The sequence below is a fragment of the Lepidochelys olivacea genome, assembly GCF_965140295.1.
Source record: "Lepidochelys olivacea isolate rLepOli2 genome assembly, chromosome: 1".
Lineage (NCBI taxonomy): Eukaryota > Metazoa > Chordata > Testudines > Cheloniidae > Lepidochelys > Lepidochelys olivacea.
Genome location: NC_140411.1, coordinates 312,555,040 through 312,699,218, shown reverse-complemented (window position 1 = coordinate 312,699,218; position 144,179 = coordinate 312,555,040). Strand labels below are relative to the sequence as shown.

General features: G+C 43.0%; 1 long non-coding RNA gene across 2 annotated transcripts; it reads left to right on the top strand.

The window, feature by feature from the left end:
• The first annotated feature begins 66,671 nt into the window (after positions 1-66,671).
• Positions 66,672-107,925, top strand: LOC311514518. Of its 2 annotated transcripts, XR_014709898.1 has the most exons (3): positions 66,672-66,913; positions 83,188-83,403; positions 107,827-107,925. It is a non-coding gene; the product is annotated as an uncharacterized lncRNA (long non-coding RNA). The 2 variants fall into 2 exon arrangements; XR_014709899.1 differs by lacking the exons at positions 83,188-83,403; positions 107,827-107,925 and adding an exon at positions 69,126-69,209.
• The last annotated feature ends 36,254 nt before the right edge of the window (positions 107,926-144,179 follow it).

Here is a 144,179-nt window from a genome sequence, read left to right as displayed (position 1 = left end):
GAGTTTTAGGACACATGAAGAATTCTGGTCTCCACCCCACAGTTACTTTGACATCTGTGTGGACTATCCTTGGTCCCCTTCCTCTCTGTGTTACCATTGCCAGCGTTGGCTGTGCTACTCCTGTTTACCCCTCTGCAGCTGCATACTACCTTAATCACAGCAACAAATTCTGGAGCACTTAGTGCACTGTAAATTCACATCCTGGCTTCCCGCAAGCTAACTCCCCATGTAGACAAGCCCTTCCATACTTACGTGAGCCTCTTACCACAGCATCTGAGTGCCTCACAGTCTTTAATGTATTTGTCCTCACAACACCCCTCTGAGGTAGGGAAGTACTATTATGTCCATTTTACAGAGGGAGAGGAGACCCAGAGGGGCTAAGTGACTTGCCAAAGGTCACACAGGAAATCTGTGGCAAAGGAGGGACTTGAACCCAGGTCTCCCAAGCATCCAAAACGCTGGAGCATGTCGCCATACTGCATCTTAAACTGGTCTTCTCTTTACGACACCATAACCATTTCTTTAGCAGCCAATTATCTTGTCCCAGAGGATTTTTTTTTCCAAGTGAGGAAAAAGCAACAAAAACTAAAGCTAAAAACACAAAGATCCTCTTTACACCCAAAATATTCTTAATCATAAAAAGGGGAGGTTAAAATAAGTAAAAAATGTATTATAGCAGGAAAACTGTCCAAATAGAATATTAAAGATTTTCTATAAGACATCAATGGATCTTTAAAACCCTGCTTTCTGGCTAACATACAATAATCAAATATTTATTTCAGTATATTCTACAGTATGCAACCTTCACTCACAGAATTTGTTTATACAGGGTGGGTCCCAAGCCAAAAAGTTTGAAACTAAAACTTTGAATTAAAGTTTGGGGTGGGTTTAGATCTCCGGATCCAAAGGTCCATCTGTAGTTTTACAGATTCTCTCCCTTATGGTTACAGCATCACTGCTTATCAAAATGTAGCTCCAGAGCATTTGTTACATATATTTTTAATGCCATGGTACTTAACAGGTTATATTTAGCAGGAAATTGAAGGAGTCTTATTCGACTTAAAGTAAAGTACTTTCATGGTTATGTGGTTCACTTTAATATTCCCTTTAACATCTTGTTCTCTCTTTCTTGAGAAAGATGTTAACATTAAGCCAGGAAGTATGAAGATGCCCAGCTTAGTTTTTACTAGGATTAGCTTTTTCCTCTCCTTTCAAGTTATATATAACTTCTCCCACAGTGAAATTGTGAGAATAGCATATAGTTCAGAGGGTTAAAGCAGTGACCAACTAATTAGGACACACCAAGAAAGTCGAAATATAGGACCCAATCCTGCATTCCTTGCATACACAACTCCCACCAAGCTTCCATAGGAGTCAGTGGTGCTGGAACAATTTGTATAGTGGGTGTGCAGAGAGCCATTGAACCAAACTGTAAACCCTGTATATAATGGAAACCACTTCAAGCCAGGGGGTGTGGCAGCACCCCTGCTTCCCTAGTCCAGCACCTATGATAAGAGTTGCATTTGTAGAGAATTCAGGACTGGGACAATAGTTAAACAAGAAGAATTCATATCACAGGTAGAAGCAGCAATGCACAAGGAAATGTTATGGTCAGATGCCAAGAGAAATTGGAAAACAAAATAATATGTTCTTTCATTCTGAAGCAGAGCCAGAAATAGCAAGGCTTTCTATTACCTTCCACAAGACTCATTTTTAGGAGTATGAACTCCATAAGAATGGTCATACTTCTGGGCTAGATGGACCAATGGTCCATCTAGCACAGAACCCTGTCTGACAGTGGCCAATGCCAGATGTTTCGAAGGGAATGAACAGAATAGGGCAATTATCGAGTGATGCATCCCATCATTCAGTCCCAGTATATGGCAGTCAAAGGGTTAGGGTCACCCAGAGCATTCTGTACCTTCAATAGAAGGATATTATGTTGGTCCCCAGCAGCCTATTTGGTGCAGTGGTAGTTTGTTGTAGGCCAATTAGACAATAAAACATCACAGATACAGTAGAACCTCAGAGTAACGAACACCTCAGGAATGGAGATTGTTTGTAACTCTGAAATGTTCATAATTCTGAACAAAACAATATGGTTGTTCTTTCAAAAGTTTACAGCTGAACATTGACTTAATACAGCTTTGAAACTTTACTATGCCGAAGAAAAAATGTTGCTTTTAACCATCTTAATTTCAATTAAGCAAGCACAGAAACTGCATGCTTGAGTTATCTCCAACCCCAGAAGTCGAGGCAATCTCAAAGGAAGAGAGTAAACCCTGTCAATTTGTCTCCTGCTCTTACTCCCACCTCTTTTTTCCTGGCTGTCCCTTCTTTATGGAATATCTGTCCCATCCCAGTTCACCAAGCCATCATCCTCTCCATGTCTGAATCCTTCCAAAGGCTCACTTCTTCCACATTGCAGAAGTTCAGAATAATGAAAAATCATGTTATTCTTTCATCTGGGATTTCCACTGTGTCACATCTTAACTTTGCAATTGTAGACTCCTTGTGTAGGCTCTGTCATCATTTTATATATTGTACAGCACTGCACACATGATCTTGCTCTTAAATATTAATTAAATAACAAGAGAGTAGATAATTCAGCTGTCTCCTTTTCAGGTTTTTCAGTCAGACATAAGAACACAGGAACTGACAAACCTGGTCAGACTATTAGTTGATCTAGTCAGTTATCCTATTTCAGGCAGTGAAATGACATATCTCACAGAGTATTTTCACTACAGAAAATGAGAGTGAGTTTTTTGGAACCTAAAACCCTTTCCTTCATTGTGAATAAAGAGAAACGTATTGGTACTTCTGGGTTCTGTTTCTGCTCTTTCAGAGGGTCAGTGTGTGACCTTGGTCTGAAACTTCTGGTTCCCCAACTCTAAGAATATTCATATTACAGTTTTGTGAGATCCAAGAAAAATTATCTGTAAAATTTTACTCTTATTTTATTTCCCTCATCTCACCTTTCCAGAAGGGTAAATGAAATGACAATTTTCACAGTAAAAGAAAAGTCATCAAAATCCATATTTTGAATTTCAAAATATGAATCCTCCTTTCACTCAGGATGGCTCCTTTTCTTTCTGAAAAGGGCTTGTATCCATTGGCAAAGAGGCCAAATCTCAAGACAAGAATTTTTGGAAAGCATAGTTAAATTTTCGGAAAATGGGCCCATTTTGAACTGGTAATGAAATAAAGAAAACCGAGTAGTTTCACTTTTCATTGCGACTATTATCCAGGTCTGTTTAGTTATAGCTAATATCACAGGGGTGTTGTCAGACTTCATTAATATTTGTAAAGTACTTTTAGAGTCTCAGATAAAAGGAGCTATATAAATACAATGAATTATTATTAGGAACCTACTCAGCATACATAATATGGAGAAGCTTCTCCATATTCCATGTAGGTTACATCAGTCACTGATATGTGTGTGAGAGAGAGCATTTCACCCCTACTGCATTTCTTAGGATTGAGAAACTCAAGCCAAGAGCTGGAGCCTCAATTTTAGCCTTTGGTACAAATGGGGTGCAGGCCCATACACAAACTTCCTTTACTGTGACGAATTTCAATCACAGAAAACATTGTTCCAAGTTTGATAGACTGAAAATCTTTCTGGAGAAACAATAGTTTTTCTGAAATTAAACAGAATGGAAAGAGAAACTGTGCCTTCTCAGTGACTCAGATAAATCAGGACTCCAAAAAGAAGTGTAAAATACAACCGAATTATCCTGAAAGAGTATGTCAACAAAGGGAAAGTTTCACAGAAGATGTCTTAGTTATCAATTATTGTTGAACAATCTGATGAGAACTATATGATATAATTACATGATTGACCACTTCAGTGCCTACCCAACGTAAGGTAATAAGACTAAGGGATACATTTTAAGGGAATTTTGTCCCAGCTTCATAATTTGCATCTGCAAGATTAAATGTGCAGAGTGTACAAACAGGCCACAATTAGATCCACATAGGCAGATCTCTGAGCCTACTTCAGAGTCCCCTTGAAATCTGTGCAGCTCCATGCTTGCACGAGAGTCCATGTGCATGGATTCAGTTGCAGGATTGCCATCCTAATACCCCAGTCAAGCAGATGACTACTTAATTTGCAAACATATAAATGGAGGGGGGTTTCTCACCATTGTTGACATAGATTGATAGGCCTTTTCAGAAAAATTCACATGAGAAATTTTGAGGAGACCTAATTCATTCCTTAATTTCCGTATCTATTGCCTCTTGAAAAATAATTTGTATTCTGCTTCTTGGGGCTACAAGCTGGGAAAAAGCATTACCTTTTATTTGGTGCATTCATTAGAGTTTGTAAATGAGCATCACGTTCACAGTTTAGCAGAAATTGAAGTTGTCAGGACAGTGCACTTGGGAATCAGTTATGAAAAGTGAAACAATTTTATCTTTAATGAATATTATGTGATCATTGGCTTTGTTGTTCATCTGGGACAGAGAAATCACCTTTAGTGGATTACACAGCTAAACCAATTTACATAATAACATCATACACATTAAAAGAACATTGTCCTTGTGGAAGCAAGGTTCAGCTGCTGGAAGGATAAAATAGACGAAACAAACTCACACTTCACAGGTTTACAGATCAGCAGGGATCACAAAATTCTTTTGGATGTTAACTTCAGTAGAGTTTAGCACTAAACCAGTTTCCAAAAGCACATTATACATTTTGAAAACAGTTTGCTTCTTGAAGCATGCACAGCTCACCCACTAGGAGCATAACAATACATTTAATTACCTTAAAACTTTTCCTACTGCATAAATCACCAGGGATCACACAATTCCATGAAGATGATCACAATGGTAGAAACCTGAGCAGTAAACCAAATTTTCAAAAGTGTGCTATTACATTAACAGCATAACAAAAAGGTGTTATTAAGATTTCTCATTAAATCACTCATGATTTAATTCCATGCTATGTCCCAGTTCTCTTGTACTTCTATTCCCTCTGACTAAGGACAGAGACACATCCCCTTGTTGATAGTTTCAGGACATTCATGGTCATTAAGACTGTCTCAAGTGAAGATTTTGTCCAATTTTCCAGTCATTGTTCAGAACAGTTCTATCAGCATTAGGAAAAATGAAAGCACTAGTCTGGAACAGCTGAAGGCATTTTTATTACCATCTTGTTTAAATCTGGTTTGAGAAGCGGTAGGTAAGATGGAGGAAACAATACACACAGCTGGTCTACACTAGCACCCTCCCGATGTTAGTGTAACCCACCAGTGAGTATTCACTACAGGGCCTCAGCAAAGGATACAAGCTATTGCAGTCCCCAGCAACAAAGTGTTCATGCTTGAGCTGTAGCACTCCCTATTTTAGATCTGAGGGTCCCTAGTTCAAACCCCCATATGTCAACTAAGATGGTAACCATCACACAAGCACTGCCTGAAGTGTAGAGTCACAGAGAAAATCCTCAGTGTAGAGGGAAAATGAACCAGTTTTACCCCTTATTTATTATTCAGGATCAGGGTCCTATTATGATAGGTACTGTACGAACACACAGGAAGATACAGCCCCTGCCCTTTAGCAACTCAATCTAAATAGAGGAGGCAGACAACATGTAAGCAAAATATGAGGAACAATTTTTACAAGTTAATGTTTCAAAATATTTTCCCCATCAAGGTTCCCCATCAATCTGCACCAGTATTGCTGACCCAATGTGTCTTTTTGCTCACCCCACAGAAGATGATTCAGGTTCAGCGTGCAACTGTGTCCAGAATTTCCAGAGGCTTTTACACAGCAGGATGGAGAGGGAGAGAGAAAGAAACATTTAGCCAAGGATGTTAGTTGTAGAGAGGCACATAGTGATTTAGTCCCATTAACTCTAGTGTGCACTTAATATTTGTATATTGTGGCTGTGTCCAAGGAGCTTGGACTCACTCAGCAGGAACTTTCAAACTTGGAAGGGGAGCAGCAGGGAATAGGTCATTCAAGCCAAATTTAGGCACTGAGAATTCCAGCCAATCCAGGACGCACCTAAGTGGTCTGGCGCTAGTGCAGATTTCGCCATGGTGACAGCTTTGGAGAAGTTGCTCATGAGGAGCATCAGGAAAATGAAAAGGGTCATAAGTGCAGGAAACCAGAAACAGTGTGTCATGTCAAAATGAATTTTATGTTAGACATGGATTAAAAAGAAGAGGGGACTGACTGTAAATTAGTAGGAGAGTTGTTAATGACATCACTCTAAATGGCAGATCCTGTTGAGAGATTGACTTTTTAAGAGATGGCCTCTTTTCCCATCTGTTCAATTATCCCTCTTTTAACCTGTACTTTCAGGAAAGCTGTACAATTTCCAGAGCCTGAATCCTGCCCCAAGATAGTTTCTTCCCTGCTGCTGCTTTTGCAGTTTCCAACAGTGGGCCAAGCTGGGTCCTTTTATATGAATGCACCTCTGGAGTGGCAGCAATGGAGATAAAAAAATAGATGTATGTTTTTATTTTTTCCTATCATGTTTCACTATTTAGAGCAGGGGTCTCAAACACGCAGCCCGCGGAGTTATTTGCTGCAGCCCGCCAACCTTCCCCTCCTTCCCCCGGAGATATTTCCTGCAGCCACCAAGCTCCCCTCACCCCCTCGCCCCCACCAGAGTTATTTCCTGTGGCTGCCAAGCTCCCTTCTCCTCCCGCTCACCCAGCGCACCGCATCCCTGTGCCTCTGCCTACCTCCAGGCACTTCCTGATGCCAAACAGCTGTTTGGCAGCACTTAGCATTTTCCAGGAGGGATGGGGGAGGAGCAGGGAGCAGTGTGCTCAGGGGAGGAGGCGGAGCAGGGATTTGGGGAAGGGGTGGGAAAAGGTGGGGCGAGGCGGCCTCATGGAAGTGGTGGAGTGGGGGCGGGGCAGGGGGGCTTTTGTATCTTTGTATGAAAAGGTTTCAGTGATGCCGCCCTCAGGCCAAGGTACTAGTCCTCATGTGGCCCTCATGGTGATTTGAGTTTGAGACCCCGATTTAGAGTAACAGACACTAGAGTTGACACGAAAAAAAGATTTCCAGCCCACTGCATGTTCCAATATTTGGATAGTTGTTGATCCCAAATACGGGAAAGAAGTTGACTAATAGGGCTTGTTGAAAAATTTCCGTGGAAACCGTTTTTGAACAGAAAATTGCATTTGACTAAATTATTTTTTTTTCATTAAAAATCTTTTTTCTGAAATCTTGAGACTTCCTGGGACAATTTTCACAAAACTGAAAGTTGCCCTCATTTTCATCAGCAATTTCTTGGGGGAAAAAATTTCAGATCAACTCAATGGACTAGTTTCTGATCAACTTCCTCTGCCCGTATAGCCTCCCCACCAGCTGCCTCTAAACAGAACACATAACAATGGTGACTGCAAGAGCTAGTCTGGAATTTTCCGTTAAAATGGTGTTTGAAGAGGAGACGGAGACCACGGTGCAGTATGGGACATGCCGTCCAGCCAGGGAGCTCAGCCTACAGAGCACAATGGAGGCATGAAGCACCCAAATCATAACTCCCAGGAAGCACAGTGGCAACTCATGAGGACACAGATTAATGTCAAACTGACCTGAAAGTAAATGTTTCTGTGTGATTTGACCAGCCAAATTGTTTCAATTATGGTTGACCCAACCTAAAACAAAATATTTCATTTTCATTTACCCAGAGGAAAATTAAAACATTTCAGCAAAATTGAAATTTTCCCAGAGAAAATTTGTTTTTCATAAACAGCAGTTTCCATTGAAAACAATATTTTTACAGAAAATTCCTGACCAACTGTAGTAGACATGATTGTAAAAGCACTACAATGAGAGGCAGCTGATGCGGAAGGGGCAGACTGAAGAGTAAATTGATCAGAAACTCGTCGGTGAAATATAGGGTCAAAACTCACTCCACTCACACAGCTGCACAGCTTTTACAGCACATTCATTATTAACATCATTTTCTACTAAATTAGGCAATGTCATTTTTAGTTTTCTGCTAAACAATCTCTACGGGAGACCACCCATTCCTGAAGGGTGTTGCCCTATCGTTAAATAATGCCAAGTAAAGATCTGAATTACATTCTTTTGATTTGTTTAGTAGTCTCTTATTTCTATACCATTGTCTACTAGACCATTTGACTGTGGGTATCTAGGACTTGAGGTAATATGTTTGAACCCATAGTTTCTCACAAAGTTTTTTGAATTCAATAGTCGACGATTTGCAGGATATATCTGACATTACCACTGCAGGAATACCATGTCTAGCAAATATTGATTTAATGCATGTTATTAACATGCTTTGCCATGGTATTATCTAGTAAAGCAATCTCTGGAAGCAATAGTCTAAAATTAAAAAAACTATAATTTTTGCCAATGTAACTGAATAAATCAATATTAACTTTTTACCAGGCTTCTAAAGTGTCCTGATGTACCAGCTCTTTTGCAGACTGGGGCCGGAATTTAACATTTCACATTTCTTAACTGTTTTTTCTAGATCCTCATTCAAGGTCAACACAACACATGTCTGGGTCTTCTTTTGCATTTTTCCAATTCCTAAATGTCCTGCATGATTTCTAATAAGCATGGTCAGGCTTTAACACTTTGGAAACAATTAATCAGTTGCCTCTAAACAAAATACCATCTATCACTGAAAGTTCTTCTTTGAAGTAAAAATCTGGACTAGCTTTGATCACTTTTTGCAAGGTCCTGTGCTGTGGCTGCTGTAAATGCAGTCCAAATTTTGCCAGAGATGTGGTAGCTTTTCTTTATAAGGTTCACTTACATTGTATCAGATCCTGAATCATTTTCCGCTACAGTATTGTCAAAAGCTCTAGATAGACTGTCCGCTACCACTAAAGCATTTCCTGATTTATGTTCTATTTGAAGTGCACTTGAGAAAACAGTCTCTGTATTCTGAGAGGAGTGTCAGCCAGTCCCTTCTTTGCAATGGATATTAAAGGCTTATGGTTGGTTTCAACAATAACAAACGGATCACCTATAGATGAACACATGAAATTTCTTGCTACCATGCACCAAAGCTAAAGCCTCCTTCTCAGTCAGTGTATATTGACACTCAGGTTTAGGAAATGCCCTGGAAATATATGTTACTGGTCTCCAGTGTTCATCATACTTTTATAGTAAAGTTATCACTATGGCTTTCTTTGAGGCAGCTGTGGATACTTTAGTCAGTCTCTCTGAATCATAAAATCTGAGGACAGGAGCCCTCTTAATTAGCTGTTTCAAGTTTTCAAATGCCTTATCTAGAATGGCATCCCATGTCCATCTTTGATTATTTTTGTGCAAGAGTTGGTTGGTTTAGCAACCAAATTACATGCAAACTTTCCCACAAAGATGACCACCCCAAAGAATCTTTGCACTCCTTTGCCTGCTAGGAGTGGCACGTTTGTAACTTCCTGAACTCTTTTAGACTTACATAACATGAAGTCCAAAGAGCTCCTTTCTCCCAGGTATGTGATATCGTGGATCCAAAATGTACATTTCCACCTGTTTAACTTTAATCCTACTTCCTGATCTCTTCCCAATGCTCGCTATAACCTGTGGTCATGTTCTATTGTTCTTCTCCCATTAGACTATCTATGTATACCTTAACACCTTCTATACCTTCACATATTTGTTGCACTTTCCTCTGATGTAGATGTTAACCAGAATGGCAGTCTGCAAAAGTAGCATCTTTCATATGGTGTATTTAAAAGTACATACTTGTGTTCTACTCTCATCTAAGGGGATTTGCCAAAATCCTACTAATGCATCCAATATGGAGAAGCCTTTACCACCAGCCATTTCTCAAGAAGTTTCTTCCCTTGTGAGAAAATGTGCTCTTTTGACATATTTATTAAGTTCTTTAGGGTTTAAAGTGTTCCGTCTTTCTTTTCTAGTTACTAACAAACAAACCATTCTGTAGGCTCTTCTATTTGGATTATCTCTAGAACCACTAATCTGTTTAGTTTCTTTGAGTCCACCCCCATCAGAGTTAGAGGAACATGCCTGCGGGAATTATGATCGTACAATTAGGCCCCATTAATTCAATTTGATATTTTGTTGGCCATTTTCCTATACCCTTAAAAACATCCGGAAACTCACCTTCAATACCCGAGTCCCCATGCCTCTCCAAATGAGTTTAGTCTCAGTATTAACCCTAGAGCTGGACATGTTTTCAAGCCCAGTATATGTGCAATTGCAAAGAAAATCATTATTTCAGTTTTGTCTTTTATCTTTACCTCTAGTTCACATGTGCCCAGAGTAGGAACGAACTCTCCATTATACCTTTAACTTTACCTCCCTGTTGTCAATGTAGACCCCTTTTCTGTAGGCCCTTTAAAATATATTGTTACCACATTTGTTTGATCAATGTTTAGTTTAAAAAAGTTTCATTCATTTCCAAGGTAATAGTCCAATCATTTGGTGCAGCAGCTGCTTCATTCAAAGCTCCGGAAGAAAATTCTTCTTCTGTGCCGCTAGCACGGCATGGTACCTCCTGGTACACAGCATGCATACATTGTTTCTTTTCGTGCACCTGCTGTTCCTGATTGCACACTCTTACAAAATGGTTGAATTTGTTGCACTTGCTGTAACCTTGTCCAAAGGTGGGTCATTGCTGAGGTCTGTTTGCCACCACTCCTTGTGTAATTCTTTATGTTGTCTTCAGCAAACTCCTGTCTTGCAAACTCACTTGTTGCAAGCTTTCTGTACATTTCTGCTCTGTACTGCTTTTGTGCTTTCCCTTTGCATTGAGCGTTTTTGATTCTGTCCATCAAAATAACGTTTTGCATTCCCTCCAAAAGTGTTCTGGACAACCTCTGATGCTTGGAACATTCCTACTGCCTTGTCCAGGTGGAAATATGGATCTCCCAACAGTCTTTTTCTAATCTTTGGATCTCAAAACAACCATCACTATTTGATCTCTGATTACTGAATCTGTGAGCCATCCATAATTACATGTTTGGCTCAGTTTGAGATCCAACATACATTCTTCAAGTGACTCTCCTTCTCTGAGGTCTCATGTGAAATTTATATCTTTGAAAAGTTTAATTTGTCTTGGGTATGCACTAGTCTTCAAATTTCTGCACAACCATCTTATAGAAATGCTTGCTCTGCCTGACTTAGCTGAATATTATTATAAATATTAGCATTTCTGGTCCTGAATTGTTTTTTTAAATAGCTACCTTCTGCTTATCTTCTTTTTCAATGAAACCACTTGCTTCCTTGTACAGGCTGAATCTCTGTTGAACTCTCTTCCAGAACCTCAACTCCAGTGGAGTTCTCAGCTGCTCCGTTTTCTTTATCCCCTTTTGTTATATACTCTGTTCTTCAACCACTCATCTGCCCACTTCTGGGGCCATGTGGTGCTTGTGGATTCTGCATACAAGGACACTCAGTCAGGTCTTCAGGAAGATCATAACATATCCTTTATCATAGATTCACCTCAGCGATTTAGAATATGGTATTTCTGCTTAGGTAACTGTATCAGAACTGTTTACTGCTACCCCAATGTATCTATTCAGATAAGCGCCTTAAAGGGACATATCCTCACATCCATGAGTAGGCCAGTGCCACTGAAATTCGTGAAACTACTCCCAGGTGTATGTGGGTTCAGGGTCCAAATGTGTACCAAATAACCTGAACTGTTAGTTTTAGCTTTACTGTCATCTCACAATCGTGAGTGAATAGTGAAAGAATAGTGAAATATGCAGAAGTGGAAAAATTAGCCATAAAGCCAGGCAGGAGAAGAAGGAACCCCAGGAGAGAGATCAAAACCTAGGAGGCTTTGTTTCCCTATGGGGAAACACAACTCTTCAGCTCCCACTGAAGTAAATGGGAGTTGAGGTGGTGAGATCCCTTGTAAAGTTGGGCCCTTAGAGGTCTAAATTCAGAAAATAAAGATTTAATTTCCCTCCTTTCCTGTCACCACCCCCACAATTTCATCAAACAGTCTGGAATTGTAGAAACAAGCCTTTTTCAAGAATTTTACAGTGACCAAGAATGTTGAAGAAAAAAAAAAAGCAGAAAAAAGCATTTTTAAGCAAACAAGGAGGAATGAACACAATTCCATAATCATGCTGCTACTCTCAGATGTGACTTGTTACTTTGCATTCACATTCACTTTTAAATCGTCACTAGTGCAAAAGAAATATATACATGTAGAGCCGAAGTCACAGGATCAGGCAGTTAGAGAGGTGTACTGTACTTGATTCCCAAGATCTCGGTGATGGAGAAGACACAGAAATGTAACAGCTGCTGAAACAGTATAAAAAAAATCAAAGAGAAAAAAGAATCTACTCAGCAAATACAAACATTCACCTTAGCAACCATCAATCCCTGAGTATACAGATACATGAAAGATTTTGTTGTTGTGTGCATACATTTCTTTAATATTATTCTAAGCCATCGAATATAATGTATTCATTTTATTTGAAGATTTTAAAATAAGACTGTTGAAATTCTGACACTTTTGCCAGAGCCTTCTGTAAGTTCTCTTCATCTCAAGACAAAGAGGTAAGAGAGCAGATTTAATGATCTCCATGTAACAGGATGCCTTTCCATTAGAAAGGAAGGAGACAGTTAAAAGCAAGTTGATTGGCAAAGAAAAGAGCATTTGCCAGCAGAGCTAGTAAATATAATGGGGCACAGAAATCACTGGGGGGTGGGGTGACATGGGGGGGGGAGAGTAAAAAGCAGATAGAGAATTTCATTAAAACAAAATTTATTTTCATAAAGATCTCTCTCCCTTTAGTCATTTGTTTCACTATTTCAGAGCTGTAGCAAAGTCAAAAGGCAACCGGACAAATTGCAACAACCAGCGGACGTAAGTGACTGGTGTGTGTGACAGGAAAGAGGTATCTCAAGTTTTAGCAAAGATGCCCATTCTCATCAGGCTCCGCTCAAAGCCCTGGTCTACACTAGGACTTTAGGTTGAATTTAGCAGCGTTAAATCGATGTAAACCTGCATCCGTCCACACGATGAAGCCCTTTTTTCCGACTTAAAGGGCTCTTAAAATAGATTTCCTTACTCCACCCCTGACTAGTGGATTAGCGCTTAAATCGGCCTTGCCGGGTCGAATTTGGGGTACTGTGGACACAATTCGACGGTATTGGCCTCCGGGAGCTATCCCAGAGTGCTCCATTGTGACCACTCTGGACAGCAGTCTCAACTCAGATGCATTGGCCAGGTAGACAGGAAAAGAACCGTGAACTTTTGAATCTCATTTCCTGTTTGGCCAGCATGGCAAGCTGCTGGTGACCATGCAGAGCTCATCAGCAGAGGTGATCATGATGGAGTCCCAGAATCGCAAAAGAGCTCCAGCATGGACCGAATGGGAGGTACGGGATCCGATCGCTGTATGGGGGGAGGAATCCGTGCTATCAGAACTCCGTTCCAGTTTTCGAAATGCCAAAACCTTTGTCAAAATCTCCCAGGACATGAAGGACAGAGGCCATAACAGAAACCCAAAGCAGTACCGCGTGAAACTTAAGGAGCTGAGGCAAACCTACCAGAAAACCACAGAGGCCAACGGCCGCTCCGGGTCAGAGCCCCAAATGTGCCACTTCTATGATGCGCTGCATGCCATTTTAGGGGGTTCAGCCACCATTACCCCAGCCGTGTTGTTTGACTCCTTCAATGGAGATGGAGGCCACACAGAAGCAGGTTTTGGGGACGAGGAAGATGATGACGAGGAGGAGGTTGTAGATAGCTCACAGCAGGCAAGCAGAGAAACCGGTTTTCCCGACAGCCAGGAACTGTTTCTCACCCTGGACCTGGAGCCAGTACCCCCCGAACCCACACAAGGCTGCCTCCTGGACCCGGCAGGAGGAGAAGGGACCTCTGGTGAGTGTACCTTTTAAAGTACTATACATGGTTTAAAAGCAAGCATGTGAAAGGATTAATTTGCCCTGGCATTCGCGGCTCTCCTGGATGTACTCCCAAAGCCTTTGCAAAAGGTTTCTGGGGAGGGCAGCCTTATTGCATCCTCCATGGTAGGACACTTTAGCACTCCAGGCCAGTAACACATACTCGGGAATCATTGTACAACAAAGTATTGCAGTGTATGTTTGCTGGCGTTCAAACAACATCCGTTCTCTCTCTCTCTGTGTTATCCTCAGGAGAGTGAGATCTCATTCATGGTCACCTGGTTGAAATAGGGTGCTTTTCTTCAGGGGACACTCAGAGGTGCCCATTCCTGCTGGGCTGTGTGCCTGTGGCTGAACAGAAATGTTCCCCGCTGTTAGCCACGGGGGGGTGGGGGGAGGTTGAATTGGTAGCCACGCGGTGTGGGGAGGCAAAATGTGACCTTGTAACGAAAGCACATGTGCTATGTATGTAATGTTAACAGCAAGGTTTACAGTGAAAGAGTGTAGCCACTGTTTTATAAAATGTGTCTTTTTAAATACCGCTGTCCCTTTTTTTTTCCTCCCCCAGCTGCATGTGTTTCAATGATCACAGGATCTTCTCCTTCCCAGAGGCTAGTGAATATATATTTTAAAGTTCAATAAATTTTAAAGTTGTAAACTTTTAAAGTGCTGTGGGGCATTTTCCTTCCCTCCTCCACCACTCCTCCTGGGCTACCTTGGTAGTCATCCCCCTATTTGTGTGATGAATGAATAAAGAATGCATGAATGTGAAGCAACAATGACTTTATTGCCTCTGCAAGCGGTGATCAAAGGGAGGAGGGGAGGGTGGTTAGCTTACAGGGAAGTAGAGTGAACCAAGGGGCAGGGGGTTTCATCAAGGAGAAACAAAGAGAACTTTCACACCGTAGCCTGGCCAGTCATGAAACTGGTTTTCAAAGCTTCTCTGATGCGTACCGTGCTCTCCTGTGCTCTAACCACTCTGGTGTCTGGCTGCGCGTAACCGGCAACCAGGCAATTTGCCTCAACCTCCCACCCCGCCATAAACGTCTCCCCCTTACTCTCACAGATATTGTGGAGTGCACAGCAAGCAATAACAGTGGGAATATTGGTTTCGCTGAGGTCTAAGCGAGTCAGTAAACTGCACCAGCGCGCCTTTAAACATCCAAATGCACATTCTACCACCATTCTGCACTTGCTCAGCCTGTAGTTGAACAGCTCCTGACTACTGTCCAGGCTGCCTGTGTACGGCTTCATGAGCCATGGCATTAAGGGGTAGGCTGGGTCCCCAAAGATACATATAGGCATTTCAACATCCCCAACTGTTATTTTCTGGTCTGGGAATAAAGTCCCTTCCTGCAGCTTTTGAAACAGACCAGAGTTCCTGAAGATGCGAGCGTCATGCACCTTTCCCGGCCATCCCACGTTGATGTTGGTGAAACGTCCCTTGTGATCCACCAGAGCTTGCAGCACTATTGAAAAGTACCCCTTGCGGTTTATGTACTCACCTGCTTGGTGCTCCGGTGCCAAGATAGAGATACGGGTTCCGTCTATGGCCCCACCACAGTTAGGGAATCCCATTGCAGCAAAGCCACCCACTATGACCTGCACATTTCCCAGGGTCACTACCCTTGATATCAGCAGATCTTTGATTGTGTGGGCTACTTGCATCTCAGCAGCCCCCACAGTAGATTTGCCCACTCCAAATTGATTCCCAACTGACCGGTAGCTGTCTGGCATTGCAAGCTTCCACAGTGCTATCGCCACTCACTTCTCAGCTGTGAGGGCTGCTCTCATCTTGGTATTCATGCGCTTCAGGGCAGGGGAAAGCAAGTCACAAAGTTCCATGAAAGTGCCCTTACGCATGCAAAAGTTTCGCAGCCACTGGGAATAGTCCCAGACCTGCAACACTATGCGGTCCCACCAGTCTGTGCTTGTTTCCCGAGCCCAGAATTGGCGTTCCACAGCATGAACCTGCCCCATTAGCACCATGATGCATGCATTGGCAGGGCCCATGCTTTCAGAGAAATCTGTGTCCATGTCCTGATCAGTCACATGACCGCGCTGATGTCGCCTCCTCGCCCGGTATCGCTCTGCCAGGTTCTGGTACCGCATATACTGCTGGATAATGTGTGTGGTGTTTAATGTGCTCCTAATTGCCAAAGTGAGCTGAGCGGCCTCCATGCTTGCTGTGGTATGGCGTCCACACAGAAAAAAGGCGCGGAACGATTGTCTGCCATTGCTCTGACGGAGGGAGGGGCGACTGACAACATGGCTTACAGGATTGGCTTACAGGGAATTAAAATCAACAAAGGGGGTGGCTTTACATCAATGAGTATTTCAGGCAGGACTTGTTCCAATAAGAAATGGTGCACCTAAGTAATTGTTCTTATTGGAACAAGCAGGTTGGTCTGGCCTCTGATTGATACATGGCTAGATTTACCTCGCTGCACCTTCTCTGTGAGTGACTGCAGTATGACCTAGATGGGGGAGGGGGGGGGAAGCAAATGAGTACAAAACAAATCTGATCTATTTCTTGTTTTGATCCACTCCATCTATCTTTTACATCTTTGGCTGGCAGCAGATGGTGCAGAAGGACTGCAAGCCAGCCACATCTCATGGCTGCTCAGCAGAAGACAGTGCAGTAGGACTGCTAGCCATCCTCATCTCTTGCCTGCCTGGCAGAAGATGGTACAGTAGGACTGCTAGCAATCCGTATCGCCTGCCTGCTCACCATAAGATGGTTCAATAGGACGTGGCCAGGAGCACCTCGGACATGACATGACGATGACAGCTACCAGTCCTACTGCACCGTCTGCTGCCACAAGGCAAGGGGTTGCTGCTGCTGTGTAGCAATGCAGTACCACGTCTGCCAGCACACAGGAGACATACGCTGACGGTTACCAGAACGGGTTCCATGCTTGCCGTGGTATGGCGTCTGCACAGGTAACTCAAGAAAAAAAGGCGCGAATCGATTATCTGCTGCTGCTTTCACGGAGGGAGGGAAGGAGGGAGGGAACGGGGGCCTGATGATATGTACCCAGAACCACCCACGACAATGTTTTAGCCCCATCAGGCATTGGGATCTCAACCAAGAATTCCAATGGGCAGCAGAGACTGCGGGAACTATGGGATAGCTACCCACAGTGCAACAATCCAGAAGTCAACGCTTGCCTCAGTACTGTGGAAGCACTCCGCCGAGTTAATGCACTTAGAGCATTTTCTGTGGGGACACACACACTCGAATATATAAAAACGATTTCTAAAAAAACGACTTCTATAAATTAGACCTAATTTCGTAGTGTAGACATACCCAAAGAAAACGTGATCTGAAATATGTATGATCCCATTTGGGAGTAAAACTTCAGGATATAAAGAACAGATCTTATTGTCCTTATGGCAGTGGGAATTCAGTGGGAGTTTTGCCTTAATAAAGCCTGAGTAGGGAGTGAAGGATTTGCTCTTCGAAGGGCAATCTGGCTATCTACAAGTGAGCTCTTGATTTTGTTCATCTCTTTATACTCCCCAATTCCTCTCACCCTTTCTTCTTCCCAACCACTTCACAAGCCTGTGTGTCCCTGTCCCATTCTCATCTCTGGGCCTTTTTTCTCTTTTTAATCTCCTGAAACTGGAACCTCCAATCTACCCTCTCTTCCAAGTGCCTTGTAAATATACACCTCTTCCACAAGGCTTGCACCGTTTAGTCATTGCCTCTGAAAACAGCAGGCTGGGGGCGGGACCCAAACAAAAAAAAAAACTATTTTAAACTACAATCATGGATCTAATGAGATGCATGCTATGACACTTTATACCTCAGAATGGCACCCTGTAACCCCATATTCATTCACATATGGTTGTGATATTTCATACAAAATAGGCCACATAAGGTATCATATGAAAGGTCATGAGTGCTGAAACCTGTTCTGTCCAAATATGTGCATCATTAGTGTGTATAAAGTTATGAGATTGTGCTGTATGGATGTTATAGAAATATGATGTAAGTTTGCTAGTGACACACAAAGGACTCCCACTCATGTGGTGTTGACCACCCATTAATCAACTGTGTGACTCAACTATGCAAGCACCACACAATGGGAACTGCTCAGTCACTGTGACTTGTGGGCTGCTTGTTCACTATGACTCAGAAAAGTGCACCAGAACATGCCTGGCTCATGTCTGCCAGGCACATGGGCCAAGGTTATAGAATAAGGAATAGTTGCAGCATGAGGGGACCTCTCTCCACCCCAACCTATACTGGAAACAACCAGGATGCTGAGAAAATGAAGATCGGAGGAGACTGTTCCAGGCTTCAGGGGATACATTAAGTACTGTAACATCCAGTGGGGTGAGAACATTGCTGGACTCAAATCCTGCTTAGTTTATAGAATTTAGACTGTGCACTTATTTTCTTTGGGAACCATCTCAGTCCTTTTATGTCTACTACTTATAACCACTTACTCGCTAGCTACATCTATCTTTCTGTCGCTATAAACCTGTTTTATATTTTACCTAAAACAGTGTGTTTTGCTTGACGTGCTTGGGAAATATCAGCTCAGTGTACAAAAGCTGGTGCATGTTCTCTCCACATTGAGGAAGAGGTGGACTGAGTAATGTACTTACACTAGTCAGGCTTCTGACCAGGGCAAGATGGTACAGTGCTGAGGTCCTAGGCTGGGGGAGTTAGAGGAAACTAGCTGGTGCCTTTCTCAGTGTGATTTATGAGAGACTTTGAGTGCCTTCATACAATCTGGCTGGTGTAGGGCTTCACCTGCTGTTGTGCTGAGTGATAACAGCTCCCGGAGGGGTTTGCTGCTTGTCACTAGCAAAGCATTGTGAGAGAGAGCCCAAGCTGGAGAGTTAAGGGGGCACAGCAGTACCTCAGTTCCAGGTTGCACCCTGGAGATCTCATCACACATGCTCAACTTCCACATGCAATCACATTGCTCTACCCTGCATCCCATCCTTCATCCTCTCCCTATTTAAACGTTAATCCTGTAAACACTTACTCCCATGCTTAAACATTTACTCCCATGCTTACTGTTACCATGTGATTAGTCTCATTGAAGACTATGGGACTACTCATTCACTTGAAATTAAACATGCAGACGAGATTAGGGCCTTACACTCTAAAATCTGTAAGTAGCCTTGCATACAAGATCTGTGGGGCTGAAATCTTTACACCTATCTTTAGAGCAACTAGTGCACTGTTGGAATTATACAAGTAAACAAGAATAATCTACAAAAATAGAATTTGATGTCTTTTGAAGTTATTAGTAATAACCCCAAATTGGAAAATGGATGTAAGGATTAGAAATAAAATGTCAGTATGACATCTGAGAATTAGACCCCTTGATTGCCATTAACGTTGATGAGAGACAGTGTGTCATAGACTTATGTGTCACATTGAAAATTTACCAGTGAGGGATGCCGGATAATGAAATGGCAAGGTTCACATGTCATTTATATAAAAGGGTGTATATCCAGATATTGATTTGAACTTGTATCAGCAAGTGTATCTACAGCAAGTATCCAAACACCTCTCATATTTCAAATTCTTAGTTATTCCCATCCCACAAGTTTGTGTCAAAGCAGTGGCATTACAGAAGAGTAACACCATAATTCAGTAGGCTTAATGTAACAAATTACAGTGAATTAACCAGATAATTGTGAATTCAAACTCTGTTGAAGGCATGACATTGATTATACACAAAGGACAAGGGTGAGATAGGGAGAACGTGGCTTGTGTGTTGAAAGTGACATTTCAGATGATAGATATAGACACAATCATATGCATCTGTATATATGCACATGGACAATTCATATATCCAGCACCAAGACCTCACCCTGAAAATATGTCCTAATCCTGTTTATTGGTCCAGAGCACCATACTGAATCAATTCAGCATTCATTCATGGAAAGACAGCTGCTCTGAGTCCAGACACAGCACTTCCACCTCCAGAGCAGGCAGCACAGCATCCATCTGGATCTCATCAGTGAAGCAGGCAACTATGCATCTTTGGATCAGCAGTCAAAGGGAAGATTCAAGGGATTGTTACTGAGTGAAGGTGGAGGGCTGATTCATAATAGAAAGTGGACAATCCATCAGAGGCTGAGAGGAGAGAGGCAACAAGAACTTAGGGCTTGTCTACATTACCCGCTGGATGAAAAGGCAGTGATCGATCTAGCAGGGGTTGCTTTATTGCATCTAGTCTAGATGCAATAGAGCGACAGCCGAGCACTCTCCTGTCGACTCCTGTACTCCACCAGGGCAAGAGGCGCAGGCGGAGTCAATGGGAGAGCGTCAGCTGTTGACTTACCTCAGTGAAGACTCTGGCTTGTCAGGTGGAGTCGCTAAACAGGTTTTCTCCAGACAAAAGGGAAGAGGCCAACACCTTGCACCAGGTGTGGCCAAATTCAATGGGCCATTCATTTGTACTGGAGGTTGCAGGAAGAAATTATTTGCAGTGTAAACATCACCGAGAGGGGGGGGATAGCAGGAGAAGCAGCATGAAGTCTACCCCAGACAGCATGATGTCCAAACCCAGCAAGGAAAAGGAACTTTATCTGGGGGTACATTTCAGAAAACACATTTTAAAGGTTCACTAGACTTTAAAGAGAGGGGGAGTGAACCCCTAAGTTATTCTTTACCTGAGGAGACAAGGAAAGCCAGTACCTTGGACTCTTTGGGGATCCTGGCCAAGAGCTAGCCAGCTAGCTATTGCTGGAAAAGGCAGATTTGTGAGGACACTTCCTTGAGCAAAAGGCTGTAGCTTTTTAAATTAGGTCTTAACTAGAGCCTTGTGTGGGATTTTTTTTTAAAACCCACTCCCACCATTATAGCAGCAGGTCCTGTAGGACAGATAAGATCCAGTCCCACCATAGGGTTCTAGTCTTAATAATTAGAAAGAGTATTTTTACTTTGTTTCCCTTTCTATCTTTACTCCTTGTACTTGGTATCTCTTAAGCCTATGACTTTTGTTTAATAAACTTGTTTTACTTTTACTATAAACCAATTCAGTGCTGCGATTGAAATAAGAGTGTTTCTCAAACACCACTTACATTAATAAGATGCAGTGTACTGTCTCTTTCCAGAGGCAGTGATCTAATATCTAATAACTAATACAGTGACAATGGCCGTACATTACTGAAAGACATCTCTGAGGATAGCCAGGTCTAGAGTTCACTGACTTCTCTGCTAGGTAAGGTTAAGACTGGTAGAGACTTGAAGAGTTTGCTGGTGAGGAAGACAGACTGGTGTGGCAGGGAGCTGAAACACATTCTAATCTCCATTAAAGCTTACTTTTACTCAGGCAGAAAGGTAATTCAGTGGTTCACAGCTCTAGGGGACCTCAGCAGCATGTTACAATAGAGAAAGACAGCAAAACATGAGATCTAGAGTAAACAAAAAGGGGGCGAAATCCATTGCACTAGCAACACCACCTCTGGTCATTTATAGGCAGGAAATGGAGTGTGTAGAAAAAACTAAAGTTGGCTATCAGGCAGTATTAGGACCAGTACAGAAGGTCCAATTCCAGTAAAGCAGGAAAACCAACCAACCAAATAAAACCTTTCAAAAATGGAATGAGAGAGTGGGGTCATAATTCCTCAAGACCATACCAAGGACCAGCACATAGCCCAAATAAATCGACACTGTATCTCTTAATAAGATGCACCTGAAGTTCATCCCTTCTCAGATTACTCGGGGTTGTTTTACAATCATTTCAATTAAAAAAAACACAATAGGAAAAAGTTTAATGAATTCTACAAGGGGTGACAAGTTTGGGGATTTTACTGTGCCTTTTAAAGGCACAGTCCTGAATAAAGGGACCTTGAGAAAGCCCCAGGAAGGGACAGTCTCTCTCTCTCCAGGTTCCCCTGTTTGAAAGGGCAATGGCACCATGCTGACCCCACTGGGGCCATGGCCCTGCCCCCTTTGTGGTGATGTGTGCTTGATGGCATGTAGAGAGAGTATTCTGTGCTGTAATAATTGCTCTGCACTGTGTAGCCCATTCCAGGACCAGTCACAGACTCTTCCTGGGGAACATGAGAGACACAAGAGGGTGAGATAATATCTTGTATTGGACTGACTTCTGTTGGAGAGAGAGAGACATGCTTACACACACCACAGAGCTCTTCTTCAGGTCTGGGAAAGAATCAGAGACTATGCCATTTCACCTTTGATTGTGTGGCAGAATATGCAACACCCAGAACATCTTCCAGCTGGACTATAAACAGGGCAATTTACAAGGGCATGAAACTGCAATTAATACAGAACACAGCTCCTCCTCAGAAACATGAGTTACCACAAGCATATCAAACCGGTCTTCTGCTCATTCCAGCTCCCCACTGATTAATCACCAAAGGTTCAAGATCTGGGTCTTTAACTTTAGGACTAACTATCTTCGTCCAGAATATTTTAAAAATTGGAATTAAGTTTGTCATTGACAACTCAGACCCAATAGCACTGTCTACCACAGGGCTGGTTTGGGCAAGAAACAGCTTTCTCAGGGCTGTTCCAAGACTATGGAACTCTTTGCTACAGGGACATAAGGACCACCACAAACCTCACCATTTTTCATTTCAAGTAGAAGACATACTTAACTGATGAGAACATGATATCACAGAAGACATAACTAAAAACTATATTTTTAAAAATTCACACACAATAATATCCCTTCTGAGAAAAGGAATGGAGAACAGGTCACATTTAAGCAATGTGGTTAGCATCTAACAAGCCACTTGACCATACTCAGAGACCACAGCACTGGGCACAGTGTAAAAACCTGAATAGAAACAGAAACATTTCCCTGGAATATTAGTTCAGCCTATTTGCACCTGATTTTATATTACAAACGTCCAACCCCACAACTTTTTTCTCATGTACAGGTGTAGAGCACCTGCTGGAGCTAATCCACCCTAATTGCCATATCTCAGTTCCACATGAAATATGAAAAACTATGGAAAACTCAGTTGCTTCCTTGGTTTGTATGTTGCAGGCTCCTAGTTTAGGCACCTTAACCAATCACTGGACCCGGATTGCAAAACAGTGGATGTACCATGAAGGAAACTGATCATATTCTGATAAAAAAAATCACTCCACAGTGATCACGCCAGGTCTTCAGTGGCACAAAAGCAACAGCAAACTCAAGCCATAGATTCAGCTCTGACTGCATTTTTCAACTCCTCCCAAGCCAGACATCAACAAGATCCCCAGAAAGTGCTGAATGTTGGAAGCTGTGAAATACACACAGGACATCAAGGATTATATTCTTAAACTTGGTATCCTCTCAGATGACATGAAGTGGTATATATAGTGCAATATCCTATGCTGCTGCTGGAACAAGGAGATTCAGATGGTAACACAAGAAACCTGGGCTTTCTGAAGGGGCCTTTGATATATTATCAAAAAAGGCAGAAGCACATAAGTTAGAAGATGGACAAGAATGTAAACAGCTGAGAGGCATTTTCCAGGCCAAGCTAAAACATGAGATCCAGGGCAACTCCCTGGCTGATGAAGCAGAGGATGGCCTAAAGAACAACCTACATCCTCCTACAGAGCCACACACACCTAGCTGGCAGCCATCAACAGCCTGCTAACATCCTCATTATGAAACCAGATTGTTCTCCCGGCTCATCAACGGACAAGGTTCTGGACAGATGGAAAACACATTATGAAAGCATGTTGAACCATGGACCTGCTGCTGACTGTTTAGCGCTACGATGACCTGGCGGATCACACAGCTGAACATCCAGGGATGAAGACTGATCCTCTGTCACTCAAGGGAATAAGAAAGGATATCCAAAAGTTATGGAATGGATGTGCTGTTGGATCTGATGGTATTTTGGCTTGTACTGAAAAGAGTTGGCATACCAGATGTTCTGCAAAATCTGGTGTACAATCTTCATACTGGTACCAGTGCAAACGTAGATGTTGGCTCAGGCCTTCACCACGTTTCTATACATCCTCAGGTGTGCAGCAAAGATGCATTCTCGCCCCACCACTGTTCTGTTGACCTATTGACTGGATATAAGGACTCTCTACACAAAGGAGTGAATGCTGGTCAATAAGTTGCAGTCATTTTGGTCAGTAAAAGCAATGTTACCTTGCTTGTGGAGAAATTAGAGAATTTCAGCCCCACTCGCCAAGACATTGCCCACACTATGGTGTTGAACATCTCATGGCAGAAGACCAAGGTCCAGAACCTCACAGCTGAGCCACCAGAATCCCCTGTGCAGAAGCTACCTGTGCAGGTGGGGTCAAGTACCATGGACAGCACTGATGTCCATCTACTTTAGCTGCAAGCAGAGTTCAGTCACAGAAAACCAGACATTCTTCGATGAGTAGATGTCACTGCTTCATGCATGAAGTCTTTGTCTTGAGACAAAGTCCAGGATCTATCAAATCTGTATACTACCTGTATTGCTATATGGATCAGAAACCTGGACCTTCTTAAAGGCAGATATGGAGCAGCTAGAGGCAGTCAATATGCGCTATCAGTGCCAAATTCTGAGCAAAAAGTGGTTTAACTTTGGGTGAAAGGTCACAATCATGCAAATATCTGGCCTTCCTTCAGTTATATTCAAAAGTGTCACTCTGGCTGGTGCAATGGTCCTTAGTGGGCTATATATGTTTGTTTGATTGATTGGTTCTTGGAAAGGGGGGAGAGATAGCTCAGTGGTTTGAGCATTGGCCTGCTAAACCCAGAGTTGTGAGTTCAATCCTTGAGGGATCCATTTAGGGATCTAGGGCAAAAATTGGGGGATTGGTCCTGCTTTGAGCAGAGGGTTAGATTAGATGACCTCTGGAGGTCCCTTCCAACCCTGATATTCAATTCTATGATCTTTTCTTGCTGTCCCACTTTGTCCTCTCTTCCATTCCATGCTGGAGTCCAGATGTAACAAAAACAAGCTATTCAGATGTAAAGAATCCACTTGTGCAGGCTTAAAGCCAGGCTCCTGATGTTATGTGGCAAATCTGGTGCAAGGAGATGGTGAACTGACCCTCCCTCCCAGAAGATGTTGTAGGTATACATGTGCATGTTCTGCCACACAACAGAAAATACAGAGATCACTTTAACTACTTCCGTGGTTAGTACCAGGAGTGGGATTGAGCTCACAGCTCAATCCCCACCTCTTGACAACCCTACATAAGCCCATACTAAGACTCAGAAAGCTATTAAAGTTAATAATAATAAGATTGTCTCCTGCTGCTATACCAATTTCTGGCAGAGAGCAACTGACATTGACCGAAGTGGTGGTCATGACAACCAGTAAGTTTGCCCATACCCAATTTCTAAGGCTTTAGGAATTAAATGCTGTCAAGCTGATATAAAATGCTAAGCCTGATGGGACCATTTGTTCTGGTTGTCAACAAATCTTATTTTCAAATTCATCACTGCAGCTGACTCATGCTACTACTAAATTATATGTATATCTCAACTATATTATATCTCAAGGCAGGGCTCTCAGGGCTTCCAGCCTCCTAGCCATTCATCCTGGCCTGCCCTCAAGCCAAGGATCTGAGGTTTCTAAGGGGATACATCTACACTGCAAAAAAGACCCTTAGCAGCAAGTCTCAGAGCCTATGTCAACTGACTCAGGCTTGTGGGGAATCACACAACGGGACTCAAAATAACTTTGTAGACATTCACACTCAGCCTGGAACCCTGGCTCTGAAACCCCAACAAGGGGGGAGGATCTCAGAAACTGGGCTCCAACCTCAGTGGGGACATCTATTCATCTACTCATAGCACAAGTCTGAGTCAGTTGACCTAGGCTCTGAGACTGTCTGCCACAGGTCTTTTTTCCAAGATTTGTCCTTGCATTGTATTAATATAAATGGACATCTCTTAAAAATATTGCTGAGGCATACCCATACTTCGGCAGCTCTTAGTAATTAACCGTAATAATCATAATCACCATTCAGTTCAATGGATATTTTGATTCACCCAAGTCTCAGTTATTATTCCACATGCATCAAATACGTTATCTTTCAAGTCCAGTCTAAATCCACAGGAATGACACTTAACCACCTCATCTATCTTTCATCCTGATGGCTGCAGTGTTGTGATAAATCTGAATTTCCTTTTGGATAAATTGACAGACCAATGTACTCCCTCTTCCATGACTGTAAAGCTTTCTCATCTCTTAGAAGGGGTATTTATGATTGCATCTAAAGCTGTACACCCAGAACAAACTAAGAGGGATCCATTTGTTAAATACTCCCATTTCCCCTGTTAAAATTAGAGGGCGTGTGCTTTTAAGTTTGAAAAGTAAGGAGGTTCAGCAGATGAAAGATCTTCACATTTTAGCTTGATCATTGTTTGCAAGCCCTGTGTTTCTACTGTGATACCTACTATTTGCATATTTAGCTAGGGCCATTGCAAACAGAGGCCTTTCTGCATGTTAAAAGGTTTTGAACACTGATATTGGAATTCTAAATTATTTATTTACATATTTATATAGCACCTTTCACCTTAGCATCCGAAAGGGCACCAGGCAAAATATAAGCGGAGAACATTATCTCCATTACATTCCGATTATTGGGTACATTCCACAACTTTCCCACATAGCTCAAAACATTTGGGGCCAGATCACTGTGTCCACTTGAGCTACTGCTCAGAAGAGGAAGATTCAGGGAAAGAGAAGGGTAGAGGAAACTACTTAAGGGGCTTAAAGTTACTTTTGTGCTGCTTTGATCCTGCAGGGCAGCTGGAGGGTGAGTTAGCCACAGGCACACATTAGAGCAGCCTCAGGGTTATTTTAACCGATTATAGCTGCTAATGGCACCCAAGTTACAGTTATGCTGACAGAAATCCCAGGAGCACATGGTTCTCCAGTCGGTCACACACCCTCCTCTGCTGATGCATCCCTTATACCAAGGTAAGGATATAGGAAGTTCTATTATGGCAGCTTTCCAGCACCTTCGTGCTGGGGGACCTTCACAAAAGGGATGAGAAATCTGGCTCTTGGAACCATTGATAATATACAAAATCTTTTCAATAATTCCCAAATTTAAATACCTAAGAAATATTGCAGACTACATAATAATACTCTGATGTGCCGCACAGGCGATATTCATAGCTGGGCTGGTGATAGGTTTTAGGTCCAGTATCGCATGAACCATCAGGGCTAGTCATGGCAAGTCCTCCTTTCTAAGCTGCAGCTTTTCTAGCCCCAGTAGATCTCACGAGCCCAGCAGGCACGAGATGTAGGACATTTTTATGTAAGGAAAAGCTATTTTAGGTTACTTTTCAGAGATTTGCTAAAGGGTGTTGGTAGTTATAATTTCTGCTCTCCCCCTTGAGTCTAGTACAGCTGGACTCACAGTACAAGGGAAGCCTGGCTCTACAGACAGAGGATTACAATAAATTACTAACTATTTGTTAAATTCTTTAAACCATTTTTTTGTAATAGCTTTTTTTATTTTTGTAAAATACATGGCATCTGAATGCTTTATAGGGTAATGGTCTGGAAAGGTACTATTGGCACTTCTTCGGGATAACCCACATAATTATCTCGCGGTTTCAACATTTGTGAGTAACGTGGCAATCCCAAGCTTGTGTCAATGAAACCTATATCCTGCATCATATCAATTCATTGTGTAGTTGTCAAATAGACCCTGATCCTGAAAAGAATTAACTTTAAGAAGATGACCTGCTCAGTGCTTAAAGTCAAGCGCAAATGCAAATCATTGCAGGATTGGGGCTTTAGGGTGCAATCTCTTCACAGCTGGAACTGCATCTTCCTGTGTTTGATGGATCGTTCTGCTACATATAGTACAATCACAATTGGGATCTCTAGGGGCTATCGGAAAGAAAACATTCATACACTAGGCCATCAAGCAGATAATTCCAGTGAACTATAACTCTTCAATGTGTTTCATACTCTGCCTTTTTCGGACAGTTAAGGCATCTCTCACTGAACCTCTAACAAAACACAATGACAAACAACAAGACAGTTAAACAGTACAGTGTGTGCTGTAACAATTTGGAAATCCCAGTGCTGATTGTGATAGTTTTCCTCAGATGGTAGTACTACTCTCACAGGGATAGTGTTCTAAGGCATAAACCAACAAACACTGTAGGTGCACTGCTGTTTCAGAGAAGAACTGGGCTTGACAGAACCAGAAATCGGGTTTCAGAGTAACAGTCGTGTTAGTCTGTATTCGCAAAAAGAAAAGGAGTACTTGTGGCACCTTAGAGACTAACCAATTTATTCTCAGAAATATTCTCTTTTAGCCAATTGTTCAGGCTTTGGCACTTTGTCACTGGGAAAAAAATTTAAGTGTCTGTTTAGATTGTGTTCATTGTTCATGTATTTGACCAGTGACTGAGCCACTTTTCCTGTAATGAAAGCTGACTTGATTTTTCTAAGTCTTTTACAAAGGTCATTGTGGGTTTTACCAACAGATTGCAAGAAACACTCTGGAGTGTCATAAACAACATATGTGAATATACATGCTACTCAGATACCACAGTGAGGGGTATGATGTAAGAACCTGTATCAAATAGATATTACTTTATTCTGTCATTTTCACTAGTGGAACTAGTGAAAATAGTAGCTGAACACAGATGTAATGTACTATTACTTACAGTACCTAGAAGCAGCAAGTGATATCAGGGCTCCATTGTGCTAGGCATTGCATGTACACAGAGAAAGAGACAGCAGCTGACCTAAAGAGCTTGCAGTCTAAATTGACAAGACAGACAGTGGGAGAAAAAATTACTATCCCCATGTTACATGTGAGGATCTGAGACAGAATTTTAACTTGCCCAAGGACAGAAAGAAAGTCTGTGATGGAAGTGAGAACTGAATGCAGATGGCCTGAGTCCCAGTCCAGTGCCTTAACCATGCAACTCTCCTTCCTCACTATTTGCATCAGAGTTGTGCACTCTTTTATTAGTGAGTTTTAATTCTGCTCTGACAATGAGTTTCTGTAAATTAGATTAGAAATAGGCTATCAATGGAGGTTCTAGTATGGGCTTTTGTAACTGAATATCAGGAGGTTGGTTTTTATTTGATCATTTTGCTGCTTGGGGGTGGGGGGGAAGGGCAGTGTCCTCTTTATCAGAATCTGCCCTCATACTGGAGGAGGGTACTGGGTTTGGCCAGCAGCAACCTCCATCTATCTAATCAATTGCACAATGTCGTACCCCAGTGACTGGGATGCCTTGAGACATACACTGGTGATCAGCAGCCCTGAAGCAGGAAAACTAATAGCTCTTGTCATTTTAAACTACTTAGTATAACTGCAACTGGGGTTCCTTTTCTATAAAGGTCTAATCCTCTTTGTAAAACACTTACTAAACTCTGTGCCTCAATCACATGCAATTGCAGTGGGTTCCACAGATTAAATACAGCTTGTGTACAAATTGCCTTTCTTGCACCCATTTTAAATTTGTTGTCTAAGGGTATGTCTACACCAGAGATGGAAGGTGTAATTTCTGGCTAGAGTAGCCATACCCACACTAAAAATAGAAGGGTACCCACAGCAGTGCAAGCAGCTCTGCATATGAATCCATCTGAAACCCCAGATATGTATTTGGAGCCCCTGGCCTCACCTGCTGCTTGCATTGCCACAGCTACATTTATACTTTTAGTATGCTAGCGTGGGTATGGCTACTCAAGCTGGAATTGACACCTTCCAGTTCCAGTGTAGACGCACCCTGAGTTTCATGCTGTAGAGCCTCATTTTATATTGTGGCTCAGGGTATATGGGGTGTGCCTGACTTTCATTTAATTATTTTCCTTTAATTATACTATCCTATGTCTGACTCTCCTCCGGTACTTTTCCTTTCTCTACCTAGTCCAGGGAGAAGCATGATCCATTGGACAAGATATCAGAGAGTGCGATTCAGAAGTTCTGATTTCTATTCTTGGCCCTGCTACTGACTTACTGTGTGATTTTGGACAAGTTACAACCGCTCTTTGCCTCTTCTTTCCCATCTATAAAATGGGGACAATAATGTTTACTCACATTTGTAAACATGTTGAGATCTTTGAATTTAATTAATAATTTTTTTCCAGGATGTTTTCAACTAACAACTTAAATTTTACCCTTGAAGACTCCCTTTATATATGCTTTCCTGACATCACAATGAAGATAACAAAGTCAGTCCTATGTTGGTTACTGCCATTAGTGGATCATCCATATTTCCCTAGTAAATTAAATCTGTGTATTACAAGAGAACTAAGTCAAGGCAGTCAGTGGAGAGACCCATCCTCTCCTCTAGTATCTGCATCCCCTCTGGAGGCATATTAGTTGATCGATATGCATGGGATACTGCAGATTCTTACTAAAATTGGAAATAGAATCATAATGAGAGGTTCAAAATAACACAGGAACTGTTCCTTCAATTAACAAACAGGAGTGTGTTTACACACACAGGAAATACAGGCTTCTCAGGTATCCATCTCTCAATTCGGCTAGAGATCAGGGTAAGTTACCTCTCATACCATTATTCCACCAGTACTTAAAGCAACATGCAGCTCTCCTTGCCTAGTCCTTCTGTTACACTAACTTGCATTTTCACAAGCCTCCAAATTCTCTGAGCCATGCTCCATACCTGCTTACATTGAACCCTCAGAGATCCTGCACACTTCCCTGCTTATCGTTTTGATTATTATATGAATCAGCCACCTTAGGCCCACACAATTAAACTTAATTAGTTGAATCCTTTGTTTCTGAACCTCTGTCTCCAGAGAGATTTTGGAATTTAAAGCTACAGTAGCTAAAAGTGCCATTTCCCTCACATACCCATGGCAGTCAAACAGTAGTCTGGGAATCCTGCAAGAATCATAGAATATCAGGGTTGGAAGGGACCTCAGTAGGTCATCTAGTCCAACCCCCTGCTCAAAAGCAGGACCCATCGCCAATTAAATCATCCCAGCCAGGGCTTTGTCAAGTCTGACCTTAAAAACTTCTAAGGAAGGAGATTCCACCACCTCCCTAGGCAACGCATTCCAGTGTTTCACCACCCTCTTAGTGAAAAAGTTTTTCCTAATATCCAACCTAAACCTCCCCGACTGCAACTTGAGACCATTACTCCTTGTCCTGTCCTCTTCCACCACTGAGAATAGTCTAGAACCATCCTCTCTGGAACCACCTCTCAGGTAGTTGAAAGCAGCTATCAAATCCCCCCTCATTTTTCTCTTCCGCAGACTAAAATTGAAATACACAGGATTTAATTTACTAGGGAAATATGGATGATCCACTAATGGCAGTAACCAACATAGGACTGACTTTGTTATCCTCATTGTGATGTCAGGAAAGCATATATAAAGGGAGTCTTCAAGAACTCATCCTTAAATTGCACTAGGGTTTTACCTCCTGACAAATCAGTCTCTGAATTCAGGGACAGATTGGTGTATTTTCAAACTACAGTCCAATTTTTTAAGACAATGGCCATCAATTTTCACTTCACTAGGTGTTAAAATTTAGTTGCTAAAAATCTCTTGATGCTCACTGTCATATATATAAAGGGAAGGGTAAACACCTTTAAATCCCTCCTGGCCAGAGGAAAAACCCTTTTACCTGTAAAGGGTTAAGAAGCTAAGACAACCTCGTTGGCACCTGACCAAAATGACCAATGAGGAGACAAGATACTTTCAAAGCTGGCGGGGGAGGAAACAAAGGCTCTCAGTCTGTGTGCTGTTTTTGCCGGGACCAGAGCAGGAATGTAGGTCATAACTCCTGTAAAAAGTCAGTAAGCAATCTAGCTTAGATATGTGTTAGATTCTGTTTTGTTTAAATGGCTGATAAAATAAGTTGTGCTGAATGGAATGGATATTCCTGTTGTGTCTTTTTGTAACTTAAGGTTTTGCCTAGAGGGAGTCTCTATGTTTTGAATCTGATTACCCTGTAAGGTACTTACCATCCTGATTTTACAGAGGTGATTCTTTTACTTTAATTAAAATTCTTCTTTTAAGAACCTGATTGTTTTTTCATTGTTCTTAAGATCCAAGCGTTTGAGTCTGTGTTCATCTATGCAAATTGGAGAGGATTTTTTATCAAGCCTTCCCCAGGAAAGGGTGTGTAGGGCTTGGGGGGATTTTTTTTGGGGGGGGTAAGGGAGATGGTCTCCCTGTGGGCTCTTTCCCTGTTAGATTTGTTAGATGCTTGGTGGTGGCAGCAATAAAGTCCAGGGACCAAAAAAAGGTAAAAAATAGTTTGTACCTTGGGGAAGTTTTAACTTAAGCTGGTAAAAATAAGCTTAGGGGGTTTTTCCATGAAAGTCCGCACATCTGTACCCTAGAGTTAAGAGTGGGGAAGGAACCTTGACACTCACACACATCCTTTCCCTCCTATTTCTTAGCTCTCCACAGTTTTTTTAAGTTCACAGTGGGTTTGATTGGAGCAGCTGCTGTATAACATGTCTAATGGGAAATCAAGCCAGCTGCTCAGGATTTTTTTTCTTGAAGCCAGCCATGGATCTCACTGCCTTAGGGAGTGTTCCAGGACTGTGCTATCTTAAGAAAATGTAGTTTCCAGTTAGTGGGCTGGTCACAATTTCTGGCAACCCCCAAATCTAATGCTAAGATATTGAAATGTTGAGTTACCAGCCAGTGGATTTCTTGGTCCAGAAATGGACTATAGCTGGAAGAATATGGATGACTGCATGGAGATAGGTTCCTGGTATTTCTCCAAACAGCTGGCTCACTTCTACTGCCCATACACTGTGGATACACTCTCAGAAGATGGGCTCTTTTTGTGTTACGTCACAAATGACATCATAATGCAAGTGTCGCTACATCTGAACATGTCATCCCTCTCTAATCTGCTTCTGTTCACTATGTTTTTACCAGTGTCCTTACTGCTCCTTCATCACTTTCTCCCACTGTTAACTGCATGCCTGCTGTCATCCAGCCCCCTGCTCTGTAATAGTTTCCAGTTTCCTGTCTGCCAAGTATCCTCTTTCCTTCCAGCCCTGCTTTAAACACCCATTCCCCCCCCCCGTCCCTAATAGTATTTCCTGCCTTTAGTCTCTTCATCAACAATCTAAAGTGTTTTCCTCTCTGTTATCACGGCTAAGTGATTTTGGACCGTTACAGTTTCCTAGTCTACATTTGTAACATGTCATACATCACTAAAGCACTATATATATATATATATATATATATATATATAGTGCATGTTACTTGTTCTAATAATCATGTTGCGATGTTTGGGTCTGCAAAACCCTGAGGTGCTATTTGGATGGAGTTTGGGGACATTAAACAGGGCTTGAATAGGTTTATATATTTTCAGAATCATTTGTCCAGTCATAGATCATTCCCCTTGGCTGCCCCCACCATAATAATAGCTCTTCTAGACTCAGCAGATCTTCCCTTCCAGTCAGGGGCAGCCCTGGCCATTTTGGTGCCCTGCACAGCCCCGCCCCTGCAGGGGATGTGTGTGGGGCCCTAGGCCTCCACGAGCGGGGGCTGGCCCCAGGCCTCCTCGGGGGGTGGAGGCAGGAGCAGGCCTAGGGGAGCAGGGGGGAAACTGCCCCCCAGCATGAGCCAGTGGAGCAGAGTGGGTTGAGTTGGGGCTGGGTTGCTCTACTTCCTGCCGCCCGGTGAGCACAGGATAGGCCTGACACCGCACTCATGGGGTGGCGGGAAGTGGAGTGACCCAGCCCCAGCCCTCTCCGCTCCCCTGGCTCCCAGGCTTTGGGGGGGGGGGGGGGAGGAGGAACCACCCCCCAGCACTCACTGGCAGCGCGAGTGTGCTGGGACCAGGTCGTTGCACTTCCCGCCACCAGTGAGGCGAGCCCAACCCTTCTGCAGTCCTCAGGGGAGTGGAGGTGGGGGCTGGGGCAGAGGCTATGGAGAAGTGGCGGAGCAGGGGCTGGAGCAGCCTGCAGCTGTGTAGGGCACCAGGAAATTTGGTGCCCTACGCAGATGTGTACTTTGCGTACCAGTAGGGACGGCCCTGCTTCCAGTAGTGAATTCATTCAGCTCACCGCTTGCACTTGGAACTTGTGGTGCTTCCATTTTGAACCCAGGTGAACATATTTGGTATGTTTGCAGCACATAAAAACCATCAGCTCTAGCCTGTGCATCACACTGTCAACACTCTATGGAGTCTCCCACAATGTTTAGATTTCCTGAACGTTTTACATATGTTTCTAATTCCATTTTAAAAACTCAGCTGTGGTTACAAGGTACACCGGGGGAATCCTCCCCTCTTAGGACTCAGTCAGGTTTTTGCTTTAATTAAGCTAATTGACATGAAGTTAAAACTCTCATCTTAATTATAACTGTAAACATTTTGTAATAAGAAAATGCCCAAATATTAAACCCATCTCCTGATAATAGTCTTAAAGACTTTTAAAAGGTAGGAGACTAAAGTGGAGTAGGAAATCCAGTACTAAAGCCAGTTCTTTTGAGTCACATACTGTATTTATTTATTAGCCCTTCCCCTCAAAGGGAATAGCTTACTTGGGCAGGAAGGCTTACCTTTGGATACCTTTTAGCAGTCTGTGACTTACCCACCTGTGACCCATCTTCTGCAGATTCTTCCCAAATCTGCAATGGCCCTATTACCACCACTCACCTGCCACAGGCACCTGATTTTAATAAGGCCTTCACGTTCTTGGTAGCTGCTTATCTTAAGGACAGGAACCTTGAATTCCTTCATACCCTCTCCCAGCAGCTATGTTTCCAGAATAGCTGCATATCCACCCCCTCTTTTTTGCACCATCTCGGTCCCCACCTACTCCTCCTTCAAAGTCAGAAGCACTGAGGCCAATCTACTGAATTTTTAAATCACAGTCTCTGGGGTTATACTCAGCAGCACTGCATGCTCAGCAGCAGTTACAGGATTGTCATTAAGATGCAGTTTGGAACCTATCAGGGAGGATGCTGGAGATGCTGGGTCACACCACAAGATCAATGAAAGGTTAGAAAAAGTTAACAAGGGAAGTAGGTTAAAACAGTGGGTGTCCCACAGTTCTGGGCTAAGACTAATGTTTGTTCATCCCCTCTTCCAGGTTATTAATAGAGAGGTGGTAAAGTTTATGGAGGACACAGAATTATTTCAGTTAAATCAAGTCTAACTAGTCAGATGTAATGAGGATTATGAGAAATTTCAGAAGCAGCTAACAAAGCTAGGAAACTGGAAGACACAAGGACAGATTAAATTCACTGAAGACAAGTGCAAAGTAATGTACACTGGAATGATCTGAACTAATCATATACACTGATGGGTTTTAACTTAACTATAAGCACTCTGGGAAAAGGATAGAAATTCATTCACTGTGTAGAGGCAGTAAGGGTGTATGTGTATATATATGCCAGGTTGTATTAATAAAAGACTAGAGTATAATACTAAAATAATTATAATATTATATAAATGCGTGGTATGTCCCTGGCTTGAATACGGAGTTCAGATTTGTTCATCTCATCTCTTAAAGGTGACACCAATATCTGAAAATATCCATGTGGGGGGCAATAACTAAAAGACTTGTACAGGAGAAGATTTAAAAGATTATTATTTAGGTAAGAGAGGAGACAAAGGGTAACATGACTGTGATGTTAAATAGTGCACAGTACAGAGGCCAGGCAATTGCTACTATTTACCCCCTCTCTAACACAAAAACAAAAGGGGCCACCTATATGAACTAAAAAGCAACATTTAAAACTGTTTACAAGAAATAGTGTGTTTTAGAAATACTGAGAACCCACAGCTTCAATTGAGGGCCCAGGCCAATGTGAGCTAGAGGTGCTCATCCCCTTTGAAAAATAAGGTGCCAAGAGTCGGGCACACAGAACTTAAGGCACCCGAGAGTACAGCTTGCTTTTGAAAATGTGGTCCTTGGTTTCTTCCCCGCCACCCTACTGATTTAAGGCAAAGGTCCTCTCACTCCTAATCTCTTCCTATTTAAATGACTACATCCTCTTATTTTTATCTGAGTGATCTCTGGCAGGGAGAATTTATGCAAAGCATTTTCATCAATCCCTTTGTGAGTTTGAAAGATTCTATTTTTCTCTGATAATTGGTTCAGGTCCCTTTAGCTATCAAGAGCCTTTTATAAATCTGGTCTCATTCTGGTTGCTCTATGAAGCATCCCCTCAAGGGCAATTATCTACCTTCTAAGATATAGCACCTAGTGATGAACACACATAGGGAGATGTAAATATTGCTTGTCAGAATAATGAAAAGGAGGACTTGTGGCACCTTAGAGACTAACCAATTTATTTGAGCATGAGCTTTCGTGAGCTACAGCTCACTTCATCGGATGCATACCGTGGAAACTGCAGGCAGACTTTATATACACACAGAGAATATGAAACAATACCTCCTCCCACCCCACTGTCCTGCTGGTAATAGCTTATCTAAAGTGATCATCAAGTTGGGCCATTTCCAGCACAAATCCAGATTTTCTCACCCCCCCACCCCCATACACACACAAATTGACTCTCCTGCTGGTGATAGCCCATCCAAAGTGACAACTCTCTACACAATGTGCATGATAATCAAGGTGGGCCATTTCCTGCACAAATCCAGGTTCTCTCACCCCCTCACAGAAACCACACACACAAACTCACTCTCCTGCTGGTAATAGCTCATCCAAACTGACCACTCTCCAAGTTTAAATCCAAGTTAAACCAGAACATCTGGGGGGGGGGGTAGGAAAAAACAAGGGGAAATAGGCTACCTTGCATAATGACTTAGCCACTCCCAGTCTCTATTTAAGCCTAAATTAATAGTATCCAATTTGCAAATGAATTCCAATTCAGCAGTTTCTCGCTGGAGTCTGGATTTGAAGTTTTTTTGTTTTAAGATAGCGACCTTCATGTCTGTGATTGCGTACCTAACATGGAAATATGCTTATTTCACTTACAAAGACGACACCTGAAGTTAGTAATTATGTGTTCAGAGCGAGGTTTGAATAGTGTGCAGTAAATAAAGCATAGGATCACGTGCTGAACAATGAGAAGAAAAACTATGGAATAGCTGCTCACTAATAAGCACCATTTATCCTATTCACTGAATGAGGCAGGTGTCCTGTTGAAAAAAAATAGTATAGAGAAAAGGAGTACTTGTGGCACCTTAGAGACTAACAAATTTATTTGAGCATAAGCTTTCGTGAGCTACAGCTCACTTCATCGGATGCATGTAGTGGAAAATACAGTGGGGAGATTTTATATACACAGAGAACATGAAACAATGGGTGTTACCATCGCTCTAACAAGCTTGTGCTCAAATAAATTGGTTAGTCTCTAAGGTGCCACAAGTACTCCTTTTCTTTTTATGGATACAGACTAAATACAGCTGCTACTCTGAAACCTGAAAAAAATAGTATGTGCTTATACAATTAAAAGACTATCCTAATGCATGTGCACAAGGGGCCAGCAGCATTTTGCCTATACAGTTGCACAATAACTTTAATTCTGGCATTTCCTAAGTTCCAAGTGCTTGACTTTGCAACTTTATCCACAAAAACTATGTTGAAAGAATATTAATTTCCTAGGTTTTTAAAAAAGTAAGCTGGAAAAAAATTCAGGAATCATGGATTCCATTCCAAGCTCTGGAGGGGAAGGTGTCCATTGGTTACAGATCCCTCTGCCCAGCCTCTCCAACTTGTCCTCGTACCAGACCTGTTTCTTTTCCACCCCAAATCCTCATCCCAGTCCTATTCTCCTCACTTAGACAGTCCCAGTCCTCAGGCTTTTCCTCCCAGCCTCAGTCCTCTTGCTCAGTCAGTTCAAGTTCTTCCCCCACACTCCAGCACCTCATCAAATCCATCTTCTTTCCCACCTCCTTCCCCCCTGTCCCCACTAGTTTCCAGTCCCAGTCTCCCAATGCTACCAGCCCTACCTATAATCCATTGAAACAGTTGTGAGCAGTTTATAATTGTGTATATAATGCACAACCAGGGCCGGCCCACAACATTTTGGCACCTGAGGCGGCGAGCTCAAATGATGCCCCATGCCCCCTCACTTGGGCCAAAACTTTGAAAGATCTCAATTCTGCCTTCTTCCTGTTCTACTCCTCTCATAGTTCTGCTTTGCTACCTATCCCAATAAAGGAGAACTAACAACTTAAAATGCCTTGTTCAAAAATTTTAAGTAACACTTAACTTTCAAATGCCTGATCAAAATGTAACTTTTCTTGTCTGCATAGTAAACACTGGCATTTTAATCGGTTTGAATAATCAAAGTGGTGCTTTCCATGCCTTCTCGGTTGCAAAGATTTGAACTGCTTCCTGAAGGTCTACAGCCTGGGCCAGCTCATGCTCTACTGAGATGGTTGCAGGCCAACCAGTCTCTCCTGTGTCATTGTGGAGCGTAGATGTGTTTTTATTAACTTCAGCTTGAAGAAGCTGCGTTCTCCACTGGCAATTGTTACAGGAAGTGTTAGAAGTATGTGCAGAGCAACAAAAGCATTTGAAAAGAGGGTGTCATCTTATTTGTGCACATATATTCCAGAACAGGCTTTGGAGTTGATCCTGCTGAAATGTACCTTGAAAGGGCTTTCAGTTCATCACCTAAATCACTCGCATCAATATCGTGCATGTCATCATGTGTCAACACTGTCTCTAGTGCCCTGCATTGCTGGTGTAGGTCTTCTGCAGGTATAGTGAGGAGTTTTGGAATATCATGAAACATCCCAAATATACTGCTGTGTTCTTTGAGTTGCATGAAACATTCTTCAACTGACTGTATTGCACAATCTAGCACCTGGTTAAAGAATTCAAAACTTTGAATTGTTTGGGGTCTCTTCTGGGATTATCCTGTGCCTCATAATCAAAAATGTCGTCTTCTTCGGTGACTCTTGTATTCTTGAATGGGTGGGAAAATAGCTTCAGTGCTAAGTTCCTCTGCCAACTTCTTTGCAATATTCAGAATGTATTGGAAATCCCTTACCTGACCGGTAAGACTATAGGTATGACTTTACTTTGTCCAGTTGTTCCATTGCTCCAGATATATCAAGGTCAACACCTTGGAGTCTCCTGCTTACAATGTTTATTTCAAACAGTATGTCATGCCACAATACTAAGCCACACAGAAATGTGAAGTTATGTATGTTTCTGGTGATTCTGTTTCCCTCTTCCACTGTTCTTCCATAACAGTTCCTGTCATAGTTTCCATTATGGAGGATAATGCTATGGCATCATCTATCTTCCCAATTTGGGGTTTGATAGGCTTTATCGCCTCCACTTGACTTTCCCACCATGTGGCACTCAGTGAGGATGTTGCCAGATGTTGCTTCAAAATTTACCATTGATGAGTTGATGCAGAGAAAAATACATAGATGCTTTGAATTACATTAAAAAATTCAGCAGCCTCACTAGAAGCTGGTGCTGCATCACTGACTACCAAGTTCAATGACTGAGAACTGCACAGGACAAAAAAGCTTGAGGGATATTTATGAATAAGCTTGAGGGTTTAACTCTCAGATACATGTCTGCATTCCTCTGTTCTTTCCTCTCATGTTGGCACCATGGCCTTTCCACTTTCTCACCATTGGGTATTTCATGCCAATAATGTGTTGGATGGAAACTTCTATTTTCATTGTCTTTGGGGAACATGAAGTTTTACACTTGCTATGGCCCTTCCTTGCTATACAAGGAAGTCCCTCAGGCTATTGCTCAAGTGGGTCCGCAGTCCTGGATCATCTAGACTAAAGGAACTAGACTCAGCAGCAGCTGTTTCTTGCGCCTCCACCACACTCTTCTCTGATCTGCACTTTCATCTTGAATACTCAGTATTCATCTTGAATACTGCATACAGATGTAGTCTCCTCATCACAAAAAAGATATACTGGCATTAGAAAAGGTACAGAGAAGGGCAACTAAAATGACTAGAGGTTTGGAACGGGTCCCATATGAGGGGAGATTAAAGAGGCTAGGACTTTTCAGCTTGGAAAAGAGGAGACTAAGGGGGGATATGATACAGGTATATAAAATCATGAGTGGTGTGGAGAAAGTGAATAAGCAAAAGTTATTTACTTGTTCCCATAAAGTAAGAACTAGGGGCCACCAAATGCAATTAATGGGTAGCAGGTTTAAAACAAATAAAAGGAAGTTCTTCTTCACATGGTGCACAGTCAACCTGTGAAACTCCTTGCTTAAGGAGGTTGTGAAGGCTAAAACTATAACAGGGTTTAAAAGAGAACTAGATAAATTCATCGAGGTTAAGTCCATTAATAGCTATTAGCCAGGATGGGTAAGGAATGGTGTCCCTAGCCGCTGTTTGTTAGAGAGTGGAGATGGATGGCAGGAGAGAGATCACTTGATCATTACCCATTAGGTTCACTCTCTCTGGGGCACCTGGAATTGGCCACTGTCAGCAGACAGGATACTGGGCTGGATGGACCTTTGGTCTCACCCAGTATGGCCATTCTTATGTTCTTAATGTAAATATACCTTATGTGAAAGTAAGAATGAGGGCCCAGGCTGTGGTATCTGATTTCTGATCGTGTAAGAGAATCCTAATGTGAAACTGATGGTTCTGAAAACTATAGTCAGGGAAAGCAGTCACCGTAAGTTATGAAGTAGCCATCAGAACATGCCAGAAACTGCCTCAAAAATCTCCATAGAAATGGACCACTAAGCTCTGTCAAACGCTACACATTAATTTTGCAGAAAATAAACAAGTGTTGCTGATAATTATTTCAGGCGGCCAAAAGGGGTATACACAACCAACACTTCTGCTGCTAAATGCTTATCTACATAAGAAAACAAAATCAGCTGCAATGTGCACCTTTACTTACTTCACTTTAAGTCTGTGTGGCCATTCTTATTTCAAAATATAAACATCCACACCTACATTTGCACCAAAATAAATAGCAGATTGAGGAATTTAGGTAACTTACATGCAACAAATGCTTTCCTTCAGACACACTTTCAGATAATGGTGCTCGATTCATTTGAAGAACTTCAGAGATGACTGAGGAGTAATCAGCAAAGCAGCTGGTTAGCATTGCTTATCACTCAAATAAATTAGAAAAATGCTTTAGGCAGATGCTAAAGTGTATTGGAAAAGAAGTGAAGGCAGAAAGCAACAACTTTGTGTTGTAAATACTCTGTCATGTAGGCCTATACAACAGTGTACCACTCAGAAGACTAAAGATTTATTTTTAAATCATCACATAGAAATTTGATTTAGCTGACAGACTAGATTCAGCAAAAGAATTGGATGAAAAACAGCACAGAGTAACTGAACCACAGAATATCCCTCACAGGATCCTATGCCTAGGCCAGAGAATTTGGGTAAGAAATTAAAAGGAGAAAAGGAACGAGGAGGGGAGAAAGGTATTACCAGGAAGATATTGGGATTAGTGACATACCTGGCAGAAATGGAAGGGAAGATGATGAAGGAACATCCTGACCAATCATTCAAAATAAAGGTTAAGAAAAGGGGAAAGTACTAGAAGGGAAATGCTCACGAAAACATTTTTAGTGGAAAGGAAAGTAGTTATGCTTTATAGTAGCCTGCAAAAGATAGAAGTGAAAATGTTACTGAGGAAGCAGCATCTCTGTACAGATGAGACAGCTGGGAGAGCAAGGGACTAAGACCCATTGATTTCCATGGGAGTTAGGCACCTAAAAGTCTTTGAGAATCTGGGTCCGAAGACTTGTCGAAAGCTGGCAGCATTGCTTAAGACATCCACCCTCTTAGGTTAGGTCTGCACTTAAAACCATTGCCAGTAGAGCAATGTCCCATAGGAGGTGTGGGTTTTTAAAACTACATTTTTACACTAGGGCATTTGCCAGTGTATCGCTAAACCTCTTCTGGTACAGACTAGTGACTTAACTTGATTAACAAGTTCTTAGCTGGAGCACACGTTGACTGACTGCAGCTACTGTTCTGTCAGCCACTTTGGCATCTCTTCTGTTTTTCAGTCTTTAAATCTTTTCTCCAGAAGCAGTTTGAAGAAACCCATTGTAAGTGGGTGTAAATTGTCTCCAGCCCCTCTTTCAAAGAGGCTTCTGGGCCTGGAGTCCAGACTATTCAGGTCTTAACTAAAATTTCTTTTCCTGGGTGTCTGCTGTACACATACAAGATGCCACTGCCATGAACACCCCCATTTCTCTTGTGTTTTGGTCTGTTCATCCAAGATACTCCACACACAGAGATATCCCTTCTCTGGGGTACTTACGGCGTGCACTTCCAAATTCACTTCTACAGGAAATTGTCAACCAAGCTTTCTCCCCAGGTTTGATTCCACACAACACTTCTCCCAGCAATCCTTAATTTTGTCTGCTGGAGGGCTCCTCCCCCTTCCTTTAAATCAGGTGGGTTAAGGAGACAGCTTCAGCAATGGTTAACCCTTTCTTATCCAGCTGCAATGTCACCATTAACAGCATGGATGCATTAAGCAACATTGCCAGACAGTGCCAATGCCCTTTTTATAACAGTTAGATTGTCTAATCAAGGAAACGAGACATCATGTGTCCAACCACATGGCACAAATATTAAATTGCAACTATTGGATGCCCAAGTGAATAGCCACAGAAAACAGTTTAAATCAATCAATGAGCCTGGAATTTTTACACAAAAGAATTTGTCCAGTAACTGCAAATAATGAACAAATTCTTTAAAAACAAACAAAAAAAAACACCCAAAAAACCAAAACCCGCAGCCTGTTCATAGATGCTTCACAAAAAGAAAAGAGGGGGCTATTTTGTGAAATAAAAATTCTCTTTTACAAATTATTTACCAATCTATAGCATGAGATGATAATGATGAAGTCTGCAATTTTAGGCTCTTTTAGGTTATAAACATACACAGGATGGAGGGCAGGAGATTAGATGTTAAATAAGCTGGAAGGATTCCTATTTCGCAGGCCAAGTTCCTGTTGAGTATCAAATATCACAGCATGATGTTATTTTTACTGATCTAATTATATATAATATATATTAATTAGAGCTGCAGCAATTTAATGGGCCATTGGTTTCATGCCTCTCAATCAGCCAAAGTCGAAATGCAGGTCAAAGACCTAGAATCAAGAATGCAAAAATAATATACGTAAATAAATAAATAAAAATACTAGTGCAAAGATTTTAAGATGATAGGGTGCTTACATCTGGAGAATGAATATTTTATGTGACTGGTGCATTAGGATACACATTTTCTTTCCATCCTGTCAAAGAGCAACAGAGAAGCAGGGGATGAGATGGGGTACTGGTAGGACAGTATACAGTCTAAATGCCCCTTGCCTTCAGCACATTTCCTGAGATCTGCAGGTTTAGGGAACTGAACACCTACCCTCTTCAATTAGAGGGCAAATCTTTGTGACATTTCCAGTTTCCTGCTGGGAATAACATTGATATTGAGAGGAGTTAGTTCTTCCACTGAGTAATAAATCCTAAGGGGTTCCAGACTCATTTGCATGAATTTCAAAGAATCTCTGGGGCCAGGTAGCAGATGGAAAAAAAAATCAATTTCAATCTGCTGCGGGGCCCCATAGACTCCTGGTAGCCCCTGGCTAGCATGGTCTCTGTAGGACCACAACCTTAGTATCCCCCAGAGGAGAAAGGGGTGTCCACAGAAGAGTAGCACAAGTCAAGCGTCTGTATGAACTTGGACTAACTTCTGCTTTCCCCCCCACCCTCTTTGCTTTATGGGGAAAGGAATCTGGAGGTACTCAGCTAGCTTCTTCCCAAATATTCCAACTCCATAAAGCCTCAGCAGAGGGGTTACTTTTGAGATAGGAGGGGAAAAGGGAGCATGCTGCAGGGATGGTAGTCCTCTTTTCTTCATGCTTACAGGTCTGTGGTTGCAAGCACTTCTTCATGCATGGAAATGGAAGAAATCTCAGGGTCCTAAAGAGGATAATGGTGCTTAACCTGACAATGGGTTATATGGGGCATGAAAACGGCAACAAAAGCACGCTTACAGTCCTACAACTAGAAGACAAATAGGAAGCAGTTCTGTGACTGTCTCCATCCCCCCTCATGCCAGATGAATGTGAATATTTTGTGGGTATTCATTTAAATTTGGTGACCACACTCTGGTTCCCTACATTTTGGGAATGAAGAGATTGTTTCAAGAGCTGACCATCTCTAAAAATACATTACAGGTGACAAAAAGCATTCTGTTGTTGTCATTCTTTCCAGCTTATGCAAAGGAACTGGGGATTTCTGCACTATTCTCTTCTCTAACCTCAACAAATGCAACCTTGCCCCACTTACATGCATTCCGAACACTGCTGCAGGAATCTTTGCCCAGCTTGTCTCTTTGAGCACATCAGCCCTCTCTTTGCATCCCTCCAAGCCTCCCCTTTTTCCTATAGCAAAAACAAACAAACTATTAGTCTTTACTGTCAAGGCCCTTCATGACCTATCCCTACCCTACCTATCAATTCTTACATGTTGTCACTATGTTGACTTTCACCTCTGTGTGGCCAGTGATGGCAGCCTTCATCAGCCACTGGATACATTTTCAAACAAGCTCCTTTGTGCTTTCTCTTATGCTGCTCCTCAGAGTTGGGATGTGCTCCCCATAAACATCTGCAAAGCCATTGTTCATATCCTTCCTTTATTATTCCTAGGCATCATGACTTGACGAGATCTAGGCAGCTGGTGTGCTGACCCCACCGCCTATCACGGTGGACAAGAAAGTATTATCTTGTTTCCTTGTGCATTCAATGGACAGGGGGAGCACCTGGTGTCTTGCTTATACTTAAATTGTAAGCTATTTGGGGAAGGGACTATCTTCTTTATATGTTTCAGAGTAACAGCCATGTTAGTCTGTATTCGCAAAAAGAAAAGGAGTACTTGTGGCACCTTAGAGACTAACCAATTTATTTGAGCATAAGCTTTCGTGAGCTACAGCTGTGAGCTGTAGCTCACGAAAGCTTATGCTCAAATAAATTGGTTAGTCTCTAAGGTGCCACAAGTACTCCTTTTCTTTTATCTTCTTTATATGTGTTTGTACAGTATCTAACACAATGGGGGCCTGGTTTGTGACTGGAGCTCCAAGATGCTACTGCAATACAAATAAATAATTATAATTTTCTCTTGTCTGATTTTGAGTCAAGAGATGTGCTGAGCTTCAAAAAGTGACAAGCACATAGTTGAAGACAGTGCACCGTATGCTTCATATCCTACACCTGTCAGCTGCAAAATGATAAAGAATTACATATGGATTCATAAGAAATTTTCCTCACAGAGGTTGAGCTGCGTTGATTCTTCTGGAGGAACTCATGTGCGTTTTACACCATCTGTTCAATGGGTTCTTGCAAAATTCCTGACTACACACAGAAATAGAATTTCTTTCCCTTCCCCACTACCCCCCCACCCCGAGCTCGATATTGATTTTAAGAGAGCTTTGTAGCAGTCTGCCACTGCAACAATGGAAAGGTAGTTGAATGAAGTGACAGCATCACAGATCGAGAGCAAACACCAAAAGCTTGTCAGTACTAGTATTTAGCACAAAGCTTCAGTGTCAAGGATGTGAGTATAAGAATTCCTAGAGCTTCCGCAGCTGTCAGGCTTCAAACTTTAAAATGCAGATTTTGATTTTAAGACACAAGCACCCAGCTAAGAGATGTTATTCCACTGCATAATAAAATATGCTTGTTATATTTAGAAGAGTTGATTATTGTGATGCATGGAGTGAACTGATTTATAAACCAGAGTCAAAAAATATACATTAACTCAGATTTTGATATTAAGACTCAACTAAAAGATTGTTATTCCTATGGATAATAAAATCTAGCAGCTATGTTTAGAATAGCTGATGGTATGGAGTAAAGTGATCTAGTATTCTTTGAAAGATTGCATCATGGAGTGCATCTGAAAACAGGCTAATACTGCATAAAAACTCATTATGTTTTGTTTTATGGGCCCACTCTGAAAGTTCCGTTTTGTATATTATCTTCCTAAAGAGCACAAATCTCTTCTTTGCATCTAGGTCCTCAGTGTTGTGCAAATACATTTTAGTACGTGTATTATTCAGTTAATAAGCTTTTACTTTGATCCCCCCTCTGAACAAACCAGGCTCTGCGCTCTATTTCCTCCTGTTTTATGCTCTCTCAAAAAACTCACAGCATTATGAATAGAATTATTACCTTCCTGATATGATCCTCTAGCATTTATACCATGAAGCGTATTGACCAATGAGGAAGCGTTTCCAGTTCCATTTCTTCTAGGTTTATTTTCTTTCAGGAAAAAGAATGGGAACAATATGGTTTATCCTAGCATCAAGGCACTGTGCGCTCACATATATAATGCCCATGAATGCTAATGTGGGTTACATATTCTGCACAGTGACGTCACTATTACAAAAGGTATCTGATGGGGGCATGGATCACTCAGGGGGCTGACAGATCTCTAATTACAGAGATACAGGGGGAAAGGAGAGTTCTCAAAGTCTTGGGCAGACATGCCAGAGGGTGTTTTGGGGTTTAAGTAAAACAAAAAGCCCATTTTATTTGAAACTATTCAGTCAAGATACTAAATCCTCTGTTAGTATTTTCATGTATGTTAAATAAGTCTGCTTAAATTTTTCCCATGAGTTTTAAATAATATTCCCAAAGAATCTGGAAAAATTTCCTGCCTTCCAGGGATAAAGCCCATTCCACACAGCCTCTGTGAAGCAACTCCACATTTTGCGGGTACCCCTACACATCAGTTTTAATATCAGCTGTCTCCTTTTTTAAGATGAGGATTCCAAACTTTATAATAAGAAACAACGTAAATGAATGGGGCAAAGAGGAAAGAAAATATGAAAAGAAATGCTGCTTTTCAAAGAAAGAAAAGACAAAACAAAAAAGAGATGAAGAAAAAAAGTCAGTATGATTCAAAAGACAGACTGGACATCTATAGGGATAACAAGAATATCCAGTTACAATAGAAAGGATTTAGAAAAATAACCAAGGGTTTCATAAGGATACAAAACTTCATATTTCGGGGCATACACCACCACCAAGATAATAACGGGAGCTAGGAAGAAGCTTTCCCTTGGGTAGGATCTCCTATAACTGCCTACTACAAGGGGTTTTGCATCTTCCTCTGAAGCATCTAATAGTAGCTACTTTTAGCGACAATACACTGGGCTAGATGGACCACTGCTCTGATCCCATATAGCAATTTCTATGTTACTAAATAGTATGGACATTGGCTGAATGAATCAGAGAAGGAATAAGAGAAAGAGAAGGAAATAAAAATGTAGTGTCTAGGAACTGGGCAGTATCTTTTGAAGTAGTCTGTGGGCCCTCTAGTGGCTCTCAGTCTTATAAGCTTCAGAAACCAGTTAAAGCCTGCCAGAGCAGCAGTATGTATATGTAGCTAGGCCTTGCATGTTGTGTATGGTTTGTAATCAAAGTTATTTGGACCCCACTGTGCATTTGCGGTTCCTTCATATCATGTAAGTTGTGTAAAGACCAAAAGGCAGAACAACTGGCAATAAGAATGTGATCCTAATCCAGGAATTCACTTAAATAGAGAGTGATGCCAGAGACTTAGTGAAACAGAAATGCAGCCATCGGGACTGTGAGTACCCAACTCCTCAAAAGAAAAATGTTCAAAAAGGGTTAAGAATGTCTGGCTGTTTGGGGAAAAATGGACTTGTTTGATAGCCCAGTATAGGAGTGGAATGGTGTATAATCGCTAAGAGTGTAACTGGTGAGGAAAAAGTATGAATTCTGTGAAGCATAAGGTGAGCTAAATCCTATAACCTGCTTAGCCTAACAGTTACTATTAAACCCACAGACAAAACATTTGCTGAAATTGTGGATATTCTACAAAGTTGATCACCAGTGGCTTTGAGGGCAAACATCTAGTCCAGTGGTTTTCAACCTTTTTTCCACTTGTGGACCCCTAAAGAATTTCAAATGGAGGTGTGGACCCCTTTGGAAATCTTAGTCTTCAACCTATGGTCTCCTGTGCGTCTGCAAGCCACTGATCTGTTCTGTTCCACATCAGTTCTTATACCCCTCATCACCGTAGCATTTGAGCACCTTCCAGCATCACATTAAGTAACTTGACTAACACCTGTTACATGTGGGTCATTCTGTCTCTCTCATCCTCTCCCCAGAAGAAAAATTGTATGTGGAGTGGAGTGCTTTCTTTTGGTAGGGTTTTGGCCTTTTGCTTTTCATGGTTGGTTTTTTAAATGTGTTTATATTAGAGGACACAAGGTCAAAGTGGGCCTTGCACTTGCAAGTACAAGGTTTGTGATGGTCCTTACTTCCAGTGGGAGTTTATTCCACAGTCTTGGATCAGCCCCCTACAATGCTCAGTCTCCTACACTGGCAAGATTTACCTTTAGAGTAGAAAGTTCCATTGTGCCGGAGAAGCTGAGCTGACAGCCACTATTCTCATTATGAAGCTTTAAGGGGTCTTTTAGACATGATGGGCTCAGTCCATTGAGCTCCTTGAAGATAAGGTCCAAGACTTTGTACTTGACTAGATGTTCTATGGGAAACCAGTGTAGAGAGAGTGAAGGACAGGTTTGACACGCTCATGATAGCCCATGAGTGTTGCAGAGGAGATATGCGGCAGTATTCTGTACTAATTGGAGTTTCCCCAAGGGCAAATTGCTTCATGTCCAGGTATGCTGAATTGCTTGTAGCCTAATCTGTTAATGGGCCCATCTCATAGAATCATAGAATATCAGGGTTGGAAGGGACCCCTGAAGGTCATCTAGTCCAACCCCCTGCTCGAAGCAGGACCAATTCCCAGTTAAATCATCCCAGCCAGGGCTTTGTCAAGCCTGACCTTAAAAACCTCTAAGGAAGGAGATTCTACCACCTCCCTAGGTAACGCATTCCAGCGTTTCACCACCCTCTTAGTGAAAAAGTTTTTCCTAATATCCAATCTAAACCTCCCCCACTGCAACTTGAGACCATTACTCCTCATTCTGTCATCTGCTACCATTGAGAACAGTCTAGAGCCATCCTCTTTGGAACTCCCTTTCAGGTAGTTGAAAGCAGCTATCAAATCCCCCCTCATTCTTCTCTTCTGCAGGCTAAACAATCCCAGCTCCCTCAGCCTCTCCTCAAAAGTCATGTATTCTAGACCCCTAATCATTTTTGTTGCCCTTCGCTGGACTCTCTCCAATTTATCCACATCCTTCTTGTAGTGTGGGGCCCAAAACTGGACACAGTACTCCAGATGAGGCCTCACCAATGTCGAATATAGGGGAATGATCACGTCCCTCGATCTGCTGGCAATGCCCCTACTTATACATCCCAAAATGCCATTAGCCTTCTTGGCAACAAGGGCACACTGCTGACTCATATCCAGCTTCTCGTCCACTGTCACCCCTAGGTCCTTTTCCGCAGAACTGCTGCCTAGCCATTCGGTCCCTAGTCTGTAGCGGTGCATTAGATTCTTCCGTCCTAAGTGCAGGACCCTGCACTTATCCTTATTGAACCTCATCAGATTTCTTTTGGCCCAATCCTCCAATTTGTCTAGGTCCTTCTGGATCCTATCCCTCCCCTCCAGCGTATCTACCATCTGGCCTCCATTAACCCTGTCAAGGTTCCTTCCCCACTCTGAACTCTAGGTTAAAGATGTGGGGACCTGCATGAAAGACCCCCTAAGCTTATTCTTACCAGCTTAGGTTAAAAACTTCCTCAAGGTACAAACTTTGCCTTTGTCCTTGAACCCTATGCCAAGCATGTTAAACGAAGAACAGGGAAAGAGCCCACTTGGAGACATCTTCACCCAAAATATTCCCCCCAAGCCCTACACCTCCTTTCCTGGGGAAGGCTTGATAAATATCCTCACCAATTTATACAGGTGAACACAGACCCAAACGCTTGGATCTTAAGAACAATGAAAAAGCAATCCGGTTCTTAAAAGAAGAATTTTAATTAAAGAAAAGGTAAAAGAATCACCTCTGTAAAATCAGGATGGTAAACACCTTACAGGGTAATCAGATTCAAAACATAGAGAATCCCTCTAGGCAAAACCTTAATATACATTCCATTCAGCACAGCCTATTTTACCAGCCATTAAACAAAAGGAAATCAACGCATTTCTAGCTAGATTACTTACTAACTTTTTACTGGAGTTCTGAGCTGCATTCCTGATCTGTTCCCGGCAAAAGCATCACACAGACACGACCGACCCTTTGTTCCCCCCTCCAGGTTTGAAAGTATCTTGTCTCCTCATTGGTCAGGTGCCAGCGAGGTTATCTTAGCTCCTTAACCCTTTATAGGTGAAAGGGTTTTGCCTCTGGCCAGGAGAGATTTAAAGGTGGTTACCCTTCCCTTAATATTTATGACAAACCCCTTCAGGGTGAGTATAGGGATGAACACCCCATCATTGTAGCCCATAGAATAATGAAGGGAAAAAATAGCCAGACTTATTCATTGTTTTCTTTTGAATGTGGTTCCAGTTAGAGCTTCTGTGAGAGAAGTTTCTGGGTTCATTTTCTAATCATTACAAAATGATGAATTTCAGACCAAAGGAAAGTCACTCACTTGCATCTAGTTTCAACCATTTGAGGAAGCTTAGGTATCTCATTCAGAATGACTTTGCCTTGTTTTGTTTACATATTTTCATTTTCCCTTTTATTTCTCTAGCTGCATACTGCCTTGTGTTGTGATCCTCACATCTTCAGAGGGAAGCAGTGACAGGGTCAGACAGAATTTGGATGTAAGCCCTTTAAGGAGGGGGTCCTCACACCTTGAGTCCTGGAATCCATTCAATGACCCTACAAGTGGCTGTGCATTATCCAGTACTAGTATAACACACCTTAAGTTGGAAAGGCGGTATATGTAAAAATTCTAGAGCACTTATTAAATTTACACAAGGATCAATCCCTCCACTACCATTTAATAGTGCACAGCAATATGATAAGGCAATTTGGGACAAGAGGGCAAGATTGCATTATCTTATTGAAACTGCAGGTGGAGAGGGGCTTTGGGAAACAAGAAGTAGATTCTAAAACTTGAATTTCACCAGAACACCAATCTTAATATGTAATAATAAAATGAACAATCCTAATCCTTTGCAAAAATATCATGAAGGACATTTAATAACTACAAGCACACCAAGACTAATTGTACGCCCAATCCAGACAATGGTATATCATACAGCAAAATGCCCACTCCCATGAGGGCATAGGTTCAGGAGTGATTAAGAGAAAGAAGTGCCACTGAATCCTCATCAAAACACTTTTTGGAGGACACTGGATTTCCTTTGTGGTCTCCTATAAAAACAGTGGCCCAGTCTACCCCTCCTTAAACTTGTGAGATCTGATAGGATCACAATCCCAGGAGAGCCTAATTCTCACCATTGCAAAGTCCATACTCTTTTCTTTCAAACAGAACTCTCTCTTTGCTTATTCATGTTGGCTGCATTCCCAAAGGGTTAGAAGATCAATGAGAAGCTCATTTGTGTGTTCAAATATCACCTGGTTCTTCTTGGACCATTCTGTCCCTATTTGAATACAAAGCACAGCTAGAAGTTAATTATTGCTTCCCATCAGTGATTGATCCTCCAGGAGAAGCTTATAGAAGATCATTTTAAAGAGAAATTGTATTTAAAATTTTTTTAACATCATTGTAGCATGGTGCACATCAGTCTGTTGTTTGGTCTATTAAGGCACAGCGAGCAGCTGGCTTTCTATAGTTTATCTATGACATTTCATCTTTTGACAATGCATCAGTGAGACCTATTTCTGAGAGCATTTCCACCTAGTGTGCCCCTGTGCACTGAAATCAACATTTAAAAGGCATTACTTCAGCTTATTTCCTGTACTGACTGAAGGAGGAGGGCAAAGGACAGAGAGCCTGGTCACATTCAGTAGTGGGTCGACCCCATCCTGCTGCGCTGAGGAAGCTATTTAGAGAACATTGCTGAAGCGTGTTTATTATTTCACATTTTATAACCTATTTCAGGCTATAAAACCCACACCACAATAATGCTCAGAGCCTGAAAAAAATCCACAAAGCAATAAAAATAAGTTTTTCAGTTCAGGGGAAAGTCTTTTGTGAAGGTAATTGAAGGGAGATTTTGGCTCCACTGTTGTATCTCTAGTATTGGCTGTGATTTAACTCCAAATTTAAGGGCCAAATATTGTCCTCAGTCAGTCCATATGCCTATGTATTGCAAGATCAATGGAATTGGAGGGGTGTAAGTGAGTGCAGGATTTGTTCCCAATCAAATCTAGTCAGGAAATTTATTTCCCCCTGTAAATTTTCAGAGAAAAAACAGCTTTTGGTTTTCACCAGCACTTTTGTGTTTCAGTTGTGGGGGGAAAATGAGAACTCAGCAAAATTTTGTTTTAGGTTTTTTCCATTTTTTGACATAAAACCAAAAAATGTAGATGCAAAATGGAATTTCCATTGCAAAATTTTCCATTTTGTCTTAAAGCCATTTTTCAATCAAAACAAACAAAGAATGGCAAAAAAATCTCCAGTCAGCTTTATTCCCACATCTCTAGGCTTAGGCATGGATCTGGTGCACTGATGTCAGCAATTCCAGCTGCTGCATCATACTAGAAGGATGTATGTGTTCTATCCCCATTATTCCTACCCAGGTGCAGAGATGAAGAGACTGTTGCTAGCTAGCTCAATCCTAATACAGATCAAGGGCCTGCTGCCACTGTTTCTATGCAAGGAGCACCAACTTCACATCAATGAGCCTTTGCTGCTTCTTCTCTTTGTATTATTAATATACACAAAGCTACTTTGGATCTGAAGGTGAGACCTGAGCATAACCCTTTTCCAGTGAGATGACTGCATGACCCTAGCGCCTTGGGTGTTGTTTCTGCAACAGCAGAGAGAGAATCAAAGCAGCATTAAAAACTGAGGAGGAGATTTTGAGGCTGTCCCTTCTCTGATCTCCTACACACACACACACACACACAGCCAGACACAGTGGGCCAGACTCTGATTTCAGTTACGCCAGTATCAACCCAGAGTGATGCCTTGGTCTTCACTTTAAGCTCTAGCTCCGTGTGTCTAGAGGGCTTCTTGCTACAGATCTTTTATCAGAAAAGAAGGGAAGTTGTACTTGTAAAGCTTAGCTACTATAAATTTTCAGATTTTTCCCCAGACTAAGCAACCTTTACCTTTTCAGTCACGGTGTAAGGAGAATGCATTTCCAACACACAGGCATAAATAGAGATACATGGCAAAGACTGCAAGTGTGTCAGAATACCGTATAAAATAATCCAAACCCATCCAAGATGGATTTGTGAGTTTAGGTTCAGCTTGACAAGACCTGTCCTCTGAATCTGTCTGGCCACCAGCAGGACACAATCCATATTTAAAAAAAAAACAAACAAACTTATTTTCAGAAATAAACATCAACTCCCAGATTAATATTGCCTTCTTCCCTCTCTTACCACACTGCATTGACGTTGCATGTTGCCTTGGCTGCACTTCTCACCACCTACGCACCAAGAGATTAAATTTGTTGGCTGCGTTCTCCCCATTAATCTGTATGAGTTATCACATAGATCTAACTACCCCTTCTGCACTATTTTTCACTGTAGCTTTGGCTTGCTAGCTCAACAGTAAATCTTTAGTCCATTTCTCTACACCTCCCCTACTTTCTTGCAGTGGCAGCAGCAACCCTTGGCTTCTCAGTCCAGAAACTGCTCTCAAAATGACAAACACTTGAAGCAGAAGTAGCCCTGCGGACATTTACATGGTATATTGAAGCAAGGTTTGGCTCAGTCTGGATACCTGTCAGCCATGCACACTCTCAGCTTGTTCAGCCATAAGGAAAAAAATAGATTGCATAGTTCCAGCAAAGGGCTTTCCTTATTGATCTGTGTACATCCCTAGTAGTGATTAAACATGAAATATCTTGAATTCCTACAGCGATGTCTGTTGACTCTTTTTACAATTATATTGTCCGAGAAAAAAAGATATACTTGACCCTGTTTCAAACAACAGGAATTCAAGATCAACAGAGATTGATTAATTTTTCTCCTTTATAATTTAGTACAGAATTTGAGACCCAAAGTGAGGATACAAGTACAGATAGCTGTTAGGGCTGTAGGCAAATGGCCACCTCACAGTACCTCCTGGTGACTTCAGGGCAGCTCTGCACACAGCCCCTCACCTCAGTTTCCCTTCTTGGATCCTCAAATAAACTCCACACAGGGTTTTTTCCCCATTTCAATCACAAGAGCCCTCCTGAGGGTCTGACTTATTAACTTAAAGTTCAAAACTAAATGCAAAAGTCTTCCCTCCAGTCAGGTACAGCCCAAACTCCCCTGGTCTGGTCAGAGTCCTTCCTACCTTAGCAAACTACTTCTCCTGGTCTCAGTATCTTCTCTGAAGACTCACTACATCCTCTTGAGCTACCCCCTACTGCAGCCACCTCCTGCTCTTCATAGGAAATTGCCTGATTCCTCTCAGGTGAGATGTATTCTGCTGTCGGGGTAACCCAAATGCAAGCCATCCTGTTACTAATGTCATGGTTAGGAACATAATGGAATTCCATTGTAATGCTGAAGGGTACAATTAAAACTGATCTTAATGTGGTACGGAAAGTAACTTTTTAATAAATATCCAAACCTGTTGAAGAAATGCTTATTACCAGAACAAGCCAGAGATGGGCCAAGCCCAGAATCCTGTAGCCAAAGCTCCCCCAGTTCCTGCCGTGCTGGATCTGGGTCTTTGAAACTACTCTAAATTGAAGTCTCTCTTTGGTAGAGCAAAAGCCAGGCAGCAAAGTTTTGCAAAATTAAAACCACTCCTAGATGTGCCTCTGTCTAAATCAAACATCAATTTAATATCTTAGTTCAATTTTCCAGTTTAAATTAAATAGACTGCATTGGTGACACACATCTTCACAGTTGCAGAAAGCACAAGTAAAAGGTCAGTTCCGGTAGCCATAGCTACCTATGAAAATTATAATTTCTGGTTATCAAGAATCCAAGCAGCATATCATACCACGTTGCAATGACCAAGAAAGTATAGCAGCATTGTAACTGGAGAAATGATTAACAGTTCCAGCGGTGGTTCCCAAACTGTGGGATATGCCTCCCTACAGGGACATGGAGGAACACTTTGCGGGGGTGCACAGCAGGACCCAGGCCAGCCCCCATGGAGGGCGGGGAGGGAGCACCACACTTCCAGCCCCGTTCTGCCCCCCAGACCGGTTCTGCCTCCAGCCTCACTCCTCTCCCAACTCTGTTCAGCCCCTAATCCTGCTCTGCCTCCAGGCCTGGTGATAAATAAGTAAACAGTAAAAGGAACAATACGCTGCAGAAGAATAAAAACAAGTTGTAAAATAGGGGCTCTTTGCAATAAGATAACCATGGAGCTGACTACACTGATGTATTGGAAATTAATTTATTCAGATAAGGGTACTAGCTGTTGGAAGTTTAATTGTGGTTAGCTGGCGTACACACATAGGCCTGGGCGCAGGTGCCAACTTTTCATACTGCCGGGGGGTGCTCAACCCCCGGCTCTGCCCCAAGCCTCGCCCCCCCTCCATCCCTTCCCCCAAGTCCCCCACACCTGCCCCGCCTCTTCTCACCCCGCTCCACCCCCTCCCGCCCAGTTCCACCCCCTCCCAGAGTGTGTCGCATCCCGGCTCCTGCCTCCCTGCATGCCCAGAAACAGTTGTTCGCAGTGGGAGGCGCCAGGAGGTGCTGATCCGTGGGGTCTGCTGGAGGGCAGGAGGTGCGGGGTGAGCTGGTAGGGAGGCTGCTGGTGGGTGCTCCGCACGGAGTCAGTGCCCATGGGCTTGGGCTGAAACCTTATCAAATATGGTGCCAGACATATGGTGTGAAAGATGGTGTAAATTGGGTTGTAAACTGGCCAGGGGTCAGCAACGTGTCCGAACACGGACACAAGTGTTCGTGGTAAAAGTTTTGAGGTCCATGGTAATCTTTCAAGAAAAGTTGAATGACTGAATGACATAAACCCCCCCCCCAATGTCCGCCACTAAGTATGGTAATTTTGTCAAGCGTCCGTTGCGCAACATGGTGGTGCTGACCCCTGCCACTGGCTTTATTCTTCTATCTTTGTTTTCCATAATTTTCAGGAGTTTCTGAGTATAGCAACCCCGAGAGTTGTTCACTGAGTTATATCAGTTTATTGTAGCTGTAAGTTGCCTAGGCAGGGGCGGCCTACCTAGTGGGTGGAGCAGGAACTTGCCTGGTGGTTGTGGTGGCAGTTCGGAATAATGCCAAGTGTAGATACAGGAGTCTGGTACCAGGCTTATTGGGCCCAGCTGAACTTGCTGGGTTGCCTAGCAACCAGACTGGGAGCCAGCTGTGCTCTTGACAGTGCCATTGCATTTATTTGCATGTTTATTTGGATTTAAAGTAAAGTCTTTAAATCTCTGTGTGTGTCTCATCAATCCCATCTTAAATAATGAACTTATGTAGCTGTCTGGGTAAAGAAACTGTATTGGTGCTGTGTGATTTTGCACCTTAATCAAAGTCTACATTGTGGTAACTTGACCCACCATGAGAATAAGAAGAAATGTGTCCAAAATGGCTGTCTGTCCCCAAGTAGCCCATAGCCAGCCCAGCAAAATGTGAATCTGTGTAATATGCACAGCTGAAGTGGGGGAGGGAGGGGAGGAGGGAAGCAGGAACATATCCCCAGTCCAACTCCTAAAATTAAGATCAATTCGGCTCAGCCAGCCCCGTCACTTAACTGTATTTTCATACACTGCATATTTTACAAATACGTAGGACTTTTAGGTCTGGATATGTTCTGGCAGAAGACATTCTTTTTTCAAAAATATTTTAATCACCTTTGGGAAAATATATCCACAAGCACAGGGACTTGCAAGCAGCATAACATAACAGGATATGTGCTGCAGAAAAAAATCACACCATGTGCCCAATCCTTCTCCCATGGAAGTCAATGGGAAAATCCCATTCAATGGGAGTAGGATTGGATGTAAACTGCAAGTATTCAGATGCAAAAGGCAATTTTTTTTTCAACCACCTAGAATCAGGTCAAGTGGAAAGGAGGTGAAGAAAAGCAGAGACTTCTGGTTAAACGTGGTGTTAGGGCTTAGTGCCAAGTGATCAGACCATATAATCTTCAGTGTTATATTAGTGCTTTCCCCCAAACATATCCTGTGGTTTCCACTCATAATATACCCAGGTACAAAGTTATTCCTAGTTTATTAAAACCTGGAGTTTGATCTTACAACCTTAAGTCCAGCAACACCCTGTTAAAGTCAATGAGAATTTTGTCCAAATCTGGACCGCAAGATATTACACCAATGTGGTTATTAATTATTATGTTGTGCAATACATTTGAATAGTTTATGTCTTCTATTGCAATCTTGGTGCAAATACACATGGGTTACCACCCACAAGCCGAAACCTGATGGGTGACAACGAAAGCATATCACTGCAGTCTCTCTCAACCAAGTCACATACCAACAACCTAAATGGTAAATAAGCCCACCAAGCAAAGAGTAAAATGAAATTTTACTCACTCCTCAGAGATGGAAAATTCCACAATGAAATGTTCAATACCAAGGACCAGACAATAGCCAGGAAAACCCGAAATATAGAAAAGCATCTGGATGCAATGGTATATCTTCAGTACAAGAGCACAGAAGTGGCTACTTGACTTCAATTCTTGCATGGAGACAATGCAGATACCCAGGCTTTGGAAACAGGCTAAAGTGGTTCCACTAATTAAAACCCATAAAGATCCTAACTCTGCAAAGAGTTATCAACAAATATCCTTACTTTGCTCAACCTACAAGCTATATGAACAAATGAGAAAGGGTAGAATGTCTTCAAGAGTGGAAGGGCAGGTCACTGATGACCAAGCTGGTTTCCTCCCAAGATGTTCATGTTGTGGTCACGTGCAAATGAACTCAGTACATCAAAGATGCTTTTAAAAGCTACAAAATTACGGGGTGTGGTCTGTTGATCTATCAGCTGTTTACAACACTATGAACCATCATGAACTTCTATTGAAATTGGTAACAACTTTGAAAAATGGGAAGATGGTCCAGATCATCTCCTCTCTGTTCAAGAATCAACCATCAATTGTCAAGATGGATGGTCAGAAAAGTCAATTACATATTAAATGGAATGGGTTGCCCCATGGTTCAGTGCTATCACACTTACTGTTTAAGGTCTATACAGATGACCAGTCAGAATTCCCTTACATGCAAAGATTCATTTATGCAGATGTCTTTGCATTGCCACCCAATCAGAAAGATTTGAGGACATTGAACACACTCTAACTGGTTCCCTGAGTGTACCTGAAGAATACTATTGCACATGGTTCCTGAATGCCAGCCCTAGTAAGACACAAGCATGTGCTTTCCACTTGAAATAGCATCAGTCCAAACAAAAACTCCAGATATTGTAGGATGGTACAGTCCTTGACCACTATTAACATTCAATGTACTTTGGGATCACATTAGATGGAACACTGACATTCAAAAAACACATTAAGAAGCTAAAAAAGAAAACGAATTCTAGGAATTCTGTACTGCAGAAACTAGCTAACACAAAATGGGGAGCTGACCCCAAAACACTCAGAGCAACCAGTCTCATCTTGTGTTACTCAACTGCAGACTACTGTGACCCAGAATGGTCATGCTGGAGTCATGCGCAGAAAATTGACATTGAACTTAATCATTTATGTAGGATCATCTCAGGGCCCTTGAAACTGTCTCACACTGTCCCTTATACTGCCTCACAAGGAATGCCTCTGGTAAATAAAGAAGAGTGGGCTGGGGTGTTCACCCTGCCTTAGTCCTGAAGGGGATAAGGGAGGGTTAATTAACCACATAGGTTTCCCCTGGAAGGGAACGAGGGATCAATAATTAATAAAGGATGAAGCTCACCTGGGCAGGAGCTGGGGGGGCTTCTATAAAGTTAAGAAGCTCAGAACAGAAGGGGGCTGGCAGGGGGAAATAATCTGCAGTCACTCCCTGTTGTTAGAGGGTCTGGCAAGAAGCCAAAGGGGTAAGTAGCTACAGGGAGCGGAGAAATCTCAAACAGGTGGTAAATTCAGAGGTGCGGGAGAATATAAGGAGGAAGTAGGGCAAAGCCCAAGGAAGTAGTGACCAGATGTGGGAGTAAGTAGACCATAGTTGTGGAGCATAGGGTGCCTGGAAACCAGAAGTAGAAAGTGGGCCTGGGTTCCCCTACCAGCCTCTAGGGAAGTGACACAGCCTTGGAAATAGAATGGAGGACTGCCTGGAACAGCAGATGGACTGCTTGTCCAGAGACACATTGACAGACCCAGGAAGGGGAGACATAAAGTGACTTGGCCAGAGGGCTGAGTCACAAAGAAGAAGACTACCCTGAATCCTGGATGGTGAGACTGAGACAACGGGCTGAGTGACTGCAGGAAGCAGTGGCCAACCAGTGGGGAACTAATCCCCAGAGGAGTCATTAGGAGGCACGACAGCAGTGAGTCATGAACCTTGTTACAAAGAGATAAAAACAGATGCATGATCCAAGACATTCACTGCATGAACATGTTCCACCACCCACGAGGCTGAAGTCCAGAAACAGATATGCCTCTGAAAATCCCTTACTCAAAATTCCACTGTGGAAGATGACAGAGTAACAAAATGATGGGAAATGATGGTGACTTTAGAGAACCTATGTGACATTACACTCCATATTATTTATGAAAATATGTTTATGATATGGATATGACATAACTGAGATGTACTTTATGCAAGATGGCTCATGCAAGATATCATTGGTAAGGTTATGATTTACTGAATGTGATTATCCAATTTGTATACATGTATCCTTTCTGTATCTAAAGTTAGGAATACGGACTATGTAACCATTACAACCAGGTGTGTATTGGGAAGACACCCACCAAAGAACAGGCCATCAAATTTGATGGGCCATTAGGAAGGAACAACAAGATCGTGAAAATACTAATCTCTCTCCCTCCTGGAGCACTCTACTAAGTCAGGTGGTCTTGTCACCTGATAGTAAACATTATCTTGGACTTCTTTTAACTTTCCACTAAAAGGGAAGAGGTGTGTGTGTTTCAAGTTTGGGAAACAAAGGATTTCTGCCTTATGTAAATCCTATTTAAGGGTGGGGAGGAAGACAAACAGCCTTAAGTCCTACCCAAGAAGGACTGCTGAAAGAACCTGAAGGGACAAAGGAACTAACCTGAAGGGAAAGGCAGGGGTGAGTCCAGACTGAGACAGGGGTCCAGTCTCTAAAAAGAAATAACTGGAATTTTGAGCTACAGAAACTCTGAATCCTGCCTAATTTAACATTTAGGTTAAGAAACTACATTTTTTAACCTGTTTCTTTAGTGAATCAAGCTTAGTTTCTGTGTTTTGTTTTATTTTCTTAATAATATGCTTTGTTCTGTTTACTATCTCTTTAACCACTTAAAAATCTACCTTTTTATAGTTAATAAACTTATTTCTTGTTTATAATATAACCCAGTTTGTGCAATTCATAATGTGGGGGGGGAAGGGGGGAAGAGGCTGTGCATACCTTCCACCTTGAGGAAGGAAGCAGATTTCATAATATACCTTTGGGTCTGCACTCCAAGGAGGTGGACACCTGAGTGCTAGGGAAAGTCTCTTAAGCTGAGTCTTCCCAGAGCTGATCTAAGCCCTGGTCTACACTAGGAGTTTAGGTCGAATTTAGCAGCATTAAATCGATGTAAACCTGCACCCGTCCACACGATGAAGCCCTTTTTTTCGACTTAAAGGGCTCTTAAAATCGATTTCCTTAATCCACCTCTGACAAGTGGATTAGCGCTTAAATCGGCCTTGCTGGGTCGAATTTGGGGTACTGTGGATGCAATTAGATGGTATTGGCCTCCGGGAGCTATCCCAGAGTGCTCTATTGTGACCGCTCTGGACAGCACTCTCAACCTAGATGCACTGGCCAGGTAGACAGGAAAAGTCCCGCGAACTTTTGAATTTCAATTTCCTGTTTGCATGGTCACCTGCAGCTTGCCATGCTGGCCAGAGCTCATCAGCAGAGGTGACCATGATGGAGTCCCAGAATTGCAAAAGAGCTCCAGCATGGACCGAATGGCAGGTACGGGATCTGATCACTGTATGGGGAGAGGAATCCGTGCTATCAGAACTCTGTTCCAGTTTTTGAAATGCCAAAACATTTGTCAAAATCTCCCAGGGCATGAAGGACAGAGGCCATAACAGGGACCCGAAGCAATGTGAAACTTAAGGAGCTGAGGCAAGCCTACCAGAAAACCAGAGAGGCAAACAGACACTCCGGGTCAGAGCCCCAAACATGCCGCTTCTATGATGAGCTGCATGCCATTTTAGGGGGTTCAGCCACCACGACCCCAGCCGTGTTGTTTGACTCCTTCAATGGAGATGGAGGCCACACAGAAGCAGGTTTTGGGGACGAGGAAGATAGCTCACAGCAAGCAAGTGGAGAAACCAGTTTTCCCAACAGCCAGGAACTGTTTCTCACCCTGGACCTGGAGGCAATCCCCCCCGGACCCACCCAAGGCTGCCGCCCGGACCCGCCAGGCGGAGAAGGGATCTCTGGTGAGTGTACCTTTTAAAATACTATACATGGTTTAAAAGCAAGCATGTTTAATGATTAATTTGTCCTGGCATTTGCGGCTCTCCTGGATGTACTCCCAAAACCTTTGCAAAAGGTTTCTGGGGAGGGCAGCCTCATTCCACTTACCATGGTAGGACACTTTACCACACCAGGCCAATAGCACGTACTCAGGAATCATTGTACAACAAAGCATTGCAGTGTATGTTTGCTGGCATTCAAACAACATCTGTTCTTTATCTCTCTGTGTTATCCTCAGGAGAGTGATATCATTCATGGTCACCTGGTTGAAATAGGGTGCGTTTCTTAAGGGGGCACGCAGAGGTGCCCGTTCCTGCTGGGCTGTTTGCCTGTGGCTGAACAGAAATGTTCCCCGCTGTTAGCTGGGGGGGGGGGGTGAGGGGCTAGCCACGTGGTGGGGGGAGGCAAAATGCAACCTTGGAACGAAAGCACATGTGCTGTATATGTAATGTTAACAGCAAGGTTTACCGTGAAAGAGTGTAGCCATTGTTCTAGAAAATGTCTTTTTAAATACCACTGCCTCTATTTTTTTCTCCACCAACTGCATGTGTTTCAATGATCACAGGATCTTCTCCTTCCCAGAGGCTAGTGAAGATTAGAAGGCGAAAAAAATGCATTCGTGATTAAATGTTCTCTGAGCTCATGGTGTCCTCCCACACTGACATAGCACAGATGACTGCATGGAGGCAGACAATGTCAGAGTGCAGGAAAGCACAAAATGACCGGGAGGAGAGGTGGCAGTCTGAAGAGAGTAAGTGGCGGGCTGAAGAGAGGGCTGAAGCTCAAATGTGGCGGCAGCATGATGAGAGGAGGCAGGATTCAATGCTGAGGCTGCTGGAGGATCAAACCAATATGCTCCAGCGTATGGTTGAGCTGCAGGAAAGGCAGCAGGAGCACAGACCGCTGCTACAGCCCCTCTGTAACCAACCGCCCTCCTCCCCAAGTTCCATAGCCTCCTCACCCAGATGCCCAAGAACGCGGTGGGGGGATCTCCGGACACCCGGCCACTCCATCCCAGAGGATTGCCCAAGCAACAGAAGGCTGACATTCAATAAGTTTTAAACTTTTAAACTTTTAAAGTGCTGTGTGGCCTTGTCCTTCCCTCCTCCACCACCCCTCCTGGTGCTTCTCTCCTCCACCACCCCTCCTGGGCTGCCTTGGTAGTTATCCCCCTATTTGTGTGATGAATGAATAAAGAATGCATGAATGTGAAGCAACGATGACTTTCTTGCATCTGCAAGTGGTGATCGAAGGGAGGAGAGGAGGGTGGTTAGCTTACAGGGAAGTAGAGTGAACCAAGGGGCGGAGGGTTTCATCAAGGAGAAACAAACAGAACTTTCACACCGTAGCCTGGTCAGTCATGAAACTGGTTTTCAAAGCTTCTCTGATGCACACCGCGCCCTCCTGTGCTCGGCGTAATCACCAGCCGGGCGATTTGCCTCAACCTCCCACCGCGCCATAAACATCTCCCCCTGACGCTTACAGATATTGTGGAGCGCACAGCAAGCAGTAATAACAGTGGGAATATTGGTTTCGCTGAGGTCTAAGCGAGTCAGTAAACTGCACCAGCGTGCTTTTAAATGTCCAAATGCACATTCTACCACCATTCTGCACTTGCTCAGCCTGTAGTTGAACAGCTCCTGACTACCGTCCAGGCTGCCTGTGTATGGCTTCATGAGCCATGGCATTAAGGGGTAGGCTGGGTCCCCAAGGATACATATAGGCATTTCAATGTCCCCAACGGTTATTTTCTGGTCTGGGAATAAAGTCCCTTCCTGCAGCTTTTGAAACAGACCAGAGTTCCTGAAGATGCGAGCGTCATGTACCTTTCCCTGCCATCCCATGTTGATGTTGGTGAAACGTCCCTTGTGATCCACCAGAGCTTGCAGCACTATTGAAAAGTACCCCTTGCGGTTTATGTACTCGCCGGCTTGGTGCTCCGGTGCCAAGATAGAGATACAGGTTCCGTCTATGGCCCCACCACAGTTAGGGAATCCCATTGCAGCAAAGCCATCCACTATGACCTGCACATTTCCCAGCGTCACTACCCTTGATATCAGCAGATATTTGATTGTGTGAGCTACTTGCATCACAACAGCCCCCACAGTAGATTTGCCCACTCCAAATTGATTCCCAACTAACCGGTAGCTGTCTGGCATTGCAAGCTTCCACAGGGCTATCGCCACTCGCTTCTCAACTGTGAAGGCTGCTCTCATCTTGGTATTCTTGCACCTCAGGGCAGGGGAAAGCAAGTCACAAAGTTCCATAAAAGTGCCCTTACGCATGCAAAAGTTTCGCAACCACTGGGAATCGTCCCAGACCTGCAACACTATGTGGTCCCACCAGTCTGTGCTTGTTTCCCGAGCCCAGAATCGGCGTTCCACCGCATGAACCTGGCCCATTAGCACCATGATGCCCACATTGCCAGGGCCCCTGGTTTGAGAGAAGTCTGTGTCCATGTCCTCATCACTCACGTTACCACGCTGACGTTGCCTACTCGCCCGAGTATCGCTTTGCCAGGTTCCGGTGCTGCATATACTGCTGGATAATGCGCAAGGTGTTTAATGTGCTCCTAATTGCCAAAGTGATCTGAGCGGGCTCCATGCTTGCCGTGAAATGGCGTCTGCACAGAAAAAAGGGGCGGAACGATTGTCTGCCGTTGCCCTAATGGAGGGAGGGGCAACTGAAGACATGGCTTACAGGGGTGGCTTACAGGGAATTAAAATCAACAAAGGGGGTGGCTTTGCGAGAAACTGAATGGCCCTCTCAAGGATAGAATTCAAAACCTCAAGGATAGAGCTCAAAACTGGGTTTGGCAGGCCGTTGATTTCACAGAGGGAAGGAGGAGAAAATGAATACAAAACAAATCTGGTCTATTTCTTGTTTTGAGCCACTTCATCTATCTTTATACACCTTGCTGGCAGCAGACTGTGCAGTATGACCGCTAGCCACCGTCAACACCTGGGTGCTCGGCAGAAGACTGTGCAGTATGACGACTAGCTATCATCTTCTGCTGGCTGGAGGTTAAAACACAGTGCACTGCCGGTAGGACTGAGTCGCCACGAGACGAAACTTAAAAGGGAAATGACCTGGCTGAGTCACTCCCATGTTTGCCCAGGCGCCCGGTTAAAAGAGCACCCAGGACTATGTTGATGACAATTACCAGTCATACTGCACTGTCTGCTGCCAAAAGGCAATTAACTGCTGCTGTGTAGCAATGCAGTACCATGTCTGCCAGCACCCAGGAGACATATGGTGACGGTTTGCTGAGCGGGCTCCATGCTTGCCATGATATGGCGTCTGCACAGGTAACTCAAGAAAAAAGGTGCAAAACGATTGTCTGCCCCTGCTTTCACGGAGGGAGGCAAGGAATGGGGGCCTGACGATATGTACCCAGAACCACCCGTGACAATGTTTTAGCCCCATCAGGCACAGGGATTTCTACCCAGAATTCAGATGGGTGGCGGAGACTGCGGGAACTATGGGATAGCCACCCACGGTGCAACGCTCCAGAAGTCGATGGTTGTCTTGGTACTGTGGACACACTCCGCCGACTACATGCACTTAGAACACTTGTGTGGGGACACACACAATCAACTGTATAAAACCGCTTTCTACAAAACTGACTTCTATAAATTCAACCTAATTTTGTAGTGTAGACATACCCTCAGTGTCTGTGTCATTCTGCAGTTGGATGTGGCCCTTCCTGTGTGTGTGCTAGAGGAGGCTTAAGATCCTGGCTCATCAAGACAGATAAAAAGGGGGCCCGTGCTAGCAGAACAGGTGCTCAGTGATAACTCAGCACATCAGGTGCCATCTTAAAGGGGGGCAACCCATCACAACCTGGTTCCTTCAGAACAACTCCCTTCAGGAACTGACCTCAAACAAAAACACTGGTATACTCTGAATCAAGCTGGGGTGGCAAAGATTGGTGACAGTATGAGTAATGACCCCAAATATGAATGTGGAGAGGCTAGACAAACATTTGAGCACTGGCTGATGCAGTGTCCTCTATCAACATCCTATACTCCTGAGGAATTATTTGAGACAAGTGATAACACCAGATCTTGGCTGCAGGTTTGGAGTGATGAGCTTTGATGATGATGACGATGATTTGCATGGTGCTTCACAGATATTTAAAATACAACAGGTCTCTTACCCAAGGAGTTTACAAATTAAGGGACCAATCCCTATAAGGTGAGAGATGTGCTCAACTCCCACTGTAGTTATCTGAAAAAAGAAAAGGAGTACTTGAGGCACCTTAGAGACTAACAAATTTATTTGAGCATAAGCTTTCGTATAACCTGTAGTTATTTGAGTTACTTCGCACCTCACTATATTTGGACCTAATGTTAATGGTCTCCATCATAGGATGGAAAATCTAGACTGGGTTGGCCAAAGCTCCCAGCACTGACCCAGCATCAATCCTTGAAGTTCTCACTTAGGCCCAGTCCCACTAGATAAACTAGAAAGGAATTCACATTTTGTCTCCTGGGACATATTTATGCATGAAGATAAAACAAGCAGCAGATTAAAATTCAGCTTTGAAGATGCAATGAGATTTTCTTGCCAGCACTAATTCAGGAAAACACTAAAAAGATTAAGAATTATTACATTGATTACAATTATTACATCTTCCATCTATATTGTTTTAACATCTGGCCATCCTGATTCTAGGAGGCAACATAGAATTATATTGCAGGTGATGTCTGGAGAATAGAAATATATATGATATTTATATATATATATTCAAGACAGCAGCACTACTGAAGAAAAATACCAATTGTAAAGCACTCCTTTGTGACAGGGATAATGATGCTTTGGACGTGAAATGTAATTAAAACTTTGTACTTCTTTTTTATCAAGTGTTTTACATGTATGTAATCTGTATTTTAATGGGAAGTCCAAGTTCTTTATTTCTGTTGAAGGTTGTCTCGTATTGTATCCAGCTACAGATGCAGATACAAAATTCTGTGGTTTGTCACTTGTTTCATTCTATAGTGCTTGATGCTACCCTCCACTCCAGGCATAAGATACACTTTTTCAACCTTGTCTTCTCTGACACACATTTAGAAAGGTGTAGAGAAAAAAAAAACACATTTCACCGGAACAACATACTGCACACACAGTTCTCCCTCTGGGGAAAGGAGGGGAGAGAGAATGAACTACATATGGCATATGTGTTACTTAATGTACAACTGGAAGATGCTGAGATACTATGATGATGATGACGACAGCAGTATAAGAAACTATATTATCTAGTGTAGGGAGCCAGGGTGGCTTCCCTCCGAACCAGAGGGTAAAGAGCCACCTTCTCAGCCTGAGTGGGCAGGGCCAGACCAAGCTTACACCAATCCCCAGAAGGGGAGGGGTGGGACAGGAAGTATAAAGGGCGGGGCCCTTTGGCCAGTAAGGAGAGCACCAGGGAGGGAGACAGACACAGGCTGCTCCCTTGCAATCCTGCTGCCGACCGAGGGAAGGCCCTGGGCCAGGAGGAACCTGACTGAGAAGAAAACCTGGGGCGACCAGGACTGCCAGCCACTGAGTACCCAGAGTACCTGGAGGGGCCCGGCTGTAGCCCGGGCCAGCGTGAGTCCGACACAGAGGGGGAGCTGGAGCTGCCAGCAGCGGAATACCCGGATGAGCTGTAGGGACCAGAGAGACCAGTTTGAGAGACCAGGTAGGAAGTAGCCCAGGGGCAGAAATGCACCATGGGGTGGATGTGTTTTGTCAGCGGGCGCGGATGGCCCTGTGCTGACCCAGCGGTGAGACCTTCGCCTCCCGCCACTGTCAGGGCCCTGGGATGGAACGCAGTGGAGTTGGGTGGGCCTGCGTTCCCCTACCCTGGCCAACCTGCCTTGGGTAGCAGAACTGTGCGCTGCGGACTCGGGCCGGGCCCCCCCCCCGGCCCGCGGGGCGCGCTGCGGACTCGGGCCGGGCCCCCCCCCCCGGCCCGCGGGGCGCGCTGCGGACTCGGGCCGGGCCCCCCCCCCCGGCCCGCGGGGCGCGCTGCGGACTCGGGCCGGGCCCCCCCCCCCGGCCCGCGGGGCGCGCTGCGGACTCGGGCCGGGCCCCCCCCCCCGGCCCGCGGGGCGCGCTGCGGACTCGGGCCGGGCCCCCCCCCCGGCCCGCGGGGCGCGCTGCAGACTCGGGCCGGGCCCCCCCCCCCGGCCCACGGGGCGCGCTTCGGGCCGGGCCCCCCCCCCCCGGCCCGCGGGGCGCGCTGCGGACTCGGGCCGGGGCACCTTCCCTGCTAATTTCCCAGCACTCGAAAGGTGTGACTTAGGCCTGCCAGTGGGACCACAGATCTCCATCGCCCCCTAGGAGCTCAGAGGACCTACTGAAACCTGTCACACTAGAATAGAACCTAATTTATGTTTTAAATAACAAATTAGTGACCTGCCTAGATGCCCTAGGTTTTTAAAAAACCTTGGAATTTCTACCCACTGTACCATGGCCTAAAAATAATTGATAACTACTTGTGTGTCATTGCTTGCGTATTGCCCTATGTGAACAGCAGTAGCGAGTAGCACCCCAAGTTTCATCTAAGTTACAACTTGCACAACAAAGTATGATTGATTTCTTTTTAATGGCACTGCAAATGGCAATATTTACATCCTTTCTGATATCCTATCTGATTTCAGCACCACAAGGAGACAGATAAATAGCATTTTATGTCCATTACCTGAACGTAGTTTGTTTACGATTTGCTTATTCTTGACAGCTCAGATTTACATAATTTGAATAGCAAATCAGTGTTAGCAAAAATGTAACATTTATGTTCTTCAGTAGTTCAATCTCCAGACTTCGGTTTGGCTCAGAAATTAAAATATTGAAGATGCGGGGAAAATTAGAAGTCACCAATCCTGCTACTGACTTCAGTGGAAGCAGATTTGGGCTCTTCATGTGGCGAAGTTAGTAATGATTAAAACACAAAGCAGAGGAGGACAACTATCCGTCATCATTCATGTTCCTTCAGGGTTATTTCAACAGTGTTATGGAGATTGGCAGTCTTATGTTTAGAGAGTGGGACTGAGCCTCAGGGCTCTTGGGTTTTCTTTGTTTTTTCATAACGAATGACTTAGGGTATGTCTACACTGGAGCAGGAAGGTATAAATTCCATCTCCAGGAGACATAACTGCTAACTCTGATCAAGATAGTGCACTAAAAATAGAAGTGTAGCTGCAGTGTAACAAGCAGCAGGAGGCATTAGTCACCCTGAATATAATCATAGGTACATACTTAGGATGACTAGCCCTTCCCACCATTCGCACCACCATGGCTCCATTTCTATTTTGAGTGCACTGCCCAATTAGAGCTAGCATAGGTATGTCTCCAAAAAATGGAATTTATGCCTTCCATCTCCTGTACACACATACTCTAAGTCCACTAATTTGGGGTGGCTCAGAGTTTTGGGTGCCCAATTCAAGAGACAAAGCATCTAATTTTTAGAGCACCTGAGCCACTGCAACTCCAACTGACATCAATAGAACTCTTGAACCACTCTTTTAGTCAGCTATAGATATTACTTTGTTTTTATTAATAGAACATTCAATGTTATCAGATGTTCCCTAGCAAAATGACTGACTTTATCTAAAAGGAAGGAGACAAGTTTGCCAGAGAAATTGATATTTAGCAGAAGAATTACTCTAGAGCTCTAAGCAGTGCCTTAATTTTCACACTTGAAAAATATAAATATTAGATAGTCAGGGAGTAACAAGGATTGGATTTAGTCCGTGATTCCATTTTGAGCCCCTAAGTAAGATGTGTTGTTGGAGTTGCCTCAAATCCAGAAGTGACAAAATCAAAACCCTAGGATCTAGCATGCAAGTGCAACTTTTCAGAAATCTACAATTCTGGTTTGAGTGACATTATCTTTACTTTCACCACAGAAACATGAAAGAAGAGATCTCAAGGCTGTTTGCAGGACCACAATAAGGAAGGAGAAGGGAACTTTCTGAAAGTATGGAATAAGGATCCAGATTTCTGAAACTTTATCCAAACTGAACCTTATACCTTTTGAGCTTTGCTCATTGCCATTTAGGATGATTCTTAATTAAATTGCTTGTCAACAGGGGCAGCTGACTGACCACAGAAATAGGAAAGGAATTTGCATTACAACAGGCCTATAATACTGTTTGATCTTGCTATAACATTTGGGCAAAAGGATGGTTGTGACAAGTTGGGCAGGAAAGCAAAATGCCCAGATGCAAAACAGAAAACAACTGAATAGGCGACATGGTAATTTGTCATGACATGTGTTGTTAATTTAAAATAGGCCTGAATGAGCAAACAAATCACTAAACATACCACAGTAAGGAATTAGCAATTACATTCACATTACTTTAAATATCAGAGGGGTAGCCATGTTAGTCTATATCCACAAAAACAACGAGGAATCTGGTAGCACCTTAAAGACTAACACATTTATTTAGGCACAAGCTTTCATGGGTAAAAAACCTACTTCTTCAGATGCATGGAGTGAAAATTATAGATGCATACTGTGTGTGTGTATATATATATATATATATATATATATATAAAATGACTCACTCACAAAGAAATATAAGATTTTGTATAACCTGTGTAGCATGTTATAAAGGAGACATATTGCAGTATCACCATTCTTTACCGATTACCATTGGTAGAGTAGTAAATTTTTATATAGCAGTTTGAGTCTTCAATATACTGTAGACACACTAGCTAAATCAATCTTCACAGCACTCTTACCAGATAAGTAAAAAAGGAGTATTATACTGAACAAGCAGAGTAAAGAATTGATCAAATCATATTCATTGGGAATTTACTTTAAAAAAATCAAAAACAAGAAAACTCAGTTTCTTCTTTTTTGTTTTTCTATAATGTTTATCTCTTGGTGCCTGATTTGAGGGTCCTAATCTGATGAGATTCTAGGCGCCTAATGTGCATTTTCATTCACCTGACCCTGATGGGACTTAGCTAGGATTGTTACAAATGTTTGCTATTGAATTATTACCAGAAAATCAGTAGATTCAAAGACTTACACATTTTGTCAATCACTGGGTCAGAGCTACCCAGGAGCAAAGCATCTTATGCCACGAACCCCTTGCTAGTCTTGTAACAGTCAGTTGAAATTCAACTCAAAAATGGCCACCTGGACTTTTAACTCCACTACAAAATAAAATGGTCACATGCTTCAACCAAAGGTTCAGTCAAGTTGTGAGACCCTGACCTAGGCCTTAGTGCTGTTGTGGCAGTACCTGGGAACTCTTCTGCTACCCCAGTTCCACTCAGCACTCCTCTTTAGGAGAAGCAGGCAAGCCTTCTTAGCCAATCAGGACCCACAAGGAAAGTTATTGCCTCCTTCCTGGCCCTTCTAGTTGCTGGAGAATCAAGTTTTGTTGGTTCTGCCAGTAGAAGAACCTGAGTAGCCTCTCTAGGTAATGTTTGGAGGTCTAAACTCACTGTCCCTCTTCCCCAGGTGACACTTTTCCTTTAGGCAGGATATCAATATCTCCAACAGGGGACAGAGAAGGTCTGATACAACCTGTCACACACTGTTTGTTTCAGTTATTGGTATCTAAACACTTTATCCAGTGTAGCCCGACTTAAATGTAAGGACAGTCTTGCCTATACTAAATCATTCTAATTCAAAATACTGAGGTCCAGGGGATAGTGCACTGGATTAGTAGTCAGGAAATCTTGGTTCTGTTCCCAGCTCTACCACTGATTTGTTGTGCGACTTTGGAGAAGTTGCTTCATGTCTCCTCTTCCCCTCACCCTTTTTCTGTCTTTTCTAGGGGAAATCAAGTGTTATTTCCAAGGTTATGCCAAAACTCATGGAATTCAGCTACCCAATAATTGGCAATTGACAAAAAGGGAGGAGTCACTGGAATAGACCTGTCCTTGGGCAATCTCCTTCAACTGGAGAAAACATGAAGCTGCCAAAGCCCCTCTTTAATTTTCAACAACCCCTTGACTTTCCATCTGTTGTAGCTAAACAAAACAATTTCATATACTAAAAGCAATCAAACTAAATATCTCTCTTTGTTTTGAGATGGAGCCTCCACAGTCGCAAATTCCTACATGGGGAATAAACTGCTGTCTAATATTTTGTAAGTTAGAACAGAGCTCTAGCTTCCGCTGCAAGAAGTTATGATAAATGCAATCAAGAAATGGTCATGCATCCTGCTGAAGAGCACCACTGGTATAATAAAGAAAAGGGGAAGGAGGCACAACCTCATGTATCCTCTGTTTTCCTTTTGCTAATCACATCTATTATTATGAAGAATCAGCAGTGTGAAAGGTAAACATGTTGAGATAAAACCCCTATGGATTAACTGTTTTTGCTTTCTTGTGTCCCTTTCAGTGCCAGCCTTCCCCAAAGCTATCCCAAGGTTGGTCATCTCTGACTAAGTGCCTCTTCTCTGCATAACCAATAGTTTCACAGTTAATTCCCTTTTTCTCTATTTTCTTCCATGACTGAACACTAATAAGTAATATTGTCACAACATTTAATTAGCAGTATTTCTCAAAATAGAAGAATTAGGATCAATCCAGAAATAAAGGCATCTTTGTTTTAAAAGTACTACAAAGTAATAATAGTTTTTCCAAACATTAGCCTGTTTAGTTAAGTTCCTAGCTAAACAGTCCAAGAAATATTAATGAATTATAAATAAAAACAATGAGTAATTTAATGTAGTGCAATATAAGAAGTGCTTGCATTCTGGCTTAGCCAGTTTTGGAAAACAGCAATCTTCAAGGTTATTATTTTAATGGGTTTGTGACCATTTATGATGGGGTGTCCACCCAACACAGGACCTGAAGGGGTTAAGGTAGCTAGGTGGGCCAATAAACTGCCCAGACTGCACCTGGAGGAACAGCCAGGGAGCAGGGATTAATTAGATGATGCTCAGCTGGACAGGAACAGGAGGGGCCTGTATATAACTCAAGAGCTGAAATCAGCTGTGGGCTATAAGGCAGTAGTCTGCAGTCACTTTCTAGGAGAAGGAAGGTGTGTTTAGAGCTATAGAGGCAAGTACTATACTTGGAAGAGGGAGTTTAGGCTGGCAAACCTAGAGAATAGGGAGAGCTGGAAAGGCTCGTGGGGAAAACAATAAGGTATATAGGATAATGTAGACCTTGACCCCTGAAGATAGAGCCCCTGAGAGGGTGGGCCTGTGTTCCGCTACCAGACACTGAGAAAGTAGCACAGACCAAGCTGAGGGGAGTGTGGACTGACTGACACAGTTTGCCTGAAAAGACTTTGATAGCCTAAAAAGGGAGAATCATAGTGACCTGGCTGGAGGGCCAAGCCATGAAGAGGAAGCTGTAGCTTCTGAAGAAATAGATCCTGCAAGGGGAGAGCGGAATGATGGCTGGAGACACCACCAGAGGAGGGTATTGCACCAGGAAGGAGGTAATCCCCAGACTAGCCCTGATAAGGCACCCTGTGATACTGTTAAGCATATCTATGTTGCTGCATTTTCCAAACTTCAGAGACTCAAGTTTATTCATCCTTGGCTCTCAGAAAGACAGGTTATAATATTGTAAAATAAATTACAGACAACTTATTTCACGGAGAACACTTCCTGTCCAGCATCAACCTACAATGCAAGAAGCATTCTTAGTGGGGCTGGGTGGGAAATGGTTTTTCCATCCTGTGAAATTTGTCCAGATGCCCAATCCTGATGAAACTGACACTTTTGATTTTTCTCCTGTTGGGAGAAAGGTAGAACCCAGATGCACAAAATTACTTCAGTGGCCTACTCCCATTTTAGGCACCTAAGTCTAAAATTTAGGCACCACCTTGATCCTCAAAACCCCTGATCAGTTGCTGTCTATGTCTGGAGATGCCTAAAATCCCTTAAAAGCCTACATTTTCACTGTAAAAGTCCCCTGAGTGTGCACAATGCCTCAGTCTAGGCAGCTATCTCACACTTAAGCCCCAGAAAGAAAAGGAGTACTTGTAGCACCTTCAAGACTAACAAATTTATGCCACAAGTCCTCCTTTTCTTTTTGCAAATACAGACTAACACGGCTGCTACTCTGAAACCTGCCATTAAGCCCCAGAGGTATCCTCAAACCAGGTGAAGTTAGTTAATTCCCCACCTATCTCGCTGGCTGTACATGATCTGATAGGTGTTCTTTGAGAACACCTAACTCCATACAAAACAGCCAGAGGGAGAAGAGAAGAGGAGGGTAGCAGTGACATACAATTTTTAGCCCAGCGGTTAGCGAATTTACCCAGGATGTAGGAGATTTCAATTCCCCTATCTGAATGTGTAATAAATGAAGTAGGGGGAGGGTAGCTCCCTTTGATGGATAGCCAGCCAGCCAGTTAACTGTAAAATCCCTCTTGGTAGCTGTTCTCTACTTGCCTTACCTGTAAAGGGTTAAAAGTCTCCCAGTAAAGAAAAGGAAGTGGGCACTTGACCAAAAGAGCCAATGGGAAGATAGAACTTTTTAAAATTGGGAAATAAACTTTCCCTTTGTCTATTCTCCAGAGAAGGAGACATGGTGCAGCAATGCTGTGTAAGGCTTGAACCAGGTATGAAAATTCATCTTCCATACCTAGAAGAAATTATTTAGATACAATCAGATTTATTTTGGCTTGTGGATCTCCTCTGTGCTAACCCCTTTAAGCTGAACCCCCAAGAAAGCTAGTTTGGGTGCTTAATTTTTGGAATTGATCTTTTAAAATCTAGCAAAAGCCTAAGTTCCAGATGTATTTTTTCTCTTTGTTTTTAATAAAACTTACCTTTTTTAGGAACAGGATTGGATTTTTGGTGTCCTAAGAGATTTGTGTATATGCTGTTTGACTAGCAGGTGGCAACAGCTAATTCCCTTTATTTTCTTTCTCAGCTCTTTCCCGGAGTGGGTGGTGAAAGGGCTTGAGGGTACTCCACAGGGAGGAATTCCCAAGTGCTCCTTCCTGGTTCCAAGGGTTGGTTTTTTGGGTTGTTTTGCATTTGGGTGGTGCCAGTGCTTACCAAGCCAAGGTCAGAGAAAAGCTGTAACCTTGGGAGTTTAATACAAGCCTGGAGTGGCCAGTATTAATTTTGAGAATCCTTGCGGGCCCTCACCTTCTGCGCTCGGAGTGACAGAGTGGGGGATCAGCCTTGAGAGCCTGAGAAGAAGGGATATGAACAGGGATCTCCAACCTCTCAGGTGAGGAGTGCTCTAGCCATTGGACTATTCAAAATATGCATTGGGGCAAGAGAGATTCTATGGTCATTTTTACCTTTTCTGCTTTTCAGCATATTCACATTTATGCACTTATAAAATGCTGCAATTCACCTGAAAATGGGACTATGTTGTTTAGGGTGGAAAGTGTTCTCATAGTATCACAGAGAACTTTTTACGATTCTGTGAATGTTTGTTTTTGTTCGTTTTTTTTTTTAAACAACAAAACAAAAACTTGGCAGATTGGCACTCTAAGGAGTTTAAAGTAGCAGGTTGAGCAAAACATTTTTAGATCATTTATTAGAAGCATACATTAAAAATCAGCATTTAGCCCAGCTCTTCCAAAAATTATAAAAACAGTCTGGACTGTTTTCTTGAACTCTTTTCTGCTGCATAATCAGACCTTGAGACTTGGCCAAACTCCACACAGTCTTCAGTGACTGATCGTATTAAGGTCCAATATTTCTTACCCATTACAAATATTGCTGTTCAATTGCATTGCAGGATGAGATCCAAAAGTATAAATCAGAATATATTATATGATAAATATTAAAATATTTCTGAATCCAGTCCTGCAATCTTTACTCATTTAAAACTCACTGAAGTAATAGATACAAATTCTGTTCTCATTTACATTAGAGTAAATCAGGAGTACGTTTCTGGAAGTGAATGGGCCTGATTTGCCCAGGTTGGTGAGGGAAGGATTCAACATAGAGGAAAGTAGGTAGTGGTACTGATGGAATTTTCCATCGAGCGCAGGTAGTTTTAGTTCATGGCAAGGATGTCATAGGAAGGGATGAACAGATTCAGCAGTTAGCATAGCCACTTTTCCCATTCCCTGGCCAAAGCTGGACTTCCTTGGAAAGGTGCTGTGGCTTCTTATCCTGGCAAACATTTTGGCTCATGGACCCTTGAAAAGTTACATTGGCTGAAACTGGTGAAAACTAGCTCCAGTGGAATTATTCCAGACAGATACCAACGTAACAGAACAGAGGGCCCAATTCCCTTTTCACATGCACCACTTTAAAGGAAGAGTCCGTGGAAATACACTGATGTAATGTCTGTTAGCAAGGTCGGAATTAGGCCCTCTGCTGCCAGAAGTGCTTGATAAACTTTAGCCACTGGAAAGTGGGAGGAAAGTGTTAGTATCACAGGGTACTACAGCTTTCTGAGAACTGTTAGAGGTTAAGTAGAGCTCCAAAGTAGATGCCAAAGCCATCTTGTCCAAAGGTGATCTCAAGATTGTAGGCCTGTGCAAGCTTTGTGTTCAGTCCATATTACTCACAGCATACAGTAATGTTTTATTCCCAGCAAATTTGTAACTTTGTTTACTGAAATAAGTTTCTAAAATAACTTCACCATTTTCAAATGCACTCTTCTGCTGTTTGTTATTTTCCCCCTGGGTACAAGCAGTGACTGCCTCATTATGCACATGATGGGTATACAAGTCAAAACAGGGGCAAAATCAGCATAAACAAGTTCTCCCTCTTCAGTGCCTAACGTTGATGCTTATTCTGTAAACACTGAAAACTGGCAGCTTTTAAGAAGTAGGATGCGTAAAGTAAGCTGCCTATAAAAGACTCTCATTACAGGATTTTCTTTGTTTGCAATGGTGGCTCTACAAAAGTACAAGAAATGAACTTGCCATGGCAACCACAACACCACCAGATAGAGCACGTATATTACCTCAGTCAGATACTTATCACATCATTGTTATGAGGAGATTTTCATAGGCTCTCCTCTAACCTCAAATACCTCTTGGCTCACCATCATTTTCACCCAGTAGGTTTTGATCTGGGGATGTCTATGAGAACAATTCCTCTCTCCTGAGAGCAAGTCTCAGTTGCTCCAAAACAGGAGTATTCTGCTTCCTCATCAGAGGATGCAAACTCCTGCCCATAGTGACCAGGTGACTTGCTTCCTATCCCTCTCCACCAGTGTTACAAGTGGGTCCCACAAGGATGCAGCAATCCTTCCAATGGTCCCACTGAACTCTAATTAAAAATACAAAAGCCCTCTTATTTGCCCACAATCTGCTCTCAAAAGTGTATGACAAGATTGTAGAGTCTCAGAGGAAGAGCCTTCCTCTTGTCAGTTTAGATAAACTCCCATTGGAAGGAATCTTAAAGAGTCTGGGATTTTACAGTCATTTAAAGCCATACATTGTGGAGAAACCACAGTGCATCCTTAAATTTGCATAAGAAACAATGTTCTTAAAAAGTTGCTGGTTACCAGTAACATCAATCTGATGCCTGGGAGGCTAAGTGGAGCCATTCTCCATACATGAGCAAACCACCTGTCATACTTTCCAAAGGGTGGCGGTGGGGGCACGTCCTTGACCAAAGATATTCCATCCTTTCTACTCTTTTGCAGCATGCTGGGCACCTAAAAATGTCAATTTTTGTAATTGAAATATTTTGACTAGGATTATACATAGGAAGTGGTGGACTCTGCACTTGAAACTGGATGTCTCTATGGAAGATATGCTTTAGTCAAACACATTTATGAGCACAATGCAGGGGTTAGTGAGTGAAATTCCAGTGGCACATGTTATACAAAAGGTTAGACCAGATCTAATAATCTCTTGTGGCCTTAAAATCTTCTAATTTATGGATGAACATCCAAGTACCAATTAGCTGATCCATCCAGCCTCTATATTTCAGTTTGTGAGGTTGCTTCGTTTACAAGGAGAAGTCTTGTGCCCCTCCCCTAAATATTTTGTTTGGTAATACATCCATTCCCATTCTAATCAAGATTACCCAAAATGGGATTTCCCCGTCTCCAGCTGCTACTGGCAGACTTCCCACAGGTGTAGAGCAGTGACAACATCATCACCTCCTGCTCAAACAACTCCACTGGTTTCCCATTCATTTCAGGGTCCATTTCAGAATTCCCTTCCATAGACCTCCTTCAGCCTGACCTTGCAGATTTGATTCCTCTTTTATCCTCTCCACTCCCTCAAATGCTTCAGTCTTTCATGCAACCTTACCAGTTTTACAAGGAAAGCCTTCTACAGCTAGAACAAACTTCCTGCAACTCTCTACATCACCTCATCTCAAATTCTTAGCCAAAACAATACTTTCCTATATTCCTTAAATGTTCACTCTTCAAATTATTTTTCATGGTTATTACACTCAAGTGCCTTAGGATGCAGTTCACATCCAAGGTTATAAGTAATATAAAATTGCACTGTATTATCCTGAACACTGCCAGTGTTTTCCTTAGTGCAACAACCAGGATGAACAGAGGAAATTTAATATAACATTGTTGTGCTGCAGATAGACAAAAAGGTTAGTGACAGTGAGTCAGCAGGGGCCTAAATTTTGCAGTCTGTCTAGGGCAAGTCTGGAAAAGCTGAGCTTGCTGTGAGCACAACCATTAGCAGGAGGGCTGCCACCACATTACACTTACTCTGTGTCTGGGAGGACAGGTATACTTCCTACTTCCAGGGCAGTGATCAAAAGAGTCTTTGTAGAAAATGAAAACCTTCATGATCTGGAGAGGCACTTTAACTGGGAACAATCAAAGGGAATGAAAAGCACAAAAAATTTACTCAGAGGTGGAAATAGAGCTATCTAGGCAATGACCCCCTTTCATACAGGGAAACTGCTGTATAAAAAGTTTATTAGAAATATTCAAAGAAATATATACACACACACTACACTAAACACAAACTATGTTAAAAGAACCTTATTAAGGTTGCCAAGTCATGCACTCAGATTGCTTGTGAAACCTTAATTCATCCCATTGTGCTTATGCATTGTGATAGGGTCTTTAATTACGTGATCACATACTTTTTTAAAAATTATTACAGGACCCCGGCCTGATTTACTGCACAGGATAGGTTTCCTCTGGGGATCACTCAGGGCTGTGTAGTCAAGGAGGCTGTTTGTAGGACCCATCTCATTTGTTGCAGAAGTTGGAAGGCGTGCAGTGAATAAGGCCGTGGATTGCAATGTGGGGAAAGGACAGTCTTGCGCAATTGAATGTGGTCCTGGAAAATAGGGTTCTATCCTTTCTTCTGCTTCAGAATTCCTATGTGATTCTGGACAAATCAATGAAACCAAACTTTTCACACTAATTGTGTGTTTCTCATTTTCTGGTGCCAACTTGAGACCCTGGGTTCTGATATGAAGAAGTGCTAAGCACTCACAGCTGCAACTGAAGTTAGTGGGAGCTGTGCTTAGCATTATATAGCTTGTTATATCTTCAAAGTACTCTTTAAAAAAAAAAATTAGTCCCTCGGTGTCTCAAGTTGAGCACCCAAATTTAGTGGATACTATTGACCTTACTAAGACTGTGCCTCAGCTCCCCATCTTGAAAATGGGAATAATAACATCCCTCTGAGGTGGTATGTAGATTAGTATCTGAGTGCTTCACAAACATTATAGTGATGAGAACCATAGAAAAGACTATGAAGAAAACGAGAAGTCTTTTTTCTGAGACAGGGTTTCTATAGTGTGCAATTCTTAAGGGAAGAAGCCACAAATTGTTCAATGAGGATAAAACAGATTATTGAATAGCTGCTCGCTATGTGAGCACCATCCATCCTGTGCACAAATAAGGCAGGGCTGCTGTGGAAAAAATAGAATGTAACCATATAATAAAAGACTAGATCATAATATATATGCACAATGAAGCCAAGTTAAGGTTGCACAAGGTATCCTTAATTCTGACATTTCCTAACTTTTGAGTGCTTGATTTTTCAACCTTAAGGTTCTTTTAACATAGTTTGTGTTTGTGTTTTTTGCTAACAGATTCCATCCTGCTACATGATACTGAGACCCACATAGTTCATAAGCAGGTTTGAATCCTTTAGATCCATTGCACAGACCTCTGCCGCTTCCTCTAACGAAGTAACTGATAGCAGTAGTAGGTTGTCATCCTCTATGAGAGCTGGGAATAGACCCACATTTTGCCAGTGGGTTTCAAATATTTGCTGACAGCAGAGGAATGGTGAGGATCAAGAATCATGGTTCCATTCCAGGCTCTGTAGAGGGAGTTGGCTGTAGTGGGCACAGACCATTCTGCCGGTACCTCCCAAGCATGACCTCTTCTGTCCAGTACCTTACAACCTGTCCCCATCCCAGTCCTGTTTCTACCCCACCCAGCTCCTCATCCTAGTCGGATTCTCAGTCTCCAGACTCTCCACTCCTCTGACTCCTTGTTCAACCAATCAAAATGAGCCCTTGGGGCTCCCTCTCCAAAGCCCAGTCTCACCACCACCAGTCCCAGTCCTCTTGCCCAGCTAGTCCCAGTACTTCCCCACCCAATTCCTTGCCCTCAGTCTCCTTGCACCCCAGCACCTTGACAGATCTGTCTCCTCTCTCCCCCCAACCCTGGTTTCCAGTCTATTTGTCCAGCTAGTCACAGTTTCCCCACTCTGCCAGCTCCTCATCCAATTTCTGTTTCTACCCCCAAAAAACTGGCTGTCAGACCCTCAAAACACATGGTGATCGGGGGAAGTCCTGGACAACTGGAAAAAGGCTAATGGAGTGCCCATCTTTAAAAAAGGGAAGAAGGATCCTGGGAACTACAGGCCAGTCAGCCTCCCCTCAGTCCCTGGAAAAATCATGGAGCAGGTCCTCAAGAAATCAATTCTGAACCTCTTAGAGGAGAGGAAAGTGATCAGGAACAGTCAGCATGGATTCACCAAGGACAAGTCATGCCTGTCTAACCTAATTGCCTTCTATGATGAGATAACTGGCTCTGTGGATGAGGGGAAAGTGGTGGACATGTTGTTCCTTGACTTTAGCAAAGCTTTTGACACTGTCTCCCACAGTATTCTTGTCAGCAAGTTAAAGAAGTATGGGCTGGATGAATGGACTATAAGGTGGATAGAAAGTTGGCTAGATTGTCGGGCTCAACGGGTAGTGATCAATGGCTTCATGTCTAGTTGGCAGCCGGTATCAAGTGGAGTGCCCCAAAGGTCGGTCCTGGGGCCGGTTTTGTTCAATATCTTCATAAATGATCTGGAGGACGGTGTGGATTGCACCCTCAGCAAGTTTGCAGATGACACTAAACTGGGAGGAGAGGTAGATACACTGGAGGGTAGGGATAGGATACAGAGGGACCTAGACAAATTAGAGGATTGGACCAAAAGAAATCTGATGAGGTTCAACAAGGACAAGTGCAGAGTCCTGCACTTAGGACGGAAGAATCCCATGCACCGCTACAGACTAGGGATCGAATGGCTCGGCAGCAATTCTGCAGAAAAGGACCTAGGGATTACAATGGATGAGAAGCTGGATATCAGTGTGCCCTTGTTGCCAAGAAGGCCAATGGCATTTTGGGATGTATATGTAGGGGCATTGCCAGCAGATCGAGCAACATGATCATTCCCCTCTATTCGACATTGGTGAGGCCTCATCTGGAGTACTATGTCCAGTTTTGGCCCCACACTACAAGAAGGATGTGGAAAAATTGGAAAGAGTCCAGTGGAGGGCAACAAAAAGGATTAGGGGACTGGAACATGTGACTTATGAGGAGAGGCTGAGGGAACTGGGATTGTTTAGTCTGCGGAAGAGAAGAATGAGGGGGGATTTGATAGCTGCTTTCAACTACCTGAAAGGGGGTTCCAAAGAGGATGGATCTAGACTGGTTCTCAGTGGTAGCGATGACACAACAAGGAGTAATGGTCTCAAGTTGCAGTGGGGGAGGTTTAGCCTGGATATTAGGAAAAACTTTTTCACTAGGAGGGTGGTGAAACACTGGAATGTGTTACCTAGGGAGGTGGTGGAATCTCCTTCCTTAGATATTTTTAAGGTCAGGCTTGACAAAGCCCTGGCTGGGATGATTTAGTTGGGGATTGGTCCTGCTTTGAGCAGGGGGTTGGACTAGATGACATCCTGAGGTCCCTTCCAACCCTGATGTTCTATGATTCTTCCCCCATTTCCCTCACTGGATCCCAGTCTCATCCCTCCCCTCCCACAACTCAGTCACAGTCTCTCTTCCTACCATCCCCTCCGATTACAGTCTGATCAGACTCCTTGTCCCAATCTACTCCTTTCCCCTGGTCTGGTTTTTATCCTCTTTGCATTCAGTTAAGGGGACTTCCCCCTGTGTACTCCCTGGGTGCCAGCAAAGGGGGCATTAATAGAACACAAGAGACAAGATGCTGGCCCTCAGTTCCGGTGTGTGGCGTGGCCTGGCCCAGAACAGACAGTAGTAGTAATTACCGCAAAAGCCTGACTCCACCCCATAGCCCTGGACTGGAGCACACTCAATTATTCTGTGGGAATAGTTCATTATACACACACAATTCATTCAGTATAAATGCACAAACTAACAATTTACAAACACCAAGTTCCAGAAAGGGTAAACATGACATTTCTTCTTGGGGGGGAATTCATTTTTTTTATTTGAGGTTTGAAGGAGTTGATGTTTGAGTTTTGAATTCTCAGTGCTATCATGTTAGGTGAGCTGCCCTTCCTAGTTAGGGTGACCAGACAGCAAGGGTGAAAAATCGGGCCGGGGGAGGGATAAAAGGCGCCTATATAAGACACAGCCCCAAATATCGGGACTGTCCCTACAAAATTGGGACATCTGGTTACCCTATTCCTATTACATGCATTTTAGGGTAAAAAGATTCTAAGCACACACAGGTGTTGTCCAAACACTTTAGAAATAGGGTGATCAAACATCCCATTTTGGCTGGGACAGTCCCCTTTTTAAAGCCCTGATGATCAGCTGGCAAGAACAAACAGGACAAATGTCCAGTTTTGCCAAAAAAGTGGGGTGTGCCCCCCGAGAGCGGCGTGGAGGGAATGTTCAGAGGGGTGAGTGGTGATGGCAGGTGCTGGGGCTAGCCCAATCAGCCCCAGGCGACTCAGGGGACCCCATGTGGGAGGCAGGGGGGCTCAGGCAAGCAACAATGCCAGGCAGCTTCAGCCAGCCCTGCACAGTGTCCCATTTTCCCCATTTATAAGGTTTTTATTGTGCAGTTGGTAAAATCTCAATTATATTGGTGGTGACTGAATGGTTATTACGTGATTTTAATCACCGAGCAGGCAATCAATCACTGTTCCCCTGGAGCTATTATTGTGCATAATGTTTTTTTAGTGCTCATTTTTCTTAATTTTCTTTTTTTGAGGAAGAGAAATGGATTGGATTGAGTTTTTCCACTAGTGATATAAACTGATTCCCCCCTTCCCCCCAGTTTTATATTTTGCTTTAGGGTTAAATTCTCAATTGCTCTACTCTGTTGTGAAAGACCACTAGATCAGCAAGACTTCCAATATGAGTAAGGTGAATAGGACTTGACCATAGTTTTGTATGTGTTTGATATAAGCTTGGTTTTTCATGAGCAGTTTTTTTACCCCAACTGTTCTGTGTGGGACAGAGAATCAGTGCTAGATTTGCTGTGGAAGGGAGGGCTGGAAATAGCTTCAAATTTCAAATTCAAACTAGAGTGTCCATTGCCTATTAGGCCCTCACCCCGTTTAGCAAGGGGGCTGTGTCCCAAGAGAAGAGACAGACTTTGTGGGCCCCCATGGAGCTCCGACTGCCCAAGAAGGCAGGAGGGAAGACTCTGAATATCCCTGCTTTCCTTCACACTGTGAAGATAGGCAGGGATGCAGAGAAGAGAGAACGTCTCCCAACAACTTGCCCACACAGCACTTTTAGGCCCTGAACCTGGCCTTACTGCTGCACTTCCAGGCCCGTCTTTCCTTTCAGCCTGCCAAATAGCCTTAGGAGGGGACAAGCTGTTTCTCCTGCAACCTGCCTGCTAGCAAGAGGAGGAGACAACCCATTTCTTCTGACACTACCTGCAACCTGCTTTCCTTGCAGCCAGCCTACACCGGATTCTGGACTTTGCATCCAGAGACCAGACCTGCTTGCATCTGAACCCATCAGCTTCAATCTTTAAAGACTGCAGAATCATTTCAGAAGGGAGTGGACGGTTTAGTGCCCATCCGGCAATCACCAAGGAAGACCTGCTTACCGGTGTCAGGCTCCAGATTGATCAGCCAGAAAAGGAACCTGAGTCAGTACCCTGTATTATAGGTAAGCAGTTAGGGTTAATGTTGCATTATTAAGGCACACTGTATCTGCACAAGGACTTTCATCTGCCTGGATCATTAAGACGTGCACTGCCAGTTCCAGTTATAATAAAGTGTGTTTCTAACAGCATCTCCTTACAATCCTGCAACGTGTCTCCACGGGCATCATCTGGGTACTCAGGATGTGGGGGACAGGCAGAACTGAAGGCGGAGACACTTTTGGTTAGGAATATTGGGGAGTATGTAGTCACGTGACCTAGTGTGCTTTGTCAGCATAGCTTTTAGTAATAGAAGAGGATTGTTGATATCTCCATCATTTTAAACTTTTAATATTTTTGTTTTTTTATTTAACCAAATGTTTCTATAAAGTTAATAGTTATCGTTTTTACACTGTTTGTGTGAGTCTGAATTATTTTTGAGTTCATGTATGGTAGCCATGGCCTTAGTGGAGTTAACCCTTTGTCTCACTGAAGGAACTGCCAAGTAGCTTTATCCTCTAGCAGTGCTGCTGGTAGGTGCCCCTCTCCTCCTAGTCTGCTAAAGGAACACAGGCAACAGACACTTGGTAACCATCCAAAGACTGTGAGGTGTCCCTCTCCTACTGGCACATCATACAGGTACTAAGCCAGCACTGAAAGGCAGGTTACACCCAATTACTCATGTGCATGTAATGGTACCATGAGTAGAAAGATTAGAAGACTGAACTTCACTGGGCAAGCATATGCAAACCCTTTTGAAGCAGTTCTCGGTGTGAAATCATAGGCCTGATTCTGCTCTGTCACATTGATACAACTCAGGAGTACCTCCATAGAAGTCAATGAAGTTATCCTGGTGTAAGTCTGGTGTAAACAAGAGAACAGTCTGGCCCAACTAGCTCTCTCTAGTGCAGTTACCTGCATGGAAGCTGATTTTGTTGCCACATACTTTCTAAAGCCCTAGTCCTGCAAAGACTTACACATGTGCTTAACTTTAAGCCTCAGTTCAATGGGCCCAGTCAGAAACTTGAAATTTTGTATTTGCATAAGCCTTTCCAGGATCAAGGACTAAGATTTTCAGTCTATGAGGTCATTCAGATTTGTGAGACTCACCATTGCAGTATTGCATGGCTTGCAATACACAGCCAAGCCACGTGGACTGTACTGATCACTACTGTAGTTAAGTATTTCAGATATTCACTTTTGTTTGTGTGTAGTGTGTGCATTAGCAACCTGGTATGGAAAAAATCCATTAAATTCAAATGATCTGCTACGTACGACTGAATCAGAATAGAGCTCTGTAGGTCTATGATGCAACAATCTATTAACTGGGCGATTGCTACATATTTAGGCATGGTGTTTGCATTAATTAAATCTATTCAAACTCACCATAAGGTCTTTTTTTAAAAAAAGCTTCATTATCCAGCCATTTTCATGCATTTCATCCAACAGAATTCCTAGTGTGGCAAGGAAGCAAGTAATCATATGCCATCTGCAACTCCACAGAACATGTGACAATACTAGAAAAGCTATTCTAAATGTCATAAAACTCTTTATATATTTGATGGCTCACACCTAGTATGAAGATATGAGCTACTGAATTCTGTTTATGTAAGTGAATTCCCTCTTTGTCATCGTTTAAATGGCATGCAATTAAGTCAGTTCTTTATAAGAGCCCAAATCTGCCTTGAGACTGAAATAGATCAAAGGTCAATTTGGATTAGGCATCTCACTGACATATTTTAATTTTCTCTCACCATAGAGAATACTTTGACAGAGAGGCCACTGAAAAGGCCTAGTAAAGATTTTGTAGATCTTTGAAGTACTAAAGTCAGTGTGGGCATGAACCAAGATTCAGTCTTTGTCAGTACTACTCTTCCTTTGTATATGATATTTGCTTTAAAACCTACCTACAGCAAAAGTTAGTTATTGTGGTTCATTTCTCATGGCTAATAGAATAGAAAAAAAAATAAAGAAGGGATAAATGTGCAGAAAAACATCGTGTATGCTTTTCTTTCTGAATTAACAAAACATTCCTTTGTTGAGGCTATCACATATACCAGGGGTGGGCAAACTTTTTGGCCTGAGGGTCACATCTGGGTATGGAAATTGTATGGCGGGCCATGAATTAAATTGGGGGTTGGGGTGCAGGAGGAGGTGAGGGCTCCAGCTGGGGATGCGGGTTCTTGGGTGGGGCCAGAAATGAGAAGTTCAGGGTGCAGGAGGGGGCTCTGGGCTGGGGCAGGATGTTGAGGTGTGGGTGGAGGTGAGAGCTCTGGCTGGGGATGAGGGGTAAGGGGTGCAGGAGGGTGCTTCGGGATGGGACCAAGGATTTGGAGGGTGGGGGGGATCAGAGTTGGGGTGCAGGATCCGGGCAGCGCTTACCTCAAGTAGTTCCCAGAAGCAGCAGCGTGTCCCCCTTCCGGCTCCTCCTACACAGAGGTGCAGCCAGGCAACTCTGCGTGCTGTCCTGTCTGCAGGCACTGCCCCCGCAGCTCCAATTGGCTGATGTTCCCAGCCAATGAAAGCTGCAGGGGCGGTGCTTGGGGTGGGGGCAGTGTGTGGAGCCCCTTGGCTGCCCCTACTCATAGGAGCCAGAATGGGGACATGCCACTGCTTTCTGGAGCTGCGCGGACTGGGGCAAGCCCCCAATTCTGCTCCCCAGCTGGAGCGACAGAGTGAAGCAAGCCCTGGATCCCGCTGCCCAACGGGAGCTGGAGGGCTGGATGCAGGCCCCTGACCATAGTTTGCCCACCCCTAACATACTGTGCTGGCATATAGTTTTTCATTTATATCTTTCCCAGCTGTAACTTCAGAGTTCTTCCTGTAACTTCTCATGGATTCTTGACACTCAGCTGTCCTAATTCTCCTAGAGAGAGGCAGGGAGGCTCAGAAAGAAATAACATGAGAGAAAATGAAGCAACTTAACCTGTAGAAAATTATTGCTTTTCAATGCAAATCTGAATCAGTTCAAACTGTCGTCATGATTAATATTTTCATCCTTCTCTTGTTCTCCTAAAGATTCCCTCTTCTCCTGTTGTCTTAGAACCAGCATTCATTTTTCTTAATATGGCCTCAGAACTAGGTTTATTTTTACCCTTTTTACTATCTCTACATTTCACTTTTGTTTTTTCCAGTCATTCTCTCTCCTCTCTTTTTCTTTTCTTACATCTCCTCTCACTTCACCCTCCTGCTCTCTGATCCCCTCTCATCTACTTTTATGATTTATCTTTTCTATCTTACTCTCCACAATATCTTCTCAGGACTTTCAGTCCCTTTGTTTCCCACTACCATCCATCATTTAGATTTAAAAAAGTACAAAACAAGTGAATAAACTTAGACATACTCGAGACTAGAAATGAGCCAGAACAAGAACCCCCTCTGACAAGTTTTGATGATAGAGATAAAATGAAATCTGGAAGCCCAGATCCTGACTTCTAGTTTTGAAAAATCAAACAGTGTTTCTATCATTGTAGATAAGGCTCAAAGCTAAAGTATTTTTCTGAAGCTGTTCTTCAAACAAGTTTTGGTGATTTGGTTAAACTGAACAACAGATCCAACCAAGGAGGTTTTGAAAAACCAAAACAAATGTCAGGCCAGCCTCACACACAGTGCAAGAATGTATTGCAATCTGAATTTACTAATGAAAAATTTCCTAATACTACTTTTTAATGATGACTGGTTATAATATTTATATCAAGATGTATCACAGTTTTGGATATAGCTGCAGTGCTGGGGCTCAATCAAATAGGAGCTGGGGTCGAGCAATTTTTTTTACATTCATGATTGCTACAGTAAGTCCAGCGGTGCCGGGGCTATGAACTACCAAGCCTAGAGGTGGCAATCCCTGACACAAATTAAGCACTTTTAGGGTGTACTTTTTTAATGTACTACTCTTCTTTTTCTTAAACATATCTGAATATTTAAAACAAGAAACTTAGTAGTTTGCCAATTTCTCCTCAGTCTTTAAATCCATCAGTTATTTTGCCATAATGAAAAATGTGCAAGCATACTACAGTAAATCTAAAACTCCTTATTTATATTTATTTTAAAAAAATACCTAGTTTTGTAATCTACATCTGCTTGGTACCCAAAATGTGTGACATGGGAAATTAGTTCTTGAAAACATTAATTCTGAAAAAGCCCTGCTGCTAGATAGAAATGTTTCATTAGAATTCAGCACAACTTCCAATCACCACAGCATACGAGAGAGAGAAAAACCCAAGAATAGCATAGGGAAGAAAGGGGGACAATAAAAAACCAAACGTCTATCAGCGTGCTGTGCACTTTGTACTATTGATTTTCACTTTGTCTCTATGGAATCCTCTTCCTGACACATCCTAAGTCAAGCAAACAGCATGTGGTATGTTCTACAGCTGGATTGTCTATGGCACCCTTATGTGACAACTTTGCACATCTGGCAGACAGTTAAGGAGCCTGCCTGCTTGCTAGTTAGCTGGAAGACAGGTTTTAACTTGAAGGGATAAACTACAGATGTTTTAGCGTGAAGAGGGGTGTGGTACACTTGCCATGAGCACGTTACTCTTGCTGTCTCCCACATCAATCTCATTCCCCAAAGTGGGGTAGATGTAAAGATTTACCTGAAAAATCTGACATGTTTAGCACTAGCTAACGAGGGTCCTTCTGACTGGAACCTTTTGGTCCTTCTGCCAGTTTCCTCCAACTGGATCATAGATGGAGGAAAAGGCAGGAAGTGAAATGTTTTTGCCAGAAGTCCAGCTAAAACCAGTTTCTTAGATCTCACAGTATTAAAGGGTTTTTCCTGACACTAGAACAAAAAATCCTTGGACTATTTCCATGATGAAATAACTCCCCCTTGTTCAAGGAAGATATTCTGTTTTATGAAATCATCATGTAACCATTACAACCCCCACATCATGCAACAGAACATTTTGAACACAGAAACATTCAATGCTGCGGCATAAATCTGCATAACTACTATTGTATGGGAATCTGGGATAATTTGGAAGAGCCAGAACCAGCAGAAGATTATATTGCCTCTGATTCCTTTTTAAATCATCATAGAGATTAGAGGATGAATTTTCGGTCTTTAGTCTGTGCCCTTCCAATGCAGAATAGTCCCCCTATAGTGTATTTTTTTATGCTTTAAGCAGCTTAATTATGAATTACTTCAATGATGAAGCCTCTGCCATTGTCTTTGCCATGCTCTTAGGCCTCACGATTAGGAAACATATCCAGACGAGTTTTCCCTTGCTCTATTTCATCCCCCATGCTCTTAGTTTCCAACAAAGTGGCTGTTCATGTGCATTTCCTATCAATATAGTCACTTAAACTCTTGGAAAATACCAAGTTAATGACTAGGGAGAGCCAGAAGATAAGAATTTTGTTTCACAAAGTCCCTGCTTGGCCTGATTCACAGCAAAGAAATAAACACGGGTCTCCTGCATCCTAACTCACGAGGCTATAGACTCAGTCTCTTGCACTCTCCCATTGGAGCAGTTCCATTTTGTATAAAAAAATTAAATATTCATCAGGCCAGAGAGAGACTGACTTCCCTAGGATACGAGAAACCCAGGTTCGAGTGTCTACTCTGCCTGATTCAGATTAGGTGAGTGCCTCATCACGTGAGTTCATGGCTATTCTGGGCCCTCTCGCAACACCATCCTGAATCTGAGTAACCTTTCCAATAAAAGTTTTGTCAAAACTGATACATTTCTGTGACCCAGTGCCCTCTTGGTGCCCAGGGGCAGAAGGCACAGGGGTGCATAAGGGTTACAGGGAACTCCTGGGTCTGGCATCTATGTACTAGTTTACCAAAGTGTGTCGTGTAAGGACTCTACTGAGAACTTGTCACACAAGTCCTCATAATCATTGCAAAACATACGTATGGATAATACATAAGGAGTTATGTGTATGTATGCTGAAAATTATGTTCTTAAGGTCTGTGACTTGGGGCTCGCCACCAGAAGGTAAACACGTTTATTTTAGGCAGGAGACTTTTTTTTCTTTGTCTGCTAATCAAGTGATAGCAAAGTCACCAGGGGAGATTCTCGGTAGGAAAAAAACAAGCAGCATGGTTGCCCTTTTTGCAAGACAATGGATCATACGAATGATATGTGGGGGTGGAGAGGTACACCCAGTTCTCCCTCACTGTGGGACAAGCTGGCTTGTCTTATGAATGATGGATTACAGCCAGTCTGGCTGTTTGACTCTGGGAGAGGAATTTATGAGACTGAAATGTCTCATTAGTTAAGGTTAGGCTCGAGACAGCAAGTTACAATTTTATTTTGTATGCAACCTTTTGTTTCCATTGATTCTACTTGCTGCTTCTCAAATCTCTGTTCTTTGTTAAATAAACTTCTTGTTTTTACTAAAACATATATAGAATCATAGAACCATTGGGTTAGAAGGGACTGCAAGGGTCATCTAGTCTAACCCCTGCCAAGATGTAAAATTTGTTGCGTCTCAACCATCCAAGACTGATGACTACCCAGCCTCTTTTTGAAAACCTCTCGTGAAGGAGCTAAGTGCTGTGTGTTGGACCGAGTGGTGGATAAGATAGTGTGTACAATTCCTTTCAGAGTAGTCGATCTGTGAATTCTGTGAGTGTCCTGTGGAAAATGGGCTGGACGCTCCAGGGTGATGCTCAGATGTTAGTGTTCCTGTCATTAGCTGAAACCGATGGAGCGGAGCCTGCAGAGTCCTGGAAGGCAGTGCTTGTGTTGCCAGAGGCTGGTGGGGGGGGGGGACTGGCCCATGGCAGGCACAGACAAGGCTTCCTCATGCGAAGGGCAGGCAGCAGTGAGGTGCCCCACAACCCTGGGTGCCCCACAATCTTGGGTGCCTCAGGAAGCATCAGATTCCACTTTAATGCAGACTCCTTGAATCTATTTTCTGATGGAAAAACATTTCACTGAAAAATTGCCAACCCACTCTAGTAAGAACATCATGAACATCCAGGCCAAACTCAATTCATGTGCCTTAGCACCCAGACTTCAGAGTGCCCAAAATGTATATGTCTGAAACACACTTTTCCGTTCCAGCATAGTCGCTAACAATCAACACATCCAGATTCTTCTGAAATCACAACAGTCTCCCCATTCACTCTGACCTCAGATTGTTATTTAAGATATTTAATAAAACACTACAGATTTTTAATCTGTCAGGTAGGAATTAGGGTTGTTTGTTTATGGTGCAATGGGGCATAGAGGTTTGACCAAGGGTATGGAACTCTAGTGGAACATATTGAGAGGAGTACAGGATTCTGTTGGGAGACATACTGCTTAGCCACCACTGCACCAGGCCAGGTTGCAACAGACTCGCTAAGAGACCAAACCAGTGGCATTCAACCTGTGGTCCGTGGACCCCTAGGGTTCTGCAGGCTATGTCTAAGGTTTCCAAAGGGATCTGCACCTGCATTAAAAAATTTAGTAGTTTGCAAATGGAAAAAAAAGGTTGAAGACAACTGGACTACACTGTTAAATGCCTGAGACTGTGGGAGTCATGCTACTCTTGGGGACAGAGGTCATTAACAGTGGAGAAGCACAGGTAAAGCTCTAGGAGGGGCAAGCTGGAAGATCCAGGAGGAATCAGGGCTACCCAGTTTCAAATATCAGGATGGCTGTGTACAGCTGGGGAGCAGAGACTAACTGGGAAGGTGATCTTAGGAAGTGGGCTTAGCTCTACCCTCAGCCAGCCTCTCTTCCCCTATACAGCTCCCGCAGGCAGCCTCCACTTCCCAGCTGTATTCCCCAGCAGATCTAGCTGAAGCTGCTGGCTGGAGTAGCTAAGCTGAGGAAAAAGTCCACGTACAGGGTTGGAGAAAGAACCTTGAGCTGGTGAAAGCTACTCCGAACAGAAGGCTCAGTGGGGCCTGCAAGAAGGGGACAGAGACAGTTATGAGATCTCAGGAGCAGCTTGTAGCTGCAGGGGGAAAAGCCAATGTATATGGCTCTCTCTACAAGAGCAAGTGCTACAAGCTGCAGCAGGCACTTGCCTGCAGCTCTTACTAGGTCTCTTGCCCTTCACACAGAAACCAGGACACAGGGCTGCATTTTAGTTCTGGATATGTGGAACAGACAGGGCATGGTTTCTTAGAATTTTCCACTCCAGATTTATCAGCTAGTTATTTGTGCACAATGCCTTATTTGGCTAATATTGTGGCTCGATATCAAAGCTTGCTATGGCACCTGGAAGCCTTTGGAGCTTAAAGAAAGGAAAATAGTTATTCTAGCATTTGACAGTTTCTGGATAAATAATAATTCATGAGAAGCTAAACTTGTCAGCCTTTAGACTGGAGATGTAAAAATATCTGCTGCCCTAAATGGAGTATTAAAAACAAATTTTGTGAGAATGGATTTTAGTTTTGTGTCTCAACATTTAATAGCTGGAATTATCACCCACACAGCTTTCCTGATGGAAATCAAATGAAGCTCTGCTCCAATAAATAATATTTACTCCTGATATTTTTACTACTCAGCTATTCCCTATGAAAATTCCAAGGGAGTCCCAGATCAAAGCCCCTTGGTCCTGGAGCCAGCAGACAACTAAAGACAGAAAAACTATTAACTAGGATGGAAAAAGGGAGTCAAGTAGGCTGAAAATTAACCACTCCCTGTCTTCTTAAGTCGCACCTTCCCATCAGTGGTCTTTTCTCCAGGGTGACAAATGGCTTAGCATCTTATTTTCCAAATTATTTTATTGTCATTATGCTGTAAGTGTTCTCAGTGCTGTACAAAATCCACTTAAAGAAGGTCATTGCTCTTAAGCACATTCAATCTAACTCTGATAAATACTATTAAATGAGATGATAGTTCCAGTACAACAGGGCTTTATTGGAGGAAAAAAAAGTAAGGACAGTGTAACAAGGTGTATATGGCTCTCTTCAGAGACCCATTTTTCAGGCATGGGCCCCAGTCCAGTGCTGCCCAAAACAAGGGCATTCTGGGGGATGTAGTCTAGATGGACGTGTGGGACAGTAGTGCAGGGAATATATATATTATATATAAATAATCAGGTGATTGCAGGACTACATAAACTCTTTTATACTCAGTTTGAGAGTGACCAAGAACAAGCCAAGATCTGAAGTAGGGGTGTGTTGTCAAAGAACTATAGATGTAGACTGAGCCCTGCCTGACCTATAGATTCTCTTAAAGGGCCAGTGTAACACCCCCACCCTGTTGCAGAGGTTTGTTTTTATTGCTTTCCCGAGCTCACCCTATTTTGGCTTTTTTGATATGCGAGGCCCCAGAGCAGTGATACTCAAACTGAGGCTTACAAGCCACAAGAGGCTCTTTAATGTGTCTCCTGCGGCTCTTTGCAGCACATGTTATTAAAACACCATGTGATTTAATTATTAACCAGTCAGGATGCTTTTACTATGTTATTATCCAATTAAGTTGTCAACTTGCACTAAGTTATTAACTTATTTGCTGTGAGAATTGCATTATAATGATATAGTACTCTAGTAAATGAAACAATGAATTCACGCTACTGTGGCTCTTTTGGGTAAAGTTGATCGCTAATTTGGCTCCTGAATGGCTGAGGTCTGAGTATCACTGTCCCAAAGTAAATACAGTTCTTCAGCTGAGGTCCCAAATAGAGTGGGATTATTACCTTTGTTGTTTTACACATAGTACTGTTATCTGCTATATAACCCAACAGGTCATTTGCTTTTTTCTGGAACAGCACCACATTGATGACTCATTCAATTTATCATCTGTTATAAACAGTGAGGTCTTTCCCTGCTGTGCCACAACCTCACCACTTATCCCCTATTCTGTATCTGTTGATCAGCTCTGATGGCACTCCCATGTGTGATTTCCCCTGGGATACTGCTAACTATTTGTCCATTGCAATTTGGAGAAATGGATGATCTTCGTGTCTTGAGAGGTGGAAGAAAATAATTATCTCAGTTCATCTTAGCTCTCTGAATACGGTTCCTTTTCCAGAATGTTTTCTGGTCTCATTTTGTTCCTCTGCCTTATCTGAAACTGGAACACTGGAGTGGGATGATTGTGTATACATTAACCCGCTCATTAAAGTCTCCATCAAGTGCTCACTGAAGTCAATAGGAGCCCATCCACTGATTTCAATGGGCATTGGATCAAGCCAGACACTGTCAGCATAAAAAGCCTGGTGAAGGGGGAGATGGAGAAAAGGGACACTTTCTTATGTATGCCTCCTAGCACATAAGCTGCCAAAAAAAATGGTGAAGAATAGCACTTACAGGCTAAAGTTTCAGCACAGGAAATTAAATGCTCACCTCTAATTATTGCTAGCAGGAGTTGTGCATCTAATCCATCACACATGCCACTGATGTACCCCTACAGTATTCTATGTCTTCAATAGGTTTTGTTTTTAATTCTAGATTTTTCAAAAATGTTGTCTGTATTTTTTCCCCTTCCCAAAGTGGTTGCACTCGGGTCCCACTCTAAAAATGTAATATGAAATGAATGAGGTAAGTAATGCTGCTGAAAAGGTTCTAAGGCTGACTGGATGGATTTACTGTCATATTTGTGTCTAAGACAATAACTCCAGACCTAGGCTACATACACCAAGTGTATCTATTTCTTTCATTTTAAAACATTATTTCTTATTCGTTTTAGAGTTGTACCTAGACACCCCAGATGAAATCAGAACCCCTTGTGCTAGGCACTGTACAATCCTTGCCCCCCCCTCCCCCGCCCCCGAACAGACAAGCTAGACCAAGGGTGGGAGATAAAACAGAAATGTAAAACAACTTGCCCAAAATCACACAAAGTCAGTGGCAGACCAGAGACTAGAATCCACGTTGCCAAACTCCCACTCCAGCATCCTATGCGCTAAACCAGGGGTGGGCAAACTATGGTCCTCCAGACATTTTACTCTGGCCCTTGAGCTCCCGCCGGGGAGCAGGGTCCGGGGCTTGCCCACTCCAGCCAGGGGAGCGTGTCAGGGGTTTGCCCTGCTTCACGCAGCTCCTGGAAACAGCAGCATATCCCTTCTCTGGCTCCTATGCATAGGGACAGCCAGGAGGCTCCGCACACTGCCCCCACCCCAAGGGCTGCCCCTGCAGCTCCCATGGGCAGGAACCGTGGCCAATGGGAGCTGCAGGGGTGGCACCTGCAGCCAGGGCAGTGCACAGAACTGCCTGGCCGCGCCTCCATATAGGAGCCAGAGGGGGAACATGCTACTGCTTCTGGGTGCCGCTTGAAGTAAGCGCCGTCCGGAGCACCTCTGACCCTCTTCCATGACCCAACCCCCTGCCCCAGCCCTGATCCCCCTCCTGCCCTCCGAACCCCTCAGTCCCAGCCTGGAGCATTCTACTGCACCCGCAATCCCTCATCCCAGCTAGTGCCCACACCCTCAGACAGAGCCCTTGCCCCCCGCGCCCCAAGCCCTAATTTCATAAGCATTCATGGCCCCCCATACAATTTCCATACCCAGATGTGGCCCTTGGGCTAAAATATTTGCCCACCTCTGCACTAAACTATGTTGCTTCTCACCTTTGTTTCAAAATTCTCATTTACTTTTAAAAGTAATTTCCTTTGTTAAACACATTATATACCAAGTACAAGCAGTATACTCTCTAGTGCCTTTACACACACCTCCCTCTAGTGTTAAAAGGGAGCAACTGACAGCCCTGTAGATAATACTACAAGTATAATACTAAAATGTTAGAGTCCCATCAGTTACTTCCCTATCTGAACTATTTCAGGTCCTGAGGAGAAAAAAGCCTGCCCAAGTTAGAAGATTCAGCAATATAATATATTCATTAAACATTGCTAGGGATTTGTGCTATGTATCTATGTATTAATGTTGAACCCCACTTTAAATAATCAATAGCTAACACAGCACTGCTGACATGAAGAGATTCCTACTATAGAATATTTTAATGTCTGGATATCTACTAAGGATGTAGCTGCAAGACAAAATTTCCAATCATCATAATATTGTGAGCCAAATTTTAGATGACAAATTTTGTAAATATCTTGTCTCTACCTATGACCAATTAGGTTATTGAGCTGTGTTAAATCTTGATTTCAGTTAAAGGCTGAAATTGTCCAGGGTGAGCAAGAAGTGTCAAGTATGTCACTGGAACTGTAAACATGATATGTAAAATTGTAAAAGAAAGCACACAACAGAGTAAAACAAATTATGTCAACGGAGTTTGTCTGAGCTAAAAAGAATGGTGGTTTAGGAGCTTTCAAGGCTTCTGATGAGGTTTGCAAAGTTGTTATAGTAACAAGACCAGACTCTTCTTCATATGAAACAACATGTCCACATTTGAGCCACTGAATATTTGATTTGATTGGACACAGCTGTCATTCCTTTTGGCCATTTCTACTTAGGAAATGAGGTAATTTACTAGCACTGCAAGAGCTATCACCATTGCTACCCTGATGAACATCATTGCACACTGGGAACTTATTGCCTGTTGGGTCTTTTTGGTTAATCCCAAAAATGTTCTAACCCAACTAGTTAAAAAATATAAATTAAACCACCATCTCCACAGATGCATGCTAAGCAACTCCTGAAATGTGACACTAATGTTCCTGCTATTCTCCATTCTGTTTCAATTTCCACCCTACATTATTCATCCTACCTCTTTTCTATTTATTTTTTCAGCTTCTCTTAATTCTCCATGGTTTTACATCTCACATTGCCATTTGCCCCTGTGCAAAGTGAGTGGAACTGCTACCATTCTGCCTGACTAGGTTCCCCCCACCCACTTTACATAGGTTAGGTGACTACACCAGGTCCACATCAGTAGAGATTAAGGTCCATTATGTCCTGCACTTTACTGCAGCAAGTTTAATGAGCTAAACCCAATGCTTAAGCTGCTCAATTTCAGTGAAAGTTTGCCAGGATCCAGGGTAGCTAATAAGGCCAAGACCATGCAGCTCACTGTGCACAGGTTGCATCGCTGAGGGCTTAAGAAATCAGTTATGCTAATACACAAATACAGGGTTGAACCCATGCAGTGAAGCTTGAAAGGGCAGGGCATTAGTTTAAGTGACTTGCCCAAAGTCACACAGAAAAATATGGGGCAGAGCCAGGAATTCAATCTAGGTCTCCTGAGTCCCAGTCCAGTGCCTTAACCATACACTTCCTCATCCTCCCTATGGACCTTCCCTTAAAGATTTCCTAAAGACTTCATGGGCTTTGGATCCACAATTGGCATCTCCAGCAGTTCTTGCTGTGATGAATTGGGAAATTCTCTTGACTACTACAGCTCTAGAAAGTAATCAATATTTTAATGGGAATATGAAACGGGACTGGCTATCTCAGACAAATGGTAATTATCAGGGCATGGAGCTGGTCAGCTGTTTGAATCCTTCCCAGATCAATAGCAAATGAAAGCTGTGATCACTCAGATTTATACTGTTCCTCAAGTTGGGTAGTACCTTACTCTATGAGTAATCCTTTTAAAATCAATGAGATTACTCAGAGAAAGGTGCTTCTCAGCATGACCAAAGGTTTCAAAATCTAGTCCTAAATGTCCTGCAGTCAAGTAAGAAAGTGTTACTGTTCTGAATGGGAATTAGTACCATGGAAGGGAAAATTCCCTTGCTGGTAATCCCTCTTCAGTGTAAGACGGCCTGATTTGCAGAAGTTCAGTGGTTAAATAGCAAACTTAGACCCCAGTGGCAGTCAGCCCATGTTGTTTTGCGTTTTGATGGGGAGCTAGAGGGTTGATTTTTTGGAGGACATTGTTGGGGCTTTGTGGGGAGGGGTTGTTTTGTGTGGACTTTTTTAAAATAAACATGACTTCACTAAAAAGAAATGTAAAAAGGAAGGAAGGTAGAGGAGCTTTCCACAACACTGCTCAGTGCTTTGGTTAGGAAAGTGAACAGAATATAGATAGTGTCTTTCCTGTTCATCCAAAATAAGGGGAAGAAAAAGCTGCACTTCTGTGCATAAATGGTTACCACTCAGGTTTCATTGCAAACCTCTTTTTCCAGTTAACCATGAAAGTTTTGGCCTTCACTGCCACTGTAGGATGTTCTTTGAATTACTAATTTGGGTCCTCTGTGAAATACAGTAATCACTGCAACTGAACACGAGTACATTTAGTGAGATATTTCTTTTCTTTTATTACTTCCAGGAGAAGGCTATCAGTCCACAGAAGTTGAGCAGAAGCTAGCTTTAGGTGTGTGTTTATCCAATTTGTTCAGCTACGTATGCAGTGGAATTTAGTTTAAATTATTAGTATGCTAAAAGTAAGTGAAGCTTGTGGGTAACGGGATGTAAAAGTAGGTCAGTATATAAAGAAATTCTCTCCATGACAGTTTTATGACTTAAAGCAATAGCACATCCTTGACTGCCTGTGTTCTGAATTCTAATACACAATTTATCAGGTTAATATGGGAGATTAAAATGTGAGCTTTCAGCATCCAGATGTAGCAAGTTCTCCCATTGAAACCTATCCATGGTGACTAGGACACAATTTAATTCCAACTGTATTATCTTTCTCAAAATATTTAAAGTTAGAGAAGTCACTCAGCTGTCTAATTCCTCCTTTCCTGGCAAGGCAATTACTCGCACCTTTGTCATTTAACAGAAAGATAACATCAATACAATATAATACTGAATGTTCTGAAATGACTATTTTAATCATTTGCAAAGACTGTCAAAAACACACCTGTTGGGCAATTGATGATAAGTCTACATACAGATGCTGGAAGAGGAAAACACAGTATTCACAGTTGTCGTCCCTATTAGGGCCCTGATTCAGGAAGGTACTTAAGCATGTGCTGACTTCAGTGGGACTACAAACATGTTTAAAGTAATGCATGTGCTTATGTACCATACAGCACTGGGGACCTGAACTGCTTGAATTACTCACTGAATAATATTAATTATGAATTCATCTCCCATTATCTCTTTGCAGACTCATCCTGTTTTCAGCCTCTGTGTTTGTTATTTGTAAGCGTTTACTGAACGGTTTGGATTTTCAGCCTATTAAACTGTTCATTTTAACTATGTATTTTGCCTAGGGCTCCCAACCCTCCCAGGCTGGCCAGGAGTCTCCTGGAATCGGGACTGATCTCCTGGTGGCTACTCCAACCAATCTGGGAGATTTTAATAGGCCATTAAAAGTCCAGTCAGTGGCACAGCGGGGCTGGCGAGCTCCTTACCTGCCGTGGCTTCACGCAGCTTCTGGAAGCGACTGGCATGTCCCTCTGGCTCCTAGGTGCAGGGGCAGCCAGGGGGTCCCTGCATGCTGCCACCTCCCTGAGCGCTGACTCCACAACTCCCATTGGCCAGGCACCATGGCCAATGGGAGCTTCAGGGACAGTGCCTGCAGGCAGGGGCAGTGCACAGAGCCCCCTGGCCATCTCTGAGCCTAGGAGTAGACATGCCAGTCGCTTCTGGGATCCGCCTGAGGTAAGCGCCGCCTGGCCAGAGCACGCACCCCGCACCCCTCACCCTCTCCCACAACCCAGCTCCCTGCCCCAGCCTCTCCCAAACCCAAACTCTCTCCCAGAGCCTGCACCCCTCACCTCTTCCCACACCCAACCCACTGCCCTAGCCCTGAGATCCCACACCCAACCAAACTCCCTCCCACAGCCCACAACCTGCACCCCTCCTGCACCGCAACCACCTGCCCCAGGCTCAGCCCAAAGCCCCCTCCCACACTCCGAACCCCATGGCCCCACCCCCCAGCCCAGAGCCCATACCCCCTTCCCGCACCCCAACCCTTTGCCCCAGCCAGGTGAAAGTGAGTGAGGAGTGGGGGAGAGCAAGTGTGGAAGGAGGGGGGATGGTGTGAGTAGGGGCAAGGCCTCAGAGAAGGGGTGGGAGCAGGGGTGTTTGGGTTTATGCAATTAGAGAGTTGGCAACCCTAATTGTGCCACTCAAGTCTCCTGGTATTGTGTCTGTGTAATGCCGACAGACCCCCTGGTCTTGGTGTCACTAGATGGGACAGAACACCACACCCAGAAGGTGTGTGGGTTACATCTGCTCCCCAGCTATGACACAAACTTTTTGATGAATGGGAGGCTTCCAATCCAAGATTTTTATGGATGAATAATCATTTGTGGAAAAGTATAACAAAACCTTTGGGATTCACAGAGATTTGGATACAATAACCAGTGGTCACTGGAACATTTTTGAATGATGAATAACTTGACTCCACAAACAGCGACGTAAGGTCACAGACAAAACACTGGGGAAGTACTTGCTGCCTCGGCTTGCTGCATGGGTGGAAAGACATGTTTCCTGATGTGTCTAATGAGCTCTACTGTGCCAAGCTAACTCAGCAGTTTCTGGTCTCCTCTAGACAATGGACACTGTGTATGGAAATATTGTTAGTAGCTACTGAATATCTACCTGCAAAGCCCTCACTTAAAAGGTTCTCTCCTGAAGCAGAACAAAATTAAGGACTTGGGAAAGAAATGTAATGTTATTTAAGATATTTTCTTACAGTCCATTTGACATCCTCTCCTATAACTTCAGTGACCTCTTATGATCATGTGTTATCTGTATTCTGGTAGCATCTCAGGGTATGTCTTCACAAAACCTAGACACCTGCAGCTGGCCCACGCTCACCAACTAAGGTTCATGGGTTTGTTTTTCCCTTCCCTCCCTCAATTCAGAATTTTTACAGTTTTGAATGTAAAAACTAAAGTCACTGGACATGCAGCAAAATAATTCTTTAAAGTGCAGTCAAAAAAATAAAATTAACAAAATGGCAATCTTACAGATTAAGCAGAATGAGTTTCAGTTCTGATATCAATTAGTGTAGAAAATCTTTTTTTAACTCCATTTAAGTTCTAGCTAATAAAAGGTATAAAGTTCTTGGGTCAAATGCTGGGCTCTCATTTACACCAGTGAAAAATCCAGAATAACTCAGAATAATGCTGGTGAAACAGAGCAGAAACGGGCCTCATATTTTGAGGAATTTTGTTTCAAAAAACATATTTCCAATTGTTGCTATAATTACATTCCTGGAGATGTGGAATATGTTGCCTTATGAGAAGGTATGGTGTATAAAATGGAAAAAATAGAGATTAAGCATATGTTTCTAAGAAGATCACCTTGGATAGGTTTAACTGAAACATGCCATCCAATTCTCAGCAGCTGCTAGCAGCATCTCTGTTTCCACACTAAGTGATAGACCCAGTCTCTTTGTTACATCATCATACAAAGAGAACATTGTGACCTACATAATATGCATAATTACTTGTGAAACAAGGTATCAAGGTCATAATTTAGTAGGATTCAAAGAAAATTATTTGGATTCTGAAAACATTAATATGGCATTTTATGGCTACCGAGACCCCATCACAGTTATATTAAATAGGATATTTAAAAATTAGAAGGGATATAAACTCTCATGCTACAGGGCATAAGCCAAATACTGACTAATTGCAGCTATGGGCAGTTACCCCATTGTGTTCACTGCAGGGTTTCCTGCACAGTCCTCTGAGGTACCCAGCACTGGTAACTGTCAGAGTCAAGATACTGTTATGAGCTGTGTTAACCCTTGTTGTTGGCTGAGCTAAAACCTTATTGAAACTGATGTGTGAACACACCCTTCACTTAAGATAGTTGTAAGTGAAAGTTCAGGGCCACACCTAAAACAAGGCCTAATAGATTCTGCCCAGAAACTAGCACCATGTGGGTAGAGAGTTCCATTGCGTATTGTTCTGACCAAGTTGGGGCGGAGTGAGGGGTTGTGTCTATGGAGGTATACAAAAGACAAGCTGGGGCGCAGACAAGAAACAGAGACTGTGGAGAACTAGACAGCCAAGCAGCAGCCTCGAAGCATGATGTGATTCTGGGAGAAGCCTAGAGAAAGTTTCAGGGTCAGGGGTGGTGGCTAAGAGAAGCCTGAGCCTCTAACCTAAAACTGCTGCTTTGTTTTTGGTTCTTCCTGTGTTCGGGGAAGCCAGACTTTGTATATGCCTTGTGAACAAGCCAGCCTGCACCAAAACAGTGACAGACTTCATCAACAATTTCTACATCTCCAGGGCCCTAAATTCTAACTAGTCACTTGGGCTGAAAAAGGGGCAACAATCCTGATTTAGATGAACCACCAGTCTCAGCTGAACCATCATGTGATATTTCTATAGGTCTATATTTATGTATAGTGATCATGAATTTTTTTTTAAAAGTCTGCATTTACCCGTTACCACTCTGGTATGTGAGAAACAGCAGCACTACCCTTTGCAGAGTATAATTAAATACTAAATAACTAGTATCTCAGCTGCTGTAGTGTGGTAATTGCTGGCAAAGGCTGACTTCTTTTAAAAAATGAAATTAAGGGTGATTACCACATAACATCAATGTACCAAGAGAAGAAATCCATGCCAAACAAGAAACAAAGTAAATGAATTTAAAGGAATGGTGCTATAGGAGAGTATATTAACATTATGTACCTAGTCCATAATGTGACAGGCTATGTTTCATTCTAAGTAGGAAAGTAAATACAAAATGCGAGCAGCTCGTGAAAAAAGAAAACAGAGTTCTAACTGGTTATAGCTGTGTGGACATTTTGTTTCCCCTGTGACAATCTCTGGGGCAGCAGGATACAGTGGATTCCCTGCACAGCACTTTGCACAAGACACTTTAACAGTTGCCACACACCAGTTCTGGATGGAGTCTGTCCAAGGGCTAAATCTTTGATGGTTGTCTTATTCAACAAGTAACCCACCTGCTTTCAAAGGTTTAGCTCCAAATGTGCCTTTGGTTGAAGACAACAAATACCTGCAAGGGGAGTCCCTTTGCAACATATAAGCAAACTAATGTATAATATCCACATCACGTGACAGCATCCCAAACTGAGAAATAAATGGAAAGATTGGATGAATGGAAAATAAGGGGCAGGTCTCAAATAACCCACTCAATACTGCCACTTCACTTTGGCCCTTTAAAATCTGCAGCTGCCTCCGCACTCTTTCTTCCATTGGTGCCAGTACATGCTCTTGTTTGGTGTGGGGGGCCGGGGGGAAGGTGAGGTGGCAAAGTTGAGAGACAGCAGGGAAGTAGGATAGCTAAACAAAGAGCAAGGGAGAGGGGCCAAAAGGGGAAGGGCAGGAGAGGGAGTGGAGACAGAAAGGACATGGAGAAAAGGTAGATTTAATTCCAGTCCTGATGCACTATGTGAAGGTGGAAGGAAGATGTTGGGATGAGAATTACAGAAAAAGGGAAAGCTGCAAAGACAGAGTTGGGGGAATAGAGACTAAAGAGTGAACATTTATCTGGTGACCATAAGCAGTTCATGAACAAACTAACGAAGAGGTGGAACAGAGGGGAAAAGGGCAGAAAGAAGTAGAGAAGAGAAATCTCACTGGACAAGGAGAGGGCAGCCAGGAGCAGAGCCTGAGTATTCAGCTAAACAAACAACCGCCGTTCTTGGCTTTGGAGGGGCATGATGTTGCTTGCAGGGTAGGCAAGCAGAGGAGGTAAAAAACCCAAAGCCGTTCCTTGTTTGGTTGCTTTTACCCAACAGAAAGATGAAAAGCCAGTTGTCTGAGAGTATGTTTCTAGTATCCAGATGAGTAGAGTGGAATGGTGTGTTTCTATCTTCAGTTAACACACATCTATTTTTACACTTGGAGAATATAACATTTGCTGAAATTATTTGCATTCCAGAACAGAAGAAGCATCTTTTAGCAAAGGATAAAAGATGAAAAACAGTCAGAAGCAGGGGCTTCAACACAATAAGAGCAGAAAGAGAGACAGACTAAGGGAGCATTTTCTAAAATAGCAGCAAGAAAATCCTGAATACTACTGAAAAAACAGATAATGCATTTTCTCTTGGGTAAAACAGCTAAAGGAAAGTAAGACAATAAAAGGGAATAAGAGAAGAAAACTAGCACAATAGGAAAGAAAATAAAAAAAGCTAGCACAAGTGAGGGGGGACATTTTTTTCCAATAGGACAAAGAACCATGCAGAGCATTAGTTCTTGAAATCCTGGTGGATTTAGTTTCTCTCACTAAGGAATGCAAGAGCAGGATCAGAAGATATAAGAAATCACCATAAAAATGCATTGAACTGTTATGTGGTAGGATTGGAAAAACAAAAACATAAAACTCTTGAGACACAAAGGCCCAAAAAAAAAAATTGGCTTTTCCTCTAAATTGTCCATTGACTAAAGCATTATCTGGTGAACAGTCAGTCTGTGAGCTCCAGATGTTTCTTACATGAAGGCTTATGCACCGTGTGCTGAATCAATATTAACTAATTAATAAACAAATTAAAATTTAGCAATTATTCCAATTTAAAAAAATACAGCATCAACTAATCTGTATAGTTAGGAAAATGTATCAGTTATATGGTGGTTCTAGATAAACAAGATGAGTCAGTGATGTGCTTTTGGAAAGTATAGAAGAGGATCAACGTATACTTCAGTGTAAGGAATTCTTGCATTTGAACTGGTGTACGGTCGCTTGCCGCAGGAACATCCTTTGCCTGCAATTTTTCGGTTGAAGATACTCATGGTTGAGGAGAGATGAATTTCTTAATACAGCTCATTATAAAAAAATTCTATTGCCTCTTGTCATAAATATAAAGGGAAGGGTAAACCCCTTTGAAATCCCTCCTGGCCAGGGGAAAGCTCCTCTCACCTGTAAAGGGTTAAGAAGCTAAAGGTAACCTCGCTGGCACCTGACCAAAATGACCAATGAGGAGACAAGATACTTTCAAAAGCTGGGAGGAGGGAGAGAAACAAAGGGTCTGAGTCTGTCTGTATGCTGCTCTTGCCAGGGACAGAACAGGAATGGAGTCTTAGAACTTTTAGTAAGTAATCTAGCTAGGTATGTGTTAGATTATGATTTCTTTAAATGGCTGAGAAAAGAATTGTGCTGAATAGAATAACTATTTCTGTCTGTGTATCTTTTTTGTAACTTAAGGTTTTGCCTAGAGGGGTTCTCTATGTTTTTGAAGCTAATTACCCTGTACGATATCTACCATCCTGATTTTACAGGGGGGATTTCTTTATTTCTATTTACTTCTATTTTTTATTAAAAGTCTTCTTGTAAAAAACTGAATGCTTTTTCATTGTTCTCAGATCCAAGGGTTTGGGTCTGTGGTCACCTATGCAAATTGGTGAGGCTTTTTATCCAACATTTCCCAGGAAAGGGGGGGTGCAAGTGTTGGGAGGATTGTTCATTGTTCTTAAGATCCAAGGGTCTGGGTCTGTAGTCATCTAGGCAAATTGGTGAGGCTTTTTACCCAACCTTGTCCAGGAAGTGGGGTGCAAGGTTTTGGGAAGTATTTGGGGGGGAAGGACGCGTCCAAACAGCTCTTCCCCAGTAACCACTATTAGTTTGGTGGTGGTAGCGGCCAGTCCAAGGACAACAGGTGTAATATTTTGTACCTTGGGGAAGTTTTGACCTAAGCTGGTAAAGATAAGCTTAAGAGGTTTTTCATGCAGGTCCCCACATCTGTACCCTAGAGTTCAGAGTGGGGGAGGAACCTTGACACCTCTATAATGTGCTTGGGTTTTGCAGCTGCATAAAAGGATGGAGGCTAAAAGTCGCTCTTACCTATTAATCAAAATGGAAATTTAGGGAGCATTGTCCTCACTAAAGAGCTCTTGGGAACGAGCAGCTGACCCCAGAGGCGTATGAACAGATCACTACTGCTGTCTCTAGTGTGCCGCATGCTCTTCAGGGTAAAAGCTATCATAAAAGCTTTAAAATCAGCAATGATTTTGAAAAAAAACTTTGCATTTGGCATTTATTTGAGTTCTAAACTTGGAGGGGGAACAGATCAGCCATTTTGAAAATATTTGCCGTGACCTGAAAATTAGGGATCCGTAAACCATTTTGAATAAAATGAGAACTAGCCTGAGTCTTCCTCTAAACATGGACCCGTACCCAGCTCTGTTGAAGAGCTGAATTGAACTCCATAGAAATAATTCCATTTTTCTAACATTTTCCCCTATGCCTTTGCATTATTGTTTTTGGCTGGACACAGAAATGGAACATTCATCACAATACCATAGGACAGGCCATTTTCATAGGGCCAAATCTTGCTGTCCTTTTTCAGAATGTACTCAGAGGCCATGTCTACATTACAAACTTTGCTTGATGCCGGTTACATTGGCATACAGTGACCCAAGTAAGTATATAGATCGTACACATGCATACTTGGCTGCTTGTGTCAGGCTGCATGTACTCGCCACGAGTGCTTGTGTCAATGCAAAGTGGAATGCACCATAGGTAGGTATCCCAGTGTGCCACATGTCACCATCCAGCTGGGTGGGGTGTAAAGGACTCACGCACGGGTTTCTGGGAGCTAGGGGTCAAATTTCCAACACACACCATTCTTAATTACATAATGCCCACCCATAATTTTTTACACCTTTTTCTTTTAAAATCCCACAAACCCACACTGCAGTTTTTGGTGTCCACCATCTCTGACAGAAGCATGGAGCCCGTAGAGCTCTGCATTATTCTCATGAATGCTACAAATATAGGACACATGAGTATGTGGTATTTACAGACCCACAGGAAGACCTTCAACAGCAGGGCACATGATGATTTCTTCAAGGACAGATGGCTGATGGAAAATAATTCAAGATTATTGTTGGCATACATGGAGCAACTGCAGATCGTGAAGCACTGCTTCTGGGCCTAAGAAATGAGCAGTGACTGGTGGAATTGCATCGTAATGCAGGTTTGAGATGATGACTAGTGGCTTCAGAATGTTAGGATATGAAAAGCCACATTCCTGGATCTGTGTGCTGAGCGCACCACAGCCCTCCAGTGCAGGGACACCAGAATGAGAACTGCACTGACAGTGGAAAAGTGAATGGTGATTGCACGCTGAAAGCTAGCAATTCTGGACTGGTAATGGTCAATGGGAAATCATTTTGGAGTTGGAAAAAATCCATAGAGGGGGCCATTGTTGTGAAAGTGTGTAGGGCCATTAATTGTCTCTTGCTACACAGGACTGTGATTGTCAGCAATGTACAGGACATAGTGGATGGATCTGCTGCAGTTCAGGAACTCCATTGCAAAGGGGTATGCCTACCCCTATTTTGGTACCAGCCCACCTTCCCACAGAGTACTTCAATAGAAAGGGCTATTTCCTATTGTTAAACACCAGGGATGCTTCACCAATATCAGCATGGGCTGGTCAGATAGGTGAAAGAAACTCACATCTTTAAGAACACAGGACTGTTCAGAAAGGTGCAAGCCGGGGCATTCTTTCCCAGCCAGCAGATTACCACTGGCAGTACTGAAGTGCTAATAGTGATTCTGGTGGATTAAACCTACCCCTTGCTCATGAAGCCATACACTGGCTACCTCGACAGCACCAAGGAAAGATTCAACTACCAGCTCAGCAGGTGCAAAATGAGAGTTGAATGTGCTTTTGGTAGATTAAAGGGAAGTGCTTACTCACAAGATTGGCTCTCAGTGAGAAAAATACCCTAATGGCTATAGCTGGATGTTGTGTCCTGCCTAATATCTGTGAGACAAAGGTGGAAAAGTTGCCACTGGGGTGGAGGTGGACGGCTGTCGGCTGAGTCTGAACAGCCAGACACAAGGGCCATTAGAGGAGCTCAATGTGAAGCTATACGTTTGAGGCTGGCTTTCAAAAAGCATTTTAGAGTCCGCCACAATTGTGTTCTGTGTTGGACTGTTCTCTCGCCCTGTAACTTTGGGTGCCGATAGGAGTTGAATAATACTGTCTGTACATTTATAAATATTACACTGTGTGCTTTACTGAACCTATGATTTATGCGGTGTTTGCTGCACATGTATAAATAGCACACTGTGTACTGTACTGGCCCGATGAATTATGCAGTGCCTGCTGTACGTTTACACGTGTGACTGGTTGTTTTCTTGAGTTCTGTGGTGCTGTACCCTTGCAAGTATTCAGTGCTTTGAATGCCACTGAGTATTCTGCAAGCTGTTTGTGAACTAAAATATTTTATTTTCAAAAAATAGAAATTTGAGTGGCAAAAATGTGCAAATAGAAAACCTCAGAACAATACAAATGTCTAACAACGTAACAGAATAGAACTTTAAAGTGGGAAAGGCAGCAAATATCTGCCCATTTCAGTGCAGAAATGTAGTGCATTTTGCCTACACATACACTAACCGTGGCTCTCACAGGTCAGTGTACTTGAAGATGTGGTTGTCCTTACTATCTCCTGGTGTGCAGTGGTAAGACTGGGGTAGGGATGCGGCCCATGAGGCCACAGAATGTTGTTGGGGGTAGGGAGCTGCTTCCATGGAGTTCTCCAAGAACTGCACACGGCGGCGAGTCCAGGATTGTTGGACCTATAAAGATCTACCAGAGTCTGCAGCATTTGTGTTTGCTTCCTGAGAAGCCCCATTATGTCCTAATGCATCTCCCTCTCCTTTTCCTGCTGGGATTCCTGGGCCTTTCTCCATTTTCTCCTGTTGTCTCTGTCCATCTCCATGTTGTCTTTAAAAAAAAATCCAGCAGGCTCTTTGTTCACAGTGTAATGCAACAGTGGCTTGCATGATCTTACTGAACATGTCCTCTTCTTTCTCCTCAGGCTCAGGTATTCCACGGGTGTAGAGGGGGCACCCCTAAGGCTGCAAGATCAGCAGCTACAGATAAGACAGATAGATGTATCACCGGATTTACAGTCACCATGAAAAGGGAAAGATAAGTTTCAAAACTGTTTTCCCTTTTTCCCCATACAAACTTTTAATAAGACTTGCTTATTGATATTTTGGCTTTGTAGTACTTCTGCACAGCACCACTCTCCAGTCCCAGCCATGGTGACTACAGCCCACCTGGGGTGAGGGGGAGGAAAGGAGGGGGGCATTAAGATTTTAATTTGGATGAAACAATAAAATTGTGGTCTCTATTTCCATGGTTATGAGTATCAGGCAACGGCACTGAGTATTGGCACTGTTTTTCACAGGCGGTGGCAATTTTAACTGATCTCTCACTCCTGAGGGTAACAAAGGCACAGAGAGCACAGCTGCTGGTGGTGGTGTCCTGAAGCTGCTTGGGCCCATATGCCAGTAGGCAGTTTACTGTAATGGAGCCCAGCAATCGCATTGTGCAGTGGTGTGGGAAAGTGTCCTACTGCAGAGAAAGAAATAAGGCTGCCATCCCTAGAAGCCTACAGGAGAGCATTGCAGAGTATCTCCATGGAAGTTTTATCAAGATCTCTCAGGATGATACAAGGGACATCCCTACGTACACAAACAAACAGTTCTGCATAGCCTTAACCCTGTGAAGGGTTAAGAAGCTAAGATAACCTCGCTGGCACCTGACCAAAATGACCGATGAGGAGACAAGATACTTTCAAAGCTGGAGGGGAGAGAAACAAAGGTTCTCTCTGTCTGTGTGATGCTTTTGCCGGGACCAGAGCAGGAATGCAGATCAGAACTCCTGTAAAAAGTCAGTAAGCAATCTAGTTAGATATGCGTTAGACTCTGTTTTGTTTAAATGGCTGATAAAATAAGTTGTGCTGAATGGAATGTATATTCCTGTTTTTGTATCTTTTTGTAACTTAAGGTTTTGCCTAGAGCGATTCTCTATGTTTTGAATCTGATTACCCTGTAAGGTATTTACCATCCTGATTTTACAGAGGTGATTCTTTTACTTTTTCTTCAATTAAAATTCTTTTAAGAACCTGATTGCTTTTTCATTGTTCTTAAGATCCAAGGGTTTGGGTCTGTGTTCACCTATGCAAATTGGTGAGGATTTTTATCAAGCGTTCCCCAGGAAAGGGGGTGTAGTGCTTGGGGGGATTTTTTTTTTGGGGGGGGGGGAGACATTTCCAAGTGGGCACTTCCCCTGTTCTTTGTATAACACTTTGGTGGTGGCAGCGTTTAACCTAAGCTGGTAAGAATAAGCTTAGGGGGTCTTTCATGCAGGTTCCCACATCTGTACCCTAGAGTTCAGAGTGGGGAAGGAACCTTGACAGGACATGATAACAGTTTTCAGGTACATAAAAGGTTGTTACAAGGAGGAGGGAGAAAAACTGTTCTCCTTAACCTCTGAGGATAGGACAAGAAGCAGTGGGCTTAAGTTGCAGCAAGGTGGTTTAGATTGGACATTAGGAAAAACTTCCTAACTGTCAGAGTGGTTAAGCACTGGAATAAATTGCCTGAGGAGGTTATAGAATCTCCATCATTGGGGCTTTTTAAGAGCAGGTTGGACAAACACCTGTCAGGGATGGTCTAGATAATACTTAGTCCCCTGTACTCAAGGCAGGACTGAACTAGATGACCTCTCGAGGTCCCTTCCAGTTCTATGATTCTCAAACAAGTAAAACAATGAAAAGTTGATGTCTTTGCCTTGTTATCTTGGGGATGGGCTGAGCACCATCTTTACATTTGTACATTGTAAGGGAAAATGGATGCATACACACTTACCCAAGGTCCCTCCTCTTTCATCTGTGCTCAGCTGGTGAGACTGGCTAGACAGCGATGAAATCTCAAACAGATCCTGGTTTGTAGCATAGCTGGACTCCCCCCTCCCCACCAACATCTATCCCACCTCTCCTCCTCACTGTTCATGTTAGGGGTCTCTGTCTTAGGCTCCTCCAAGGTATCCCCAGTATCTGTGGGTGCTAGTAGGGTCTCCACCCAGTATGACATGCAGCTCTTTATAAAAGCAGCAGGTCTGTGGTTCAGTACTAGATTGACTGCTGGCCTCCCTGGCCTTGTGGTATGCCTGTCACAGCTCCTTGGCTTTCATGTGGCACAGCTGCTGATCTCTGTCAAAACCCTGCATCCCCTGGGCAATCTTTTCTTAAATCTCCATGTTTCCGTGGCTGGTCCATAGCTGTGCCTGTACAGCCTCTTCTCCCCACAGGCCCCGGAGATCCAAAACCTCCTGTTGGTCCAGGCAGACACACGTCTAGCACATGGATAAAGTACAGAGAAAGGCAACAAAAATGCTTAGGGTTCTGGAACAACTTCCATATGAGTAGAGATTAAAAAGGCCAGGGCTGTTCATCTTAGAAAAGAGACAACTAAGGGGGGATAGATAGAGGTCTATAAAATTATGAATGATGTGGAGAAAGTTAATAAGGAACTGTTATTTACCCCTTCACATACCACAAGAACCAGAGGTTGCCCAATGAAATTAATAGGCAGCAGGCTTTAAACAAACAAAAGGAAGTACTTTTTCATACAGCGCACAGTCAACTTGTGGCACTCATCACCAAGGGAGGTTGTGAAGGCCAAAAGTATAACTGAGGTCAAAAAAGTATTAGATAAGTTCATGGAGGATACATCCATAAATGGCTGTTAGCCTCAGTAGTCAGGGACACTACTCCCCTACCCTAGTGTCCATAAACCTCTGACTGGACAACAGGGGATCACAGAATATCAGGGTTGGAAGGGACCTCAGGAGGTCATCTAGTCCAACCCCCTGCTCAAAGCAGGACCAATCCCCAACTAATGGATGGATCAGTCGATACATTGCTCTGTTCTGTTCATTTTCATTGAAGCATTTGGCTCCAGCCGCTGTAGGAAGACAGGATAATGGACTAGATAGACCATTGGTCTCACCCAGTATGGCTGTTCTTGTGAGCATAGAGCTGACATGGTTAGTTAGGCAGCTGCACATAGCAATGGAGAGCTGCTAGGTGTGCTTGGCAAGCTGCGCAATCAGGGAAAATTCAAAGTTGTATTAAGTCAACGTTCAGTTTTAAACTTTTGAAAGAACAGCCATAACGGTTTGTTCAGAGTTACACACATTTCAGTTACAAACCTCCATTCCCAAGGTGTTCATAACTCTGAGGTTCTACTGTATTTACTACTAACAGTCTCAGATGGGCCACATATTGTAGGCAACCTCATCATACAATCCCCTCCATAAACCTATCAAGCTTAGACTTGAAGCCAGTTAGGTTTTTTGACCCCATTGCTCCCCTTGGAAGGCTGTTTTAGAACTTCACTCCTCTGATGGTTAGAAACATTCATCTAATTTCAAGCCTAAACGTGTTGATTGCCAATTTATATCCATTTGTTCTTGTGTCAACATTGTGTTTATAACTTAAATAACTCCTTCCCCTCCCTCGTATTTATTTCTGTGATGTATTTACAGAGAGCAATCCTACCTCCCCTCAGCCTTTGTTTGGTTAAGATAAACAAGCCAAGCTCTTTGAGTCTTTTCTCATAAGGTAGGTTTTCCATTTCTCTGATCATCCTAGTAGCCCTTATCTGCATCTGTTCCAGTTTGAATTCATCTTTCCCAAACATGGAAGACCAATTGCACACAGATGAGTATTCCAGATGAGGCCTCACCAGTGCCTTGTATAATGATAATAACACTTCCCTGTCTCAACTGGAAATACCTTGCCTGATGCATCCTAGGACTGCATTCGCTTTTTTCACAGTTGCATCAGATTGGTGGTTCATAGTCATCCTGTGATTGACCAATAGACCCAGGTCTTTCTCCTCCTCTGTCACTTCCAACTGATAAGTCCACAGTTTGTAGCAAAAATTCTTATTGTTAGTCCCTAAATGCATGACCTTGTACTTTACACTATTGAATTTCATCCCATTTCTATTATTCCAGTTTTCAAGGTCATCCAGATCTTCTTGCATGATATTCCGGTCCTTCTCCATATTGGCAATACCTGCCAACTTTATGTCATCCACAAATTTTATTAGTGCACACCCACTTTTTGTGCCAAAGTCATTAATAATAATGTTAAATAAGATTGGCCTAAAGACCAATACCTGAAGAACTCCATTAGTAACCTCCCTCCAGCCTGACAGCTCACCTTTCAGTATGCCTCAGTCTCCCCTTTAACCAGTTTCTTACCACCTTTCAATTCACATATTAATTCCCATCTTCTCCAATTTAACTAATAATTTATGTGGATCTGCATCAAATGTCTTGCTGAAATCCAGGTAGATTAGATCTACTGCATTTCCTTTGTCTAAAAAAATCAGTTATCTTCTCAAAAAGCAAAAACAATGAGGAATCCTTGTGGCACCTTAAAGACTAACAAATTTATTTGGGTATAAGCTTTTGTGGGCTAAAACCCACTTCATCAGATGCATGGAGTGGAAAATACAGTAGGCAGGTATAAATACACAGCACATGAAAAGATGGGAGTTGCCTTACCAAGTGGGGGGTCAATGCTAATGAGCCAATTCAATTAAGGTGGAAATGGTCTATTCTCAACAGTTGGCAAGAAGGGGTGAATACCAAGAGAGGGGAAATCACTTTTGTAGTGCTAATGAGGCCAATGCAATCAAGGTGGCCCATTTCAAACAGTTGACAAGAAGGTGCTTCTTCTTGCTAGCTTTTCTCTTAACGTCCATTCTCCAACCCACTAGCTTTTCTCTTAATGTCCAGTCTCCTACCCACTGCTGTTCCTTTCTCCATTGATGTATCCTCTCTTACTTGATTTTCCTCCTGCTCAATGTTAGAATCAGGAGTGGAGGTTACATGAGCATCTCCCAACTGTCTCCCCTGAGTTCCTAGTTTAAAGTTCTTTTAATCAGGTGTGCCAACCTCCATTCCAGAAGCCTATTTCCCCTCCCTTACTGAGGTGGAGTCCATCCCATAAGAACAGTCCTCTGTCCATGAATGTCTCAGTGGTCAAACATCCCAAAGCCCTCCGTATAGCACCACAGCCTGAGCCATCTGTTGATCATCATAATCTTGTCTTGCTTCTTTCTCTTCTTCTAGGGACAGGTAGAATCCCACTGAAGTTTACCTGAGCCTCCATTTCTTTAAGCATCTTCCCCAGCCTGACAGTCTCCTTTCTTGTGTTTCAGTGAGAATCTAGCTGTATCATTTGTTCCCACATGAAGGACAATCAGTGGATTCTTTCCTACTCCCATTAGGATTCTCTTCAGCCTCAGGTCCACATCCTGTATCTTTGCTTCCAGCAGACAGCACACCCTTCTGTTCTCTGGATCAGCTCTGGTGACAGGCCTGTCAGTTCTTCTTAGCAAGGTATCCCAGTCACCTAGTTCTGCCTCTTCCTGGTGTTGGTGTGATTCTCCAGCCTTCCTCCTGTTGTTTCTGTTTGCAAGTCTTATCTTTTGTTTTCTCTTGCATTCTTCTGCGAGTCAACCTATATCCTCCCGGGAATCCGAAATCTGGTCATCTTCCCCTCTTCTTATAGGACTAGCCATTCTTCTCTCCTTCCTTGCCCTTCTACCATCAGTTACTGCCTTCTGTGCCACTTGTTCATTTTCCAACTCAGCATATCCGTTCCTGAGCTCTATTTCTTCTTCACTAGCCAGTCTTTTCCTCTGCTTGGTTCTCATAGTCACAGGCTTCCACTGGACACTTTCCTCACCCAGCCATCTCCCCTCAGAGTTCTTCAGTCCAGATTGCACCTGCAAGTCTTGACTTTTCCTTTCAGCCTCTTCTTGCCTTCCCTCCATCATCTGCTTAAATTCTCTTCGAAATTCAACCATAGCATCTCAAAACCTTGGATTTTCTCTTGCAGCATCTCTACCTGGCAACACTTCTTACAGACCAAGCTCTTTCCAGGTACCCACTCCAGGTTAATGTACATGCCACAGCTTCCCCATCCAGTCGTCTTCATTGTCTCTTCCATTCCTTGGGTCATTACCACTGCTGCATCTATCTAAACTCCTGTCAAGGAGAAAACCAGACAAAAAAACCAAACACCACACACACACACCCCTCCCCCAAACTCCTCCAACAGAACTTGCACTCAAACGCCCCTGTTTTCAGCTCTGTTTGCTGGCTCCTGTGCCAATGGCTGCCTTTATAGGCCCCCTAATCAGGGTTCTGCTTCTGTCACTGCATATTACTAGCCTCTGCAAACTGGGAGGGCAGGGGGCAGGGGAAAGGTGGGGAGTTCCATTGTTGTAGCTAATCCAGCTCTCTGAGACGCAGCAGCTAGGTTGATGGAAGAATTATTTTATTGACCTAGCCACATCTACAGCAAGGGTTAGGTCAACCTAGCTGCACCTACTGTGAGGGTTAGGTCCACCTAACTGTCTCTCAGCATGCAATTTTTTTCCACAGCCCTGAGCAAAGTAGTTAGGTCGAACTAAGCTTTAGGTGTAGACCAGGCCTACATAAATGAAAATGAAACTACCCAGCAGCAACAATGTCATCTTGTTACATCCTTCATTTTCCTTTCACTTGCCATCTCTCCCACTGCCACTTATGCTGGTTTTGCTCACCATTATATCTAAAATCAGAATGTAGTTTCCTTCAGGCAGGGTGGGCCCCAATCCTACAAGTGTCCCAGTACAGAGATCCATTGAAATCACAAGGCTCAGAGCAACTGCAGAGGTCTGCCCATAAGAGGCTAGTTACAGGATCAGGATATTGGTATATAAACCACCTAGCACACTTTGTGCACTGCATAGGGGATAACCACTAGTTGAATTTCACATGCCTTGTTGTACAATTGCCATACTTTAATGGGATTGGTTTGGTTCCAGGTGCCTTTCACTGTAAGAAATATTGATTGGAAAACAAAATGGTACATATGAAGGATAACAGGTGAATAATGTCAGTATAATTCACACAGCACCAATTAACATAAATGCAGTATCCACAGTGCACTGTGTTTCACTTTGTTGCAGACAGGGACACCTCTGGAAACGTATTGCTGATTTATATCTAGGTAATTCTGCTCCTTAATTACCAATATAAGCTACAATCAGACACATATGAAAGCACCTCTAGGGTCCAAATGGGTTCCTGGTCGTCAGATGAAGGTTAAAATTCCTATTGGCAAATTGCCTCAATTTAATACGGTTAGAAGATGCTTTTATGGTTTTAAAACCCTTTTTATGATATGTAAGTAATTGCATCAATTTGGCAACCATCTACTTAATTTTAAAGAGATTTAAGAGAACGCCTAGAGTTGAAAACAATCTTTCTCAATGCTACAGTAAATTGACTCATTTTAAGTGCTATTCTGTTATGAAAAGGGGAAATTGAAACAGCTTTTGTCACTGCTAAACTGAGTCACTTGAACTGTTATTTACGTGTAGTGTAAAGTTTTATTTACTGTCAAAAGACTGTTCATGCCATTGCATTTACATTGTAAATCCTAGACTTTATTTAGAGTTAAAAAGTTAATTTGTTGCTTTTTATTATGTACTCCTAGTTGGCAACAGAGTGATCAGAAATAGGTTAAAAAAATAGTTTCCATCACAAGTAGTGCTCATTTCCATCAATAGTTTCCAATAACAGAATACCTTTTGAAAGGTGAAAGAGCCCCTTACTGAGCATTTATCAACTCCTCTCTCAAAGACCAGCTTTATTCAGCATTTTGTAGCCACTGCCAACAGAGAATCCTTTTATCTGCTGCTTTTGACAGGTTTTTGTTATTGATTGAACTGCCACTGTAATGGTAGATTTAACCATTAACCCCAGATGAGCAGCAAAATATCCACTGCTCATTAATGACTTGCATCTAACCATTTAAAAAATCCACAGTCTTGACATCACTATATTTTACATCTTCACACACAAATGTAATGCCTGTCAAAACCAATTTGACAGCCTTGCTTAGCATGAAATCTTGTCTCAGACTAAGACCTGGTCTACACTAGGACTTTAGGTCGAATTTAGCAGCGTTAAATCGATTTAAACCTGCACCCGTCCACACAGTGAAGCCCTTTATTTCTACTTAAAGGGCTCTTAAAATCGATTTCCTTACTCCACCCCTGACAAGTGGATTAGCGCTTAAATCGACGTTCCCAGCTCGAATTTGGGGTACTGTGGACACAATTCGATGGTATTGGCCTCCGGGAGCTATCCCAGAGTGCTCCATTCTGACCGCTCTGGACAGCACTCTCAACTCAGATGCACTGGCCAGGTAGACAGGAAAAGAACCGCGAACTTTTGAATCTCATTTCCTGTTTGGCCAGCGTGGCAAGCTGCAGGTGACCATGCAGAGCTCATCAGCACAGGTGACCATAATGGAGTCCCAGAATCGCAAAAGAGCTCCAGCATGGACCGAACGGGAGGTACGGGATCTGATCGCTGTTTGGGGAGAGGAATCCGTGCTATCAGAACTCCGTTCCAGTTTTCGAAATGCCAAAACATTTGTCAAAATCTCCCAGGGCATGAAGGACAGAGGCCATAACAGGGACCCGAAGCAGTGCCGCGTGAAACTGAAGGAGCTGAGGCAAGCCTACCAGAAAACCAGAGAGGCGAACAGCCGCTCTGGGTCAGAGCCCCAAACATGCCGCTTCTATGATGAGCTGCATGCCATTTTAGGGGGTTCAGCCACCACTACCCCAGCCGTGTTGTTTGACTCCTTCAATGGAGATGGAGGCAATACGGAAGCAGGTTTTGGGGACGAAGAAGATGAGGAGGAGGAGGAGGTTGTAGATAGCTCACAGCAAGCAAGCGGAGAAACCGGTTTTCCCGACAGCCAGGAACTGTTTCTCACCCTAGACCTGGAGCCAGTACCCCCCGAACCCACCCAAGGCTGCCTCCTGGACCCAGCAGGCGGAGAAGGGACCTCTGGTGAGTGTACCTTTTAAAATGCTATACATGGTTTAAAAGCAAGCATGTGAAAGGATTACTTTGCCCTGGCATTTGCGGTTCTCCTAGATGTAGTCCTAAAGCCTTTGCAAAAGGTTTCTGGGGAGGGCAGCCTTATTTCGTCCTTCATGGTAGGACACTTTTATCACTCCAGGCCAGTAACACATACTCGGGAATCACTGTAGAACAAAGCATTGCAGTGTATGTTTGCTGGCATTCAACCAAAATCCGTTCTTTCTCTCTCTGTGTTATCCTCAGGAGAGTGAGATATAATTCATGGTCACCTGGTTGAAATAGGGTGCTTTTCTTCAGGGACACTCAGTATAGCCCATTCCTGCTGTGCTGTTTGCCTGTGGCTGAACAGAAACGTTCCCCGCTGTTAGCCACGGGGAGGGGGGAGGGTTGAGGGGGTAGTCACGCGGTGGGAGGAGGCAAAATGCGACCTTGTAACGAAAGCACATGTGCTATGTATGTAATGTTAACAGCAAGGTTTACCCTGAAAGAGTGTAGCGACTGTTTTATAAAATGTGTCTTTTTAAATACCGCTGTCCCTTTTTTTTTCTCCACCAGCTGGATGTGTTTCAATGATCACAGGATCTTCTCCTTCCCAGAGGCTAGTGAAGCTTAGAAAGAAAAAAAAACGCACTCGAGATGAAATGTTCTCCGAGCTAATGCTGTCCTCCCACACTGACAGAGCACAGACGAATGCGTGGAGGCAAATAATGCCAGAGTGCAGGAAAGCACAAAATGACCGGGAGGAGAGGTGGAGGGCTGAAGAGATTAAGTGGCGGGCTGAAGACAGGGCTGAAGCTCAAATGTGGCGGCAGCGTGATGAGAGGAGGCAGGATTCAATGCTGAGGCTGCTGCAGGACCAAACCAGAATGCTCCAGTGTATGGTTGAGCTGCAGCAAAGGCAGCTGGAGCACAGACTGCCACTGCTGCCCCTCTGTAACCAACCGCCCTCCTCCCCAAGTTCCATAGCCTCCACACCCAGACGCCCAAGAACGCGGTGGGGGGGCCTCCAGCCAACCAGCGACTCCACAACAGAGGATTGCCCAAAAAAAAGAAGGCTGTCATTCAATAAATTTTAAAGTTGTAAACTTTTAAAGTGCTGTGCTTAAAGTGCTGTGTGGCATTTTCCTTCCCTCCTCCACCACCCCTCCTGGGATACCTTGGTAGTCATCCCCCTATTTGTGTGATGAATGAATAACGAATGCATGACTGTGAAGCAGCAATGACTTTATTGCCTCTGCAAGCGGTGATTAAAGGGAGGAGGGGAGGGTGGTTAGCTTACAGGGAAGTAGAGTGAACCAAGGGGTGGGGGGTTTCATCAAGGAAAAACAAACAGAACTTTCACACTGTAGCCTGGCCAGTCATGAAACTGGTTTTCAAAGCTTCTCTGATGCGTACCGCGCCCTCCTGAGCTCTTCTAACCGCCCTGGTGTCTGGCTGCGCATAACCAGCAGCCAGGCGATTTGCATCAGCCTCCCACCCCGCCATAAACGTCTCCCACTTACTCTCACAGATATTGTGGAGCACACAGCAAGCAGTAATAACAGTGGGAATATTGGTTTCGCTGAGGTCTAAGCGAGTCAGTAAACTGCGCCAGCGCGCCTTTAAACGTCCAAATGCACATTCTACCACCATTCTGCACTTGCTCAGCCTGTAGTTGAACAGCTCCTGACTACTGTCCAGGCTGCCTGTGTACGGCTTCATGAGCCATGGCATTAAGCGGTAGGCTGGGTCCCCAAGGATACATATAGGCATTTCAACATCCCCAACAGTTATTTTCTGGTCTGGGAAGAAAGTCCCTTCCTGCAGCTTTTGAAACAGACCAGAGTTCCTGAAGATGCGAGCGTCATGCACCTTTCCCGGCCATCCCACGTTGATGTTGGTGAAACGTCCCTTGTGATCCACCAGAGCTTGCAGCACTATCGAAAAGTACCCCTTGCGGTTTATGTACTCGCCGGCTTGGTGCTCTGGTGCCAAGATAGGGATATGGGTTCTGTCTATAGCCCCACCACAGTTAGGGAATCCCATTGCAGCAAAGCCATCCACTATGACCTGCACATTTCCCAGGGTCACTACCCTTGATATCAGCAGATCTTTGATTGCGTGAGCTACTTGCATCACAGCAGCCCCCACAGTAGATTTGCCCACTCCAAATTGATTCCCAACTGACCGGTAGCTGTCTGGCGTTGCAAGCTTCCACAGGGCTATCGCCACTCGCTTCTCAACTGTGAGGGCTGCTCTCATCCTGGTATTCATGCGCTTCAGGGCAGGGGAAAGCAAGTCACAAAGTTCCATGAAAGTGCCCTTACGCATGCGAAAGTTTCGCAGCCACTGGGAATCGTCCCAGACCTGCAACACTATGCGGTCCCACCAGTCTGTGCTTGTTTCCCGAGCCCAGAATCGGCGTTCCACAGCATGAGCCTGCCCCATTAGCACCATGATGCATGCATTGGCAGGGCCCATGCTTTCAGAGAAATCTGTGTCCATGTCCTGATCACTCACGGGACCGCGCTGACGTCGCCTCCTCGCCCGGTATCGCGTTGCCATGTTCTGGTGCTGCATATACTGCTGGATAATGCGTGTGGTGGTTGATGTGCTCCTAATTGCCAAAATGAGCTCAGCGTCCTCCATGCTTGCTCTGGTATGGCGTCCGCACAGAAAAAAGGCGCGGAACGATTGTCTGCCGTTGCTCTGACGGAGGGAGGGGCGACTGACGACACGGCTTACAGGGTTGGCTTCAGGGAGCTAAAATCAACAAAGGGTGTGCCTGTACATCAAGGAGTATTTCAGGCAGGACTGCACGGAGGGTTCCAATAAGAAATGGTGCACCAAAGTTATCGTTGTTATTGGAACAAGGAGGTTAGCCTGGCCTCTGATTGATACATGGCTAGATTAACCTCGCTGCGCCTTCTCTGTGAGTGACTGCAGTGTGATCTAGACAGGGGAGGAGGAAAATGAGTCCAAAACAAATCTGGTCTATTTCTTGTTCTGACCCACTCCATCGATCCTTTACATCTTTGGCTGGCAGCAGACAAAAAAGGCGCGAAATGATTGTCTGCCCTTGCTTTCACGGGGGGAGGGAGGGTGGGAATGGGGTCCTGACGATATGTACCCAGAACCACCCGCGACAATGTTTTAGCCCCATCAGGCATTGGGATATCAACCCAGAATTCCAATGGGCAGCGGAGACTGCGGGAACTGTGGGATAGCTACCCACAGTGCAACGCTCCAGAAGTCGACGCTTGCCTCGGTACTGTGGAAGCGCTCCGCCGAGTTAATGCACTTAATGCACTTAGAGCATTTTCTGTGGGGACACACACACTCGAATATATAAAACCGATTTCAAAAAAACCGACTTCTATAAATTCGACCTAATTTCGTAGTGTAGACATAATATACGAGATGTATGCTGTGGCTGGCTCTGCCATATTTCTCTATGCTGTCCTTCCAGCCTGCCTCCTCACTGACTCAGATGGTGGGTAGAGAATTCAGTCTACCTGCACCTTCAGCCTTTGACCTCTTACTAAGATTATCAACAAAGGGAGTCAATTAATGCCAGTCATGGTTGTGATGGGTGTACGAAAGATGGACATCTGTTTGCTGGCAAGTTAGTTTCACATTGTCCCAGTTTCAGTGACCCTGGGCTGGATTTGAACTGTTACTGCAAAAGGTAAAGATCTAATATAATGGTTATTTGACATTCAAAAAAATAGTGTATGTCAGAAACTTAAAGCAATATGACTTCGTTCAATAAGGGGGTTGCACTTAATATGGATAGCTAAATACTTGTACTCTTCACAGATTCATTGCTATTCCTTACTTTCCTGCTATTAAATTCTAGAGAATGAGGGGAAGAAAGGCTTAACTGTTATAAGGCTGGTATAGCTCATCCTATATCCATGTTCCACAGCATGTTCTGTCTCTCACTCTCAAAATGTATCTACAGAGTGCTCAACCACCTTTTTATCGAATGTGCTAAGAATTTCATGTAGTTTATACCTGCTCCACTTCTTTATCTTTTTTGCTTGTTGGCCCACTGGGCCCAGACATTTCTTGTGAATCAAACATGACTAGGCTCCTGTGTAGGACACCCTTGCTGTTTCGTTGAATTTCTTATCATGAGCACATCATTTCACTCATACTGAAGGTATATGTTGTGGAGCATATTTTCAAGAATCTATGCCCTAATCTTCTTCAAGCTGCCGTGTGTGTTTGTTCTATTTTTATTTTTTTTAGGAGACTCTTCCTTGGTCTTTGCACCTCTTGCAGTAGCGTGGCCAAATGCTATTGCTTCCTTCTAATCTGGAGAACTAAAGCTCTTTTCCTGAAATGCATGCTATATGTTTGCTGCAGGTGCATTCTGATATAGAAGGGTATACTTTTGCTTGATTTTTACAAAATAACAATTTGCTTCATTGTCAAATGGAAACAGATTTAGGAGTCTTGCAGGGGGTCACACAGACTCAAGGCTAACAGATTTATTTGGGCATAAGCTTTCATGGGTAAAAAAAACCCACTTCTTCAGAGGCATCCAAAGAAGTGGGGGTTTTTACCCATGAAAGCTTATGCCCAAATGAATCTATTAGTCTTTAAGGTGCCACCGGACTCCTCCTTGTTTTTGTGGATATAGGCTAACATGGCTACCCCTCTGATACAGACTCAAGGTATTTTCTCCTACTCAATTTTTACTCACAACACAAAGAATTTCTCCAAGACTATGCTATTTTACAGGCCAAGAGAACCTTCCTCTTAGTATCTGCTGAAGCAGACAAATCCAACCCTGAAGAACTATCCATGGTGGTAAACCAATTAATCAATCATAAGTGTCTACAGCCCATAAGAAAACCTCATACCATGTAAAGAGAACTATCATCCTATTTCATTGAAACAGTCATGCATATTTGGAAAGGCTTCTCACACAGCATGGACCGTGTCCCCCTGTGCCAGCAAGCAAACAGCCTTTCCATGCTTCCAGGGTTCAGCAAATGCACTCCTCAAGAAGTATTGGCCATCCTAATGGAGTCTTGGCCAAAGACCTGTGCGAATGACCCAGGCTTTTCCTGGTTGGTGAAAGAGTCATAAGCAGAGCTGACCAGAGGGAAGATGATTCCGTTTCATAAAACTGTTGAGGTTTTGACATTTGTTTTTGGTCTTCACTGGAACTCAAACTTTTTTGCAAAAATGGAATTGTCTCAAAATGTCCAATTTTGGACCAAAACTGAGCTTTTCAATTTGGGGTGTGCACATGTTTTTCTATGAAACGTGTTGGCTTTGACAAAACAGCGTATTTCAGCACAATTTAATTTAACCAAAAACGTTCCAACCAGCTCTGCTCATGCACAATTGGTGTTACTCATGACCAAAATAATCAACAGCTCATTCAGGAAGGGAATCGTCCCTTCCTCTTTCAAACATGCAATAGTACGGCTGACACTGAAGAAACACTCCCTGGGTAATCATTTTTAGCAACTATCAACCAATAGTAAACCTTCCATTCCTGAGCAAGCATATAGAGAAGCTAAACAAAAGCCAGCTAGAAGCTCATTTAATAGTTTAGACCTAGCACAATCTGGATGCAGGCCAGGACATAAAACAGTTTTAGTGGCACTGATGGATGATCTCCAGCTACCAGTGGATGAAGGGAAGACATCAATTCTCATCCTCCTGTGCCTCCTGCAGAAGTCAACACTATCAACCCTGAGATACTGCTGTCCTGATTGAGAGATAACAGCATTTGATCAGGTAATCAGAGACTGTATCATAATGCATACACCAAGGTGGCAGATTAAGATTGTGCAGGCACTGGCAGTTGGAGTTTAGGGACAGCCAGAGCATGGGGTTGCATCCCTGACCATCTTGGCTAATAGTCACTGATGGACCTATCCTCCATGAACTTATCTATTTCTTTTTTGGAACCTGTTATACATTTGGCCTTCACAACCAGCTTGGCAACAAGTTCCACAAGTTGACTGTGTGCTGTATGAAGAAGTACTTCCTTATGTTTGTTTAAAACCTGCTGCCTATTAATTTCATTGGGTATCCCCTGGTTCTTGTGTTTTGGGAAGGGGTTAATAACAACACTTCACTATTCACTTTCTCCACACCATTCATAATTTTATAGACCTATATCATACCCCCCCCCTTAGTTGTCTCCTTTCTAAACTGAACAGTCCCAGTCTTTTTAATCTTTCCTCTTATGGAAGCTGTTCCATACCCTTATCATTTTTGTTGCTATTTTCTGTGCTTTTTCCAGTTCTAATATATCTTTTTTGAGATGGGGCAACCAGAACTACATTATACTTAGTTTTCAAGGTGTGGGCGTACCCTGGATTTATGTAGTGATATAATATTTTCTGTTTTATTATCTATTCCTTTCCTAATAGCTCCTAGCATTCTGTTCGCTTTTTTGACTGCTGCTGCACATTGAGTGGATGTTTTCAGAAAACTATCCACAATGACTCCAAGATCGCTTTCTTGAGTGGTAACAGCTAATTTAGACCCCATCATTTTGTACACATAGTTGGGAATATGTTTTCCAATGTACACTACTTTGCACTTATCAACATTAAATATCATCTGCTACTTTGTTGCCCAGTCAACCAGTCTTGTGAGATCCCTTTGTAATTCTTCACACTTGGCTTTGGACTTAACTGTCTTGAGTAATTGTATTGCCTGCAAATTTTGCCACCTCACTTTTTACCCCTTTTTCCAGATCATTATGAATATGTTTTACAGCACAGGTCCCAGTACAGATCCTTGGGGAACCCCACTATTTAACTCTCTCCATTGTGAAAGCTAAACATTTATTCCTACCCATTGTTTCCCATCTTCTAGTCAGTTACTGATCCATGAGCGGACCTTTCTTCTTATCCCATGACTCCTTACTTTGTTTAACAGCCTCTGGTGAGGGTTCTTATTAGAGGCTTTCTGAAAGTCCAACTCCACTTTAAATCAACTGGATCACCCTTGTCCACATGCTTGCTGACACACTCAAAGAATTCTTGTAGATTGGTGAAGCATGATTTCCCTTTACAAAAGCCATGTTGACTTTTTCCCAACATCATATGTTCATATACATGTCTGATAATTCTGTTCTTTGCTATTATTTCCACCAATTTGCCTGCTACTGAAGTGAGGCTTCCCAGCCTGTAATTGCCAGGATCTCCTCTGGAGCCTTTTTTAAAAAATAGGCTTTACATTATCTACCCTCCAGTCATCTAGTACAGAGGTTGATTTAATGATACATTACATATTGCATTTAGTAGCTCTGAAATTCCATATTTGAGTTTCTTCAGAGCTCTCGGGTGAATACCATCTGCTCGTGGTGACTTCTTACTGTTAAATTTATCAGTTTGTTCCAAAACCTCCCCTATTGATATCTCAGTCTGGGACCATTCCTCAGATTTATCACCTAAAAAGAATAGCTCAGGCTCCCACATATCCTCTGCAGTGAAGACTGATGCAAAGAATTCATTTAGCTTCTCTGCAATGGACTTAACTTCCTTGAGTGCTCCTTTAGCAACTTGATCGTCCAGTGGCCCCAGTGATTGTTTGGCAGGCTTCCTGCTTCTGATGCACTTAAATTGTTTGCTATTAATTTTTGTGTGTTCAGTCAATTGCTCTTCAAATTCTTTTTTGGCCTGCATAATCTTACTTTTATACTTGATTTGTCAGAATTTATGTTCCTTTCTATTTTTCTTGGTAGGATTTGACTTCTGATTTTTAAAAGATGTCTTTTTCTCTCTAACCCCCTTATTTACTCTGCTGTGTGTGGCATTATTTGGTCCTTTTACATTTTTTTCTGATTTTAGATATACATTTAGTTTGAGCCTCTACTGTCATGTTTTTATGAAGTTTGCATGCAGCATGCAGGCATTTCATACTGTTCCTTTTAATCTCTATTTTAACTAGCCTCCTCATTTTCATGTAGTGACCTTTTTGGAAGTTAAATGCTAACGTGGTTGGTTTCTTTGGTATTTTCCCCCCTTAAATGATGTTAAATTTAGTTACACTCTGGTCACTATTACCAAGTGGTTCAGCTGTATTCACCTCTAGGACCAGGTCCTGTGTGTCACTTAGGACTAAATCAAGAATTGCCTCTCTCCTTGTGTGTTCCAAGACTAGGTGCTCCAAGAAACAGTCATTAATGGTGTCTAGAAATTTTATCTCTGTATGATATCTTGAGGTGACATGTTCCCAGTCAATGTGGGGATAGTTTAAATCCCCCTCTAATCTCCCTAAGCATTTCACAATCATGGTCATCATCCTGGTCAGCAGTATATTCCTACTGCTATACTCTTATTATTCAAGCAAGAAATTTCTATCCACAGAGATTCTATGGTACTGTTTGATTCATGTAAGATCTTTACTATATTTGACTACGTTTTCTTTCACATATAGTGCCACTCCCTCTCCAGCATGACATAAACTGCCATTTCTATATTGTAATGGGGGTCTACAAACCCCATACTGAGCAGAGGCAGAAGTGGGAGGTGAGCATCTTCTGCATACTGGCAAGCACTTTGACCACACCCCCATGCAGCTGCCACAACTGCCAATCATGGAGGCTGGCACCCAGAGCTGCAACCAATAGGGGAAACAAGGCCTGCTATAAAAAGAGAGCTCAGAGAAGGTAGGAGGTAGAAAGGCCTGGGACAGTGAAGGGGTACCACTGCTACACCAGGCTGCCTCCAGAAACACAGCCAAAGAGACAGAAACAGACTTCTAGGTCTAACTAGAGGCCCGGGGCCAAGAACTGTCCTGATCAGGGCCTAACCAAAGAAAGCCAGTCAGGATCAGTAGAGACCTCTCAAAAGACCATATCAAGGACAGGTTACATATATTTTGTACTCTTGTATTATTGTGTCCCATTGATTAGCATCATTGCACCAAGTTTCTGTCATGCCTATTATATCAATATCCTAATTTAGTATTAGGCACTCCAGTTCACCCATCTTAATATTTAGTCTTCTAGCATTTGTACATAAGCACTTGTACATTTTGTCAATATTCAGTTCACGTGTCTTATTTAAATGGGACTCTCTTATGTGTGGCACAGTAACTCCTACCTGTACTTTACCAACTTCTTCCCAATCCTCTTTACTGGGATAAAGAGTCCCCACTTTAATAACTTCATCCCTAAGGGATGTTTCCACCTGAACAGTGTGCTCCTATGTACCTGTCAGCTTTCCCCCAGCCCTTAACTTAAAAAAAAACTCTACAAACGTTTTTATTTTACGTGCTAGCAGTCTGGTTCTGTTTTGGTGTAGGTGGAACCCATCCTTCCTGTATAGCCTCCTCCTTTCCCAAAAGGGTTCCTCGTTCCTAATAAACCTAAAACCCTCCATCCTATACCATTGTCTCATCCATGCCTTGAGACCATGCAGTACTGCCTGTCTTTCAGGCCTTGAGTGTGGAACTGGAAGCATTTCAGAGAATGCTGCCATGGAGGTCCTGGACTTTAATCTCATATCTAGCAGCCTAAATTTGGCCTCCAGGACCTCTCTCCTACCTTTTCCTATGTCACTGGTATCTACCTGTACAATAGCCACCAGCTCCTCCCCAGCACTGCTCATAAGTCTGTTCAGATGTCTCATAAGATCTGCAACCTTCACACCCAGCAGGCAATTTACCATGTGTTTCTCAGGTCATCACAAACCCAACTATCTATATTTCTAATAATTGAATCCCCCATTACTATTACCTGGCTCTTGCTAGTAACTTCCCAGGAGGTGTATGCTCAGTGTGATAGGATACCATGACAGCATCTGCGCCTCTAAAAGCTATTAGCTGCTTGCACTATAAGAACACATATGCCACCTGCCTACAAAGCAGGTAATCATATATTCTGCATCCAGTGCAATAAATCCCTGTAACAGAATACACTCCTGTGTTCACACCCCATACACTACTGTAATTATCTTTGTACAAGGTATGCCCGTTAAGGTATGATATGAAAACTCATGATTTGTTCATCAGTTCTGTCCTGATAAAATGTGTGTGGCAACACTGTATGTGAAGTTATAAGAGTTCCCTGTGCAATGTTAAGAGTACATGTTCAAAACTCATATAGCACCACGCTGGTCAAACAGGCCTGTGTTGAACAAAGGAGTGTATGTTTGCCTTACTTTGCATATAAGCAATAAACAGTCATCAAGCAGGAAGAGAAAACAGAAAGGAAGTTCAAACAGGTGAGAAAAACAGGAGGAAATATCCTTATGTACCCACTCAGTCTCCTAGTTCCTAGCTGGAAATGGTTTTCAACAGAGGAACTGAAACTATAAAAAGAAGGGGCAAATACTCCCAGATCTTTCTCTCTCTCTCACTGTCCAGTACATTCTCTGCACCTAATAAGACAAAGGGAAACTGCTGGGGGGGGGCAGAGGAGGTCCTGACCTGAAGAGTTTAGTCAGTGACCTTGCTGGAAGCATGTGGTAAGAAATTTTGCTTGGATCTAATATAGGTTGTTAAGTTAGGCACTACTAAGTATTTTATCCTTATTTTTCTTGTAACCATTTCTGGTTTTTTATGTTTCATTACTTGTACTCCCTTAATCTTTTTGTAGTTAATAAACTTATTTTACTGGATTATCTAATCCAGTGTGTTTAAATTGAAGTGTCTTGGGAACTATTTACAATAATAAGATGGCACATTATTCCCTTAAAGGAATAATGGACTTAAAATATTTATAGAGTCAGGAGAGGGCTGGGTAATACAGGATATATGTTTCTGGGGTGGTGTTGGAGTCACCCTGCAGTATAACCAAAGCTGGTGAGAGCCAGGATGTAGCTGGCAGGCTGCAGTTACACCCGGACACTTAGGGTGTGGCCTGCATGCTGGGAGGCTGTTTGTGAGCAGCCCAGGTGGAGCTACATCAGCAAGGCATTGTAAGGCACCCAAGGTTGCAGTACATGGGTGACACAGACTGCCACTGGTCTGAATTGTACCCTAGTATGTCACCCCCCCCTCTGCTGCTAGACTTCTCTTGTGGGGGGGTGTTATTGGCTTAAGTTCAGAGTATGTTTGTTGGGTGTAACTACCTCTAATGTACCCTGTGTAAACTCCCTTGCAAAACTCCCATTTGCTACTCCTGTTCACTAGCTTTTGTTTGTCAGTTTGTGGTTGTATGCTTGCTTGTGGCTTTACTGGGCAGAAGGGATACAGCAGCAACAAGGGTCGAGTTCTGTATCTAAGGGTTTTCAACAATACAACACAAAACTGGATCTAGCCCCCACCCAGTGACCTGGATAATTACACACCAGCCCTCTAAGAAGCAATACTTTCTCTCTCACAAGTACAGAGTCTGAGTGTAGCAAAAACTTTTATTAAAAGGAGGGAATTCACTCAGCATTAATTTAGGAAAACACCACAACTAGGGTTCATAAACCAAATCATGAGCAAAAGACCTACCCCCAAGTAAGCTGGGCAGTTTCCTTTTCCCCTCAGGGTCTTAAGTTCAGCAAGACGAAAGTCCCTTTAACATGCCTGTCCCTTCTCTGTACCCCACTCACAGTTGCTGTCCTTGGCCAGTGCAGCTCCAGAGTTCAGAGGTTCATCCACAGAGTTCACCTCCCACCCTGTGTGGAAGGCAAGGGGTAGGGATAAGGAGGCACCTTACATGCTGCACTGCTCGGGCACTCACTTGTTGCCCCAATGGCCGATTGCTACACTTCCACAGGGCTCTGCTCTGGCCCTCTCCACCAGCTTCTCTGCCAGCTGCCCTGGTGGCTGCTTCTCTCCACCAGCCTCCCTGCTGGCTGCTTGCTGCACATCTCCACCAGCTGCCCGGGCCACTTGCTAAGATGTCTTCAGGGCCCACCCCCCACAAACACACTTAACACCACTCTCAGTGATTTCAGCTGCTAGCGGGAGAGCCTTACTGCCGGTACACACTGGGCAGTCTCTTGCAATAGAGACACTGTCCTACAGTAGGTGTAACACTTTGACCTAGGTATCAGTGATTTCAGTTCTGTAGCATGTAACAAAACTCTCAATTGAGTCTAAATTAGCTCTTTTATTATACTACAGAGAAAGGAAAGGTCAAATGGTGTCTGGGTCTCTTAAACAGGACCCACCAAATACCTATTCTCACCCTCTCTCAACTCACTGGGCTTTGGAATCCATGTCCCCTGCCTAGCGAGTGCCATTCAGTTGAGGGTGAGTCCCTCAATTGGAGTATGCCAGGTACAGTTCTGCTGCCCTTGGTTCACACAACAAGGATAACAACCCTTTATTACTTCTGCCCCAATAACAAGGAGACTGGGGATCCAACACCAGCCACAAGTGATCATTTAGGCAAGCAATCCCATCATGCTGAGCACCTAGGCAGGGTGGGTGTGTCCATGCAAACAAGATCAGCTCCTGAAGTCTTTTTCCACAGCTCACGACTAGATGACAAGGGAGAGCTCATTCAGCCTCTGCTTACACTTGCTTGAAGATTATAGCGTGGTCTGTTCTGGGGGCTGTGGTGCTAGGCTAGCTGAGAGCTAACTGATGGAGCTCTTCATGGGGAAGGAAAGATTATGTCAATATAGATCAACAACAAAAGATTTGGCACATATAGTGTTGGACAAGTTGATTTTTAATATCCAGTGTAGATAATATGGTCCTTTCAAATAACAAACAGGAGCAAATGGGGGTAGGGTGTCATAATAAAAAAAAATTGCTATGTGTTAATAGTGCCACATTGTACAACAGATGAGCATATTTGCAGAATGATTTAAAACACCTAACTTTTAGGTGTCTACCCATACAGTGGAATCCACAAACCCTGAGTTAGGTGCTCAAGATCCCTATACAATGCATGAGAAGAATGCCTGCAAATGTGTGATGCTTCCTGGGGGTACCCAGCAGTGGGATGCACCTCACTACCATCTGCCCGTTGAGTGAGGAAGCCTTGTCTGTGCCTGCCATGGGTCAGCTCCCTGACACCACCAGCCACAGGCAGCGCAAGCACTGACCTCTCAAGCTAGGCAGGCTTCGCTGTCCCTCTGGAGATTAGGGATATGCACACTCCAACCTCCAAGCATTCACCTGCAGTGCCCAGCCTCTGACCTGTGCTTCAACAAATTGTTAAGCTGAGGTTCAAGAAGAAGGGGAGCATAAGAGTTATGCAGAATATTGCCCGATCACCCCCTCCTTTCCCTTCATTACGCAAATGAAATCAATGAGACTACACACATGCATAAAGTTAGGCACATGCTTAAGTCTTTGGAACATCAGAGTCTGCACCTGGCTGGGTGTCCGTGGCAGGGCAGCAGCAGGAGAGTGCATAGGAAATCCCTGGCAGTTGAGGAGATAGTCCAGCCCTGCCCTTCCTACAGCTTGCTGCTCTTCCCCCTTTGCCCCCTCCTGACCGCTGGGGGCTCCCTATGTGCTCTCCCCACTGCTACCCAAAGCCAGACACCTGACCAGCCACAGTTTCATTTATTTTGAACCTTCCAGAGCCTGCAGGAGTGAAAAAGTCTCTGAGCAGGGGAGGGGGGGCAGAAGCTTTCGTTCACTCCATGTCATGTTACCATGCCATGTGTTCTTCCAGGGATGGAGCCAGTCAGTCCTGCCACTGTCCCGCAGTGAGTCACTTTCTGCTGCAACAGGTGGGAGCTGGGGGTAGGGGATGGACAGGGTGCAAAGACTGTTAGGTAACTCTATGGAGAAGGGAATACAGTAACACAAGTTTGGGAACCACTGTTCTAGGAAATCACTTCTGCTCTAGAGTTATTTACTGGGACAAATGGTCACATGTATGATACTTACCTGCCATCCGCAGCCGCCAATCTACTGTAGCTTTTTGTTTTCCACACACTGCCTCAGATAGTGAGAAACCCGTCCCTTTTAGTGGAGGATGGTGGTTTCTTGTGGTGATGGTTTTTGTTTGTCATTGTTGCTATTGTTTTCCACTTGTGTACTGTGCTCTAGAAGCAAAACTCCATTGTTAGTGGAAGATGCAGTCTGCATGACCTGGAGCTTTGAGAGCTTCCCTAATGAAAGGGGAATCATTTGACTTGGCTTTTAGGAGTTGTGCTGCTAAGGAAATTCAGAGAATCCTCACTGGTACAGCAGTCACTTCCTGATGATCACTGTGACGAGGCAGAGAAAACCAGCTGGGGCTATCTGATAGGTGCACAGGTGGATAATTAGCTGAAGTCACTCTAAAATTGCTAAAAACTGATTTTGCTGCATTCTCCAGAAAACTGGCCAGGTACTGGCCCTCAGGTTAAGGAATGTAGTAAAGTGTTCTCAGGCTTTAGGGGGATTGCAAAAGCTTACTTGAGAGCCTGTCAAGTTCTTTGCCTTTTATTGGTTAATAAAAGACCGGTCTGTGTGCATCTTACTGCCGGCTTGCCCAAGTCAGCAACCTTCGTAATATTCCTGTGGAAGTGAGAGGCTGCTACACTGCTGGCCAGCAGCCAGAAGTCTTAGAGCCATCAGTAATGGACTGAGCAACCTCTATAGCCACGCAGGGGGGCCGGGTCCACTCCAAAACCCGGAGAGCTGTGGCGAATGGGATCAAAGGGCAGGTGTGGGAGAGGGTTGGAATGAATGTAAATATCACGTACAGCTGGTGCAAAGTCCAATCCCTCCCGTCCACACATGCACATTTTTAAAAAAATCGAAAAACACACAGGAAAGACTGGCTAAGTTTTAGCAATATTTCACCACACTCTTCTCCATCCAGCTCCTTCTCTTCAGTTTTTTTTAATGATCTATAGAGCTGCTGGACATGTTTTTCCCCTTAAAAATAATATGAAATTTCAAAATTCAAAACATCAATTGCTTTGCTTTCAGAAATGGCCTCACTTTTTGACTTGCTGTTATATCGTGGAGACGCCATGAAACATCAGCCTGACAGACTTTCAATAGTTGGGACCAATCTATATTTTCAAAGCTAGCCTTGTGAACAAAATGACTAAAACTTGATTTTAAATACAAGCTAAGATTGACTTGGATGTCTGTAAAGTCCCCAAATGAGAAGGATGAGAGGCTGCAAACATGGGCTTCATAGACCCCCAAATGCCATCTGAACGGATGGATACTGCCTTTGGTCACAATTGGCTTGGGAGAGATTGGAACTGGTTACTTAGAAATGGAAGACTGTTTTGTTACCAGTCACTTGACCCAAGATGTTATTTCATACTTTAATATTTTTGGAAGAGTAATTTCACCCTTTTCATATTTTGGAGTTGGAAAAGGGTTGGTTAACTTTTTATTTTTGCCTGACTCTTCTCTCCCTGATTTCTGCTGCAGCAGACAATGGAAGAAACAGAAAGTTCACAGTAACAATACTAATATGTAGTGCATGTTTGCTGAACTGGAGGTCAAGTCACGACAGAGCTCAGAATAGAATCCAGTCCTATCCATTAACCCTCACTGCCTTCAGCTTGTAAGATTTCCTGCCATTTTACTAAACCAAAGAGGTCTGGATGAATTCAGAAGCAATGAAACTTGTTCTGCTTAGCTGAACCTCCAAACCTTTTCAGATTCCCCCTTCACTACTAAAGACTCCTTCACACATCAAGATAACACCACCATATTTTGAAAAATAAAAATAAATCAAAATGTCAGAAGTAGTTATGGCACTAATAGAAAAACCAGCCTTTGGTCATATTCTGCTCTCCGGATACAGACATTTAGGAGAATTTTGTCCTTGTTAATTAGTTGGAGCAAACAGAAAACATATTCTTTTATTCTCCAGATGGAATCTCTCCAGTTCTGTAATGTGCCTCAATTATTGGCAGTCTGTTCTGAAATGGAAAATAGACAATCTTATTATCTGCCCGCCAACAGCTAAGAACTGATCATACTTTGGCACAAATTATCAAAGATATGGTTAGTGAAATCCAACCGATTTGAAGTCAATGGGAGTTTTGCCATTGACTTCAGTGGAGCCAGGATTTTACCCCATCAACCTAGAATTTCAGTAGTAATTAAAGAGCTTAATTTCTCTCAGTAAAGAGAAATCTGTTACCTCATTCCAAAAATTAAATGTTTGGACAAGGCAGTAACATTTGAGGCAAAGTTCCCTGTAATGGGTATAGAGGTTTTTTAGAGATGTACAGGACTTTTGGGGTATCACACAATGCACCATAGCTTGTGGAACTCATTGCCACAAGACTTCATTGTGTTCAAGAGCTTAGCAGCATTAAAAGAAGGATTGGACATTTATATGGATAATATGATTAAAAAGAGAAAGCATTTTGGAAGGTTATAAACCTTCAAGGGTCAGAGCACAAATCGGTCTCTAACGAACAGCGATTAAAAAGGAACCGTCCTTGGGTAGGTTATTCCATAATTGCCTATTGCTGGTTTTCATTGCACCTTCCTCTAAAACAATGTTTCTCAACTGGTGGGTCATGACCTCTGGGGGACTCATGAAGGGCAATCAAAGGGATCACAAGACATTGAAAAATTGATTACAATCTGAAGCAAACAAAATCTCCCTACCCCATACACCCTTACCCTTCAAGGTCAATTATTCTCAGTTAACCTCTCAAAACACAAAAACAAATAAATGACATAGGCTTATCATTGTTATTGCTGAGATGTTTTTTGCTCTTTTATAGAAACGAGGTTGAACATTTTTTCCTTCCAACCTGAAAAGATTGAGAAACATTGCTCTAACACATCTAGTACTGGGCATTGTGACTTACAAACAACAGGATTAGCTGGGTCATGGTTCTGATCCAGTATGGCAATTCCTATGTATCTGAGATAACACTTTGTCTCTCTTTCAGAATAACTACACTTAACATGGGGGGAGGGGGAATAGGAGGCCACTAGCATAGCTCCCTGTCCTCTGTTTCTCTAAGAAAAGGGCCTCTCCTCAGGAGAGGAATTTTAAAGGGAGAGACTAGTGTAAGGCTCCTGTGACTGGATGACTTTAAAATAGCTGGCTGAGTACAAATTATCTGTATTATTTTTATTCATTACTTGTATTACAGCAGCATCTATGTATTCCAGCCAGGGACTGGACTCCACCAAGTCCTGTGCCAAGTCCTGTACAGCCAAATAACAAAGACAGTCTCTGCCCTACTAATCTTACAGTCTTGGTGCCAGACAGGACACTACAGGTGGTCAAAACAGACAAATGGGGAGAAGGTGGGTGGGAGGCTGAGGTGAGAAAATTAACAGTTTAGCGGAAAAATGAAGCCTTTTCTCAGCTCTTGCCTAACCAACATCAGACAAAGGCTTGTTAATTGTAGTGTTTTTTTTTAGCTGTGCATAATTGTCACTAGTACCTGGCGAGAGAGAAGATACTCAGGACCCTTTATTTGTGTTTAGCTGAAATGTGCTATAGACTGTTTCAATAAAAGACCATCCCAGACAGGGATTACTTCTGGTTTGAACCAGTGTGATGTATTGTTCCGTCAAAAACCTCTGACTTCTTGCATTCTCTTAGGGCTGAAGCATCTGCACCATCTCTCTGATATCCATTCTGTGAAGTCTGTCTGGGCACTGATAAAAACCTAAACCAAATGTTAGGGCAACACTGTCACACTACAAACAAAGTCAATTGTTCTTAGAGCAACGGAATCTCTCTCCAATTCCAAACTTCAGCACTATCGCCTCCCATTGTTTGACAAAAGGCTGTTACTTTACAAAGAGCATGCAAAAGGTTTCCACTAAGATTTGTAAGTGAGCTGTAGCTCATGAAAGCTTATGCTCAAATAAATTGGTTAGTCTCTAAGGTGCCACAAGTACTCCTTTTCTTTTTGCGAATACAGACTAACACGACTGTTACTCTGAAAACTAAGATTTGTGATATTCAATGACTGAGAAATAGTCCTTTCAATTTTATTTGGGAGCTGAATGATGGGATGTTAAATGTCCTTAGTAAGGACAAATAATTCACAAGGAATGTAGTTAAAGTTACACTTAATTTCAATAGGAGTTAGAAGCCTAAATACCTTTGAGGATCTGGGCCTCAGTTCTAACTTTAGCTATCAAAACTAATCTATAGCCCCCAAAAGAATTGTGAGTAGAAAATAAGTCCTTTTACCTTCATTATATTGATCACATCATTCATTATTAATCAGGGAAGAGGACTGCTACTATCTGAACACAGGGAATTCACCTGGTCCTTAGTGTCTCTCAAATTATAATCACAGAAGAATTTAAGGGATGGTGGTTTCTGACACTTACATCTGAGTGGGAGCATTCTGAGGAAGTTTAATGGCAGAAGCTGGTCTGTGCTATATCCACTGAATGACAATGGACTAAGTTTAACCTCCAAAAAATTACCAGTGTAATATAAAGTCCAGCAAGTCCTACAAACGTAAGAAGAAAAGGAGTATTTGTGGCACCTTAGAGACTAACAAATTTATTTGAGCATAAGCTTTCATGAGCTACAGCTCACTTCATCGGATGCGTTCAGTGGAAAATACTGAATCTCCTGCTGGTAATATCTCACCTTAATTGATCACTCTCATTACAGTGTGTATGGTAACACCCATTGTTTCATGTTCTCGATGTATATAAATCTCTCCACTGTATTTTCCACTGAATGCATCCGATGAAGTGAGCTGTAGCTCACGAAAGCTTATGCTCAAATAAATTTGTTAGTCTCTAAGGTGCCACAAGTACTCCTTTTCTTTTTGCGAATACAGACTAACATGGCTGCTACTCTGAAACCTACAAACGTAAGGAATCCCAGTGCTTATAGAAGATTTATGTTGTTTTAAATAAATTTATTTTGTTGCAATATCTTAAATTTGACTCAGGGTCTTTCAGCACAAAGGCAATGGCAAATCCCAGTATTAATCACAAGGAGGAGAAAGATGAAGGTAAATCAGTTGGTGGCATATAGAACAAGTGAATGATTCTGGCCAACCAGTTCATCTTTATTGCACTCAGCCTTTCTATCCTGGAAATATATCGATATAGCATCTGTCCTCAACTCCGATTTCACAATCAAGAGCAGGCTGCAGTTTGTTTTACGTAACTACTAGTTTGGCTGTGAAGTATAATATGAATATCTTAGTTTATCTTTCTCCTTCTAAGGATCATAAGGCACATAACACATCACTCACCAGAGCTTGTATAGTATATTTAACAGGAGGACCATTGGTTTCTGCACATTAAATCATTCTTTAAAAAAATCCAATTTCTGCTACAAATTAGAAATAAAACTAACAGAGGCAAGAAAACCAGCAGCCTATTTGCTTACAAAACAAATTTCATTTAATTAGAGCAAGAGAATTTTCTTTGGCTGGCTGTAAATGACCCGAAAGCTAGAGCAAATGAGGACACCTCCCCCTTCGTAGCCCAAAGCAATTTAGAAGGTTCTGACTCAGCAATATCCAGTTCACCAGTTTAATAAACACTGCAGGGTCCAAACCTCTCCAGTTGCCAGCAAAACCCAGTATCTCCAATTGAGTCAAGCAGAGCTCTCTTGTCTATCAGTTACAATGTTTGCATACATCAAAAGGAGCATTTCTTGTTGGCATAGTCAAGTGGATAATATCAAGTACAGTAACTCCTCACTTAAAGTCATCTCGGTTAATGTTGTTTTGTTCTTACGTTGCTGATCAATTAGAGAACATGCTCGTTTAAAATTGCACAATGATCCCTTATAACGTCTTTTGGCAGCTGCCTGCTTTGTCCACTGCTTGCAGGAAGAGCAGCCCATTGGAGCTAGCTGGTGGGGGCTTGGAACCAGGGTGGACCGGCAGCCCCCCTATCAGCTCCCCGCTCCCCTAAGTTCCCTGTGCAGCAGCCGCCCAGCAGGCTATCAATTGCCAGCAGTTCAGCTGTCCCGCCCCCCCCACTGCCGTGTGCTGCTCCTGCCCTCTGCCTTGGAGCTGCTTTCCAGAGCCTCCTGCTTGCTGGGGAGGGGGGGCTAATGTCAGGGTGTCCCCCTGCTCCTGCACCCCGCTTACCCCAATTCCATAGCACAGGGGGGACACACGACAGGGCTCGGGATGGAGGGAGCTTCCTGGCAGCAGTCTCAGCTTGCTGATTACCTTAACAAGGCAGTGTACTTAAGAGTGGTATCAGTGCACTTAAAGGGGAAACGTGCATCTCTCTCTCACACACAGGGTGTGTGTCTCTGTCTCAGTTGGCCATGCTGTCTCCCCTCCTTCCATTCGTGCTGCCTTGTAGAGTGTGCAGGACCGGCTCTAGGCTCCAGCAAAGCAAGCACGAGCTTGGGGCGGCACAATGCCAGGGGCGGTGTCCCGGCCACTCTTATTTTTTTTTTGCTTGGGTGGCAAAAAACCTAGAGCCGGCCCTGAGAGTGTGAGGCTACATTAACAACAATGTGTTAACCCTGGTGGGCTCAGCCCAGTGCTAGTTCATCATTTAGCAGTCAGGCATTCCCTGGGACATATCCCACCCTCTGACTCCCCCACCTCAACCAAGCTTCACAGTCATCATCGCTGTGTACAGTATTCAATTGTTTGTTTAAAACTTATACTCTGTGTGTGTGGTCTTTTGTCTGGCAAAAAAAATTTTTCCCTGGAACCTAGCCCGCCCTATTTACATTAATTCTTATGAGGAAACTGGATTCACTTAACGTCATTTTGCTTAAAGGCGCATTTTTCAGGAACTTAGCTACACCGTTAAGTGAGGCGTTACTGTATATGGCATTGCCTGATAGAAACCAAACATTTATAAAAATGGTTTGATCTTGGTTGATGAAACCTATATAAATACCCTTTCAATACCAGATGATAACATGGTTACACTACATGAACAAAAAAGGCACATGCAATTCAAACTCATGTTTTGGTTTTCTATCTTAGAGCTTTCGCTTGAAAACTTTAATGGGAGTACTTACAAGTAAGGTCTACAGGATCAAGCCCTTTTTAAAAAATCATCTGGCCCCATGCAAATAATAATAATACCTAGCACTTGTATAGCACTTTTTATCTGTAGATCTCAAAGCACTTTACGAAGGGGGTCAATATCATGTACCCCTATTTTATAGATGGGGAAACTGAGGCACAGAGAAGTGCAGTGATATGCCCCAGGTCTTTCAGGAGTAGCAAATTGAACCCAGGTATCCTGAGTCCCACTCTAATGCCCTACCCATTAGGCATTAGTGCTTCCCTAATGGATATTATTTCCAGTCTTAGGAAAAATCATACAGCAAGCTTGGATAGTCAGATGCTTAAGGCCTCTTGGCTGTGGATTACTAGGCATTTTCAGGACTGCTCAGCTTTTATCAAAACAATGTGTGTACTGGGCTGTGGAATGGCTTGTAGGTTCTTATCCTAGACTGGACAAAACATTCATACTGAACCTACTCAGACTGAACTTGAATGTCCACTTGAGCAGTGAGATGAAAGTTTGCACAGTGGTGGGTTTCACAAACCCTGTTGAACATTCTTCCTTCATCTGATTGGATAGCCTCTTGCATTTTCCTCAGTTAGGGTCCCTCGTTCCCCCGCACCATCATCCTTTGTGCCCAAACAAACCCTGGGGCCCCTACTAACTGTTGTTTTCTTCAGAGATGCCTGATGTCTCCCTCTCACTTCCCTACGGGTCTTTGGAGTGGGTTGCCAGTTGCTGATGGCCCATTATGCTCAGGAAGCAGCAGACACTGTTCAAGTGTTGCCAAATCTAGTAGTAGTATTTCAGGTCTCGGGGTGGCGGGGGGTAAGCCTCAGCTTCCATAGTCAAAGGATTGTGTGATAATCTCAGTCTTTTCTTTTCTTTCTTTTCTAAAGTAAGCTTCTAGCTCTCTTGGTTGAAGAGATGTGACTCCCAAAGGCTCCAATGAAAAGAACCCCAAGGTACTACTTTTAAAGCTCTCCTGATTTTTAAGCCAATCTCCGGATCTTTGGTGATAATGGGGGATGACTCATGATGTTTGAATGCTTGGGTTGGCAATACTACGGTTCCCTCAGTACCAATGGTCTTGGGGGGAACTGGTGAGCAGGAAGTGACCTGATCCCAGCCCTCTCGGGGCAGCAGGACAGAGAAGCACTGTGCTGCACTGTGTGTTGCTTCTGGTCCCTGACTGGATGACTCTAAAAGCCAAATAGCTTTCAGAAATAAGTATGTGTGACATGTCCTGTAGGAGTATAGGACCATATTAGACGTGGGTGAACTATAGTTTTAAACTGAGTTTGGATCTTAGCATGAATGATAGGCCCAAAGCATGTGATCAAAAAGAACGAATTCATGAGAAAGAAGGATTGTTTGTGTTAAAACATGTAGTGAGCCTGGAAACACCAGTGATATCTTATTTAAGGTTTGGACTGACCAATAGAAATAAAGAAAACATGGCTAACTGGGCAGCAGGTGCAGTAAATAATTTGGTTAGAAATGCTTAGTCCAGTAGTGAGGCAAAAATATGGCAAAGTGAGATAAGGAGAAAAACCATGAAGAGAGCAGAGTGCAGCCCTAAACTTCTTCAGCTGACTTTAGCTAAGATCCAATAACCAGCAATGACATTGTTTGTATGTTATTGTGTCTGAAAAACAAAAGGCTTTCTAAGGATTCTTTGTCAAAGCTTTTCCTTGCCCCTCTAGACTCATGCCATGATGGGAAGGTGTCTTCCAGGCCTGAGCCAGCAGTGAGTATTTGGCCAGTGCTTCTAGCTCTAGTGTTGCTAGGATATAGAATATTGGGGTGTATACGCATATGTTGATATTTTGGATATAATCAATACCAAGTGGCCTTTGAACTAATAAAGGAATACTTGTTTGGAAACTAAGTCATTGTAAACCTTAATAAACTCATTAAGAAAATAATTTCCAATATGTCCTCTTTCCTTAGTTATGCTTGTGTTCTTGCTGTCACAAATGTTAGTAAAAGCCAACAAAAGGGGTCACAAAAACCTGCTGAAACAAAGTCTCAGCATCTGTTTCAATAACATTTTGCAAATCCTTTCCCAGTATTTCCCCAAGTCTTCTCTGCATAGTTTTCTGTAGGATGTATACCAATGCCACAAAGCCTTCCTTGAATATGTGTCAATGGAGACAAAAAGATCTTTATCAGGTATAATTCTTCTAAAATTAAAAGCAGAAACCCATATTTGCTGGATGCTATTTATTACTTCCCAGCATCCAAACAAATGCTAAAGCTTTATGCTACAAATAAGAAGACAGGGGCCCTTGTTCCAAAGAGTTTACAATCTTATTTCAGACATGTTGGGATGAAGAAAGTATCAAGATAGCAGGAAGGGACTGTGGGAGGATGGACAGAAGATACTGCAAAGAGATCTCATGGTTACTCAACAAAGCTTGGAGTGTAATATGGTAGAACAGAAAATTTTGTTTTCCTTTGTTTTTGTTTAAATAAATGTCTTTACTGAGTCATTTCTTATAAGCATTGTTGTAGAAGTGGGTCTTTAAAGATACAAAACCTGGGGCCTGATCTAGCCCAAAATCTTTATTGCATTATGTATGGCAATTCTTTAAACCTCCTCAAGAAAAGTCTTCCACTATAATACTCTAAGTACAACTCCCTAAATATAATTAAAACCAAGCAAAATAAATATCAATACACTGCTTTGTGCAGTAAGAAAATTACTCCTGCTGAGCACTAATCTTTAATCCATTGTATAAAGAAATCAATTTGTTAATTTACAGTTTCAGTGAAACTGATATTCCAGAAAAAGCCTTATGCTCAGTCTTTCATTAGATCTGGTTTCTGACTCTTTGTTTCTTTGTACTTTGAGTCTTTCTTTTACAGTAGCCTTAATTGGAAATCCTTTTCTAAAAGTTCCAGTATTATTTTATTAGTGCTTCCCTCTTTTATGGTAAATTTAAGATGAACTGAACTTCAGCTTTTAAACTTTATTTTTGATCCAGTTAGGCCAGTGTAACAATTCCGGATTTATGAAAACCCATCTATGAAAACCCAATAATATACATCAGTAAGAAAAGCCTTAGGCAAACAAAGCTCTTTTGAAGTATAATTCCCCAGGAAGAAAGGACTCCTAATTCTCAGAATTCTATATCTTTTCCCTGAATTTTCAGAGATGTGTGACCCCACTTGGGATATATTTTCTGATGATTACACACACACACACACACACTCAGGCAAAAAAGGGCATGACGATTCTGCTGCATTTTTTGCTGGAAAAAATTATTACAAGGAGCAGTGTAACAGCAAATAAAGTGTAAATGGGGGTTAGATTAACCCTTGGATTTCTTTAGAGATGTCTTGATGGTGCAGGAAAAGGCACAAGCATGTTGCAATTTATTTTGCCATTAGTGTGCCAACAGGTCCTCAAAAGAATGGATCTGGTTCCAGTACCAGATACTATGCTGTCTACTGTTGGTTAAGTGCTGCTTTCTTGCAACATTAAGAATACTATTCTGCCTGCATTTATGAGCCAGTCATCTCTAATTTTTGCATAATTGATACAAGTGAGGCATGCAGTGTAGCTTTATCAAGTGTGTGAAAAATGGCTGTATATTACGTGTGACTTGGAGACCTTTCCAGTTACATGGGAAAGGGGAGCAGGAGGGATAGAGCACATTATGGAAAGTTTGAGGAACTGGTTAAAAGGATTGGAACAGGTCACATAATTTCACTCTTCCGTAATGTGAGCACACTGAAGATGGGCATGTTAACTTTTGTCTATTTGATCATAGGGTCATTTTAAACAGTAGATAGACTAATGGCAACTGCACAGATGTGTTAGAAGGTGACATTATACACTGGTATTTGCTTGTAGGAAACACAAGGAAGACTCACAAATTATAGATTAATAATTTCACCTTCTCCATATTAACTGAAAAGTATCATTCCATGCCCAAATATGGATGTTTACGTAAATGGTGGCTCCATTTATTCTTTCCTGTATTCAGAGAACTAAAGAACTAAACCCCATAGTCCAAGCTCATGATTTCTGAGGATTCAGAAACCCAAATACTCTGGGCCATAAACACTAAGGAAGCCTTGGCATATAAGGAAAAATCGAATGTTTTCTTATTATTTGTGTTCTCATAGAGCCCTGTATATGGGCAAGGACCCCATTGTGCTAGACACTATACAAACACAGAATAAAAAGACAATACCTGCTCCAAACAGCTTACAAGCTAAGACAAGTTTCAGAGTAACAGCCGTGTTAGTACATAATGACAGGTTTCAGCTACCACAGATGGATAGATAAAGATGGAAGAGTACAAAGAAACAATGAGATCATACTGGTCAGCATGATAGGCTATGGTCTTAGCATATATTGTCAAGTGTGCTAACATTGTCTAGCCACTGTTGAGTTTTCTGTAGGTATCACAGCAAAGGAAAATTTTAAGGATGGATTTTAAGTAGAATAATGAATTAGTTTTTCATGTGTTTACAGGGAGCTTTCCCCAAGTGTGAGGGGCAACATGGGAGAAAGCTTGAAAATTTAACAAGAGGACAATGGAGGCTGACATCCTGGGCAGATCAGATATGGGAGTCAATCTTTCTATACTGAATGAGAGGTGAAACGTAGGGTGGGGATAGGTTGTGAAAGGCTTTGAAAGTGATGATAGATAAGAGGGAGCCAGTGGAGGGATTCGGAGAGATGTGCGACATAGTCAAAGAAATAGGTATGGGTATGAGCAGGGCAAGACTGCATTTGTGAAGACCAGAAAAAAAAAAAAACGCAGTAATTGAGATGCAAGGTGATGATGCTGGACAAGAGTTTCAGCTGTATAAATGGCTAGGAAAGACTGTATCTTAGAAAGAGAGAGTCTGCAAAACTTAGATGTAGCCTGGATGTGAAGACCTCGAGGAAAGTCCAAGTCAAAGATGACCTCCAGTTTACAGGCCTGAGTGACAGATGGGATGATGACGTTCACCACTGTGGTTGAGAAAGAAGTACAATAAAGATTGTAAGTAATAAAATAAAGCAATAAAAGGGTTTTTTTAAAAAAAGGGGGGGAGCTACAGAGGCCCATTGCCTACATATTACGTTGGTGTCTGACCTCTGCTGCAAAAAAAAAACTTAGCAGGATGTTAGTATCTGTTAGTAATTATTAACCCTTTTAGTCCTTCACTTTCTGTATATTTTATTTATTTACTATTAACTATTCTTTAGAATCTTTAGGAGATTAACAAAGAATATGTTGAATTCTAAGGCCCATAAATTACCCTATTCAGGAATTCTATGTGCTAGACGGTACTTAATAATCCTGGATGCCTGTATGTCCATAGAAGTACAGATAGTCTGGGAAACCATATATATATCCAGACAATATGGATATATATATGGTGGTTCTTTACACGATCTCAGATCCAGCAGTATGTGAGGGAAAAGAGAGGAATAGCCTACACCTGCTCTTCAGCTGTGTATATATGCCAGATATCTTCTGTTGGGGAATCAAGAGGCAAGAATAATTATGGGGTAAGAAAGACCCACTGAAATACATTACACACTTGTGAGTCCTCTCACTTGTAAATAATCATGCCTTCACACAAATAAGGTAAACTGAGATTCAGACCATATTGTTTTCTTTGAAAACCCTATATAATGATACTGGTATTGGAATGTAGTTGGGGAATGAATCTGCTGTGTCCCTCCAGTTACAATGAAGAAGAGACACAGAGCCAGCTCTTTATCATATCATCACATAAAGGGGGTAATGTATCTATACCTTCTGTATTCTGCATAGTGCTATATTAATCTCTGATGATCTTTGATTAAATCATTCCAGTTGAGCCTGTTATTCGACCATCGTGAGTTGTCATTAACTCAGACATGGAACGAGGCAGACAGGACATTTATCTCCCAAACCACGAAAGGAAGCTGGTCTCCCATTCATTCATTCTTCATCACTGAGGCAGCCCTGCACTGGGGTATCTGTGTACAGTGTACTGCACCTTTCCCAATCTTTAAAGGTAGTTTGGTGGGGATGGGCAAAGCCATTTCCTGTTTTGGCCAAGCCATTTCCCCATTCCTTAGGTGGAACTGCAGCATCTTGGGGCCTGTCTGTAAATGCCGTGTAAGACATTTTCTACACCCACTTTTCTGCTCGGACATGGCTCCCAGCCTGTCTCTTGATTGTAGTAGCTTGTTGTATGGCACAACCTAAGAAACACTTCACAGCTGAAGAGCAGGTGTAGGCTATTCCTCTCTTTTCCCTGACATATGGCTGGATCTGAGATCATGTAAAGAACCACCAGCATCGTATTGTCTGAATGCTCCTTGGCTTTGGAACTCATTCCCATCTTTGAGGTGGCAGAGTCTGGATTTGTTAGCCTTCCTCACACAGTGCACATCACCACCTTTGTTCACAAGTATTTGGGAGGGGACAGAGGAGTGGTTTTTGTGGTGGCGTTTGAAGGTTAAAGGAGTGAGATTTTGTTTTGAGTTGGAGTATGGTGAAGGCAACAACATGTCAGTAGTGCAGGGGCAATTTAGTTGAGCTGACTATTGGATTTTGTGGCCTTGTGCATACTATGGTAAATGCACCCAGAGAATGTTGATGGTGCTTATTTTCATGAATTGGCAATAAATTAAAATAAATATTT